The following is a 144,179-nucleotide window of genomic DNA, read 5'->3' as shown; positions in this document are numbered from 1 at the left end:
TGAATACTTTCATTGATGCATGTCAAACCGGATGTGCAGGATACTCTGCTGAACTAGGTGGCCATATGTCTTACTGATGTGATCAATATTCTCCGAAGTTGTGGAAACTTACATTTCATGAGCTTTCTCCACATTACATTGAATCTTTTCTTGGTTTACCACGTTGTTTCTTTGTACAGCAAAGAATTCTTGTCATCTTTTGAGTATAAGGATGAACTAATATCTGCACTGATACATTGGTCACTTGAGATACTCAGATAATGTTCCCAAAAGTTATGGGTCAATATGAATTCGTTCCTAAAAATTGTGAGGCAAGATAGCTCAAAGACAAGAACGGTAAGAAAAAGCACACAAACATAAATATGAATCACACACTGGTCTCTATGCATTCCTTGTCTACCAGTCATACTGACTGAAATCGAAAATGGAACACTTTCGTTATCACTGGAAGTGACGAGATTTCTTGACTCATCTATTCGTCGCTCCGAAATTCCATTTAGTATCAATGAGCCATACGACTGAACGCACGTTCTCAGTAAGCTTCAATCATTACTATTCCAGCAGACAGAATCTGCAGAGTGTCATTTAATCGGAAAGCAGCAGCTTAAAAATCACTTTACTATCAGTGTGAAGATATTGCCTTGGTTGTATTCACATCACTAGCGAATAAGTTGTTAAGATTACACATGAAACAACGAAAAAATATTAAGAGATATTCTATAATATTAATTATTTAATTCAAATCACCCGCATAAAAATACTTACTAGCGCTTCCGTTCATCGATTACCAGCTTAGTTTAAACAAAGGACAAAGTATTAAATAAAATAATTTTATTGTGTATGGAACTGTGTATCTTTTGTACAAATAATGACACATTTAGAAATGTAAAATCACTACTTCAGAGACCTGTTTCAAATTGGCATTTTTCAGATTCAAAAGGTTTCACACTTCAGTAACATACATACAATTTCTAATTGTCAAACAATTTCAATATTTTTTTAAACACTATATATTGGTCTATAAGAAAGAACGTATACTGTTAAAGTTGTTTTTAGAACAAACCAAATTATTCACTGGTTCACTGTGCAAAAGCTGACCGAAAAATAATAATAAATAAATAAACTCAAGAAATACAGATCGAACACGCTAAATACAATCCACAAACAAGTATTTTCAAATTACCATATTTTAACTTTTCAAAATTCGTCTAAAATCAATCAACATTAAAGACTCACTTGCGACTTCAAATTAAACACAAACTGTATGAAATACTTGGAAAAAAAAAAAAAAAAAAAAAAAAAAAAAAAAAAAAAAAAGTTGAAACAGTCAATAAATGTCAAATGGTCATGGACGGTATTAAATATTCTTCGGACATTCACTCAACAATATACACACACATATGTAGAGAGACTGATATAAGAGAACATATAGATATAGATATATATGAAATCACAAAATAATTCCAATAGGGAATATGAAACCTGTATTAGATACGTATTTACGAACGGTAACAGAATACAACCTATCCAAATATGTTAATTGCACAGAATGAAATAAGAAGATTCTATCCTAAGAAAAGACTGATGTAAATAATAATAACAAATAAATTAACACACTGACAAAAATAAACGAAGCTTCCACCTGAGAATTTGTAACCCCCCTCCCCTTAAAAAAAATTGACAAAGCACCTATATAAACAACGACTAGACAACACAAATATGTGCGATCACACCTTAGAAATCATACGATAAACTCTTAATTTTCTGGCTCACTTAGGTATTACTATATTTTTTTAAAGTATATTTTGAGGACCTTGTAATACGTTAATAGTTTCATAAAGAAAGAACCATGGTATAGATTTTTTTACTTAATTTGAAAAATACCTAAAACCTTAGTTGTGATACGTTTGTATACATTTCGTGTTGTGTACACAGTAAAAATATAAGAATAATCTATATATAACCTTGTGACTGAAAACTATTTATCAAAATGAATAATTTTACATCATATAACATTTGTAAAAATCAACTAAGGCACACATTTCAAAAATGCATTGCAATATGCACATATATATGAATACTTGCAAATCCAAGGAGAAATAACAGACGTGAATGTCATTGTAAATGACATAATATGGTCACAACTATCTCTGTACTAACACAAACAAAAGAATAGATGTTACATTGTCATCGATGTAGAATCAACTGTTCAATAAATTCCTGTTGTTCTGCTTCAGTTTTCTGCAAAGATTGGTGCTGAATTCTCAGTCGTTCCAACTCTGTTGTTTTCTCAATTATAAGCGCCTGAAAGAGAGATTCATTATTAGCAAATTATGCTTCCAAAATAGACCAAAATTACATGAAGGTTTATGATGTAACGCGAAGGCGAATCAACGAAGTAATCTAAACCATGATGGTTCATTGATCGAAAGTTTACCAGTTGTGCGACGGGTCTCTGCTACTGTTCCGTGCCGTATGTTTGTGGTAGGTAACAGCATGTTGGGGAATTTCATTTCATCAATTCTTTTATCTCATTCACTAGCGTCAATTACTCGTTTCGCTCGTTTAAAATAAGAAAAAATAGTAATATGTTTCGTTAAATGAAAATCTTTGTAAGTATTACGTCCCACGGTTTATGCCGGATAGGCTAAAGAAGATGGTGATGATGAGAAATGAATGGAATGGTGGAATGAATAAAGTGGGAGGAAACGGGAGAACCCCGAGAAACCCCACGCACACGGTGTTTGTCCACCACAAAGTTCATTTGGCGCAAGCTGGTATCGAACCAAGGACCTCCATGCACTAGAGGTGAACGCTCTACCACTGAGTCACCGCGGTCCCGTATGCTTTGTTAGTCAGTCACTTTTTACTATCACTTAAGCGATCTCTGAAATCGGTCATTTTCGATCATTCACTCCCCCAAGTTGCGAGGCTGAATTTGAATTTAAACGGTATCGAAAGTGTCACTGTTCACCTTAGCAATCCCGAAAACTATGGATTCGATACTAATATTGGCTATTTTCGATAATTTTTATATATTTTCTCCCCCCTCCCCCAAGTTGAACCATTGAAGTGAAACGACAAAAAATATCCTAAGCCCGAACCTCATCTATGTTGAAAATTTATTCGAGATTGATCGGGTGGTTCAAGGGTTATTAAGTCACAAACATAGTCAGTCTAATTTTTATGTACAAAGGACACTAGGAAAGTTTTGCAATAGAACAAAGCGGATCATCATAGAGTTTCCAAATTAGCGCGTGTTTAGGCATGTCCAAACCTGTAATGTAGACGCTCCAGTCATTGTCTCAGTGTCAGTTACTTTTCAACTGTGGTAATGAAAAGAGGTGGAGATATCGCCGTGGTCAAAAACTGAATACTGGGCAATTTTGCACGTGGTTTAAGTGTTGAGCAGTTTTTAGAGGAAATGACACGTGTGCTTGGAGAGGATTGTCCTCATCGTACAACGATATTTAGGTGGTACCGAGAGTTTCAAAAAGGAAATTTCAGCCTTGAGGACGCTCCAAGGTCAAGTCGGCCATCTTCATCTGTGACTGAACAAAACATTGCTGCAGTAAGGAAAATGTTTGAGACAGATAGATGGGTTACATATCATCAAATAGAGGATTTCTTGGGCATTAATGCACCAGCAATTCCTGCTATTCTCCGCGATCACCTTCGAGTTAGAAAGCTTTGGGTACCACATGACTAGACCGACGAACAGATGGCACACCGTGTTTCATGCTGCCGTGAAATGTTGAAAACATTTAAAAATGGAATATCTTCTTCTGTGAACAGTATTGTGACATGTGACGAAACTTTACTTTATTACTATGACGTCTCAGCCACGGCTCAAAACAAAGTGTGGATTTTCGAAGATGAGGAAACCTCCGTGGCTGTTCGAAAGTCCACATCAGTGAAAAAGAGAATGGTGGTGATACTGTCTTAGTGTACGAGGAATTGTCAAGCGAGTGTCTTAGAAACACAGAAGAGAGTCACGGAGAAGTGATATACCGAGAAACGTCTGCCTAAAGTTCTTACAGCTCCCAAGAAGTTGCGCCTAAACTCAAAGATGGACACATGGTTTCTTCACCACGAGAACGCTCCAGCGCACCGTTCAAAAATTTGCTCCGAGTATTTGATCAGCACTGGACTAAAACTGTTAGAGTACCCTGCATACAGTCCAGATCTCGCTCCATGTGACTTCGGGCTGTTCTTCCATATGAAGAACAGATTGAAAGGAAGGCGCTGTACAAGGCTTGACGCCCTACTAAGGGCTTGGGACGATGAGTATGCCCATATCTCTGCCGAAAGATAGCAGTTTCTTCGAAGACTGGTTTCGAAGAATGGAAACATGTGTAATGTGTGGTAGAAAGTACTTTGAAAAAGTATAAGAAATAAGGTAGTATTGCAACACTTTCCTAGTGCTCTTATATGTAGATTTGCAGATCTCATTCATCTTCTTTAGCATACAAAGTGTAGTCATGGGAAGTTAAACTGCAGATTTCTTTTATTTCATTTTCGATAACTATATTTAGGTTATTCATCTAACCCGATAGTGTATATACCAGTTCTCCAATTACGGAATATAATTACAAAATTCATGTTCAAAATAAATAAACAAATAAAAAGTGCGAGCGAAATATGAAAATGTATCGTACAATTCGAATTCCCTACGACTGTTCAAATAATTTTCATTTCTAAGAATCGTAAGATTGCTGCATTTTCTGCTCGACCTGTGATCAAGCAACTGCCACAAGCAAATAACAAATTTTGTGAAGACCGCTATGGAATGAGTGCCAAGATGAACTTCAACACCTCTCTTGGTTCCCCCAATCCTCCGATTTGAAAACTAATGGACATCTATGCTCAGTTTTAGAGCAGAGTCCGTTATAAATTTTCTCTTTTACCATCGATAACTCAACTGAATGCAATGCTGGACCGTATGGTTCCTATCTTCTGGTTATAATTTACGAGTTATATGCTTCAATTCCGTGACAAATATAAGCTGTAGTATACGCTGAAAAGTAGCCCAAAGTCTTAGCCTGGTAAGCTGCATTTTGTTAAGGTTTTTTTCAGTATTTTGAAAATTATTTGTATGCCCTTTAGGAAATTGCCCCTTTTTCTTTCTAGTATTCCGCCTGAAAGTATTCTACGCACATTCTCCTAACATAGGTAGATGTAGCAAGTAAGACACAGTTCACGTCGTTTGGCTCAGAGAGATACAGGGAAACAAACTTTGAGAGTTATATTGAAAGTATATATATATATTAAATATTAGAACTACTTCTATTGCTGACTTGTTCATTCGATACTACATATACAAGAACCACGTAATTATGAAATACAAGGAGTGAAAAAATGCACAACTGGACCGCGATAGAATTGGTTATTCATCTATGTATCATATAAAATAAGTAATTTGTGTTGTCGGCTGCTTTACCAAGATACAGAGGTTTATCTAAGGACCGTAGTGCACAGAAGTTCTAGGAAGTGACCTGTCAGCATAGATAGAATACTTATGATTATGATTATACATGTTTATTCTAGTGAGGTTTGTACGATGACCAAAGCATGCTGTAGCAATCTATATATAGAAAAATTAAATCGAAGTTGTCTGTTACACCCTTACAGAAAAATGGATCAACAGTTTGAAATGAATTTTTAATATAGTTAGTACTTAGCCTGAACTGGGTTGTTCTCTCTTACGTCACTTTGATTAAAATGAGCATTCTAACTAGGGGGGCAGATACTTCACCTATATCTTAGAGTAGCGATTATGCTAACTTCATTAATGAAAAGTTCTAGGTTCAATCCCAGGATAAGGCAAACAGAGCCGAGATTTTCAGCGCTAACAAGAAATGATGGAATGGTACATATTAATATTGATGAGGGCCATACCTTCCCAAGGCTGTACACCGGGTAGGCATAGACTAATGGTTAACGGTGTTGTTTTGTAAACGGAAGGTCCCGGGTTCGAATCCGTTAGCCAGTCATCCTGACAGGCTTTATCTCAGGGTGACCAGGCGAATACCGCCATTGGACCATTAAATATACGCTGGCACATTCCTTTTCACTTTGTTCCTCATGGTCGTTGTTCTTTTTGTTTTTATTTTTAATTATTACATTGTAAATTGGCCCTCAGGCTCTCTCTCGAAAGTTGCTAGATAAATTAAGTCCTAGTTTGCTCTTCTAGGTGCAAAGCCTTTTTGTCATTAGAGCTCTATTCCTAAAATAACAAGTGCTTGTCATAAAACATTCGCGTAGTCATAACTATTTTAATTATTTTTCTATCTGGTTTAAACTAGCAAACCCTGGTACTTAAGACATCTAAGTACATGCCTTCCGTGTCTTTCGCTCAATGAGTGACTGAAGAAGAGGACAGGAGCGGGTATTGAAAAGGATTCCAGAACATTAAATAATCAAATACAATACAGTAAATAATATCTTCATATTAAGATTAGCATGTCAGAAGTTTCCTCTATTATATTTACCTGTAGCTGCTGTTGTTGGGCTTCTCTCTGCTTAGCAACAGACTTCAACAAATTTCTCGCACCAATTGCTTTCATCTTTTCCCTCTCTACCTCTTTGGACAAAGCATCAACGATCTGGATGAAGCCATCAGCAATCTTCTGGAACTCACTGATTTCTACAAAGAGAAGGGAACGAAAGCGGATCATGTATCTGATTTGCATATCGATAATAATAATAATAATAATAATAATAATAATAATAATAATAATAATAATAATAATAATAATAATAATAATAATAATAAAGATAAACAAAAAATAAAGAATAATAAGTAAAAAAGAAAGTTGTTGGAAATAAGTAGTTTTCAATCTGAAAGGATGGGAATTTTTCAACCGCACCAGCCGCTGGGCTCGACACTGGTACAGCGCCCTATGTTAAAAGAAAAAGCAACGTTGCCAGTTCAGCAGCATACGCCAATAGGCTCTCACCATACCAACAATACAGCATTGCTGGAAAACGGATTCGAGATGTTTAAGGTTCTCTACACAACAACGTGCACGTTCTCCGCGTCGGTTTTGCATGTCCTTACATTCCATTCGAACTGCTTGCTGAGTAAGAAACACTTTTTTAACACCAGTGTGGAGCCCAAATAGTTGGTGCAATTGGAAAACTTCCACATTTTAAACTGAAAACCATCAATTTGCAACAACTTTTCGCTCTTTCCATTTATTCTCATCTTCACCCATAAGTTGGCCTATGACCCTGAACTTTGGAAATATTTTTTATTTCAGGCATCAATATTATGTTATATTATGTTACAAGCTAAAAAGAAAATGGCAAATTTAACATAACATTGAAATAATTAACATGGATCTCGGGACTCTGCTTAGTACAGATTAAATGGTATATATTGAACCAGTAAACAATATATATTTGCCTTCGCACCCCACAGAATAACAACAAAGGAGCCCTACAGCACAAAAAGACCGTATCTTTTCGCTGCTCTTTTTTGTGTTACACATGAACTATAACGTAATATCTACCTATGGTAGATTTATGTTGTGTATGAGAATGCATATATTTATTACGCCTTCCTATATAATATGTACTAATTATTGTTGTTCCATATCCTTCAATCACTTTAAAAGAGCCAAGAGCGTTCACTTTAGCCGAAATTTTAAAAGATTCATTAAAGAGTTACGACCGTGGGGATGAATTCTTTCATTTTCACGATAAACTGGCACAGCAGTGATCACATCAAAAATTTGTAACTCGGCGAAAATGTTGGTACACTTTATTCAGCACATTAAATAAATAAATAAATAATAACACTCACGATGTTTTCTTTCGCAAATAACAACCACACAGTGACCTACAGCGTGTAAGGAGGTTACATTAAAGTACTGGAGCCCATTTTTTTTTCTTATCCCCTTTTACTTGATGGCTTCCAATCCTGAGGCTACAAGGGCGGGACTTTCTAGTTTTGGGTTTTTTCTGCCAGATTTCCCTTCCTAAGTGGATAGTCGATGGTTTTAAATCAGGGTTGCTGAATTCTAACAAGCCTAGAAGTACCCAGTGAGCTCTTTGGGTAAAACCCAAAACATAGTTCAAAATTTAACTTGAAATGAAGACTTAATATAATAATAGGGACATTCCATGTTAAATTAACCAATGAAATGACAAAATCTGACCTGACCATCTTAGATTTTTGTAAAAATTGGTGCACAGCTTTATTACAGTGGGAGATGAAAAAATCCCAAATATTACTCTCTCCTCCTGAAAGTGTCCCAGTTGATACAGGGTGTTCAAAAATGTCAAAAAAGGGCATTTTATCAGTTACTGTGATTATTAAAAATTGTTATAAAATATGTAGAATAGACATGAAATAAACATCATTGGAAAGCTTAAAGACTGCTCTACAAGTTGTACCATATTCAAAAAACCTGTAAAATAAAAAATAACACTTCAAAAATTCAAATTAAAATTTGAATTTCGCATAGAAATGTCGCTGTAAATTTGTTCAAAATTGTCTAGATTGTAGTCTCGTATGTGTAATAAAACACTACAAAGTTGCATTTTGACACTCAATGGGATAGGATTCAAAATTCAACATAAACCAAGCATTGCACGATAATGACCATTGAATATCTGGGTTAAGATCGATGACCATTTGCCTGTAGGTACTCAAATGAATTTATATTCAAGTTTATTTGTTTCTTGATGTATTCATTTGAATTTACACAATTATCCATCTTTTGAGCTATTTAGAGAGGTATTACGTTTCCAAACAGTACTTAATACAGGTCATTATTATTGTTAGTCAGTATGGATGTTTCTAAATTTATATTGGCTACATTGATACATGTTATTTTAATCCCTTTGTTTCAGGATTGCTGTTACAGAACTTATTATGAAAGAGATGGATATATTTCCCTCCCTTTCACAATATTTGTATCAAATGTGTTATGAAACACAGTGACACTGTTCACAAAAACTTCACACACTTTCAGCACAAACAATTAGTCAATAAATTCTTTTTCCTATGTCAATTATGCACTTCTACATGTCTGTGACAGCAATCGTATCACGCATAACGAATTTTGTTCGCGCTCGATCACATTCGTTGTAAGGTGTTCAACTGTAATTTGGAAAAAAAAAAAAGAAAAGAAAGCAACGTAACTACATTCCCTTCGTTCTTTCAGTATATACTGGCGTATTAGTACAAACAAATAATAAAATGCCTTTCTCCATGGGTCAGTTAATTACAAATTGAGAACACTTGATTTAAAGGAGAATAATTGCCTAAGATATATAATATTTTCTCAGCACTACACTTGGATAGAGCTGACCTTGAAATACTATCCCAGTATTTAGTTAGGACTGGTTAAGAGATTTGCATTCCGATTGGAGTAGGGAATTTTATTCCTATTTATACTAGCTGAAATGCCCGTTCTTCACGCGGAAATATAGGTTTATGGAAAGTATTTGAACCCCTTCTTCTTCAGGAATATCAATCAAAGTGTAATGATGAAAATCTGTACGATAATTTATTTTTAGCATAAATGTTTGAACTCCCCCTACCCACTTAGGATATGCTCTTTAATCATAGTAACATGCTTCCAAAATTCATTCCAAATGGGTAAGTCGTTTCTCCATGATGTGATCACAAATAACAGATAACGTCGATTTTGGGTATTTTATTCTTCACTCCTCACCCTCATGCCAGTGGAAGTTGAAACTGGACTTAAATGACATCGGAAGTGTCACTATTACCTCATCGACCAAAAAACTATAAATTGGACACTAATATCAGTTATTTTCAATTACTTTTACATGCCTTCTTCTTTCTATCAATTTCCATCCTCGATGCAGATGGGTGACGAACTTAAACAGCATCAAGAGTGCCACTATTCATCTGGGCAGCCTCAAAAACTGTGGATTCAACATAATATTGGGCGTTTAGAGTTATTTTTATACTTCACCCCTTTCTACTCCACCTCCTGAAGATGCGAAGGATGCCTTACACTGCACCGGGAATGTCACTGTTCATATTTCAACGACCCAGAAAAATACAGATTCGAGACCTATGTCGATTGTTTTTACGTCATCCTACTCCCAAGGAAGTTTTAGCCTTCCACAATATAGCCCTATATTTTTCTGGTTATAAGTCATATGTATACCAAGTTTGATTCAAATTGTTCCAATCATTTCAGGATTATGCTGGAACATACATACGTATGTATATATTCATATATTTTATATAGAGAGGATATTATATAGAATTACCCATCTCTTTATTACTCTACAGAATAATCTACCTTCTTCTTTTTAGAAATCGAAATATAAGTGAGGGCCAATGATGCATAAATGTCCAACGAAACGCGGATTCACGGATTCCCATTGCGCACAAGGCAAGGATTCCATAGTTTCATGTATACAATAGATTAAGGAGGAATACGGCTTTAAATGTACATACAAAATTTAATAAATCCAATTTCACCCAATAATGCCTACTGGGCCTTTTTAACCTTTTTTTTTTTTTTCACAATCCACATTAGTGAATGCCAGGTGTGTTAAAAGCAAAACTTTACCTTCAAGTTTTCTTGTATTGCCAAGCCCCGAGGCTCATTCATTTTCATGCTCTGTAGATAACTGCTATGTCTTCGAAACCATGCTTCAAAACCATACATGTAAATTGTTTTCAGTGTTTTATCAAAATACTTTTGGCTTATGGTCCAAAGCCCTACAATTCTACCTAGGTGTACAAATGTCTTATCAAATAAATTATGATGTAATCACAATCACCGAAAGTTTTTTAACAGGCTGTCATATTGATGAGGAATTCTTTAATAAAAGATCCCAAGTTTTTCGTCAAGACAGGAACATTGAACTATCAAATAATTATAAGGGAGAAGGTGTAATGATAGCAATACATCAAAATTACAATGTCTCCTATATAAACTATTGTGATCTAAATTTTGAAATGTGTACTTGTCAAGCTCTCCAGTCACTCACTCAAAATGTTTATTTGTGCAGTATACATTCCTCCGGATTCAATTGGAACGACATACGAAGTGTTTTCTGAATATAATAAAAGTAATGTTCCAATAGGAAGCATCTTTGCATAGTAGACTTTAATATAAATCAAATAACATGTTCTAACTTTGACCTTCTACTTTCAACAAATAAATGTAAAAAGTTTTGTCCCTGTATGACTTAGTACTCTTAATGACGTTTCTGTAATAAAAGTGTTCTTTTGTTACTAATGAAGACAGGCATCACCCAGCTTTACTTATCTATTTCCCATTTAAACACCTCCAGAAACAAAAGAAAGAAGTTAAGGAATGCGGTTTTAATTTTAGAAAAACAGATTTCCAAAAGATGTACACAGAACTCTTTAAACTAAACTTTCGCAATCGGATGATGTAAATATTGCATTAACAATCTTTTATCAAATGATTAACAGCATATTTTTTGTATGTGTTCCACCCAAAAGACATATCAGAGGAACTTGTCCACGTTGGTTTACTTATAACATAATTAAGAAAATAAAACCCAAGATATAGGCCTACCACAATAACAAGTGGAAAAGAGGAGCAACAATTCTACTTTATCATCGCGATCAATTTGGGAGATTGCGTAAAGAAATAAGATCTAACATAAAATTGGCATAAGAAACTTTTATTTTAAACTCAGCATGCTCTATCGAAAAAGAACCAGGCCAGATATGGAGCCTTATTAAATGCAAAACACATCATTTATCATCAAACTACCTTACATACAACGGTCATGATATCCAACATGTCAATGAAATAACCAGGGTTGGCAAAAACCATGGTTTTTATTGAAAAAACAAACAAACAAGAAACGTTTTTGGTTTAAACCTTTTATTTATTTATTTATTTATTTATTTTTTGTTTAAATAATTTGCTCTATATATTCATATCATATATGAACAGAAATAAGTTTGTTTCGCCTTGACGTTATTATGCAACAACCGGGTTATGCTGGAAGAGGTCACATCAGCTTAAAGCGGAATAAAAACCGCTTCTAGAGTTACATCCGAGAGAAACTGTCCTCCATTTTAACTCGAAACCAGGACTAATTGGCCACACATGCGATACGTCTGCCGACTCACTCACGAAGGAATCCTGATAAAAATACTAGTACTGATCTTTACATGCTTCTTAATATTACTGTCAAGAGTAATTTCAGAAGGACACAAAGATAAACAGTTGCACAAGTGAAACCATTATGCAGAATTACACATGGACAATTTCAAAGTACTACGAAGTACAGAAGAACGACTTTTATTGGTCCAAATTAAAGAAATACAGCAACTTAATTTGCATATCAGTAAGAAAAGTGAATAAAGATACGAATTATTTGAGTCCACTTTGACTCAGACTAATTTATACATAATTAGATACCAAAGATACTTCTCATTTTACTAAATGCCTCTCGTGGGATCTGTATAACCCCCCCTCCCCCCACACACAAAGTACGGCATTTCGATGTATTTTATCAATAGTAAACATTATTAGAACGAAACAATATTTAGAATTTTTCTTTGATTGCAATTACATAACAATAACAAAACTACAAAGACATCTGCAAACAAGAGAGAAATAGAAAATTTCAGGCCAACTGCTATTCTGTTGCCCTTTGCCAAAATTCTTGGAAGTATATTATATGTGGGAATTTTAAATCATGTAAAACCCGTTCTTTCAAATTACCAACACGGCTTCTTACGTACTAGGTCTACTTCGACAAACTTATCAATTTTAACAAATTTTATAGCAACAGAATTAGATATAAGTGGTCAAGTAGATGTCGTTTATACTGATTTTAGCAAGGCATTTGACGTCGTTGATCATGATGTTTTGCTACTAAAAGTGGTATCTCTAAATTTTTCTAAACAAGCAGTGGAGTATCTTTGTATCATACTTGCATAACCGAAAACAACATGTTTCATACAAAAGATTTGTTAATGAAAAGTTCAGAACTCTATTGAGAGTTCCTCAAGGATCAAACCTAGGTCCCCTGTTGTTTCTTTTTGTTATTAATGACATTCCTGTGTATTAAAACTTCTCAGTTAAAACTCTTTTTTATGCCGAGGATCTCAAATTATACTCCAAAGTAAGTTCAATTGATAAGTGCGTGAAACTTCAACAGGATCTAGATAGAGTTCAAATATGGTGTGATAAGAATAAATTAGCCCTGAATGTATCCAAATGTAAATCTGTATCTTTCACGAGGAAAGAAAATGCAAATATTTTTACGTATACAATAAGTGGCACCTCCTTGCCTACCCTAAATACTGTCACAGATCTAGGAGTTATATTTGATAGCAAATTAACCTTTGCTAAACACATTGACGTGATAACGAGTGATGCATACAGAAACCTAGGTTTAATTTATAGGATAGGACAGGATTTGTACAAAGAATCATGTATAAGGTTATATTTTTCGTATATGAGGTCAAAATTAATATTCTGTTGTACTGTTTGGACACCAAATGTCACTAAATACTCTAATGCAATAGAAAATATACAGTTTAATTTCTTAAAAATGATTGAATACAAGAAAACTGGTTTCTACCCAACGTATGTTCCCTACGAAAACTTAGTAACGAATTTTAGTTTTCAAACATTAAAAATATGGGTTTTTGACCTACTGTTCTTACATAAATTATTAAACGGTAAAATTGATTGTCCAGAATTAGTTTCAGAAGTGTCGCAATAGATAAGACTAGAACAGCAAACACTGGGACATTCTATTTAGAAAAGCAGGAACTAACATAATTCTCCCCTGTGGAGAATGTGTGCTTCATTATAACGAAATGATTAGATTTCATGTAATAGATGTATTTAGTATGTCAGACAACAAGTTCAAAACAATTGTCACGCAATAACTTCTGTGTGATTAGACGACGTATATTTGTGTATGTATAATAATGCATGTTAATTAATTATGTATACGACATTATAACTGGGTATTAAGCCTATTGTGTTGTCCTTATGGAATAAATAAATACAATGGATAAAAATTGAATGAATAGGAATAAGTTTTGCTGTTTGTTTACCTCGCGATATCTCTCTTCTTAGTGGTGGCTTAATAGGATTATGTGCTGAGAAATTAAGAAAAACGTTAACAATTGTAGAAAGACGCAATTGGCAAAATGAACTTATCAGATTAGTAGGAAGAAATATATATATATATATATATATATATATATATATATATATATATATATATATATATATATATAAATTGTCTTATAACAAAGAAGATATGTGGAAAAAGTAAGAGCAGTAGGAGTTGTTTATCTCTTGTTTTTTTTTTTTACCAATTCATTCAACCAAATTACTTGGTTCAATGGGATGCGTATTCAGTGTCCATTCAAAAACCGGAAGAGCCCAAAATTATCTAATTGTGAACGTTTCAGAAACCAACGTTGCCTTTGAAACTACATCTCGTTGATCATCTTCTTCCGAATGAGCAAAGAATGTGGTTTTGGGGTGAGTACTTTTTTTTTTTTTTTTTTTTTTTTTAAATGAAAGCATTACCTAAGGTTATGCAAATTGCAACAAAAATCTCATTACTGGTATTAGAAGAGTACTGTGAAGTACCTACTATGTTACGTAATACGTCAAGTAGGTACTAGTACCTACTATGTCACGTAATACGTCGTGCGTCGGGTACCTGGTTCGATCCCCGGCCAAGCTTGTGGTGGGCAACAACGTGTCCGTGGGTTTTCTCGGGATATTCCCGTTCCAACCCACATCCTGATTCAGATGCAGATATACTGTACAGATTCACATATTTGTAAAACTTACAGAACAAATTTGTAATAATACTTTAATAGACCACTGTATAAATACTCTAAATTATGTTGTGTTCTTACCTGTGAAATACGTATCTACGTGGAAATACATTAATGGAAGTCTAACCTGTTAAGCACGGATTCGCCAACAAGGTAGCCATTAACCATAGTAACCCCAGCGAAGTGAAGTATCTGAAGTCAGTGTACTAACACATGACGCGCAACTATAGAAGTGCCCGAAAGTTAAGGGACCCATATAATTGTAAAAGTTACGTTAGTAATGCGTTACGTTATTTGGAACACAAACATGCAAGCAACAAAAACATATCGGGATATTATCATTAATGTCTTTAGTAACGTACAAATACATAATTCAACACGTAATGTGTTTTTATGGCATATACAGTATTTTGAGCTTTTTTTTTTTTTTTACGTGCATACCCATTTCGCTGACGCGCCTGGTTCCTACGAACAGAGTCCCTCGCTTCCGCTCCACCCTCCTGCTGGGCTCCTACATAGACTCGGTTAGATTAGAGAGCAATCGTCCTTTTCAGTGGTCCTCCTACTACAAGTTGGGAAATGTCTATTGCACAATAATTCGCTAACGTTCGGGACCACCTGCTGCGCTCCTGCTCTGATTCGGTTAGATAGCATTCGTGCTATTTAGTGACCACCTAGCACAAATTGGTTCGTCTTATGCACTGTAGTTTCTATGCCATACGTCCACACTGTCTTTATACTGAGTCCTCCTGAATTTAATCTGCAAGTAGTAGTCTTAATGGAGTCCCTCATTTAGTGCATGCTCTGCTAAAAGAAATACAAAAATCCAATCTATCTGAAATTGTGAGAAATGTGCCAAAATTTTGTAGAAGCGTCTGCCCGAGTAATGCCGATTATTTAACTACTTTTAAATGAAATAGGATCTATGAAGGCAATAAAAGGTATTAGTGCCGTATTGCAGGACCGATTTGAAAACTGAAAATAAGCACCAAAATGTACTGAATTCGGTTAAATTTTGTTCCATTACACTAAGTTACGTTGGGGGCATATAAAAACTACAGTGCAAAAAACACAATCCACCACTAAAAACCACGAATGCCACATAACCGATTCATAGCAGGGCGAAGGTGGTAAGCCCGCGCGTACAAAAGGAACAGGTGCACCAGCGATGGTGGGTATACGCGTAATCAAGGGTAGTAACAACATATGGATTTTGACAATCATAATTTCAACAGCACTTGTCACGGTTTCATACTTGCAACGCTTCACTTCTTAGCATACAATACAACTTTTGTACACTGTCCAAAAATACATTCCCGTTGAGTTAGAAGTCACTTGCCTTCAAAACTGAGGCTTGTAAACTTTTCCAATTTCAAGAAGAAAATCGTGTACAACAATTTCCGGGGGTTTCCTTACCCTTTTCCCACACTGAAATAATATGTTCCTTTCCTCTTTTGTATCTTCAATTCATTTCCGCGTTTACCACATCTACGCGGCTGTCCAGCATACCGTGTCGGGTTCACTCGAGTAGACGGCTCTACCGAAAACAAAATTTGTACGTAAAATACTATGTGAAACACTTTTAATAAAAGAAGTATACCCCTATAGTGTGAATATAAGTAATTTCTGTCATATCATATTGAAATAAATTTAAAGGGCAGTGAACGTATTCTAAGCGTAAGTATTTACTGAAGCGGAAGAATACAAGAATGTGAAGAAGATGGAAATAAACGGCGAAAATGTCCTGCTCGTGTTAGCAATTGATGTTTGCGATGGATATAATGGAAACATACGATTTCTTTACACAGAATTGTGTGATAAAGAACATCATATTATAAAGCTATTGCAGCGTTATGGTATTTTGAAACCTAATATCAACTGTGCTAAGTGTGGAAAAGAAGTAAAAATTCAAAACAGACTAATTTCTCCACGCATCGGGTCATTTGTACCCGGGAAACCAGTGAAGCCATTTTGAAGGTAAGAATTATTACGATGATTTAAGTGTCTTTCAAGGTCAAAATTATTGCGGATATATGATGCAGGGCATTCTTCTTCTATCCTCGTTTATGCGTATGTCCCCCGCCGCTGACGCGCCTGCTCCCTGCGGACGTACACCCTCGCTCCGCTCGGGCTTCTCTGCTGGGCTCGTGCCCTAACTCGGTAAGATAGTACCGCGTTAGTTCATGTTTTTTAGTGGCCACATAGCACAAGTTACTTCGTGCTTCATGCACTAGCTCCTCAGTTAGTGCATACTCTGTAAAAAGAAATGCAATAAATGTGGGAAAATTTGGCAGAAGCGTCTGCTAGAGTAATGCCATCGTGTCATTTACAAAATTTCAATAACTGTCGCTCGTTATTTTTATACAGTTTCACATAACTAACATATGTCACAGCCTTGACATACGCGCGCCATTTCCACATCGCCTTTCGTGCTACTATATCATAACAAATGTACCTCTCCGCGAAATAGCCCATCCGCGTCACCATACAGTGCTTGCTGCTTACATCAAAAACAATATGATATAGAATAATTTCTGTAGGTAGTGCAACAGTAAGAAGTATCCACATGCACAGGAGATGAGAAGTTGGTCTTGTAAACTATTACCCACTTCTCTTCAACTTTTACTATTTCACTACTTCACTTTCACTCATTCCTCCTCACAAACTTAAATCTTCTATTACCATGGTAAATTTCCTAAAACTGGTCCGGCGATACGGCACTTAACCCTAATAAAAAATAATAAGTTGTAATAATAGCAGAATTTATTGAAAGGGTAAAAAAAAAAAAAAATAGTCTTGTGGGCTATTGTCCTCCACACGACTACTCCAGTGTTAAATCTAAATGTGGGATGTTAAAATTTAAAGATTTTATTTTACTTTTACAAGTGCAAAGGCACAATGAAATTTGTCAATGGTTCTGCGTTTAGTGAAAATTCACTAATACTCACTGTCTACAAAATCCTTGCATTCTTCTTTCAGCTCACTGGTTTGCTGTGCAACATCTGGCTCAAGTACACGAATTTTGTTTAATTCGTCGAAATATAAACCCGTTTTCGCTAATGCATCAGCCATAGTCGTCCTTGCACGTCAATCACAGAAATGTTGCCAGGCCCACAAAATGCGAAAACCGTACACTAGATAAGTATGAGAGCCTGATTTCGTACGGGTTTGTGTCACAGCAATGAAGACAGAGATCCCATTTGCGGTAGTGGTTATAGTATACGTAAAGCCGCGTCAGTTCCCGAAGGAGCTAGACGCTCATACTTTTAGGGATTATTCATTGAGTATCTACGAAGTTACCAAGGGGGTAACAAAGCGACTTTGATTTAGTTATCGACTGATACGAAAATAAAAAAAACGTACCTGTACTTTATATCTGCATGTGTAATGCCCTTGTACTTTATCTAGGACTATGTGTGTGTGGGGGGGGGGGAGTTTAACGCATATCGCATGTCTTGTGCACATGGATACATCTTACTATTGCACTATGTAGAAAATTTATGGTATTTCATGTAGAAGTGGTAATAGAACACAGAAGAAACGCAGATCACGGCGTTCTCATGTATACTATTACCGCGGTAGTTTTAACCCCTTCGCACCCAGACTACCAACCTTTTAAAACCATCTTTCAATTGTTTGTATTCTGCATCATTTGAAGTAATAATTTTCAATTTATTTTTCAGAATTTGAATTTGTTTATTGTTTTATAAGACAATGCTATGTCCACGTTTGTGCACATTGGCTCAGTAACAAGGCATATCTAAATATTTGTGAACAATTATGATACATTTTATTCCGTTTCTTGCTATACTACATATTTCTTCTGACATATTATTACATTGTTCTGACACAATAAAACAACAGCTACATGTATATACTCAAAATACCATGAACGGAATACAATACTATTTTATTTAGTAAGGTTTGCTTTACATTTTTCCCGTTTCTTGAGAACATAACGTGACATCTAATTGTTTATTGCGTTTCTGAATATTCATTTTCTTATTTTTATGGAACAAATAAAAGCAATTTTCATCTCTACTTTTCAAAAACAAACATATAGTCAATGTTTTCGTTCTTTTCATTCTTAGGAGAGCTAATCACAGAAGGTGTTCTAAATTTGCTTTAGAGTTCAGATGTTGACTATCCAAATAATGATCCAGATTTTATGGATGATGACTCCAATAGCTCTAGCAATGAAGATAACGATGGCGGTGTTGCAAGAGACGAAAATGGTAAACAATAAATTTTACTCGTTATCTCTTCTATAGAACTGAATTATTTACTCAAAGTTATTTGGCGAATCACGAGTTTGTTTATTTAGAAGATGTCGCACTATAGATAATTGAAGTGGCCACATTTTGAAATGGCCCTCCGTCGGAGATTTGGATTGTACATTTTTTTCTTGGTTGAATAAAAATTGGACAAAATTCTGAGGTAGTTAAAATTCAAATTTTAACGTGTCGCAAGAAAACTAAATGGACCCGCCTCTGATTGGCCAAATAACCTCGTGTATGTAATTCAGTTCTTTAGAACAGATTACGAGTACAACAATTAATGCTTGTCATTTTCGTCTGTTGCAATACCGCCATCGCTATCTTCACAGCTAGAGTTTCTGGAGTGGTTATCCATAAAATCTGGATACTTATCTGGATCTTCGATATCTGAACCCTAAGGCAAATTTAGAACTTCTGTGCTATATGCTTGCAATATTGGTTACAACATTGATTAGCACAAATAGTAGAAATTATTATAGCTAGTTACAAATTTTCCTATACTTTCTAATAATGAAAATTTAATAATGCTATCGTTAAAAATAGATATTTTATTTCTTTCAATGCATTTATATCTTGTTTCGTTTCTAACGTATAATTTCGTAGCAAAACGAACCTAAAAAAGTATACGAAATAATATAGAGAAACAATTATCTAATATAAAACCAGCGTACACAATTGTGGACATTGACCCTTTTAAATTATGGCTTTTTTTTTAAGGTATTTTGTAGACTTTCAACCTATTGCGTCAAGACTATTTATCGTAGGATCATGGTTCATACCCCGTTCTGTTTCTAGTAAAGCAGTGTTTCCAACTGCGTCCGTAAAATTTCCCTAAAGTGTACCAAATACGGAAAATTTCCGCTCAAATTGGGAAAAAGGGATTTTCTTTTCAAAAATCCCTTTTTTATTGCAAATATCTCCCCTTTGGAATAGGATATGAACATGCGAGTGCTACTAAAAAAAAAACTTTGCTTTATGGTGAAGAGAATGAGATACAAAGAGCGACCCTGGGATGAATAGTTTTGATGCTACAGCCGGTTTACATATTTTCCCTTGATAATACCTTTTTAGTGAATTTCTATACTATCATCATCATCATGAAGACTGTTTATTGTGGGAACATGAATTGTACCTCGTTTTCTTTGCCATGAACCAGTCTTTTAAACGGTACCACTCGCATGTCTCTAGCATGTACCATAGTGGAGAAAATTCGCGAATCGGGTGAAAAGGGACTTTGACAAAAATTTCTATTTTTTGCGAATTTTCTCCACTATAGTACATGCTAGAGACATGCGAGTGGTTCCATTTGAAAGACTGGTTCATGCCAAAGTAAACGAGGTACGTATCATGACTTTAGAATAAATAGTGATAATATTGTAAATACTTTACTAAAGTAATTGACTAAAAATGTAAAAAATGAAAAATTAAAGAAATCGAGATTTTTTTGACACACGTCTGTTGACTTTAGCAACATGAGTCATACCTCATTTTCTTCAGCGTAAGACAGCTTTTCAAATGGTACCGTAAATTGTGGTGACTTCGGACATTTTTTAAAGTTTTTTTTTTTTTAGTTTATGTTTGTAATAATTATAATACCATAATGGAAAAAATAATATATATTATTCAAGGCTTTACTTATCATTTGATGGCCAGCAAAGAAAGTAAACATGGTTACAACAATAGTAAAAAAAAAAAAAAAAAAAAACGATGTCCGGAGTCACCCCACATTCTGGGGCTGCTTCGGACACTATTTATTTTTAATGTATTTCCGATTTATGTGCATCAACAGGAGTGTATTCGGACATAATTTGTTAAGTATATTATACGGGGTGATTAACCATGTCATAATTGACTTTTTAATAATTGTTTTTAGGTTTCTTTTTATTTATTTTACATTTATTGTTTTCATTTCAAGATTATGCTTTATTTCAATTTACAATGATGATGAAACCAATACGGGTAGTGTTAAAAAAAAAGGAAATGAGACATAAGAAATTTGAGATTGACAAAAGAAGATACACATTTTTTACTTACATGTAACACACTTATATTGCTTTCTGGGAAACTCTGCACACTGTTCGTGTGCCCATCCTTTGCAAACTTGACACCTGACCCACTCTTCTCCAGGCTTACTTCGCGACCACAGCTCACTGCAAACAATGCATGGGGTATCTTCTGAGTCACTGGCTTTTGACGTGTCCCTTATGAGTTCTGGATGTTTACATCCTCTCTTTACAATCACCTTGGATTTGCCAGGGTCATCTGTGAAATTTGTCTCATCGTAATTTATTATATTTGATTGTGGTACGCCATCCAGAACTTCTTCCAAATTGTCGAAATAGTTGTTTAGCATCTCACAATTAACAGCAGCACGAAATCGTTTTACATTTTCTCCAAATCTGTGTGAAAGTTCAGGGTGGCGCTGAAGAAATAACTTGCACCATTCGGAACCTGGGCAATTATTCCTAAATCGCTTTTCTACTCTGCCTACTCTGTTTAAGTAGCCCTGAACTATGAGCTGAACGTCTGATAGTCGACACGGGAAACCCCATTCAGCGCATTTCATGAGTCCCTGTACAAGCTGTTCTTCTTCTTTGAATGTCAAACACTTCTGACCTCCATGGTGACCTGGATGCTTGTTTCTTAGTTTGTCAGAAAGGGTACTCCTTGGTACCTGATACTGTCTCGCAGCTTGCCTTATTGATACTTTCCTCGAAAGGACCGCACTTACGGCCTATTGTAAATTTTCACTGCTGTAATGTCGATAGGGTCGACCCCCTACAATTTTCTTATACACTCGTACCATGTCCGAACTCACCTCACACTTGGCTTACAATTCAAATTAACGTTCTCAGCTGAACCTCTCTAATGATTACATTTGAACTGACTGGCTAAATTCAATACCGAACACTAGGTGCGTGCGAACGGATATTCGACTTAAGTTGACATTCGGCGAAGGCTTCCCAACAAAGAGGTTTTTCAGCCACGCGGTAACAATAGAAAATATTATCGGCAAGAACAAAGACTATTTTTCAAGGGTTGGTGCCAACAATAGAACTTATAATAACTGAAGTCGGTAAAACCAACAATACAGACTTGATTGTAATGCATTGTGGTTTATTTGAAGCACGACAGCAATGAGAGAGAACATTAAAACTCATAGGCGTCATAATGTCCGAAGTCGCCCCAGTTTACGGTACAATTCAAATTTCACTATCATGTACCTGTGAAGATAAAATGGGGAAAAGGGATTTTTTCTTTAAAAAATCCCCCTTTTTCCAATTTGAACGAGATTTTCCTACTTCTGGTACACGATAGGGAAATTTGAGTGATACACTTCGAAAGCTTGTCTCATAAGGAAACCAACGAGGTACAAATCATGATTCTAGGGTAAATAGTAATGTGTCAGGGATTTTTTGAAAAAACTTCTCAAATATACCCTTTTTTAAACCCATCGCCCATGTTTGTGACGTTATAGCCCTCAACAGAGCATGCGAGGCTGCTAAATGCCCTTAAAATATGTTCTATGATGCTTCCATATTTGAATGAATGCAAAAAACCCGGTCTAAAAAGCTTTACTAGAGAGTTATAAAGCAAATTCGGAAGGTCGACGCCACGGCACAGGTGTTGTGTCATCATAATTTAAAAGGATTAAAAAATAAGTTCTCATTATTTTTGTTCTCCAGAGATAAAGCGAAGCTAATAATTGCCAATAAATCTCTGAAACTTTAATACCTTCACTGTACCAATATTATATTCGGGCAAAAATGATACTTGCTTTTCCAACTTACAAAAGTCTGTGTTCCATCAACACCTGCCCTCTAAAAACAATTGTAAGGCAGTTGCCACTTGCATTCAAGCTTACCGGAATAAAAATCTATGTGGTGTTCAAACGTCCACACGTGTGTACGGCAGGAATTAATCGAGCAGATTTAACGAAACGATGGGGAAATATATATCAATTTGTGTGCACAAATGTGCGCATAGGGACCGAAGGGGTTAAAAGCAGTTGTAATAACTTGTTGCAATATTTTCGTTATATTGTGATCCACAAATCGTGCAGTTTTACTATATGTATCCATAGTATAAGTAGTAGTAGTAGATGAAGTAAGAGTAGGAGTACTAGTAGGAACAGGTTAGAAGCCCCACAGAGGTTCGTTGGGTAGACCTATTGTTCTCGACATGAAATGAGCAAATCAAAGACTTGTCCATTTTTTTTTTGTACATTTTACAATCTATGGATCCGTATAGTTGGGACGGCCATACGTCCCGTTTTAACCGAGACAGTCTCGTTTTAGAAGCCTAGCACGGCCGTCCCGTCAGTAGATGGGAAAAGTTAGTATTTGTCTCGTTTTATGCAAGTGAAAAAAGTAAATAATAAACCAATGTTTTATCCAGGCATCTTAGGAGGGGAAATTTCCCACACCCAAAGTTGTAGAATTCCTCCCCAAAGTTTTGAGAAATAGGTATAGCCATATATATATATATATATATATATATATATATATATATATATATATATATATATATATATATATATATATATATATATATATATATATATATATATATATATATATACAGAGAGAGAGAGTGTGTGTGTGTGTGTGTGTTTCAAAAAAACACTAACGTTTGGGGGGTAATTCCTGACATTAAGATAAGATAAAAAGTATACCTGGGTGCACAAATGCTTCCTTTCGGAGTTATAGGCTGCCGAAAATATGAATAAATGAACTTAGCTCCAAAACTATGGGGTATACCGCAGTCGGACTAAGACTTCACGAAGGAACGAACCTATCTAGAAATGCGTGTTTCAGAATCCTGAGGTACTTCCACAACAATTTTTATAGAGGGAGTTTTGCTACGGGCATATAATTTGAAATAATGACAAACTACCTCTATAAAAATTGTTGCGGAAGTATCTTAGTATTCTGAAACTTGCATTTTTGGATAGGGCACATAGTTCCTTAGTGAAGTCTTGGCTCGACTGCTGTAGGTCCCATAGTTTTGGAGCTATGGACCTTTAAAGTTCATTTTTTCATGTTTTCGGCAAACTATAACTCCGAAAGGAAGCATTTGTGCACCCAGGTTGGTCTAGTTATACATTTTGTCTTATCTTGGTGTCAGGAATCAACACCCAAATGTTATTTTGAAACACCTTATATATAAAATGATGCCCTAAGTAAAATGATGCCCTATGTAAAATGATATTGTCTAGGGCGCAGTTGTTCCACATTTCGATTCTTTTATCTACAACTGTGCCCTAGACATCACATAATTACTGTAAAATTAGCGGTATTTTAATTTCACCGGGATGAGGCCTCTTAAAGCCGGAACCTGTCCCGTTTTCAGTGGAAAATTTTATGGTCGCTTTACGTGTATCTGCACCTCACAAATTTTCTGAAGACCGTTGCGGAATGGACCCTGGTTTCTCGTCAGAAAAAAAGGGAACTGAATGTCCAACGGTTATGCCGGTTAGGCTAAAGGAGGCATGATGAGAAATTAATGCAATGGTGGAATGAATAAACTGGGAGGAAACGGGAAAACTCCGGGAAAACCCACGCATATGGTGTTTGTCCAGCACAAAGTTCACTTGGCGCGAGTGGCGATCGAATCAGGGACCCACACACACACCAGAGGTGAACAGGAGAGGAGGTGAGGTTTACAGTGATAAAAGGTTAGATGAGGTACACCTATATCCCTCTTAGGATCCCGGCTTTTTGGGCTATTTTTTAGACTCAGTCAAGCAGCTACTGCATCGTCACTATTTACCCTAGAATCATGGTCCATACCTCGTTCTCTTCAGAATAGAGCTGGCTTTCAAATGGTATCACTTGCATGCCCATACCATATACCAGAAGCGGGAAAAAATGTCAAAGTGAAAATTTCGGAGGGAAAAATTCTTTTCTCGAACTTTGGCCCTCCCTGGACACCCCCTGTGTGATCGTAGCCATCTAAAAAAAATCTGATAAATAGTACTTGGTATACTGAAAGTGTGTGCCAAATTTCAAGTTTCTATCTTGAATAGTAAGGGCGAGAGAATTTGTACCAAAAATTCCCACAATGACCCAAATTACCATAAAACACTATGATCTCAGGGAAAAAATGTCCCAAATTACCCTAGGACTATAATTCGCCAATCATTCTCTTCAGAATAGAACTGTCTTTTAGGCGGTACCATCCACATGTCTCCATCATGTATCTAAGGCGGGAAATTCCTGGAAAAAAGGGATTTTTGGGGACAAAATTTCCCTTTTTTCAACTTTTGCCCCTCTGGACCCCCCCTGTTTTTACGCAGAAATCGGAAAAAAGTTCTGGTAAATACTACTCGGTGGACTGAATGTTTGTGCAAAATTTCAATCTTCTACGTGAAAAAATAGGCCCGCCAGAAAAAATTTCCCTACCATGCCCCACTTTTACCCTATACAGAAGTATGTTTGGATAAAAATTCACTGAGACGGCCCTAATTACCCTAGAATAATAATTCGACCGTCGATCTCTTCAGAATAGAACTGCCTTTCAGACGGTATGACTCACGTGGTCCTATCATGTATGTAAGGCGGGAAAATGACGAAAAACGGGATTTTGGGGGTAAAAATATCCCTTTTTTTAACCCTTTGCCTCTCTGGTCCCCCCCCCCCTGTTTTAACACTGACATCGGAACAAAAAATCTGGTAAATACTACTCGGTGGACTGAATGTTTGTGCACAATTTCAATCTTCTAGGTGCATAAGTAAGCCCGCCAAAAAAAAGAATATACCCACCATGTCCCATTTTTCCCTATATAGAAGTATATTTTTCAAAAAATCCCTGAGATGTCCCTAATTACCCTAGGATAATGATTCGACCGTCATTCTCTTCAGAATGGAACTGCCTTTCAGACGGTATGACTCACGTGTCCCCCATCATGTATGTGAGGCGGGAAAATCCTGAAAAACGGGATTTTTGGAGTAAAAATATCCCTTTTTTTAACCCCTTTGCCCCTCTGATTCCCCCCTGTTTTAGCACTGACATTGGAACAAAAAATCTGGTAAATACTACTCGGTGGACTGAATGTTTGTGCAAAATTTCAATCTTCTGCGTAGAAAAATGAGCCCGCCAAAATATATTGAACATAGGCTTAGAAAATGAGAAAATAAATTTTTGACTTATGACGTCATCACCTCCTATGTCTGGACGCAGGACGGTCTGAAACCATACGTAATGTCTTCTACAAGGCCTCTGGACTTGGAAAAAAAAAACGGACGAAAAAGCTCAAATAAAAGAGAAATAACGTAATGTACCATGAAACACCCGTATGGTACAAATTGTACCATGGGATCCGATAAGGGATATGTAAAATGACCAGCAAAGAAGAGAGAAACCCCTTTGAATTAGCGCAGGACATCACGCATGGACTCAGGAGTGATGCAGACATATCTTGTTCAGAGATGGATTTCAGTTTAGTCTCACTAGTGATTCCCGAGTATCTGCAGAGAGCCTGGAGTTTGCTGAATTGGATCACTACAGGAATAGAGGACTCGTGATGGGCTGGGATAATCCTAGAGTCTTGTACGAACCGGCATGTCTTCTTATTGAGTCCTATCACAAGTGTACGCAGGCCCGTGCTGGGATACTAACGAGGGCGATGGACAAGTCTACTAAAAGGGCGCCCATACAAACGGGAATCCACTTATATCTATCTGTCAATCATACATACATATATATATATATATATATATATATGGGTGCCATTTTATATCAAAATTACCAGCAAAGTTGTTTTGATAACGTAAATAGCTAACCTGTGAAAACTTCGAAATCCTCATTACTAGAGAAAAACCTTTTCAGTTCCTGTAATAACATTTTTGTCAAACAAGAGAAAGCTAAATATATCAAGAACTTAATTTAGCTCTAAGACCTGTGGACACGGGAGGTTCAATGCCGTGTTCACAAAAGCTCTCCATTGATTTCTGTCTTTAGCCAAACTGGATCCAGTTTCTACTTTATAGCCCTATCTCTGTGAAAACCATCTTAATATTATTCTCCCATCTGCGTCTCGGTCTTTCTAATGGCCATTTTCCTATTTGAATTTCCAGTTAGAACTTTGAAAGCGTTTCTAATTTCTTACACCCTAGCTACATAACCTGCCCATCTGAGGCTCATAGACTTGATAACCCTAACAATATTTGATAAACGGTATAAATTATGCACTTCCTCGTTATGAAGTTTACGCCATTCCCATTCCTGTTCCTCTTGTAGTCCGAATATTCGTCTCAGAATCTTGTTTTCAAATGTCTTCAGTCTGGGTTTTTCCTCAGAATTAGTGACCATTTTTCGCAACCATACATCATAAGAGGCATATTTATCGTTTTATATATTTTAAGCTTCAAATTCCTCAACAGAATTCGTGACGACAAATTGTTTTTAACTGAATAACAACACGAAATCCCTACTTTCAATCGACATCAAGTTATTCGTTATTATGGTTTTGGTCTAATAATAATGATCCTAGATATTTGAAAGTATCCACTTTGTCGAAAGTATTATTTGGTATTTTAACGCAGTCATAAAATACAGTATTACGATCCCGACTAACTTTCATGTATTTAGTTTTCTCTGTATTTACTTCTGTAAGCCCATATCCCTGCAAGCGTTAATTAAGATTTCTGCATTTCTTTCTATTGTCCTATCATCCCCTATTATATTTACATCATCAGCCTACTCCATAACCTGGTAAATACCATTCTAGGACCTGAAGGACAATGCTGTATTTGATTTTCCTTATAGTGTACTCCAGAACGAAGTTGAATAATAATGGCGACAACTCATCTCCTTGTTTCAGGCCATTCTCAAAGTGAAAGCTCGTGAACAAGAATTTATTACTCGGACCTTACTTTGGGATTCATTTAAACATATCTTAATTAGTCTAACTTTTACCGTATTCCAAATTCTGTAAGAATGTTGTACAATATTTCCTTCCTAACCGAGTCGTAGGTTTTTCTAAAATCAATGAATAAATGAATGATGCCAGGATTTTGTATTCCCACTTCCTTTCGAGTATTAGTCGAATGGTAAATATATGGTCGACAATTGATCTATTTCACCTAAATCTGCAATGATAATCTACAATAATTTCATCTGCGTATGGAGTCAATCTCGCTAATAAAATGTTTAAGAGAATTTATAGGATGTTGACAGAAGAGAAATGCCTAATAATTATTACAGTCAGTTTTGTCGCCTTTCATGTTAATCAACATGCACGGCAGTGCATGGCAGCCAAGTTCTGCGAAGCAAATGAAAACTGGCCTGCACTGCCGTAAGCTCATTATACACGAACAAGAGTTTTGGGTAAAATCGCCGAATTCGAGGCTTTGTAAAAACGATTCTATTAAGGGTAGAAACATGAAATTTAGAATGTAAGGAGATATCCCACAGATGTACTCATATGCCAAATCTCACATTCCTACCTTCAACCATATTTGAGTACTGGACCCCCAAAATATGCAGTTTTCAGGCTCACTGACTCACTCATCAAATTGATTAGGTACTTCCCAATTAGATAGAAACGTGAAACTTTGCATAAAGGTACCCTACAATAACTTGAGTATGGAAAAAGTCCGAAATCTGAGGAATGTGCTATGGAAAATTTTTTATAGGCAAAAAACTGTCCTTAGCCAGGAAAAAAAATGTTTCACTCACTCACTCATCAAATTGATTAGGTACTTTCCAATGAGATAGAAACCTGAAACTTTGCATAAAGGTACCCTACAATAACTTGAGTATGAAAAAAGTCCGAAATCTGAGGAATGTCCTATGGGAAATTTTTTATGGGCAAAAAATATCCTAAGCCAGGAAAAAAAATCGTCTCACTCACTCACTCATCAAATTGATTAGGTACTTCCCAATGAGATAGAAACTTGAAACTTCGCATAAAGATACCCTATAACGACGTGAGTATGGCAAAAAGTCCGAAATCTGAGGAATGTCCTATGGGAAATTTTTATGGGCAAAAAAATATCCTTAGCCAGGAAAAAATCGTTTCACTGACTCACTCATCAAATTGATTAGGTACTTCCTAACGAGACAGAGATGTGAAACTGCACAATGGTACATTATAATAACCTGAGTATGGAAAAAGTCCGAAATTTAAGGAATGTATAATGGGAAAGTTTTTATAGGCAAAAAACTTTCCTTAGCCAAGCAAAAAATCGTTTCACTCACTCACTTATCAAGTTAATTAGGTACTTTCCAATGGGATAGAGACGTGAAACTCTGCATAAAGGTGCATTATAATGACTTGAATATGGAAAAAGTCCGAATTGTGAGGAATGTGCTATGGGAGTTATTTATGGGCAAAAAACTGTCATTATTCAAACACAAATCGGTTCATTCTCTCCCTCATCAAATTGATTAGATTGTTCCCAATGAGATAGAAACGTGAAACTTTGCATAGAGTTACCCTATAATGACTTGAGCGTAGAAAAGTTCCGAAATGTGTGGCATGTATTATAAGAAATTTTTTATTGGCGAAAAACTGTTCTTAGCCAAGTAGAAATCATTTCATTCTCTCAATCATCAAATTGATTAGGTAATTCGCAATGAGGTTTAGACGTGAAACTTTGCATAGAAGCGCCCTATAATGACTAGAGTACAGAAAAAGTCCGAAATGTGATTAATGTGCTATGGGATTTTTTTATGGGCGAGAAACTGTCCTTAGACAAACATAAATATGTTCATCTTCTCACTCATCAAACTGATTAGGTACTTTCCAATGAGATAGAGACGTGAAACTGCATAAAAGTACTGTACCTTATAATGGCTTAAGTGTGAAAAAATTCCGAAATGTGAGGAATGTGCTATTGGAAATTTTTCATGGGCGAAAAACTGTTCTTAGCAAAGCACGGTTCATTCAGTCACTCATCACATTGATTTGTTAGTTTCCAATGATAATGACGTGAAGCTGTGCATAAAGGTACCTTATAATGACTTGAGTGTGAAAAAAGTCTTAAATGTGAGGAATGTGCAATGGGAATTTTTTATGGGTGAAAAACTACTGTTAGCCAAGCAGATGTCGGTTCATTCATTCACTCGTCATATTGATTAAGTACTTGTTTATGAAATATTGACGTAAAAGTCTGTATATTGGTACCTTATAATGACTTGAGTATGGAAAAGGTTTGAAATTTAGGTAATGTACTAAAGGAAATTTTTATGGGTGAAAACTGTCCGTTGCCAAGCAGAAATCGGTTCACTCAATGATTGACTCATTCATATCATTAATTAGGTACTTCCCAATGAGATAGAACGTACCTTATAATGATTTGAGTATGGAAAATGTCCGAAATTTAAGGGAGTGCTATGGAAAAATTTTATTGTTGAAAACTGTCCTTAGTCAAGCAGAAATCAATTCACTCACTCGCTCATCACATTGATTTTGTATTTCCAATGAGATAAGTCGTGAAACTCTGCATAAAGGTATCTTATAATGACCTGAGTATGGAAAAAGTCCGAAATGTGACGAATGTGCAATGGGAAATTTTTTATAGACGAAAAATTGTCTGTAGCCATTAGGTACTTCCCAATGAGATGAAGATGTGAATGTCTACACGAAGGTAGCTTGTAATGGCTTGAATATGAAAAATATCCGAAATTTAAGGAATGTGCTATGGAATTTTCTATGGGTGAAAAATTGTCCTTACTCAAACAGAGATCGGTTCATTTGCTCACTCATCATTGATTAGGCGCTTCCAAATGAGATAGAGAATTGAAATTCTGCATAATGGTACCTACCTTATGTAATGACCTGTGTAAGTAAAGGTTCCAAATTTAAGGAATGTGCTATGGGAATTTTTATGGGCGAAAAACTGTCCATAGCCATTAGGTACTTCTTAATGAGATAAAGATGCGAAACTTTCCATAAAGGTACACTATAACGGCTTGAAAATGAAATTTGAAGAATTTGCTACGGAAATTTTTTCATTAGCAAAAAAAAAAAAAAAAAGTCCTTACAATCAGAAAGCGGGAACGATTCCGTTATTGAACACATCATGTGCATAGTGATAATGTTGTCAATCGTCTGAGTGGTCGAGTTGGTGCCCTCCTCGCTGGTGTATTGGCTATACTTAACATACGTTATCCATATGTTACATACGCACTGCCCTCTTTCCCGCTTAGATGTTACACAATGTCGTTGCAGGATGTCTGATATCTAACAGTCTTCCGTACATTACGTACGTCAGCTATAAATTACATACGGCCATCTGTATGTGAGATCCTGACCGCCTACATACAGTCTTTTCGTTCGTGTGGAAAGTAGCCTACGTTTATTCGAAACACTTATACGGAAAGTACGTTCAAATATACTTTTTCAGTTATACGTTTAGTGTACGTTAAGTCCAACAACTACAGGATTTAGACATGTAACAAACGTTTTTACGTACGTCACATACAGTTTTTCTCAGTGTGCGAGTAAAATAAGTGAAAGCTAGTAATAACTAGTTAAGCAAGTTAATGAGCCACGTTCTGTGAATCAGTTAACTTTAAAACCGTGGGCTAAGACACTTGCATACTGCCGTAAATTTCGTGGTTGGAAACCCAGACAAGGAAAGCCAATATTTTGTCTTTTTTCGGTGAATATTTTTCCTTTATTGCAATCATTGGTATTAAATAGATATTGAAATTAATTTGATAAGTAAGATAATCTAGAGGTGAGAATGTTTAAAATTAATGAAGTTTTCGAAGAAATGAGAAATCCAATTGTTCGAATTTATGTGAGACTAGCAACAAAATGTAACCGATTTCGTAAATATATTGGTACCAGAGTTATATTATAGTTACCACAGTCGTTATGTAAAAATGTTCTTGTTACTTCGTGTCTCTCTGTGAACAGTGTGAGAATCTCTTACATATCAGCCTTTTCATCAACAGTGAATTTCGTGCCTTTTGCTCTTCATATTTTCTGAATTTGCCCTTCGGGGGTTCGCCTCCACACCTTCGCATTTGCTCGTCCTACTTCCTCACACCTCTTAAGCTTACAATTCCCGAATTTCAAGTTTCTTTTCCTATTTCAACTATCTAAAAGATAAGATTTTGTATTCCAGGAAAACGCCTATTTAAATAACATGGTGATTTCTTCATCTTCCTTTAGACTCCTCAAAAATTAAAAATATTCTATTTTATCAATTTTCCTGTTAGTTAGTCCCGGGAGGATACAATCGTGCCAAATTTCAACATTCTAACCGTGCCGGAAGTGCCTAAACATTTTGGGGTTTAGAAGACGTCCAATATAAATAACATGGAAAAGGTTTTTCTGTTCCCCATAAAACCACTCTAAATTTGGGTATTTTCATTTTTACTGACTTACTTAGGTAATACTAACGAAAACGTTGAAGCATACTGAATTTCACGTTTGTATTCCAATTTCAAGTACCTAAAATATGAGATTATTTGTCCAAAAAAGGCCTATTTAAATAGCATGGGGAATTTCTTCATCTCCCCTTTAGACTCCCTAAAAATTAAAAATATTCACTTTTGGCAATTTTTCTGTCGGTTAGTTCTGAAAAACTACAATCACGTCAAATTTAATCATTGTAGCCCTATAGGAAGTGCCGTATAATTTTGGAGTGTAAAAGGTGTCCCATATAAATACGTACCATGGGAAAGATTTTTCAGTTCCCCAGAAAACCTCTCTAAAGTTGGAATCGTTTATTTTTACTGATTTACTTAGGTAATACTAATGAAAACGTACAAGCATACCGAATTTCAATTTTTTATTCCAATTCCTAGTTCCTAAAACATGAGATTATATGTCAAAAAAAGACCCATTTAAATAACATGGGAAAATTCTTCATTCCCCTTCATCATTTCATCTTTCCACGTCAACCGGAAGCACCCCTTTAATTTATGCCAGTTCATGTAGCTTTATATACAGTTAGGATATGTTGGTGGCAAATATTATTAAGTTTACAAGCTATTTGAAAGGTGTATATCATTGGAAGGAAAACCCGAGGCAGTATGAAACTGCGCAACATGCGCGTCATGTAATGAACTCCGTACATTCGCAATGTGAAAAGGTAGAGAACAACTAGGTATATTGAAACACCAGCTATGTCTAGTGATGTAGCAGCGAGGATTCAGCATCAAGGGTTTTGGGCCTAGTTGGTACTCTTCGTATTTAGGTAATGTTAGCGATCGTGATTTTGTAGTTCGGGTAAATGAATTGGAATCTCACAGATATTTGATAGAATAAATCCTCCCCGCTGTTCTAGTGGTTAGCATGTGCGCCTTTCTTGTACAGGTCTTGGGTTCGATTCCAGGTGGGAGAGTCCTTGGGAACTAATGTTGTATGTGACACATTATGACTCCTTTAAAAATGTACAATTTTAAATTTAAATCTAGCAATATGCCACAATTGAGAATTCCAATATACGATATTGACATGGTGAACTACAAAAAGAAGTTAAGTATGAACAAAAACACCAGAGGTGCAAAAAGTGCAGCCAAGTTCGTCAGCCTCAAAAAGTGTTGAGATGAGGATGGATGAGCCAAGTTCCTTGGCCACTGCATCTGAAAGGGACACTGGAACTTGGCACGAGGTGTCAAGGAAAATGATGTTAAGGAACCTTAGGGATAGTGGTGGTGGGCGTGGTGGGTTTGGAACCACCATCAACCTTAGGAATATCAACTTTGCTAATGAGCTAAGGCACATATACAGAATACTGCAGTAACATTGGTGGTTCGAAACCCAGACAAGGAAAACTTATATTGCTCCACGAAGTGTCAAAGTAAATGATGTTAACGAGCCCTAGGGGTGGTGTTTGTGAGCGTGGTGGATTTGGGGGTCACCACTAGCCTTAGGACTGAAATGTCCCGGCCGTGAAACTAGGAACAGACATCTTAATGTATTCGAATATGTTCGACACCTCGCGCCAAGTTCCAGTGTCCCTTTCAGATGTAGTGGCCAAGGAACTTGGCTCATCCATCGTCATCTCAACACTTTTTGAGGCTGACGAACTTGGCTGCACTTTTTGCACCTCTGGTGTTTTTGTTCATATTAGAACAATAATTAATTCTTTCAACTCTTGTGACAATTCCTCCTTGTTCCAGATAAGGAGAATAAATTTGTGTACCTTGTTCCACAATGTTTCTCCTTCAACTGAAATTAAGTCAGCCAGAATTTTGACTACACCCGGAGATTTGTGTTTGTTTATTTTTTAAATAGCGATTTCTATTTCTCTCAGGTCAGGTTAGGATATACGGTTATGCTGTATGCATTTCACTTTCTCCCCGAACATTAGTTTTTGGCTGCGAGTTAAGCAAATGGTCAAAAAAATGTTTCCATCTATTCAATATGCTGTCCGTATAAATGATAATTGTTCCGTTGGCTTTCTTTAATATATAAGCACGAGGTTGGTAGCCTTTCTTAAATTCCTTGATTCATTTATATACGTCCCGAATGTTTTTGATTTTACTATTACCTTCAAGTTCGTTAATTTTAGCCTTCAAAAAATCCATTTCTTTGTTCAAAAAGTTTTTTGCAGTTCAAATTTTGTAGTCAAGGCTGTTTCTCATCTCTGCTACTTTAGTGCAGTCCTGGTCTGTTCCTACTATTTCTACGTGCTCCAATTTTTCTTTTGCTGACATTTTAATGTTATCTCTAATTTCAGTTGTGCTAGACTATTTTCTTCTGTCTACTAAAACGTGATCAATTTGATTATGTGTTTTTCCATCTGGTGAAGTCCAATTATATTTATGGATGTCGCGATATGGGAATTTTGTGATCTTCACTATAAGGTTTTTGGATGTTTCAAAGTTTATGAGTCTAAAGCCGTTGTCACCACTTTTCTTATGCAGACTTTTATTCCTTATAATCAGTTTGATAATACTCTCTCGTTCTACCTTCGCATTGAAATACTTCCTAATAGAATTTTTCATATGGTATCGCGGGAGTTGATAAGATATCCATTCTATTCCTTCATAAAAACTGTCTTTTATATCATCATCCTGATTTTCTGTTGGAGCATGTACATTTAAAACAATATTATCCATAGGCGCCGACTTGAAGAAAATATTGGGGGGTCCAAACAATGAATAAATATATCATCATCGTATTCAACTGTTTTCAATTAACTGCTTGATTGATGGCCCCCTTCCAACTCCAAATCTCGAGGGGGCGCGATGGCTCAGTGGCAGAGCGCTCAACTCCGGTGCTTGGGGTACCTGGTTCGATCCCAGCTCGAGCTGTGTTGACTTTGTGGTGGACAAACACCGTGCTCGTGGGTTTTCTCGGGGTTCTCCCGTTTCCCCCCACTATCTTCATTCCACCATGTCATTAATTTCTCATAATCACCGTCTCCTTTAGTCTAACCGGCATAATTCTGGTACGTAAAACTCAAAGATTTCATTTCATTTTTCCAAATCTTGATCCGCTACTCCGCTGCAAAACACATTGCATTGATCTTCACTTGCCAGATGTTGCCAGAGTGCTGGTTGAAGCTTCATTGCTCTTTTCAATACCATTCTGGAAAAGGCCTTTTCTATCGAATAAGAAGGCTGTCGGGATGGCCACGAGCGACTTCGAACGAGTTTTCTTCGAAACTCAACTCGACTCGCAACAGACATATTTAAGCTCGACTCGAGAACTCGGCTCGAAAAATTTCCTCCAACTCGACTCGAATTCAGGTTGAATTTCGAGTCAAGTCGAGCCAAAACAAGCCAAATGGAGCTAAATTTTGTGAAGTTTCAAGTACTCTCTTCAACTATCCTACATAGACAATATAATTATTATCAGTGATACTACTGCTACTACAACTCATTATTATTATTATTATTATTATTATTATTATTATTATTATTATTATTATTATTATTATTATTATAACGTCGTGCATAAACATGAAAGATAGGCAATTTGTATCTAAATACCAAAAACTAGATGACTGCGAACTTCGGAAGTCGTGAAGTCTAGGAGGCAAGGACATCGTTCATGAGATTCTGGATTTGAGTTCCGGAGAAGCAAGGATTTGGCTCTAGCTAAAAATTGTTAAAAGTTGTAGGGCGCTGGCCAAACATGTTAAAAACTGCTGTAAGCCGATGTCTCATCCCAACCAAGCCGGCTCCAGCCGATGGCTCATCCAAACCGAGCTTAACAGAGCTGATGGCTCAGTTGGGGCAAATCGATGGCTCATCCCAACCATGCCGGTTCGAGTTTTCCGCTCCGTTGAGCCGAGCCGATCAAGTTACAACACTACCCGGGTTGGGCTTCTGTTTAGCCTCAAAAATTCGACCTTGCAGATCTGAGTCTTGATGGTAAGAATTACAGTATATACTTAAATTGGTGCTAACGACATTTGAGGTCTCGTTATAAAATCCTTTGTCATCTCGCTATCGAGACAGAACGAGATGAGCAACACTAAAAGTATTCCACTTTATCACTTACATTTCTTATGGCTTTCGCTTTCCAGTCTAATCATGCCATGATTTTAAAACGAGGTGAACGAGTGAGCCATTTATAAAACTCGAGTCGATTCGAAATTCGACCTAAAGAACAGTGACTCGGTTCGGAACTCGACTCGAGAAAATTATGTTTCAGTCGACTCGGAACTCGACTCGTGCCCATCCCTAGAAGGCTGTTCCTAACGTTGAATTAAAGGAAGGACGAAGTTTACGACAGAAATTCTTGCTAGTCTTTGATAATTATTCCTCGGCCGGATTATATTGGAGGGGCGAGGACCCCATCTCTAAATATTGGGGGGCCAAATATGTCCTGCCCCCCCCAAAGTCGGCGCCTATGATATTATCACACCATCGACCCTTAAAAGAAGTAAAAGAAAATCCCTCATTAAGAAATTCAACCCTCTTATTTGCTGGTAATATTCGTTTGTGAGCGAAAAACCCTGTTCCCAGTTGGCAATTTTTAATTCCTTCCCCGTAGAGAACATAAAATTCCCGGACTTGACTGCACCATTTCCTTTCCATCTAACTTACTGATATCCTACTAAGTCCATCCTCTATTTCTAAAACTCATTCGTTACAGATTTTAACGTACCTACCTTACAGAGGCTTCTTATATTCCAATGTCGATTTTACTTTGCTAAGTTCGTGCCAAGTTATCAGTCCTGATTCAAGGATTCTGCGAATGTATCTGAACAAGCTTTTTTATTTTATTTTATTTTATTTTATTTTTTTTTTTTACAGGATGAGGTTGTTAGCCTCACATCAAATTCCCAAGCTGGAAGTCCGCGATTGTTTATTCAGTATATTCGCAGCTAATCTCCTTATTTAGAGGTCTTCTCGATTCGCGACCTGAGAAAGTGTCATGTCGTGCTGATAGGAAGACCACATTTACGGAAATTACTATAGTTATATTGTAGAAATACAATAGGCACTGATTACTCAACACTGCTTTAAAACACACAGGAACAATCAATATGCACGGATATGTGGATGCATGTTATGACTGGGTAAGCTTTGATGCTGTAAGACTCGTAAATTAGAAAAAGAGCCTAGTCTTAATGTAGTATTTCATGAATGCATCGTGCGTTTGACTATCCGAACTATTCTTGATTTCTCACACTGTTTTGTTTTATAGATACGTAATTTTACACATATTTTTGTAAGTGATTCTACTCTTTACCTGTTCTCTACCACTAACAACTGTATGAATTTATAAAACAAAACTGGAATACAGAAGAATAACATTTAAAAAAAAACACTTATCTATAATGTTATATTTCGCAGGGCACCTTATGTAAACGGCGCCTTGTACCCTTCACAGGTTCTTTATTAATAGCCACTACTTGAATTTATTATACAAAGCTGGTATAAAATTCTACTGTTTTGTCTCTCTACAATTCTACTGTTTTGTCTCTTCCGAAATCATCAGGAAAATTACGTAATAATATCGATTAATATTTGATTATTATTAATAAAAATTGCGCTAAGAATAGTTCAAAGAAAAATAACCAGTGGAACATTTCATTTTGCTGAAACCTTTATTTTCTTTCTTTTCTCTGTTGCTTTCCAGAATACAACTACATTTCCTATTTTAGTAATTATTCTAATAATTTTATTCTCTATAATATATAAACTATTAAAACTTAAAAATTAATTGCTCATATTACTAAACCTACCTATTCAGTCAAATATATTACTCCGAAATTAGACTTACACATAATCTCAGCATTCTTCAGTAATACTCTTCGACGACATATTAAACGAACCTCCAATAATCAACATTTCTACAATGTACAATAAATCACGAACTGTACAATAAATCATAGTTTTTATAAGTTTCGATTCTAATACAATGAAATACGCGGAATTTCTCTTTTATTCATGTATGCATGTTCAATCTTTACATATTATACTCGTTATTTGTTGGAAATTGTTTTGTTATATAAACTTTTCCTCTTTTTCAAAAAATACCTTAGTATTTTTTTAAAAATGCCTTGAACAGATTAAGTAGTAATGTTGGGTTTCTTTTTAGTAATTGTAGTGATTGTTTACCTGCAGAAAATCATACTTAAACAGATTCTAAATCCTACTTAATCCAATATGATTAAATATACTTAATGGGCCTTATGCTGAGTCGTTCTGACACTTGATTAGTACCATACTAAAGAGTTCGACTAACATATGTTTCCTGCAGTAGTCAGGCCTTTAGTATGAGTTAATCATACGTCAAAACGACTCTGCATAAGGCCCAGTGTTTAGTTTCACGTTGACACTTCCCTCTTAAAAGTTACTGGCATGTGTTTCTTTCACACAATAGTACGTGTGTTCATTATATAATTGAGTCAACAATGGAATTATCCAATCCAATGGGACATATTCCCTCTTGGTTTGATTAATGGAGTCAATCACAAACGTTCCACTTGTTTCGCACTGGCGATTCCAAACACTATAACAGCTGCACCTAATACACATACTGCTAAAGCTGATTGAAATACGAGAGACCAAAAACTGGATGTTTCTGGATCTTTTACTAAATTGACTCCATTTTCTTCTATTCCAAACAGTTTGAACACAACTTCTTGTTTGCTTACGTCATTGCGAATGAGTTTATTTGCGATTTTAGCTATGCGATTTTTCATGTTTCTGACAGTGTCGTCGCTGACGTTTTCAAGTAGATTGCAATTAGCATCCCAAAAGAATTTGATTTCTTTCCGTTCAAGGTGTTCCTTAAGTTCAATCAGCATCTGGAAAGAAACGTGAGCATTACAAAAAAAACTCTTGACTAAAATAACTAAAATAAAAGATTCGAAAAGTTAATAAAGAGCATTTTCTTCAAATATATATTCTAGAAGCATCAATCATATTGCCTTTTCAGCCAATCCTCAACTCAAGTATGGTCATAAGAAATAATTGTCATCTCTCATTATGGTGGCTATTAGCATATGATATGAATTCAATTAGTGTTAATAATAGCAATTGTAATGTATTTACATATGAAACTGTTTTACAACCAACCCTTTGCAAAAGACCAGGGCTATGGCTATTTAGCACTGTCCTCACATTCCGCGTCACTTTTTCATTTCGAAATGTTTACCTTGCAATACAGATTTTAATGGGCTGTACGGATCGTTAAATCGTTCACCCGGCGTTAAATGGAGACTGTATGGAGAGTGGGACAGCTGTTCTTATTCAAATTCTTCAATGTTATGTCTTGTTTGCGTGCTGAGCTGGGGTGGTCGTTATCGTCAAGAAGAATAGTACTAGTTGGCAGGAGACCAGTTCATTTATGTCGGAACTGAACGCTTTTTCAGGGAAACGCAATTCGACATAAGCGACCTGGTCTACTCTTCTTGATGAATCTGCTCTCGATTTCCAGAAATTTAGAAAATCGGCATTTATTTTCGCGTTTCTAAATGCTTACAAACGGAAAGCTACTAGGTGACTCATGATAACGGTATCTCTTGCAAAATAATATTGTCTAAGGCGTTCTTGTTACACATTTTGATGATCTTTTTTCTTTAAAAAAATGAAATCTTTAAGTTTTATGTCCCAAGTTTATGCCGATTAGGCTAAAGGAGACGGTGATGATGAGAAATGAATGAAAATGGTGGAATGAAGAAAGTGGGAGGAAACGGGAGAACCCGAGAAAACCCACGAGCATGGTGTTTGTCCAGCACAAAGTACACACGGTGCGATCTGGGATCGAACCAGAGACCCAAAGCACCGGAGGTGAACGCTTTACCACTGAGCCACCGCGTCCCCCAATCTTTTATCTAGTTGAAGATATCACATGATTACTATAAAATTAGCAGTATTTTAATTTCGCAGTGCTTAGGCCTCTTCAGTTGCACTGGGGAGAAAGGGTACTCCATGTGATTAATGGTGAAAGTGGAAGTGCCTTGATTTGTACCACTTCCGATTTGAGTAGTTGATGAATGGATGAGATGGACCCTATTCTTGGAACACTGAATGAATTTTAAAAAACTCGTCTTATCATGCCAAATCTTATCATTTTTACTTTGATAGGTTAGGTCTACCTGTCCACACTCACTAGGGATGATTCCATACCGGGACTAAGTACCTGGAGGAAACCTATATATCGTCTGAAAGCTCTTGTCTTTAGAAGTATGAAACCATTTTCAAATCACGGTCAAACTCGCAACTTGACCCTAAAGGGGCCGATTTGTTGGTGTTTGTGACCCTATGTATGGCATATTCGGAAAAATAGAAATGAATGTTAAGATGTATCACGCATAAGCGCCTGAGCCCATCATGTTCTTTTTCTGCTCATTGCTAGAACATGACTTGGGCAAGAGTGTGATAATATCACTTTGCACACTGACGTACCCATTTGATCAGTGTTGCCAACGAACTGTAAATACAATGTGGAAGATGGTTTCTGTACCACTGGAAGTATATCCATGAAACGTGGCATAAACATCGTTATCATTGGAGAAAATATTCTGTGGACGTATTCCTGTCCCAAGTACTCCAGTTTGTCAGTGTTGCCAACCAATTGTAAAAATGAGAAGTTGTAAAACAGGTTCCGTACGATGAGACGTTTATACACCATCACACGACACTATAGCAACCGATTGGATTGAGTATTACCATCTCCCAACCATCCGGTATGGAATCATTTGTTGGGTAAGTTACTTGTAAAAATGTAACGCGTTACAAGTTGCTTCACTTTCTCTTAAAATGTAACGCGTTACTTGCCCCCCCCAAAAGTAACTGTTACTTTACTTCGAAAGTAACGCGTTACTTTTAGGTCCGAAACTTTAAAAATGTGAAAAAAAAATTATGACATCAATTTTCCGTAGTACTAACGCTATTATTATTATTATTATTATTATTATTATTATTATTATTATTATTATTATTATTATTATTATTATTATTATTATTATTATTATTATTATTATTGCACGTTCTGAATCGCTTTATGTGAATGCAAGGACAAATTTTTACTTGATATATGAACATTTTCATATAATGTAACATTGATAAAATGCCATACTGCGTTACTCGTAGGGATGGACACGAGCGAGTTCGAGCGAGTTTTCTTTGACACTCGATTCGACTAGAAACAGACATCTTTGAGCTCGACCCGAGAACTCGACTCGAAAAATACCCTTCAACTTGATTCGAATTGGAGACACTTTACTTTTAAATTCTGTCCACCATCATCCTCAAATCTTAAGAAAAAAGTATTCTTTCAAATGTTCGAACGGTAAAATATTTTCGTTCTCCATCTTTACAAAAACAACACCAATCAAAGTAAAATAGACTACCGGTATAATTGCACTCCTAGTTCACTCACTGAATGTATTGATTTGGAGCTGTCAAAATCTACGACAAAATCTTCCAGGTGCTTGCAATCAGTACACGTGATTTCCCTAAGCTGTCCTCATCTTCAAAAAACAGCAAGTGGCACTACGAACTTACAGTGACTCACATTAATATTCGGACACTTGTATTTTGTTAAAAGTAGGAAGGATTATGAAATAAATGAGAGCCGTGTGAGTTAAATGATTAGGTATTTAGATATTCATATACTTATAGAAAGAAAAGAAGTACAAATACGGTGTCTTGAACGAAAGAAGCAGAAAGAACTTACAGATACTGATGACAATGTGTATTTGCAACGCCACTTTAATATTCGGACACCTACTACATAGATGTTTTGTGTGTGTTGTTGCTTGCTCACAAACGCTTCACTAGTACTTAGTGAGAAACCCACGACGTTTCCTTACTTCCTATAAACGGTTGGACATGTTTCCAACAAGTTTGTTGGTAGAATGGGGCGATATGTCATCCCATGCTGCACGGATAGCCCTTTCCCAATCGTCTCGTGACGTTACTTGTACCCGTTTGACCTTATGCTGTAGCCCATCCCAGATATGCTCTCTAGGGTTAAGGTCGAGACTCTGCGGTGGTGTTTCAAGCACTTTCGGACAATTATACAGCAACCATTCGCGCACCACATGTGCTTTACACTTCGGATCATTATCCTGGTAAAATTTAAACATCCCCTAATTCCTAATTTTTCAGCACTTTGGTGGAGATTTTGCCGGAGAATTTTCAAATAAACCTCCTTTCTCATAACCCCTTCAACAAACGCCAATTCTCGTACTCCCGATGCAAAAATACACCCCCATACCATCACACTTCCTCCTCCATGCTTTACCTTAAGTTGAAGATTTGCAGGATCTAACTCTGTATTTGGCTTCTGCCACACAATTACCTTGGCATCGGACTCATGGAGATTGAATTTTGATTCGTCCGTGAATAACACGCCATTCCACCAAGTTGCGGGCTTCTCAATATGAACTTTAACGAAGTTAACTCTTTTATCTTTGTTAATTTTACTAATGAAAGGCTTTTTCTAGCTATTTTCCCATTAAACCCTTCACTTCACAACACTCGCCGCACAGTTTCAAGATGCACCGTCTTCCCTGTGTCTTCATACAGCTCTACTGTTCATTTCAGCGCACCTATTCCGGAATTTGCTTCACTTTCTGAATCAATTTGCTTTTCTCTCCATCATTCAGTTTCACAGGTCGGCCCTTTTGAGGCACTGACTCGATTCAAAATCTCTATTAAATCTCTGTACAACGTCAAAATGGTGCTTTTGCAAATATTGAGTAGATCTGCAATTTCCTTGTACGATAGACCTTTCGCATGGTGAAAAATTACTAACTGCCTTTGCTTAAACGTTGTACTTGGTCACTTGTGCCCCATTTTCCTTTTATGCTTTCTCTCAGTCACACTAATCACTCGTAAACTAAGTAGATACACATGTCCTGTCTCGGGACAACTTAAACTGCAACTGGAACTCTTCCACTGTCTCGCTCACTATTGGTAAACAAACGTCAAAACAACTGTCCGAATATTAAAGTGGTGTCCAAAATACGGTATATTGCGATTGCGTGCTTATAAAGTGGACTTAATTTGCATAATTTAATTAACTGATAGCATATTTGCTCGACCAAACCATTGCCTTTTTGCTTGTTTTCCGTTGGTTTCCCATTTATTATTTTTTACATGTATAGCAAGCAAATTATGTGTAATATCTATGGTGTCCGAATATTAATGTGAGTCACTGTATCTGTTTCTCTGTGTCTGTGACTGTCGGTCACTGACATACGTAGTTCATGCTCGATTGTTTCATTCTGAGAAATTCACTTACAGGAAAGAAACATTTGTTTCCGAAAAAAATATATACATATATTGTAGTTACTCATCCGAAATGTAACGCAAAAAAAGTAACGCAAACTAGGTACGTTACTTAAAAATTTGTAACGCGTTACCGTTACAGTTACTTAGGAAAAAATGTAACGCGTTACTAGGAAACGTTACTTAAAAAGTAACGCGTTACTTGCGTTACGTTACTTCCCAACACTGAATCATCCCTAGTCAGACGGACATAGCCGTTCTATAAAACTTCCAATGTTCGTGCATAGCATAGATTGGAAGTTTAAAATAATTGTAACAAATTAATACCATTTGATCAATAGAAGACATGTAGTTATTTGTAAAGCTACTTGTTGCCATTGTGAAAGTGACTGAAATATCTAGGCATGATGCTATATCAATATCTAACTAATATGGAAGTGGCCCTTATCCAATAGATTAAATATTCGACACAACAACTCTAGAGTATAATAATAATAATTTCAAAGCATTACGTGGAAGAAAATATAGAACTTACGTCATAGAACAAAATTCCAAGAGGTTTTTTCCAGTAATTGCTGTCTTTTTTCTGATAGTACTTCCAAAGGAAAATGGTGACAATATAGTAACTTGCTAGTACGTTCCAGTCGTAATTATCTCGTAGTTTCTGAAATATTAGAAAAGTGAAGATCAATAAGCTTCAAGAGTGCGTTAGAGATATTCCAAATGAAAATAAGGTTTCAGAGTTTAACAAATTCATGTGTAGCGGAGTCAGTTTTAGGTTCTCCATTACATTTTTATTAAATTTGATTATTATTTTTAAAATACAGTATCAAGTTTTACGGTATTTATTAATTTTTATTATTTGAATAATTTTCTCTGAAAAGTTCTAAAGCTAAAAGAAGTATTTTCAATTGATTTGATTTGGTCTTAAGTTTAACGCCCGTGGATCTACAGCTTAACGTGGAATCTGAACCACATAAACTCCTGTCGAGAATCAAACTCGGATCTCGCATGCCATATGTTAACCTCTTAGTCATGAGGAAGCTCGTATTTTCAGTTGAGTCTAATTGGGAAATAATTAGAAAATAAGATTATTCATTATCTGATTAAAAAAAAAAAGGATTAGAAAGAGAGGTGTGAAAAATTTATGCCTTGATTATTCTGTTGACAGCCGTTAGATAATGTTAGAAACATTTTATAGATGTTGCTGCTTTAGAATGTTTAAGCCTTACTACAGTTAATGGTCTTTACTTAGTTAAAATTAATAATAAATATGTTATTGAATAATTAATGTTAGTAATGACAGTATTAAGATTCTGGATAATAATTGTAATTGAACAATTTGAGAAGTATTAGATTCAGTTACACGGTTGTTACAAACAAATGATATAGAAAGTAGATTCACTTCGGTGTTTGAGGACGGTAGGTTAAGAATAATTTTTTATGATGGGTGTTACACTTATTTACTTACTGTGAAATACGCCTTCATTTCATAAGTAGAACATAGAATTTACTTCGTTAGAAAGTATTGTTAAATTGGGCACAGCGGAGCCATTTTTAAATTCTCTATTTCAGATTAAATTTTATATTTGGTTAATTTCGTTATATTAAATCACTTTTGCAGTGTTTATTAATTTTAAGTTTTGCGTTTGTCACTGAGTTATGCCCAAAAAGATAGTTTGCATGTGTGCATAATGATACGTATAGGCTAAGTTAGGTTAAGTTTTGATATAAATTCTTATACGTTCTTATCATGTGTTTTATATGTATTTACGTTTGGTTGACAACCTATATGTAACCCCATTATGAGCAGAAATTGTATAGTGAATAGTTTGGGTGCGGCTATATGTTAGATTTCAAGAAATATGCGTAACCATAAAGTTTATTGTCTGCCTAAATATTGCAATTTTGTGGTATTCGGCAGCCTAAGGGTGCACTCAAATTGATTTGTAATCTTTATTATAGCTTTGAACTAAAGTGCTAATGAATATTTTGACGAACTAAGTAATTTCCATACATACAGTTGTATGGTTGGCTGCATAGTAGTCGTCACGGAAATATTACATAGAAAAGCGGTGTTTTGGGTATAGAATTGGACTGGCAAAATATTGATTTTATTTGAGAACCAACATATTTTTCCTCAAGGAGCCAATAAACCTAAATCTGGTGCTTCAGAGGATTTATACGAAGTAATAAAACATTCCTGTTGTGAGGAAGAATTCTCTAATATAAGACACGGTAACGTAGGCTAGATACCTTTCAAAAGTGTACCAAAATATAGTGAAGTTCTACTGTATTAAGAATTTAGTAATTTTCTATACGAATGAAATATATACTGAGTGTGTAAGATATTTTTTTAGTTGTCTCTCTAGAAAGAAGGAATGGCTGTCATCATGGCCATTTTACAATATTAGGGATAATATCTACTTTCAAAATCATGGCTTAAATAGAAATAAGTCCTGGGGATTAAAAATGATTTCGATTATGAAATGTATCTGCAAAATTATGTTTTATGTCATATTTTAGTAAATCTGCATGGTGTTAACGAATGAAAAATTAACTTTATGATGTTATGATGTTAAGATTCACTTTTCACGTTTCTTACTGTTTCACACTATTTCTTCAATAGCGTTCTGTAGTCTTCTATAATATTTTCAGATTGGCACCTAAAAAGTAATTTAATTTACCACGAACATTCTGTATGGAGATTGGAATAATAAATGAAAATAATCGACAGTCTCTGTGTACATATAATCAAAGAAGTCATGAGAAGGTGAGTGATTGACGTACATATCAATGCCCAGGCCAAATAGCTTAAAATAAAAACTTTAAATGTGGATAATGCACAGGATTTGTGACATAAGGTACCACTAACGAAAGATTTTTTGGAAATTTGACAAGGAAGGTAGTGGAGGAATAAGAGTTGCAATTATTATATTAAAATGTCCAAATCTCTTAAGGTTAAAGACATGAAATTTTGTATATGAACTTCTCATTTAAAATGGTTAAGTGTTGTTAGATGTTTGATATAGAAAAATAAAGAAAAAGCGGTGAGGATAGTTTACTGAGATATTCATTTTAGGCGTTCGAATTGTATGCAAGACATATGGGTCTATGCAGAGTCGTTTTGACGTCTGATTAGCATCATACTAAAGGATATACTACTGCAGGAAACCTATGTTAGTAGAACTCTTTAGTATGACACTAATCACATGTCAGAACGACTCTGCATAAGGCCTATAGTGTTTAAATAAATTCTATACAGGTATAAAAGGTGCAAACGAAAGAACACAGATATTGCCCATAGTTAACACATGAGGCCATTTGCTAGAATTCAATAATTTTTTAGCAGAGAGTGAATTAAAATTTACATTTTCGCTTGGTAACAATTAATTGCGGTTTTTGAGGGAAGTCGCATCTGTCAAAAATCAATTTTTATCGCTACAAGTAAAGAGAAGAGAGATTACCTAACGTACTAATTATTGTGTAAGCTCTCTGAAGTTGTATTAGCCTATATCTTCATTGCTATAGCTTATAGCGATAAAATTACTTTTTTTTTTTTTTTTTTTTTACCGATGTGACTTTCCTCTAGAGCAACAACTGGACAAATAACGACAACAAAATCAATCTGAGAATAATAATAATAACAAAATAATGTACATTTTTTTTTTTTTTTGGATATCATGAACAAGTAGTGACTAACTAGACGGAACATCGAAACCTAAAAAAATAAAATAAAATCTCTATTGTTTGTCTTAAGAAACCTACAATCTTGTATAAATCACTTATCATTAAATAATTTATAAGATTCGTTTACTTGGGCTATTTCCGGACGATTTTTCTTAAAAAACGACTCAGGCAATTTTTATAATACTTCATAAATAAATGTTTCATTAAAAAGCCTACAATACAGTATAAATCATTTCTCATTGAAAAGTTCGCAAAGAGTAGTTTACACCGGAAGGTTATTTTTCTACTACGATTTTCTTGAAAATGACAGACAATCTTGTTCATATTTTACAAACAAATACTTCATTTAAAAAGCCTACAATGTGATAAAAAAAAAAATACGAGCTGTGTTCTGAAAGTAAGTGCCGTTTAAAAAGAAATACTAAAACAGGTTTCTTCAAGCCAAATTTATTTTTACATGAAAGAGCACACTTCGAACTATTTTTGGACATAGTTTCTACTAATGTGCGAACACTTGTTAGAGCAGGTGACCAACTTGTCCGAACTTTCCTCAAAGAAACATCCCACCAGTGTCCGGTAAATACGCACCGTGTTTGAATGCCACTGCAGTGCTAGTGTTAATCATGTCACCTCAGAATCAAAATAGCATTCAATGGAGTGGCGCTACACAGGATCTCCCACAAAACAAAAGTTCAAGACGACAATGCCAGCACAAAAGCTCTTGTGCACAGTATTTTGGGACAGGAAAGGGGTTTTGCTGGTTAACTTCGTATCCAGGGGCAAGGGCGCTTATGTTGTGGTTTCCAATGGGGGCAAGTATAAGCGACATTTCAAATATAGTTTCAAATTTTGCTGTAACTAATGTAAAAATTCTATTGGGTTTTCGATATTCCCAAGTATAATTTCCTCTTAGGGGGCGAGCGCCCCACCTTGCCCCCCTGATGGGCGCCCTTGTCCAGGGGTGATAACATCAATGCAGAACGATACTGTGAGACTCTGAGAAACCTTCGTGCAATCCAAAACAAAAGGAGAGGAATGCTCAATAAGAAGTTGTGTTGTTCCATGACAATGCTCGTCCCCATACTGCTGGTGCCACCCAAACTTTAATACGACATTTCGATTGGGAACATTTTGACCACCCGCCGTACAGCCTTAACTTGGCGCCGTCTGACTACCACTTCTTTCTGCACCTGAGCGGATTTTTTTTTTTTTTTTTTTTAAGAAGCAAGGGGTTACACGCTATGACAAGTATTTGAACATTGGTGGAAACCACAGCGAAAAATAGTTTAAGGTGTACTCTTTCATGTAAAACTGAATTTGGCTTGAATAAACCTGTTTTAGTAATTTTTTTCAAAACAGTAATTACTTTCCGGACACGCTTCGTGATTTTCCATTAAAAATTCACAAGGAGTAATTTACTCTTGTGACGATTTTCTCAAATACGACTCAGGTAATTTTGTTCATATTTCATAAATAAGTGCTTCATTACAAAGGCTGCAATATGATATAAATTATGTTCCATTTAAAAATTCACAAAAGGTAGTTTGCTCTTGGGTGAGTTTTCCCCAGATGATTTTCTCATAAACGAATCAGGCAATTTTGTTCAAAGTTCATAAGCAAACATTTGATCATTAACCCTATAATGTGGCATTAATAACTTCGCATGGAGGAAAAATGCACAATGAGTACCGGTAGTTTGTTCTAGATGTTTTCTTCGGTACAGTTTTCTGAAAGCGCCTACTATAACTTTTATAGTTTGCAAATAAACTATTTCTTAATAAATACAGCATAAGATGATTCAATTTAATAAGTGAGAATTAGAAAAGTTCGTGAGGTGACTTCAGGGGCGGATCCAGGGGGGCGATCGGGGCGATCGCCCCCCAGGAGAGGAAAATTTCTTATTTTATATATATAAATGAAACCCATCCCTAAGTTTGGAGCCCTTAAAAGTAGCAGTATGACAACCTACCGCCCCCCCAGAAGTCGGTCCTGGATCCGCCCCTGGGTGACTTGTACTATTTCTTATTTGTCATTTCAGCGTAGTTTGGCCATTAAAAGCTAAGATCATTTTTAAAAAATTTATTACATATTTTAAAGAAATATTCGGTTCGGAATTCTTAAAGCAATTCTTGCAATTAAAACCAACCTTGAGCAGTTTGATCATTGGCTTCATGAAATATAAACCATTGATAATATCCTTTTCATGTTCATAGAAAGACAATCTCCAGTAAACGTCATTAGTTTCTTTTCGAGAATTTTCTCCCCTCCGTTCCTTAGGAACCGCACACCATTTTCTGCTTTTCAGCTGCAAAGAGGATAAAGTAAATTATAAATAAATGTGTGCTAAGTCTGTAGTCTGTAGTTACTATTAAAATACTACATGGCAAGTTAAATACGTACAGTTGTAAAAAAGAAATGTTCTTCCTTTGACTTTTTTTCGTCCAAGATTAACCTATGATTGCTTTTTAAACAGTATTTATTATTTTTTCTGTTCACGAATGACCTGTAATTACTATTTCAACAATATTTGTTATTGTTTCTAACTAACCTTTAATTACTATTTAAACAGTATTCACTTTTTCTGTTCATGACTGACCTTTAATTGCTATTTAAACAGTACTTATTATTTTTATCTGTTTATGAATAGGCTTTAATCACTCTTCAAACAGTATTTATTATCTTTTTCTATTCATGTGTGACCTTTAAATGTTATTTGAACAGTATTTATTATTGTTTCTGCCTATGACTAACCTCTAATTGCTGTATGAACAATATTTATTATTTTTTTATCATGACTGACATTTAGTTACTATTTAAACAGTATTCATTATCTTTTAGTGTCTGTGACTGACCTTTAATTGCTATCTAAACAGTATTTATTATTTTTATTGTTCATGACTGACCTTTAATTGCTATTTAAACAGTACTTGCTATTTTTCTGCCCTTGAGTGACCTTTAATTGTTATTTAAACAGTATTTATTATTTTATATATTCATGACTGATTTCTAATTGCTATTTAAACAGTATTTATTACTTTTTATGTTCATGACTGACCCTTAATTGCTATTTAAACACTAATTATTTTTTTACTGTCCATGATTGACCTTTAACTGCTATTTAAACAGTATTTATTACTGTTTCTGTCTGTGACTAGTCTTTAATTGCTATTTAAACAGTATTTATATTTTTTCTGTTCATTACTGAACTTGGAACAGTAAACAGTATTTATTACGTTTCTATTATGTTCAATTATTAATTGAGAGCTTTGCGCATAACTTTGCAAACAAAAGGCTGCACATTATAATATTTCACATGCTTGTACCTAGGTGTAGCATGTCAAAGCCTCCACTATGCCTGGTCTTATTCAGATCAATGAATTCAGCTTCAAATTGAATACAATTACAAACCAAACGAGGAATGGATTATGTATATTGATGTTTACTGTTCTTACATTCTGGCAAACCTGTAAAGTAATACAGAAAACCTCTCTTGTTTCCTCTCCTAATACCTCTTCACCAAATAACAACAATAACACAAACACAAGAGCAGCAACTCTACAAAATAGGGATGGGCACGAGCGAGTTCGAGCGAGTTTTCATTGAAACTCGACTCGACTCGAAATAGACATCTTTGAGATCGACTCGAGAACTCGGCTCAAAAAATTTCCTCTAACTCGACTCGACACTTGACTCGAATTTAACTCGAGTTTCGAGTCGAGTCGAGCCAAAACGAGCCAAATCGAGCCAAATGCTGTGTGTAGTTTCAAGTACTTTCTTCAAGTATCCTACATAGACAATATAATTATTATCAATGATACTACTACTACTATAACATTATTATTATTATTATTATTATTATTATTATTATTATTATTATTATTATTATTATTATTATTATTATTATTATTATTATTATTATTATTATTATTATTATTATTATTATTATTATAACGTGTATAAACATGAAAGATACATGGTTTTTATCTGAATACTAAAAACTAGTTGATTGCTGACATCGGTAGTCGTTAAGTCTAGAAGGCAAGGACATCGTTCACGAGGTTCTGGGTTTGAGTTCCGGAGGAGCAAATATCCGAGCTGGAGCCAAAAATCGTTAAAAGTTAGAGCGCACCAACCACACATGTTCAAAAGTACTTGGTCCGGGTTTAGGGTTCTCAACAGCTCAAGCGGCTCGGCTCACAGTTCATTCCCTATCGAGCCGAGCCAATCTCACCCACCCAAACCGACACGAGCCGAAACAAACCGAGCTGATGGCTCGCCTCAACCGAGCCGGCTCGAGACGATGGCTCACCTGAACCGAGTCGGTGCCTCATCTCAACCAAGTCGACTCGAGCTGTTCGCTCAGTTGAACCGTGCTAACCCGGTTAACATTCCTACACGGGTTGAGCTTCTGCTTGGGTTCAAAACTTTCACCGTGCAGGTCTCAGCCTTGGTTGTGAGAACTACAGTATATACTTATGTTAGTGCTCACGACATTTGAGGCTGTCTCGTTATAAAACTTTTTGTCGTCTTGTTAATCGAGACGAGGCGAGATGCGTGCAGTGTCTCACCTCGTGAGCAACACTAAAAATATTCCACATTACTGCTTACATTTCTCATAACTTTCGTTTTCCAGTCTAATCAGGCAATGATTTGAAAACGAGCTAAACGAGCGAGCCATTTTTCAAAACTCGACAAGACTCGAAACTCGACCTCAAAACAGTGGCTCGGCTCGGAATTAGACTCGAGAAAATTACATTTGACTCGACTCGAATTCGCTTCGAGTTTCGAGTCGAGTCGAGTTTTAGCTCGACTCGTGCTCATCCCTACTACAAAACAAACGCAGAAATAATCAGTATTTCTATGTACTAATTACGCACGATTTCTATAATACGTATATACATTGATTTCATATTTTTACATACATTGATTTATTCATTTATTCATTCGTTTTAACTCATTTAGTGTTTTATTTCAGTCGGCATCCACCAGTGGCTTCCGATAGGTTGTCAGATCATTTACATTTAGTGTATACATTCTATCAACTCGAAGCTGTTATTTGTGCTCGTATTTACCCTTAACAATAATGTCGAAGGATTAGAGTTCTGCATAGGGCACATCATGTTTTCTAGGGATGGAAATTACGGGATTGCGCACGAGACGAGACCAAAGAGAATTTCTCACACGAAGCAAACTCTTCCAACGGAAGCAGATACAAAGACATCATCATCATCATCATCATCATCATAGGTATTCTGCCTTTATTGGCAAATCACTTGCCGCAGCTGAGAAGCTTCCATGCTCCACGGTCCTCCGCTAACTTCTTCGTCTTCGCGTATGATCTTTCTGTTTTTATATCATCAATTAATTGTAGTCTCCTTCGCCTCTCCCTCTCTTTCTCGACACCACACCCTCTAGGATGTCCCTCATGATACAATCTCTTCTTAGGCAATGTCCCAACCAATTTCAAAGACAAGTCATTACTAAATCTTCAACAATTATCTTATAGACTACCCTGTAAATTGCTTCGGGAGTTGAGAGCCAGTAGCTTGACTCGACTTAAAGTGATCAAGGTGTAATCCGAGCCAAGCAAGCCACTGACATTCTTAACTTCGTGTTATGGAGTTCTAAAACTCATACCCGAAAAGCCTCAAGTTATATTCATTTCCTTCATGTAGAATTCGTCGAACTGTAATAATCTGTCAAATCTCGAACAACCAATCGTGAACTTATTTCTCAAAACTAGTTGTATACCATAAACTTAGAATGAGTAGTTATTACTGAAAAAAAAATGTTTCTTACGATTTCTTTATCACAAGACGCAAAGTCAAGATCCTCCAGTTGAAGAACAGGCCTTGGAGGCCACTGCTCCGCCGAAAATTGCAACACTGGTACTAAATCTACTGAAATAGGGTTCTTCCCAGGGATATATATTAGTATCGTAAAAGCAGGTCCTGATCCCGACCTTTTGATCTGCAAAGAAAGAGGCAAATAAATAAGGCGAAGTAAGCCAATGTTTACAACATGAATAAGAAAATTTGTTAATACAGTGAAACCTGTCTTTAGCGGAATCGAGCGGGACTTGCAAAAATTTCCGTTAAAGTCAGGTTTCCGCTTAGTGGAGGTACACCTTTCCTTTCCTTTCTTTCTTTCTTTCTTTAAATACATGCTTATATTTTCTCAGTATGCCCATTTATATTGCTGTACGTACATTGTTCGATTAAAGTACTTCTTTCTTCTACTAATAAATACACAAAAAATTAAAATGAATACAAAATTTGCTATGCACACGTTTTCTTTATTTTTCTAATAGCCAAGGAGGGTTTTCTGTGTACATTGCTGCTTGGCTGCTTGACTTTCCGCATACACTTTAACCTGAGAAATTATACTAAGTGAATCAGAATCATTTTTCCGTAATGCAAATTTTTGCAGTTCCTTTAAACTTCTGAGAGCATCTTGATATGTATTTATTCTACACTCTTCTCCGAACTCGGTATCGTATTCTTCTTCTTCCTCTATCTCGTTTTCTTCTTTCCAACATTCCGTATGATTCCGTATGAAGTTGCGGGGATTAAGGACAATTTGTGGGGGTGAATATGAGTAGTGGTTGAGGAAGGCCAACACTGTCCAGACATATTTAACAAAAGAACGAACATTTTATCGCAGACAGTGTAATGTATATGTCTCACAAAATGTCTAAACATCTTCTAAACGCTGTCCGGAACTCAGAATTTTCCGTTAAATGTTTATTTTTCTTTCCGTTGTCCGCGTAACACAGTTTCCGCTTAATGAAGGGACTTTTTACACGTTTAGTTCTCCAAAATTCATGGGACCGTGAAATATTTCCGTTTAAGACAGTTTTCCGTTTAATAAAGGGTCCGTTGAAGACAGGTTTTACTGTATTAAGATTGCGTTCAATTGTGTCATAAAAGCCCAGAATTTCTTGTATCATTGTAAGACGTATGTGAGTCACCAGTGACTGCGATTATGGGAGGGGCATGGGGTGAATACCACCCACCTTTTGCCTCTACACCATTCGAGGGCACACCCACGGGGATCCACCGGGTCCGGATGTCCCCCAAAAATTCCTAACTCAACGTATGTTTGTACACTTTCTCAATAAAACTATATTCTATAATTCTTTTTATGATTTAACCTTTTTTTATTTTTATCAACTATGACTTGTCAATTTCATTATTCAATTTCAGTCGAACAGGATTCGAGTGTTGACGCTGAAGCAACTCTTAATTATATGATTTTAAGTTAGTAATCAGGTATGCAATACTTTTGTCCTGTTATGCATTCCCAATTTCCTTTGACAGAATTTCATTATTTTGACTCAGTGCAGTTACAGAAAGTTTTTCTTTTTACATTCAATAATTTTTATTTTGCACCCAGTCACGTTCACGTTCAGTGAGCTTACAGATAATGAATGCAGATCCTTTGTTTAATAAAAGTTTCTGAGGCACATAAAGAAAAGAAACAATTATTTTTGGGTGTAAAATGTCAAAGTTAAGAGGTCTCTTCCGGCAAAATTAAAATACCGCTAATTTTACAGTAATTATGTGATATCTTTAAATAGATAAAAGATAATCGAAATGTGCAACAAGAGCGCCCTAGACAATATCATTTCACATGAGATACCGTTATCACGACTCACTTATCTGCTTTCGATTTCGATCCATTTTGAAAATCGGCATTTATTTTCGCGTTTCTAAACGACTGAAAGCGGAAAGCCACTACTCGACTTGTGATAACGGTACCTCACACAAAATAATATTGTCTAAGGCGCTCTTGTTCCACATTTCAATTATCATTTATCTATTTGAAGATATCACATTATTATTGTAAAATTGGCGATATTTTAATTTCGCCGGGATGAAGCCTCTTAACACTCACTACCTTACCATTTCAGTTTGCTTATTTCAAAGTCAAACAAATAAACAAAAAGTTCTTCACTTCATTCAAAAATGCTTAAAAGAGCATTTTTAGAACGGTCTTTTTTTTAATTTTGCGGGAGAGGACCACTGGACCTCGTTTATAGACTGTGAATTAGAGGTCCTCACTGATTTTCAAAATCCGGCGTCCTTGTTCCTAATGTTCACCATGTTGACATGTGATCGTTTGAAGCTAGTCGATTTAAAGTCACGTGACTGATGTACAGAATATAAATGGAGACCTTCTTGATACAGTACATAGAACACTACGCCTCACAATCCCATGAATTCGGTATTGTGGTAAAAAATCACAGTCGAAAAAAAAAGTGATATATTTTAAATATTTTTCATACAGGTGGAAAAACCAGAGATTAATTTATTTCTCTATGCTCATTGAGTTAGAAGAGACCAGAAGTCTCCACCTAACAGTAAAATTCTAAAAATTGTTCTATGCTACGTGACTTCTGTAGGTGAGTGGGTCACAACAGAAATAGGTTAAGAGGAATTTAACCACAGTTACACGATTCATATAAAAGACTGCCGTAAATTTGCTTCGGGGTTCAGTTGGTACAGTGGAGAAGCAAGGTAGTTGTTTTGAAGAAGTCTCCATCGTTCAGAACATAGAGATGGATCTCTCCTGCCCATCAAAGGTTGGAACTTCTGGTCTCTTTTGCCGAATAATATTGTAAGTGACTATCCTTCTACTTACCCCATAATTTGGATAAATGTTGAATTGTAGTTTTCAATAGGAAATGTTCAAAATTCTTACCATGTAATAGGAAATGTCTCCCATCTAATTCATAAATATTCAATTAACTAGCTTTCACTTTTTAATTAGTTCTTAATTTTGTAACTACATTTAATTTGTCATTATATTTCAATAAATCATTTTAAATGTACTAGCAACTAGTACATCATTTAAATTTGTTTCCATTATAATAAAAGGTGTATCTTATTTAGCAGTGACAGTCATTTTGGTTAGCCAATGATCTTAACAAGATATTTCAATAAGATTTGCTAATGACGTTATGGCTAACAAAGTTAAATATCTCACCGCAATAGAAAAGTACACCACATGGCTCCCCGGCGTTAAATCGAACCCCGTTCTCCCGCGTGACAGGCGGGGGTACTAACCACTATACTACCGAGGATGGAGAAGTGTGTAAGAGCGCAGAAGACGGATGAGGTACAAAGTGTTGGTGGTAATACATGGGAGTTTCATAACTTAAAACTATCGAACTTTGTATTAGACTACTAAATAGATAGAATCGTGTTAGAGTTTTAAAAGACCTATAACAAGTACCTCGTAACTACCAACAAAGCATTTGCCATCTTGTTTCCTTTCCATGTTGTTCAACGTTTTATTTACAACTCCACGAAACCAATTGAACAATCTCCCTCTTATTAGATATCCCTCTGGATTTAACCACTTGTTCAATGTCCTATTGTGAAATAGAAGGAAGTTATAGAAAATTAATATGCATAAAGTCAATACAACTCACCTAAAAAATCTCATTTACACTAACCAGGGATGATATCGAAACTGCACCTTGAATTGGAAGACATTCTATATATTTCCTGATAGGACATCTCGAGCAAGTTCCAAAACAGGTATTCGTTTCTTGCCCGGAAGTGACCCCGCCTTTGCAGGGGCTAAAATATATAGAACATTTTGACCTATTTTCTATAGCAGGTCTACATAAAGTACGTTGCTACCCCTAAAAGTTGAAACCTATGCTAAAACGCCGAAACACCTGTTTCATCATTGTAAAAGCATAATTTAACGAAGTGAAAATATTTGCCCCAGGGTCCCCGCAGGGTCCCAGGTGGGGTCCAACTCAAAATTTCCAATTGAAAAGAGGGACAAGTAGCATATCGTTTGAAAGCTAGTGTTAAAAGAAAAACGACAACAGAAGTCTCACAGCTCTAATCAAACTCTGTGCGAAATGGCGGAAGATTCAAAATTTGAAAACAGTCTGCAGCTAACAGTGCATGGCCACCACTAGAATTCCGAAACGGTGAAACAGGTGTCAAAATTCTAAAACACGTGTTTCATTATTTGAAAAGTGCTATTTACCGAAATGATAATGTTTACCCCGTAGTCCCCGCAAGGTCCCAGGTGGGGTCCAACTAAAAATTGGCAATTGAAAAGAGGGGCAAGTAGCATATCGTTTGAAAGCTATCCAGCTACAACTTACCGACAGCCCGTCTGGTAGAAGCGATATAGAAACCTCTAGACCACGTGGCTGTTTTGCATTTACAAGTGTCGTTTTGATGTGAAGTACCACATAGTTCGACATTTGTTTCAAAGCTTTAGGTGTAAGATGTGGTCATGAACTTTAAGATTCAGCATGTAGACGTAGTGTAAACACCCCACCATTTTGCACAGGATTGGCGTAGAGACGAAAGATTGGTTACTTACGCTGTTTGTTTTGAGAAACTTTGAAAGAAAATACTACTTAACCCATTTGAAAATGTGTAGTTTGACCGCTGCCAGCATATAGGGACTCCAGGACATACGTTTTCATTTCTATACATTGAACGTTTGCAATGACGAATTTAGAAAGCCAGCAACCCTGACTTATAGCCTGTGATTAGCTTGAATGAAAAGTTGTGTTAGTCAATTTGCAATAACGTTGACTTACACCTAGAAAATTGATTCTCTAGATTGCAAAGAAGGTTCACAAGCTCATCAAGTTGATGGTGACAAACTCTGTTCTCCAGGACATTACAATGACCGTAGACGATTATGTTACGTTCGAAGATAATACTCAATTCCGATATATATTCAAGATAATACTCACGACATCAAGTCAACAAGGAACTGCTTCGGGTACCGAAGGCGATCCTGATTACGACTACCTGGACCCAAATCCTTCTCAGGAAACCGCATTTTGGAGATTATGAAGTGAAATGAAATTGAGACCTGTAGCAGCTTATAACAACGCATCCAGTGGTTGCAAACTCAAGGACGCGAAACGTGTAGCAAGAGTTGACATCTGTACAAGTGACATCATTCGAATGAAATTATTCCTGGACAAGGCATCCTAGCGGACCAAGCTAGCAGAACTCCGAGAATCTGTCAAAGCATGGTACAAAAATAAACGCGCTGCTCCGATTTTTTTTTCAGGATCACTGAAGAAGGCATTGCCGTGGAAGCCTTGGAACAATCGTGGAAGCTAGGGGTTACTGGTTTCAAGGCATCCCGATTCTGGATCCGCCGACTATTCAGAGAAATGAACTGGGGTTTCAGGAAAATCACAAAAATCATGACATTGGCAGCCAGAACAAAAGCACTGGAACGTTCAAACAAATTCGACAGCTATATTCAACAAATCAGGTGGGAGATTGAAGAGGATAACTACAACCTTGATCAAATTGTGAATCTTGATCAAAGTGGATTCAATTATGAATTACTAACACCACGAACTCTAACTCAGCGTGGAGTAAAAGATGTCGAAAGTAAGATGCGAATCAAAAGTGACATTCTTACACAGTCCAGGAAGCGATTTCGGCATCAGGAAAGCTCGCGGGCCCGACTGTCATTGTGCTCCGCGAACCATCCGGGAAATTTGGATCAAGGGTCCAATGTAAAATCCCTCAGATTCCTGCAGTCATAATCAGGCCAACAAGTCAGGAATGATGACAAAGGCAATATTCAAAGAATACCTGCCACATCTTGTTCGAGACGTTGGAACTCCGTGTCTTTTGTTGAAGGACGACACAGCCATCATGAGAGATCCGGACTTGTATCAAGAGTGTCCTGACTTACATCCAGGAACAATCACTCCAGGCTGTACTTCCTATGGACAGCTATTCGATGTGAGATATATTCTTTACAGAAAAATGATGGTGAACCGTGCCCACAAGCATGTTCGGAATGAAGGACTTGGAGACAAGCTAGACATGACAAATCGGTATTCCAGTGCTCACTGGATTGGAGTAACACGATATCTGTTGAAATCACCCAGATTCCAAGATATGATCAAGTACGCTTTCGGAAAATGTGGATACATCGACCTTCCTGATGATTTTAGTAACCAGTCAGTGAGAGACTTGTCTTTCAGTTTCCACACAAAGGATCCAGCTTTCTCGACATGTTCAATTTCGGACGACGAACACAGCATGGAGAAGAGTCTTATTCAGTGCAGTTGGTGTCTCCAACCACTGTGTTTTTATCACTTCTTCATGAACAATAGCATGGCCGCACTCCTCCACGAGACACTCAAGCCTCACTATCACGCCGTAGAGTGATCGTCATGCATATGGACCTCATACCTGCATAACAAAGACACAGTCCTGGGAGCTACCACGTTGCTACGACCGTGGCGTGTGACTTACGTGACTCTCACACATAGACCAGAACAAAAGCCAAGCTTCAGCAAACAACATTCGACGGAGCCGTGTCTTCTAGACTGCTTCTACCAGACAGGTCGTTGCAAAGTTGAAGAACGATGGCTTATAAACGATATACTTTTTGAAGATTTTCCAAATGAAAACTTCGAGGTAGACTCCGTGTGGGACTCTACGAGGGCCCTGGGGCAAACATTTTCATTTAGATAAATTGCACGTTTTAAATACTGTAACACATGTTTTAGAATTTTGACACCTGTATCACAGTTTTGGAATTCTAGTGGAGGCCATGCACTGTTACCTGCAGACTGTTTTCAAATTTTGAATCTTCCGCCATTTCATACAGAGTTTGCATTGAGCTGTGAAACTGCTGTTATCGTTTTTCTTTTAACACTAGCTTCCAAACGATATGCTAATTGCCCCTCTTTTCAATTGCCAATTTTTAGTTGGACCCCACCTGGGACCCTGCGCGGACCATGGGGTAAACATTATCATTTCGATAAATAGCACTTTTCAAATAATGAAACACGTGTTTTAGAATTTTGACACCTGTATCACAGTTTTGGATTTCTAGTGGTGGCCATGCACTGTTAGCTGCAGACTGTTTTCAAATTTTGAATCTTCCGCCATTTCGCACAGAGTTTGGTTAGAGCTGTGAGACTTCTGTTGTCGTTTTTCTTTTAACACTAGCTTTCAAACGATATGCTATTTGTCCCTCTTTTCAATTGGAAATTTTGAGTTGGACCCCACCTGGGACCCTGCGGAGACCCTGGGGCAAATGTTTTCACTTCGTTAAATTATGCTTTTACAATGATGAAACAGGTGTTTCGGCGTTTTAGCATAGGTTTCAACTTTTAGGGGTAGCAACGTACTTTATGTAGACCTGCTATAGAAAATAGGTCAAAATGTTCTATATATTTTAGCCCCTGCAAAGGCGGGGTCACTTCCGGGCAAGAAACGAATACCTGTTTTGGAACTTGCTCGAGATGTCCTATAACAGGAAATAAATAGAATGTCTTCCAAATCAAGGTGCAGTTTCGATATCATCCCTGGTAAGTTTAATTATCTTTTACAACTGTCTATAAAGTAAAATAATGTTATTTGAGAGCGTATTCACAAAACACGTAGAACACCAGTAAGTTTTACGGTATTTTATTTTCGGAAAACACTGCGGTTTTCCCTTTTGATGTTGTCTGTAGTTCATTCTATTACTGTGAATAAAATCAGGTAAAGTTGCAGACCACGATATTGCATATCTATCTATCTATCTATCTATCTGTATATATATATATATATATATATAATATATATACAGTGGCGGATCCAAGGGGGGCTATAGGGGGCTATAGCCCCCCCCCTTGACGCTCAGGTATACACTGGATAAAATGGACTTCAATCCTGCTTTTCATTGGATAAAACGGCAAAATATAGTTTAGCCCCTCCCTTGATCATATCCTGGATCCACCCCTGTATATATATATATATATATATATATATATATATATACAATATCGCATATATATATATATATATATATATATATATATATATATATATATATATACAATATCGCATATATTATCCCTTTCAATGGGGAACGTGTCTTTAAACACGCTCCGAAGACGATGAATGTTACATCGGTGAGAAGCGCTTAGTAAAAAGACCTATCCATCGTCGGGCTTGTATCTAGAGACGCAATGTTTTCGATCTAGTATGAATTCGTTCGGCAAGCTATCACCCACCAGATTTGTTTTAAATAAATGAAATAAACGAGGAATAACTATTGGAAACGAGGTCCCCATTAAAACAATTAGCAAGAAAGAAAGCGAGAAAGCCTAAGACGCTAATTTCATACGTTTCTAATTGTAATGATACAGTGCTTAGTTTCGTTTTAAAATATGGTATGGGAAAGTTTCTTGATTTGAAACATGTGTCGAAAATGTATTTTGTGTATATTCTCTGGTATAGAATACATTCGGCATTCGAACCTAACCAAATTTTTCAGATCCTTGCTCACTTTATGCTTCCGACAAGCCTCTTTTTCTAAGCTAGCATATATACTATTCATCTAATTTTATTTATTTATTTTAATGTTTCGGATTCTTCCCACATAAGGTCTACATACATCATACTTGATCAAAATCATTTTAATGGATAAATTTCTATTTCCTCATCAAGCGTGTTGCATCGTACAAAAAAGATTTCTTTCTTTTTTCTAATTTCAATACTTCTTCTTCTTCTACTTCTACTTCTAATACTACTACTACTACTACTACTACTACTACTACTACTACTACTACTACTACTACTACTACTACTACTACTACTACTACTACTACTACTACTACTACTAATAATAATAATAATAATAATAATAATAATAATAATAATAATAATAAGAAGAAGAAGAAGAAGAAGAAGAAATTTTAATTACATATTTAAAACTGTTAGTAGAGGAAAATTTCCCTAATCTAGGGAAATTTCGTAGGCAAATTTAACGAAAAGGGAAAACGGGAATTTTTCGATAAAACGTAAAAATCCAGGTAAATTCTAGGACTGATTGATTGACTCATATAAATGCTTAATTTTTTCTTAGTTCTTCAAATTCAACCGATACAAATACAATGACAATAGTTTGGTGTGTTTGCGTTCAAAGTAGCATAATTTGCAACCATTGTTGGCTGGGTGTATTTAAAAAAATGGAGGAAAAAGTAGAAAGATAGAAGCAAAAGGCAAATGAATAAAACAAATGTTTTGATTGACATTTCTTTTAATATAGCCAAATTAATGTTATCACATCATCAAACTGGGAAAAAATTGATACGAAAAGGGAAAATTTTGTGTCAATCAAGGGAAATTTTCTTTGGGAAACCTACGAACACTGATTTTAAGTGCTAGAACAGCATTGAACTGAAAAATGGTGTATGTGTAAAAAGGAGACTTTATTGTGTGTGTGTGTGTGTGATTCTAGTTCTGTACATGTTTCTTATAGTTCTTTTACTAATTCACTCACTTGAAACCTTAATTAAATATGATTCAACTGCAATCATAAAAGTAAAGGAAACAATATTTAAAATGCAAACGATACTCCATTACTCTATTATAACGGACTCTATTACAATGTGCAAAAAGCCTATAATAGAAAATAATCATTCAATAGCAACTTTAATGCAAAAAGTCTGTAATGGAAAATAATCATTCAGTATTAACTTTAATCAATTAATGATTATAGACATTTAAGATCTGTAATCACTGCTGTAGATTAATTATATATATTAAACCATTTATGTATAAAAACAATTTAGCACATGTAGCACATTAGGATGCTACATCAGGACCAGATTAAAGGGAGTCTTAGAGAGCTGTAGCTTCGGGTCTCCAGATGGACAGGAGCCTTTACTCTGATCAAAATTTCAACTGGTTATCTAAAAATAATCATAAAGATACAAACATCATTATTAAATAAAATATGACACCAAAAATATGAAATATAGTCCGTTCACTTTCCTACTGTACTTTCACAGAAAAGTATTAGGTGCAATCAGCAGGGGCCACATATTTTTTCTATCCATATTTATCCAACAAGTATAAATTAGGTGTTGAATACCATACGTAAGAACAAAATTGTAGTATAAAAGAGAAGTCTTATCAAGTAAAGTAAAATAAAATAGAAATAAAGTAAAAGCATTAAAATAGCTCTAATCACAAGGATTATATTTGTCTAATGCTAAAATATGCAGGTAAATATGAGTTGCGTATAGACCCTAAAATAAAAACATATGTCAACTATTGTTCAAGAAGCTAAAATATAATACATAGTAATAAAAAATCCACTATACCACTAATTTCTTAGATTCTGTTTGTCTATTATTAGAAAAAAAACAACAAGGAAAATAAATAAGGTGATACACGAGAATCTGCATGCGTTATATATCGTTGGAAAGGTCATACCGAGTACACCTCATATATGAAATATTTCCCTTGAATGGGCCCTGTAGAGGATGTGGCGACCAGTTGAATATCCGAACAAAGCACGCTCCGAAACACAGGGAAACGTCGACAATTTAGGAAGCTATGATGTAATTGAGACACGGTATATTTAGGTTTAAAAGACAGTAGAATACGAATCTGACATCAAATGTTTACAAATCAAAATGGCGGATCCAATATGGCGGACACAAATTACAAAACAAGCTATGGATCTGAAATTAAGTATATAGAGATATTCCACGTCGCTATGTATGAATCTGATACCAAAAATGTAAAATTCAAAATGGCAGACCAAATGCAAAACACTGCTATCTAACTGAAAGCGGGTAAGTAGAGGTCTTTGTGGTCACGGAATACGAATACAAATGAAAAGTGCAAAAGTACCAATTTGCTGATTAAAATGCCCGTTCTTCGCACGCGAGGAACAGATTACTAGAAAATATTTGAATCTTTTTTCTCCCCCCTTAGGATATGTAATTCAATGAAACTGTAAAAATGAAAATCTATAATGTCGCCCCTATCCACCCTCACCCTTCGCATTTCCATGATGATGCATCTAAATTTGAACTTAAACGGCATCAGGTATATCACTATTCATCTCACATGCCATGAAAACTATGGATTGGATACTATTATTTGTTGTCTTTTATTATTTTTATGTCACCCACTTCTCTCCTATACTCCTCATCCCTGATGCAGCTGGGAGATGAATTTGGACTTAGACGACACCAAGAATATTGCTATTTATCTCATAGCCCCCGAAATTTGTCCTATCAGTCATTTTCTATTCTTTTTGCATGTGACTGTCAAGTTTTGCTTTACCTACCATAATAACTCGATTTGGCTCCGCCAGGTTACTATCTTTTCCCAAATATTAGGAAACATTTGTTAGGTAGGTTCTATGTGGATGATGTAAAGGTCATTAATGCAGTGAAAGCCTTGTGTACCTCCAACTCCGAAGAGTTTTATCCAGATTATATTAATGGGCTGATCCATAGATCTGAGAAGTGTAAGGGAATGACAGGAGAATGTTAACGAAGTACTTGTGAACCTAATTGCAGATCCCTTATCTCATCTCTATAATGATGAGGGTAAGAACTTTCTAGATTTCCCTCGTACAAGTATTGAAGGGCACTTCATGTTACTTATGAAATCTTATATGTTACCGTATTGTAAATCTTGAAAACGTTTATCTCTTCAACTTTCAATAAAAAGATTGAAATTAAGAGAGAAAGAAGAGTTTATCATTACCTACAAACATTTTCCTTCCTGTGGTCAGTAATTCCGTCGACGTGGATTTTTACAAAACCAGGAACTACGTCATCAATCTCAATCTACAACAGAAAAATAGATAATAATTACAGAGAGATTTAAAGTAAAATGTAAATTGAAAATGGGACTTGGCGGATATCATAGTTTATGTTCTAATGGTTTCCCTTTACATGTAATCTCCTTTTACACCCCTAAGATTATAATAACAAGTACTCACAAACACACACAAATAACTTATATAATAATTCTCGTAATACATTATTAACCTGTAAAATCAAGAAATTGTGCAAAGGAAGTACTCCATAATATAGATAACAATGCACTAAAATTGAAGGCGGAAAACATGTGAGTAAAAGTGAGATTTTGTTTCTGCTCTGTCAAAACAAAGTTAGCGCTGCGTTGATTTTTTGTGGCTTTTCCCATGAGGCCGCTATAATAATTTTGCAAATCTAATAATAAATATCAGTAAATAAATAAATAAAATGCAATATTACTGGATCGTTAGCACAAAATCCTTAGACGGATTCAGGTCGATTCCCTCTAATGGGAAAGTATTAACAATGACCTCCTAAGGAAATAACGAAACAGACTGACACGTATGTCCTATGATACATAAGTGGGTCACTAAGAAATGTAACTGTAGGTCCCATGCGGTCTACAAGGCGCGAAGTATGTTAATGCATGTTCATTATGATTCATTATTATTAGTATTTATTTCAGTTTTATTTTATTTATTTTATACTACAAGATTGAAGGTTCAGCGGTTCTAGTCATTTCACATTCTAAATAATTTACAATGAAAGATAGAAAGGAAGACCTCTATTTAAAGGAACAAATATAACATTCGCTTGATAGATCGGAGAAAAATAACCTGGAGAATCACAGTCAAGATCAAGGATCTTATAAAATAGAGGATCTGCCCTTACAACAAAATCTTGAAGCCATACGTCACAGTTTCGCCACCCCTACTCTGCCCAATCCGCCCAATAGGATCGCAATGTTTTGAGCCAACAATCATGGTGGAAATGAAAGTAGCCAATCAGACGATGCCAGAAACGAGTGTAGCCAATCAGACTTGCCGATGCTCGGTTGCTTTTTGGCTTCACGAATTTAATAGGATAAAGATACATATGGGCAGATCCTCTATTTATAACATCCTTGGTCAAGATGGCCATCTGTGGCATGCCAATACAACACAGGCAAAATAACACAGGTGTGCGAATTTAAAAGTTAAGCTTTCTAGTGAAAGTTGTATCATTAAAAGTTGAAAAGATGTAACCAATTAAAAAATGTTCAAAATGAAAGGACGGATCTTATTGGCTCTTAGATATGACCTCCTCCCATTTTCTGAAATATATAAGCTGTAGTCTTAGAAATTGTATTTCGTAATGTGTCTAATGAAAGCAAAGATACTTTGCCGATACTGTAATGCTATTATTTATTAGATAGTATATGCTTTGGTCACAATTTGCCTTTTATTAGATAATTAGTACCCACCTCAAGCTGGGTTTCAAATCATATCAATTTGATTACAGGGCGGGGGTGTAGGATGCTTTGTAATTTATGTCAAAAATAGGGTATTCTTCTGTACGGTATTTTTACCATTATACTTTCATTGAAATAAATGAAGGGGAAACGGGATTCAAATATTTTCCATAAACTTATCATTCTCGTGCGAAAAACGAGCATTCAGCTAGCACACACACACACACACACACACACACACACATATATATATATATATATATATATATATATATATATATATATATATATATATATATATATATATATATATATATATATATATATCGGGTGTTCTAAACGTTACAATTTCTTTTTAGAACACCCTGTAAATTTATAGGGCCCTTTCATATCTGTATATCTGTATTAAAAAGGCTAGGAAAAAATTGTAACGTTTCAGGACAATACTTACAAAGCTTAGATGAATTGGATGAAGCGAAAATATAACTCATAAGCTGAGGTAAAGATGAAGCGAAAAGAAAAATTAGTATTGGAGACAATTAAAAAAGAGAAAAAGAAAATTCTGAAACACTGTAGAGAAAGTATATTTTAAGAAATAAGGTAGAAAGTGTGTTAGAAGAAAGGATATCAACAGGAGATTTTTGTAAATGAATAATACTTAAAAAAAAATAATAAAGAAACCTACCTGTTCTTTTGACCTAATGCATTTAGGATCAAGAACAATATTCAGATCATATTCTGTAGGTTCATCAATCTTAAGCTTCAAGTAAGTACTTCCGGTCCATTTAATTTCTTTATAAAGCTCTCTGAATATTTCGTCCGTATTCTTCATATTTTGAATCAGCACCTCTAGTACCTATGAAACAATAAAAATCATATACTCATTAATAAAATATAACTTTTGTGTTTTTATATATACTTTGTTCAATAATATAGTTTGTCTGTTTCTCACAATAAGTACTGCCATGTTTTGCAGTGGAAGCCACGTTAATTTTGTCGTTCCAAATAAACTTTCAAACATGGATCTTTTGTACATTCAAAAACTTTGACATACCGAAATTCACAACCATTTTTCTGCTTTCATTAGTGGTTCAGAGTAGCGATAACTTTTCTTAGTTCACAGTGACATTGCAATCGATCGGAACTACGATGTAATCGAGACCTTTTCGACAAATGGTGGCTAAAATGCTAAAACCAAACTATTCTTGAACATAAGGCAGGGGTGCCGGTTGACAAATGACTGAAATATAACTTGTTGCGTTCTATCTCTGAATAGTAAGTTACGTTGTTGAGTTGCATTAACAGTGAATGTCAAAAATCAGTTCCTTAATTACATTTCTTTTCTCTAATTTTTTTAAAATAAAAATGTCTAAGACTCATTTCTTTTATTTATTTTTTTTAAAGAAAACGGAAGAAATCGTTGAACGAGGAAAATAAGAATATATAACATAACGTGTCAGAAAAAAAAATACGAGAAAAAGCTAAGATCTAGGAAAAATATATCACATGCACAAGTTCTAAAATGCATAGGATCAACATCTCAGGGAGAGAACTTCTGTAGCGGAACGGTTAGTTTACACATAGAATATTCAGCTTTCATTTAATCTGGTAACCGATCACAAAAATTACTAATGGTTTGTGTAAAAGTAAGAAGTTAGATGTTTTACAGTGTAATTGCTCTCTCCAATTACTTTAATTTCTGATTTGTAGTATAGAATTTTTATTTTATTTTTTAGATTTTCATTCATGAGATGAGTTAATGAGGGAATACGTTTCTAAGAAGCAAGTTCAGTTTTTTTTTTTTTTTTTTTTTTTTTTTTGGAAAATTTCAAAATAGAGCTTAAGACTATTATTTGGTACGTTTAAAAGTAAAGCAAAACCTATGTATTCATTAAACTATCACACACTAAGTATTGGATATTCTACAATATTATGACTTTAGCGTTAAGCGAAAACAAAATGTACTATACAAAGATGGAACTTATAAAAAATTATGGATTTCATAGAGGTAAATAAAATGATATATAAGTGATTGTAAATTCTTATGCATAGTTTTCGAGAAAATTGGTGTTTCATTTTTGTATACCTAAAAATGTATATGCTCTATGATAATCACACCATCTATTAACAAGAAACTGATACTAAAGTATACGAAGAGCAAGTCTTTCATTATGACAGTATCAAAACGAATATGGTTAATGAGATATAACCTAAAATTATGACCTAATCTTAATCTTTTAAGTTTTGTTTAAACATTATGTTTTCTTAAGATAAGATATGTATATCATTCAATAGATCACATCGACATGCTTGAAAGTGAATTATCATGCATACTTTTCGAAAATATTGAGAGACATCAAGTTTTATACGGTTGAAATGCATATCGTTTGTTATAAATCTCATGCTGTTGATAATTTTTATTCTGCTTGAAAAAATATTATTATTATTATTATTATTATTATTATTATTATTATTATTATTATTATTATTATTATTATTATTATTATTATATGTTGTACAATTAACAGACTTGTTTCGTATGTATTTAACGGGAAATTGTTGGTAAGGTTTAAAAGAAGTACTTCTTTAATTTGTAATATTATTTCTGGAATACCTCAGATCTCAAATTTGGTTACTTTACTAATTTTGTTGTTTATTAATTATATATCTGAGAATATTATTTGCAATTATTGCTGTGTGCAGATGATATCAAAATTTTTCATCCTATTTTAACAACGTACGATCATGTACTTTTACAAAATAAAATTAATACTATTGTACGTTGGTCAGAAATATTTTCTCTACCTTTGAATATGTCTAAAACCCAAGGGATATCTTACTCCAGGAAAACAAACCCCTCTATATATGAATAAAATATTGAAAACATCAAATTAAATTTGTTAAATATGTAAATGATTTAGGAACTACTTTGGATATGAAACTACTGTTTCATAAATATCTTCAGGTTATATCACCTAAAGCTAAAAGAAATTCAGCACTTATTAAATGGCTATGCACAAATTTTAACTCAATTAATACATGCAAGGTTCTTTATCTATGTAATGTTCGGTTCGGTCTTGTCTTGAATATGCAACTGTTATTTGGAATTGTGCACCCAAATATTGCAAACTCTACTATTGAATCTATTGAGAATAATTTTCTTGCGTGGCTAAAATGGAAATTCAGCTAATATGATAATATGAGCTTAAATGCCATACTCGAGGATTTAAACTTATTAATCCTTCGTGATAGACGCAGCCTTTTCCATTTAAAATTCTTACATAATCTATTACATGGAGTTTTTTTTTTTTATTATTATTATCCAGATAGTTTTATTTCGTCAAGAGGCCCTTACTGTAGAACCAGGAAATTTGTTTGCACTTTGTTACTTTCTACATCGTCTAATTACACCATTATTGAGACAGTTAATAAATTTCATTTTATTTTACATCTATTTCAATCTAAATGTTCAATCGTTCATCGTCAATTCGTTCAACTTTTTAAAAGTTGTTAGTTTCGTTCGAATAGGCGCCTTTAATTCATATAAAAACGAAACCCAATATCACCTACTGCATAGAATAGCGGTTCCTAACCTTGTGTATATAGTCTACTAAAGATATAAATTTTCAAAATAACTTTTTCGTCACTAATATACTTATATTCACGTAAGAAAAAATAAATACAATCCTTTCATATAGTATAACTTTCCCCTTATAACACTTAAATCCCAGGTAGAGCTCCCTCGTGGCTATGCGGTTAGCGTACATACCTTTGGCATGCGAGATCCGGGTTCGATTCCCGGCGGGAGCTCATGTGGTTCGAATTCCTCGTTAATCAGTAGGTCTACGTCTCATATAGCCTCGCTGCTGAAAGGGACGATAAACTAAAATCAACTCAATTAAATTCCAGGTAGACACGGTGACGGCGTAATTGGGAGTGCTCACCTCTGGTGCGATCCCCGGCCACACAAGTTTGTACTGAACATCATGTCCGTGGATTTTCTCGGGTTTTTTTCCTTTCCTCCCTCATTCTAACTTCATCAATGGAGTCGTCCATTTCTAAAACGGTCCTTGTCCATTTACAGAAAATCCGAGAAAGCCGAGGAAAACTATAGGATCGATGCCTTTTGTAGAATTGAAAATACTTGAGGATGTTCAAGTTTTTCACATGAACACACTGAAGCATTCGCAGTTGTGTAAAACATGCAGATCCTACATTTTTTCTAAGCTTTCTGGGGTTTTCTGTAAATGGACAAGAATCGTTTTGGACATGGACGACTCATATTATTTCGTAAATTTGATTTAAACTAATCGCTGAGCAAAACAATGCGTATTGTTTTGCTCAGCGAATAGTTTAAATCAAATTTACGTATACTAAAAGCAAAGCTTGAACAATGAAAAAAAAAAAATATTTCGTGATCATTCTAATTCGTGATTTCACTTTAATTTCAATTCGATTAAGTGCCCATATACATAGTTGTACTCTTTACTCTGCAGATATTATTAATATTATTTCGTTTCTGATTAGTATTCTATTTGTATTCAGTTCAATAGCACCAGTAGCGTATTTATGTGGGACTTCCGGGCTTAATCCCCTCCCTCCGAAATCTTACTATAGTGAAGTAGAGTTCCTCCGTGGCTAAGCGGTTAGCGTACGCGTCTCTTGTGTGGGACACCCGGGTTCGATTCCCGGTGGGAGCTCATGTGGTTCGGATTCCACGTTAATCAGTAGGTCCACGTCTCATATAGCCTCGCTGCTGAAAAGGGACGATAAACTCAAAATCAAATAAAATTAAATAATAAAGTAAATAAAATATCTTGCAGAATTTTCATATTTCCAGGTAAAGCCCTTCCCCCGGAAAGTTAGCAAAGCCCCCCCCCGAAACAAAATCGTAAATACATGCCACTGAATAACACTATTTATATTGCATACTTATAATATTTGTTCAACTTTAGGCAATGTTTACTGATACTTCATTATTATTAAATTACAATAATGTTGTTGAGTTGAGTTGATTTTGAGTTTAACGTCCCGTTCAGCAACGAGGCTATATGAGACGTGGACCTACTGATTAACGTGGAATCCGAACCACATGAGCTCCCGCCGGGAATTGAACCCGGGTCTCCCACGCCCAAAGCGCGTACGCTAACCGCTTAGCCACGAAGGAGCTCAATAATGTTGTTATATAGAATAAAATAAGTTCCGTGGATAAGTTTAGCATTAGGTCTACTTACCGTTTTCAATATTGCTTTAGATGCTTTCGCTTCATCACTTTTAAGTTTAATTTGACTTAAAACTAATTTCAAAGGATTTTCTAATTCTTGATAGCATTTCTTATCCATTTCGTAGGAATCTTGTATTCACTCAACCCAATTACTCCTTTGGTATTCACGACATGAAGCACAATACGGAGCTCGTTATGTGTTTTTGTTCATTTATTCCCACAGCTGCTGTATAATATATTTTTCCTCCTTCCTTGTATGTATCTACATGAAATGCTGGTGAACAATTTTTTGCTGTATACATGGTAGTCAATATTGCCAACCCACGCAGGAAAGTAGTATCATTAATGATAAGAACTGTATTAGTTATATTCAACGAACATAAAAAGTTCATTACTGAATTCTTTGTCTGTCTGCGCGCCAGGGGCGGATCCAGGACCGACTTCTGGGGGGGGGCGGTGGGTTGTCATACTGCTACTTTTAAGGGCTCTAAACTTTGCGATGGGTTTTATTTATATATATAAAATAAGAAAGTTTCCTCTTCTGGGGGGGGGGGCTGGATCCGCCCCTGTTGCGCGCGCGTTTGTGTGTCTGTGATTTTTTCAATTTTGAGCCCTCCATTCGATAGAGCATATTCGCGTCACTCTTACCGTTCCCGAGATACTGGCCAGAAAAGTTTTGATGTCGGGAGATTTAAGGAGCCATATCTTGGGAACCGTAAGTCATATTGGTGTTGATCAATACCTAAGAGGATGGTGAACATTTTGGTACTGGCCACCGTTCCCCAGATATTAGCTAAATAATTTCGGATTTCGGGAGATTTAAGGAGCCATATCTCGGGAACCGTAAGTCATAGAGAGATGATATTTTGCAATTTTTTTCAATTTTAAGCCTTCCATTTTGAGCATGTGTCTTCGTAGAACAACATATCGTAGAACGTTTAACAGAACTCTTAAACAAAACATGTGGAAAAAATTTACTAGCCAAGGAAATTATAAATGGGTAGATATAAGAATTGTTTAATTAGTATAATAATAAAGTAAATAGAACAATTGATATGAAGCCTGTAGAAGTTAATAAGAAAAATTAATTCTTTTTAAGCTCGTGCTGGCAATGTTCTTGGAGCATTCTCAACTGGTTTTCATTTATATTCCTTGCAAAAAAAAAAAAAAAAGAAAGAAAGAAAAAAGAAAAGAAAAGAAAAGAAAAGAAAAGAAAAAGAAAAAGAAAACTCCACTTTACTGGCCAAAGGAAGTTTTATTGGTCACACTGCTTGATAGTTGGATGATATGGGCTCTATCACAACTATTTTGGTGTTTCTACACAGGAATTTGATAATTTTTAATTCAATCAGTTTCCCAATTACTTTTTGCTTTTTGGTTCATTTGACATTCTACAGTTAGATTCTCCGAGGCTAAGACAATGGTGATAAGAAATGAAATATTTCAGTTTTACATCCCACGTTTATGTCCTGGGAGGCTAAAGGAGACGGTGATAAGTGAATTAGATGGTGGAACGAATAAAGTGGGAGGAAACGGGAGAACCCGGAGAAAACCCACGCATACGGTGTTTGTCCACCACAAAGCTCACTTGGCGCAAACTGGAATCGAACCAAGAATCCCATGCTCCAGAGGTGAACGCTCTACCATTGAGCCACCTCTGCCTAATAATGGTGATAAGAACGAACGAAATTGTGGAAAGAAGAAAGTAGAAGGGAGTGGAAGAATCCACACACACGGTGTTTGTCTACCACAAAGCCCTCTTGATGATAGCTGAGGTCAAACTGGGGATGGCACAGACCAGAACACTCTACCACTGAGCCATTGTGGCCCCTAATTCGCTTTTCTTCGGTGTTTAGTGAGTATTCATTTTTTTCCCATCTGGAACCAATTTTGGAATCACACACATAGAGTGATAAATCTACGTACAATCTCAAATATTAAGTTTCTCTATTTTTTCTGTGATAATGTATGTAACTTTATATTTAGTAAAGTATAGTATTGTATGTGTTAAATGCAATTTTAGACACACTCAATAATTCGATACATTCGCTAATTCAGCACCCGTCTTTGCAAGAAATGGCCAGGTTAGCGAAAGTCTAATGTATGTCTAAAATGACCAAAAGTGGGGTTGATTCCTTCGTGCATATATCTTTCAAGCATATATGTAAGTTGTCCATATAAATGCAAATATTCCACATACACATATTTCGAGGAAGGAGAGGAGAACAAAAGAAATAACTATCTTTTCGTATAAAACTATGTAGTTTCGTTATATGTAATTGTGAAATGTCAAAAGTTTTGGGAAAAATTTTCACTCTTTACTTTCTAATTTACTCCTATTCTACCAAGTGTGACAGCACTTGGATGGAGAACAATTTTACATATCTCAAATGATTTGACAATTTTTGCTCTTTTCAGTTACTGCTGAATTTGCCATGGTATCTCAAAGCGAAAACAGTATAGAATAAATAATAACATGCGAAAATAATGTGATTTCAATATCTTTAGAGCTCCTTCGTGGCAAAGCGGTTAGCGTAAGCATTTTTGACGTGACGTAAGATACCCCGGGTCGATTCCCGACGGGAGTTCATGTGGTTCGGATTCCACGTTAATCAGTAGATTCATGTCTCATATAGCCTTGGTCCTGAACGGGACGTAAAAGTAAAACTCAAAAGTAAAAAAAATCATTCAATATCTTAATTAACTTAAGTTATAAACACGTACTTATGAAACGATAAAAATACTAATATTTACAAAAACACATAATAATATTTTCATAATAATAAAATAATATTGGTATTATAAAATTAATTTTAATATCTACAGTAATTTAATAGGTGTAAAAAAAATTAAGAGTAGAAAATATTTCTGTTCTTGTTGTCTGTATAAAGTGTATGTATATTTGTATTTGTTAGTTGGCTCCCAAACAATAAAACGAGTTGTATCTCCTGAATATGTTATGTAGTCCATATTTCATTGATCTATGACAATGCTTACGACACTCCTTGCAGCTTAATCAATGACAAACACGCAAATACACTCATACACACACGTTTACACGAAATAAAATTCCATAGGATGACCCACGAAGGTTCTTCTCACTTCGTGGACTTAGATTGATTGTTTATTTTGTTACGTCCTCTTTATGCTGTCCCTAACAAATGTGAGTATTCGTCCATTCAATTACATTCACTAATAACCTTAGAAATGATGTATAATTATTAGAGTACATATTTCTATAATGTAAAAAGTAAACTTGCTTGTAAGACAAATTTTAAGGCTGTCTCGCCTCGGAAAGTGAACGACTCTGTCTCGTCACGAAAATTCTGTCTTGTCTTGTGTCATAGAGGATGAAGGACAAATTACTTTAAATTACTGCAAAATACACACAAATTGACCCTCTCACTCTAAAGTCTCACGCCAAAGACTCGCTTTTGCTCGCAACGAAGTGTTGTCATACAGCACAAATAAATATTTAGGAATATACTAGACTCAATTACTCGCTTCGCTGGGTTAAAATTAGAAAAATTAATAATATATTCCGTTAGTCAGTCAATTTATACTGTTAGTGAAACGCTCTCTGATATCAATCATTTTTGTTCATATATACGTATATATATATATATATATATATATATATATATATATATATTCCCCTCCGCCACCCCTAAGTTGCACTGTTAAGGGTCTTCACTAGAGCGAAATTAAACTACCGCTAATTTTAGAGTTTTTGTGTAATATCTTCAAAACAAATAAAAATATTCGAAAAGCAGAAACGTAGTGAACTAGACTATACGATTTTACATGTAATACCGTTATCACAACTCATCTATCTTCTTACGATTTGCAACTGTAGCTAGTTTTAGTATTTTTTGCGGGTTCTGTAAATAGCGGCATACCAAAAGCAGATATGTGATTTGTGGTGAAGGTATCACATGCAAAATCGTATTGTCTAGTTCACTACGTTTCTGCTTTTCGAATATTTTCATTTGTTTTGAAGATATTACACAAAAACTCTAAAATTAGCGGTAGTTTAATTTCGCTGTAGTGAAGACCCTTAAAGTGAAATGATAAGAAAACATCCCAGATCCGAACCTCATCTATGTTGAAAATTTGATCGAGATCGGTCCGGTGGTTCAAGAGGTACGAATATATATAGATTCAGAATTAATTGGGCAACTTATTATTATTATTATTATTATTATTATTATTATTATTATTATTATTATTATTATTATTATTATTATTATTATTATTATTATTATTATTATTATTTCATTATTATTATTATTATTATTATTATTATTATTATTATTATTATTATTATTATTATTATTATTATTATTATTATTATTATTGAATCACACTTTAAAGTTTTATATGATTATAATTTAGTGTTAACTGCAATAAGTTGTTAATTGAGGAGGTATTAAACAATATGTATGCAGAGAAAAATTTAGCTTCAGATATTTGATCACAATTATAAATTTAGAACCAATATTTGATAATATATTATTTCCACTGATAATATTGATATTATATTATATTATGATCCCACGTATTTACCCGTAATTGTTTCAGAGACAGATATTTACCTCATATATTCTAGATGTTCACACTGCTCTTGTGGCTAGTGCATGTGTTTTTTTTTTATGCACAGGGTCTCGAGATCGATTCCCGATTAAGAGCATTGAACCTACTACACTAGTTTAATAGGTTTCACTTTAAATTGTAGGTTCCATACTATACATCTTACTGCTGACAAAGGACGTAAATATAAATCAATCGTATATCCGAATGGTTATTAGTAATCAATTAAGAGCGAGTGAACTTCGGTCTAGAAAGCCCAAAATCATGAAAATAGGAACCGATTTGCCGATACTTATAGAAATTGTCTGGCTGACAATAGTCCTTCAGTGGTAAATATGGAGTTGCAATTAATAGCAAAAACAGAATGAAATATTATATAACCAGTAATATCGACCAACAATCCTTGTCGAAAGAAGGAGGAAGTCCATTGACACAGATGAGAATTGTTAGAGGAGTTTTTAAGCTGCGCTCTTAGATATAGGATATTTTAACTTAAGCTAAAATAAACTTCCTAACGTTACAACTCATGCAGGATTTTACCTAGCCAGACAGGTTTATTTTACTTTATTTTTTACTAGCACAGTGACGTGTGACTAGCACATTAACTTACATCCCTGATAATTCTGGCTTTCCAGACCAGAGTTTGCTAAACTTTATTTCTAATAGCTACTAAGATGCTCCTTAATGCTAGATCATTACCGAAAATTCAATTATCCTATCGGGAATCGAACACCGATCATGAAGACAGAAGATGCCTATTAACCATTCTGCTAATGGGATTACCAAACGTCCTGTTGTACTGTTTTTTTCTTTTCTTTTTTCTTTTTCTTTCTTTTTTCTTTTTCTTTCTTTTTTTGCCGTATAAATGATCCGGGTTCGTTTTTAGGAAAATGGAAAAATGTTCTCTTCATTGAGTAGAAACTACTCTCCTTGAGCTTCAGTATGTATGTAACAACAGTGTCATTTCAACTTTTCTTTGAACGGGGTGCAGTTTCATGTTTCTCAATACTAAGATGTCGTCCACATATGACGTAACGCGGCAAAGGGGGGGAGGGGGTTCGGTCTTGTGTTACGAGGTGTTACAAGGGAAAGGAAGGGTCCTCCTTACGTAACGTCCTCCCTTTTTTTGCTGTAATTTTTATTTTATTGTCAGATTTACATGCAATCATTTAAACAAATAAACTATTTATTATTTTCTTTTTTCTAAATAAACTAGGAGAATACCCGTTCTTCGCATGGGGAGAATACGTTTCATTTTGGACGTAAAGGGCACCAAAAATGTCAACAATTGAACCATACAAAAAGGATTCAAAGGCGCACTAGCCACCAGCATGACTGGTGACGAACCCTACACATATTAAAATACAATAAAACTCCGTTTTGTGTCTATAGCAGCATTCTATTTACGGTACACGCTTTTCTGGAGTTAGTTGTTAGTGATCGTAATCACCGCAGACGTACTGCCTCCCCCTGCAAATGTGAACCCCTTCCAACAAATACTTCTGGGTGTGCACCTGTAGGGGAAAGCGGAGTAATGGCACGCTATGTATAATTGCACGCAGCCCTGTTTACAAAGAAGCATAAGAAAGAGAAGGCCTACATGGGGCTCTATCCCCCCAACAACGTGCCCAACGAACCTCACTTGAGTAGGAGAGCGCTACAGAGAACGTACTGCGGAGTATGACCATATATTAAAAAATCTTCGTTTTTCTTAAAAAATTTCACCAATTTTCCTTAAAGGCAAGTTCAAACTTACTTCTGGGGTACGATATTTTTGTAGTTAATGTGTATGAATAGTCAATTTAGAATAAATAGGGTTAGTATTTTGTTATATTATTTACGCATGTCATTCAAGAACAAATAATAATAATAATAATAATAATAATAATAATAATAATAATAATAATAATAATAATAATAATAATAATAAAAGAAAAACAATCAAGATGCCTGATTTAGGATAATAGCACGCATGAACACAAGAGTGCGTGTAATTACATTATTGAATGGATAATTTAGAAATAATACTCTAAACATTAACCCTAGGAAGACGGAGGTATCATCAGTCACATGGAAGCTACTATTAGAACAAGATTAAAAAAAGGAGATTTTGGTGGATCTAGAATAGGAAGGAAACCAATATTTACGACACAACAACAAGAAGAAATCAAACGCCATACCATGACATTGTCGAACCTCTTCTATGGGATTGCTTTAATGGAGCTTCGTCGAATTGCCTTTCAATTTGCAACACTAGACAAGTTATCGAACAAGTTTTTTTTTTTTTTTTTTTTTTTTTACAAAAAATAAGATGGCTGGTAGAGACTGAGCTGAAGCATTTTTGGAACGTAATCCACAAATCCACAAGTAAGTATCAGGAAACCAGAAGCAACATCTCTACCGAAAATTACGGGCTTCAACAGAGACGCAGTGAACAAATTTTTGACAACTACAGACAACTTATGGACAAACACCACTTCTCTCCTTCTAGGATTTTTAACATGGATGAAACGAGAATCACAATAGTTCAAAAACATCAGAGAATTCCTACTCCTAGAGAACTAAAACAAATTGGAGTAGCAACAAGCTTAGAAAGAAGAAGAAACATTACAGTAATCTGTGCAGTGAGTTCAACTGGAATTAACGTTCCTTCACCGTTTGTTTATCCAGGACAAAATAATTACGAACAGAAACGAAGACAGGGGCAGATCCAGGGGAGGGCGTTCGGGGCGATCTCCCCCCCAAAAAAGAGAAAAATTTCTTATTTTATATATAAATAAAACCAATCCCAGAGTTTGGAGCTCTTAAAAGTAGCTGTAAGTAGTGGCATTACAACCCACCGCCCCCTCCAGAAGTCCGCCCTGGATGCGCCCCTGAACGAAGAGGACCGCATGGATCAATATACATATCTTCAAAAAAATTGATAGTCAAATGAAGATACCGTCATGCTTTGGTTAAAACACTTTGTAGAGATTACTAAACCATCTGTTTAGAATCCAATTCTTCTCATTATGGACAATCATCAAAGCCATACGCCACTTCCTTCATATGAATAAGCAAAAGAAAATGGTGAGATCATGCTTTCTTTACTACCATATAGTAGTGTTAAATTGCAGCCTTTTGACATTTCAGCGTTCAGTCTCCTCAAATGTGTATACAATGATGCTTGTTATTCATGGATGCGCCAACATCCGCACGACCAAATTGAACTTGGTTATGTTCCAAAAAATTTTTAAAGTTGCGTTTGAGAAAGTGTGCAGCCTTAAAAATGCCTCATCAGGCTTTGAAAAGTGTGATATTTTCCCCATGAATCCAGAAGTTTTTATAGATGCTAATTTTGCTGCAAGTGATCATTGCTGTACTTAGACTGAGGAGAATATGGAAGAAGACTTTCCTCATGGTGTAATGAACCCGACAAAACAAAAATTTAGTGACGTTTCTGGAACTGGCAGTCGCTCAACCATCAAGGAAAGTTAGCAATTCCGAAGAATCCTCCGCTATAATCCCGCTAACAGCAATTTCTCCGATTCCTAGGCAAAAAAACATCGCTAATGAAACAGAAGGGAAGGCACCAAAGCTCAGAAATTCTAACAGCAACACGTCGTAACGCTCTTCTGCAATAAAAAGAGCGAAGAAAGCAAATACATTTAGGGAATATCATCGTAAGGAAGGTTTAAAAACGAATTAAACTAAGAACTCAACTGTTGCGTGCTATTACCCTCAACTGCAGTTTAATGATAACGTAGTATAAAGTTTCAAATTTCTGTCTGCTGTTTTTTAACGGAGAGTAATTACACAACAGTACCGAGTTATTTCATAGTAAACATACGTAGGTATATACAGCACTAATCATTAGATTCTTTGGTACTCTCTCATTGCTGTTCTGACCAATTAAAAAAAAAAAAACACGTGTCAATACCCCCTCTTCCCCAACCATAGGTGAGCGTTCTACCACTGAGGTATCGCGGCCCCTCTTAATAAGTACAGTAGAAGAGTATCGAGAACTGGTTTGGTGGCAGGTTCTTGCCCATGAATTAGATAACGCATACTTATTGAAGCAAATAGTTATTTGTTTTCCCAGCAAACAGTTGAGTTTAAAATATTCGTCTTATTTCAACGTGAAGTCTTTCTGCTAGGCGCACTGAATGCATGAAAATAAATTTGTCGAGATTTAGCAACACTGACCATCCAGTACCGCACTTATGCATTTTATCAGCACATATAGTGACGCTTTGTGTGAATTCATGATGGATATTTTTTGTGAGTACTCAGTTCACGTAATGAGATATTTTTAGTAGCAAATGCTCGACGTAGAAAAGTTTTTTCCTACTTTTTTAAAAAATGTATAATTTGAAAGACAAAAATTCGGGACTTTCCCGACCAACCAAGAAATAAAGTGATTTGTTTTTGTTCTTCCCATTCGAAACCAATAATAGAGATTACTTAACAGCGTTAATGTGTTATAATACATCATTATATCTTAACCGCAAACGGAAATATCAGCTACTAGCTATAAAAGTTGAATAAGAACAGCACGACTTGAGTAGTGTTTATTTATAACAATGACAAAATCAAATGATTTAATTTCTATATATTCCGACTGGAAAAAGAATTCAATAAGTCATGAATGTAAGTATGTTACCTAAACTGGGACTGCAAGTATTTAGTGTATACTCTGACATGTCTATTTTTTCCAAAATGTTCTTCTCTTTACTTTAAGTTGTCTGAATTGACATACACATGTAAATTCCTTAGCTCATTACTTATTGGTGCTTTTCTTGTTCATAGGTTTTCTAGGTTCCAGTGGCAGAAAGAATATGGAGAGAGAGAGAGAGAGAGAGAATTTAGAAGGAACGAAAGCTAATGAAGTTAGTCGGGAAGAGAGAGAAAAAGCACAAGTGCTCTCGCAACCTGAAGCTCCTTAACCCTTTCGAGACAGGGTGCAGTGGCGGCTTTAGCGGGTAGGCGCGGGTCTACCCAAAATTTTTGAAAAATATATAAACGTTAACAGATACAGTAAAGAGTAAATATATTTCCCGATATTTATATTAATAGTAGATAATTATTTAACAAATAGCATCAACTACTACTGTAAAAGTAATTTCTTACTGTCATTAATCAAACAAATGTGTATATGTATCCATAAGCGAGGAAGCGGGCCTACCCAAAATCAAAATCCTAAAGCCGCCCCTGACAGGGTGGTTGAAAGAAACGGTGCTATCCTTTAAAGACATGGGAAATGAAAAAATTACCATAAGGATAAACTGTGGTCCAATCATATTTGGCATAGAAAAAGTTATCCCCTATGTGAACATTAATTAACATACCGGGATTATCTTTTCTATGCCAAATATGATTGGACCATAATTTATCCTGATGGTATTTTTTTCCTGACTGTTGAATTTCCCTCTCAAATTTGAGCCCAAAGTTAAAAATTAGAGAATTTTTTGAATTCCGAATTTTCTTTTTTTCCTAGTTTTTTTTTCAGTATAATTTCCTCCGTTTGAGAGAGATAATAGCTTCACGTGATAGCAGCTAATGGCTTCGCGTTTTCACTGTGCGTTGTAGACACACCAAAGAGTTTTTCGAGGTGACTTGGACTCATGTGGTAACAGTGGTGCGAGCTCAAAAAATCTTAAGTTTCAGTTAGGCATATTTTGTGAATTCTCATCCCTACATCTTCATCCATAATTTCCCTCTCGCTGGCAACACTGCAATCAAACTTATGCCTTAAAATTGTCACATCCTTCTAAAAAAAAAAAAAAAAAAAAAGGATTGTCCATATCACTCAAGGATGTTATGAAATAGAGGATCTGCCCATACAACAAAATCGTGAAGCCATACGTCACAGCTTCGCCACACCCAGTCTGCCCACTCCGCGCCACTAAGATCGCAATGTTTCGAGCCAACAATCATGGCGGAAACGAGAGTAGCCAATCAGACGTGCCGGGACAGACGATGCTCGGTTGTTTTGTGGCTTCATTGAGTTCATATGATGAAGATACGTATGGGCAGATCCTCTATTTTATAACATCCTTGATATCAATGGAGTAAATAGTCTTTGACTTATAATTCGTTAACTGAAAGTCCACCAAAAAGGCCCAAAATAATCCTGTCTCGAAAGGGTGAATGATGCATAGTTTGCATGCTTACTTCTTTTCCACAAAAACTATATCCTGCAGTCAAATGTTAGGGTTACCTTACCCTGTTCAATTTTCCTTAGACGTCAGAGTGGAACTCTACTTGCCCAAATATTAAATCTAAGTGTAGATGTCGCTTACTTTCTCTTCTTCGAATGTACTTTTTGTTTTTTCTTACTTTCCCAAAATAATAAAATACCCAACATTTAGATTACCTACTAATCGTGACAAAATCACGGGAGTATTCTTCAATTTCCATTTGTTACACCATGAGATTAAACGATTTGACTGTAGACATAACTCCATGCACCCTGTATTAAACTTTAATTGTATTAAATTATTATTATTATTATTATTATTATTATTATTATTATTATTATTATTATTATTTACTAGTTACAACCAGTCATGCCAACCCATGGGAAAAATCATATTTTGCAGGATTTTTTGACATTAATTTCTCGAATAGGGATGAAGGGAATTTTCGTCTGAATTAGACATATATGTGGGATTTTTCATATATTTACTGTATTTCAACGACGCCAATAAAATTCTCCATGAGAAGGATATAGGGTAATGATGCTTGAATAAACGTGAAGTGAGTGCTAATTACTAAATTTTGTTGTTCGAAAGTGCATGTTAGTGTTAAAGTTGTTTATGCAGGAACTTGTAAATCTAATAATAATAATAATAATAATAATAATAATAATAATAATAATAATAATAATAATAGATATAGTTTTTAGCTGTATGTGTAGAACGGTTCAATTGCATTGAAATTTCTTTAAATGCCTCTCCTGTAAAATTACACTTTTGGCGCTTACGTCTATACGTCATATAACCGACGATATTGCACAACATGTCCTTCATGTTCCTCAGGAACCTCCTCTTTTCTCTACTTGTGTCTGTCAGTGGTGGATCTAGCCCATGCTGGGGGCCTAGGCCCCCCCAGTTTTTTGACTGCCAAAAATAATTTAAGCTATTATTTACAAATTTTTGAAAGTTTATAGCATACTCATGATATATCTATCATAGTCTGGGTTTTGGTTGCTTCCCTCCCTTCCCACCCGCAGTTTTTACTTTCTAGATCAGCCTCTGATGTCTGTAAAGATCTCGGCGAGATACATGCAAATCAGGTCGGTAGTCAGCCCAAAAATATAGGGAGGGACCGGCCGAAGTTAGGGGGGCCCGATTCAACCATATTATAGTTCATCACAATGGGGGGCCAGCAAAAATTTAGATTACCCGGCCCCCTAAACTCATCTGGATACAAGCCTGATGCAAATTAATTTTGTATTTCCTGCATTTCACAATGGAGAATAACTACGACAAAAAAAAAAAAAAAAAAAAAAAAAAAACTCTCAACACAATACTACTTGAGGATATGTTACTTAAATGTTACAAGTAATCAACGTATTAACGCATAGGTATAGGGGAATGTTTTTCAAATATTTTTTCGTAATTAGGACGGATTATGACAATGACTGGTTTAGAAAATACTTCTAAAATTGTACTGTCAGCACCAGTGTTTCTTCCAGACCGGTTTCTGGGGGCACTTCCCCCCCCCCCCCGAGCTCTGAGAGTGCCCCCGGAGGAGACCAAAATAATACGTCTTTAATATAATAAGTAGAATAGTATCAGCAGTGCCCCCCGCAATACTAAGTGTGCCCCCCCTGGAACATTGTTTCTAAATGAACCACTGGTCAGCACTTTGTAAGTTTGGTGTTATCCTTTTATATTCTTTCTTTTGTGGCTCTAAAAATATTTTGTAATTTTTCGCAAAACCGATTTTCAACTCTTTATTATCACAGGTTTAGACACAACAAAGTCTCCTAATTATATATCTGATATATAAAGAATACTATATCCTGAACACAAAAATTAGGATAGGCATTTTTAGTCGTATTGTTTACATGAATAAGAAAAGAATACTCAGAAATAGTTGTGGGTTCTAGATCATTGTTTTATTACAAGAGGAAATCACTGTATTCCGGTCGAAGGTGGAAAATGGGATGAAACCACCACATTTTTCTAGAGAACGTAGATGGCGTTTCGAAATGTAGTTTAATCCAACAACAAAAAAGTTTATAACTCTCCCACGTATATCTTTATTCAGTAAGTGACTCAATTTCTTTTTTTTTTCCGTAGCTATGCGTATCACTTGAGACGGCCATGCTTACACACAGTAACCTTACGCAATAGACGTACACATCTATGTAAACGAAAACAAAAAACGATGAAGTTACATACACTGCATTTGTTCTGACGCATCTTTGAAGACGGAACTTATCACATTTTTCAGAGAGGATACTAGCACCTTCACTTTAGATTTTGCTTACGGAAGGAAGGGCAAGATTCTCCCACCGTCATAAAGAGTGTACAATATTAATATACAATTTGTTTTTTTTTAAATATATATATATATATATATATATATATATATATATATATATATATATATATATATATATATATATATATATATATATATATATATATATATATATATATATATATATATATATATATATATATATATATATATATATGCATTTCTCAAAGAAAGGGAATAGCCGCAGCCCCTCTGAAACGACACCCCTTCCTATGATATATATACACTGCCAGTCAAAAGTTTCCGGACAGGTGCTTCAACTTATATTTTTATGAACTAGGGAAAGCCACCAATTCGAAATATTTTGTTTGTTTAAGTCTCTATAATGTCTCAGGAGAATAATAGACGCTTTTCCTTTTTGTAACATGTTTACATGTAGTAAAAAGGAAATATTATTGAGTTATTGTAGAGTCGGCGATTATTTTAATTAAAAATAGCCTGATCAGGATCATGCAATAACCTTGCCTGATTGGAGTACGGTTAAACGTTAGCAGTTAATTCCTTTTTATAGTTACCCCTAAAATATAATTCCTTAGTGTACAGGCCTTATCAGACACAAATAATGTCAGAAGTTTACATTATTAGTGAACGATATTATAAGATAGAGTACAGTGACGTTTTGAACAATGTTTGTGTGGATTTTTTTTTTTTTTTTTTTTGCCTCTTCTGAGGGTTTGTTGCCGTTATTGTTAGAAATCACGGACAGAGGTAAGATCTTAAGTGAAGAGGCATACGTTGGAATCATTGCGCGTCATAATGTGGGCTTTTCTATTCGTCAAATACATTTTAAATTGAAATAGACTCCATCTATTTTTGAGGTTTCATCAAGCGTTTTCAGCGAAGACGAAAGAACGTGGACAAAAATCAAACTGGAAGGCCTCGTATTACGTCACGTGCGAAAGATCGTATTATTGTATTGTTTAGCAAAAGAAATTTGAAACTTACTGCACCGGAACTCCAATCAGAACTTCATCGTAGTCACCCTACAAACATTTCAGTTATTACTGTGAATTGACATTTGAGATTAGCTGCACTCTGGGTAATAGTTGCTGTGCAGAAACAGTTGATAGGTATTTATTTATTTGCCAAAGTTCCAGATAAAGCAAGACAGCCATTTTACACTGAAACTGTAAAATGGCTGTCTTGCTGTATCTGGAACTTTGGCAAATAAATAAATAAATAACTATCAACTGTTTCTGCACAACAACTATTACCCAGAGTGCAGAAGTAGCAGAGGCTTCAATGGACCCTGAAGAACAAAAATTGGACAACAAAGCAGTAGAAACGCGTATTATGGACTGATGAGTCAAAATTTCAAATTTTTTGGCCAACGACACCGAGTTTATGTTCAAAGATCTGTTACAGAAAAGATGCGTCCTAACTATGTAACCCCGATTATCAAACATGGAGGAGGTTCTGTGATACTTTCGAGGTGTTTCGCAAATTCTGGAGTTGGTTGTATTCACAGAATACAAGGAAATCTGGATAAAAATGGTTATCATTCCATTTTAAGCACCCATACTATTCCCTCGGATTTGATTTGATTGGTCGCAGAATTACTTTTCTGCACGATACTGATCCGCAGGACACGTCAAAACTTTGTTCTGATTATTTTAAGAAGAAACAAGCCAAAGGAGATATTTGTATCATGGAATGACCTCCCCAGTCTCCAGATCTTAACTCCATCAAATTTCTCTGGGAAGAGCTTGGCAGAAGTATACGAAAAGACTGTCCAACATCTGCTGCTGATATTTTTGATATTCTGAGAAACGCCTGGGATAATAATTCGGATGAAAATCTTTAAAAACTTGGAAGCCGCATGCCCCGACTGGTGAAACGAGTGATAACGGCGAAGGGCGGTTTCTTTGACGAGAAGAACATTTAAAGAATTTGCCAATTTTGGTTGTTGGATAACGTTATTATATTATTCTGATGTTAAAACTATCACTGTGTTCCTAAATTACCAAGTATCCTGTTCAAAAATTGCATCGTATTACAAGCCTAACTTGATATTTCCCTGTTTTTTGATCTGACCGGAAACTTTTGACCGGCAGTATATATATATATATATATCAGGGTGTTAATGAACTATAAGGACAAACTGTACGAGGTTATTCCTCACATCAAAATAAGAGAAAAAGTTCATATGGACCCATGGTTTCAAAGCTATGGCTGTCCAAAATCGCGAAAAAGCCAAATTTCAAGAGGCCCTATTTCGAATTCGAGAGACTGTTGATGGTGGTCCTTATCAGCGTAAAGGAAGTCACACATACGCAATCCAAAAATGCATATTTCATTAACGTTCAATGGGTGTATAGATTATTCATGCAGGGTGAAATTTCCACACATGCCATCAACCGAATTCTAAGATATGCTCTGACCTGCTTTATTGGTCCAAAGCAGGCAAACGATAAACCTTAATAGCAGTGAACACAGTATCCTTTGGCGGGATATCGGAAGTATTAAGAATCGTCAGCAGCACGGTCTCTTGTACTCGGGGAAACGCATGGTGCGATGTTTTGTTTCACGCTTGGAAGTGAAGAAATTGAGAAATATACCGTTAAGAAATACATATCATTACACGTTATTCCGAACATTAAAAACATGGAGTTACCTGTTCCTAACACTTGCCTTGGATGTCCATGTTATGCCTGTTCCTAAAAACACGGAGTTGCCTGTTTCCTCCGAAGCGTTGGGTGTCCATTGTTGTCAAGGTTTACCTCCTGCCTACTTTGGATCTTTCTTGAAATCAGGGTATATCTGAAAACTCTATTGAAAACGTATCTGAAAAATACACCCTGTAGGGTATACCCTCTACACCTATTGACAATTGATGAAATATGCACTTTTGGATTGTGTATGCGTGACTTCCTTCACACTGATAAGAAGCACCATCCACAGTTTCTGAAATTCGAAATAGGGCCTCTTGAAATTCAGCTTTTTCGCGAAGTTGGACAGCTCTAGCTCTGAAACTATGCACTTTTCGCCAAAGGTCCATATGAACTTTTTATTTTATTTTGATGTGAGGAATCACCTCGTACATTTTGTCTTTATAGTTCATTAACACCCTGCAAATATATATATATATATATATATATATATATATATATATATATATATATATATATATATATATTATTTATTTATTGAACAATTTCCCAGATACAGCATAACTTTGCCATTTTACACAGGGACATGCTAACAAAAGAAAGAAAAAAAAACAAGACAACAATAACAACAACATAGAAAAAAAAGAGTGTAAAAGTAAAACTATTCCGTCAAAGCTCGTTTAATTGCTCTTTCAAACACTGGGTAGCTCGAAAAAATGTCCACATTAGTTGTTACTTGATTATAAGTGTTTGGTATTCTATAAAAAAGAGACCTCTGTATAACAGCCAACCTAGGACGGGCAAGATGGAATAGGTGGGTATTCCGAGTGATGCGGGAAGGGACACGTAAGGATAGTTCCTGAAGTAATATTTCCGATCTTAAGGTTCCATTAACTATTTTATGTAGATATTTCAGATCAGAGATAATTCTGCGTACTTCAGGAGTCTGAATATTAAGATGTCGCAAGAGCTCCTTCTTAGATAATATTCGAAGTGCAGGAACACGAAATCGGACTATAGCAATGAAGAAATTGAGAACAGAATCAAGTCTGGAGAGATGTGTAGGTGCTGCCATGGCCCATATGGGAGAGCAGTATTCGATCTTGGGCGCTATTAAAGTCTTATAAAAAGTTGCTAATGAAGAAACAGTGCGTAGTTCGGTGAATCGATAAAGAAGTCCCAACATGCGCATTGAATTCTTTAGTATTGAGGAGATGTGGTCAGAGAAGGTAAGTTTTGAATCAAAGATGACACCAAGATCGTTATGACTAGCAGAATGTGGGATAGGGGAATCGTTGATATGGTATGTGGAGGGAACAGGAGACTTTTTCAAAGTAATAGTAATACTGTCACATTTCTTACTGTTGAGTTTCAAGTGCCACATTTCACACCAGCCTGTAAGGTAATTTATGTCTTCCTGTAGAGCAATTGTGTCATGGAGACACGATATTTCTCTGTATAACTTACAATCGTCAGCAAAAAGCAGAAGGCCACTAGGTTGAGCTGATAAGTGCGTGTAGAGATCATCCATATACAGGACAAACAGTAGAGGCCCAAGTACACTCCCCTGAGGCAACCCTGAGATCACGGGTTGGGGGTTAGAAGTCGCCCCTGAAAGAACAACTCTCTGTTTACGGTCCTTCAAGTAGCTTGTGATTAGAGAGAGAAATTTGCCATGTACATTAAATCTATTGGAGAGTTTATGAAGAAGATGAATGTGACTGACAGAATCAAAGGCCTTCGAGAGATCAAAGTAGATAACATCTAATTGAGTATTGTTATTCATACATTTGACTGCACAGGAAAGAAGAGTACTTAAGTTTGAGAGACTTGAGCTTTTCGGTAAAAAGCCGTGCTGAGAACTATGGATGTAAGGTGAGGTGAATTTAAGTAGCCTGTCTTTAATTATTTTTTCGCAGATAATTGATATTACAGAAAGAAGAGATATTGGCCTATAGGAGGATACATGATCTTTAAGTCCTGATTTATATATTGGGGTCACGTGAGCCAGTTTCCAACTGGTGGGATAATACCCTTCCTTGAAGCATCTATTGAATAAGATAGATAGAGGAACCGCAATAACTGAAGCAGTTTTGTTGAGAAAGAGAGGACTAATTTTATCAGGTCCAAGTGATCTATGTGGAGATAACGATAGCAAGAGAGCCAGAACTTCGCCCGGGGTGGTAGAGAGAATGGATAAGGTGTCCGAACAGATGGGATGGAGAGGGGGGAGATGGGTTGTAGAGGAAAGGGAAGTAAATGTTTTGCAGAAGTCATCTTGAATTGTTGCCGGTATGCCCGGAGATTTTGTTCTAGATTTAATTACAGACCAAAAGACTTTAGGGTTACTAACAGTAAAATCACCAATTGAGTCCATGTATTCAAAATATTTACGTCGCTGTACCTTCTTGGCAAGACTTCTAATTCTAGCAAAGTTTTTATATGTGTAGTCACTCGGATGTGATTTCCATAGAGTCCAGGCAAGCTTTTTGTTTTTAAGAAGGTCACGAAGTTCATTGTCGTACCAGACCGGAAACCTGTTCGATTTTGATGCTTTCACCGGCACAAAGTCCTTTATGGCTGAGTGGACAACGGATGTAAATAAGTCCACAGCGTCGTCAACAGTTCCTACCTCTAACAAACACCAAGGAAACAGTTCAATAGCCCGGCAGATGTCACCCCAGGGGGCTTTCTTCCATAGAAGTTGTGACCTACTTTTGTGGGGCTGGTTTGTAGTAGTGGAGGGGAGGAAATCGAAAGAAACATCCAAGGAATCGTGATCCGAGGGAAAAAGATTTCTGCATGGGACAACACAACGAGGTTCTAAGTTAGAAAGAACGTAGTCAAGATTACTATTATTGCGGGTATTATGCATATTATGTTGACCTAGACCAAGTCCATGAATAAAATTGTCCATGAAATAACTGTCGTTTCCATCTTTAGCGACTCCATGCTTGCTGTCCTGCCACGTGATGGAAAGGTTGAAATCACCCAATAGGATGACGTCACCGTGTGACAACGCATGTAACAGTGAGTCATGGCAAGCTTCTAAGATGTGCTGGGGGGTGTTCTTGTGCGGCCTATAGAAGCATCCAATAAACACAGAACGACGCTTTGGAATAAATACTTCCACCCATATAAGTTCACAATCCCGTTCGAGATCCAGTCTTCTCTTGCTCTTCCACTTATTATTTACACAAATCATCACTCCACCTCCACGAGTTATGCGGTCTTTACGATAAATGGTGAAATTATTAGAAAAGCTAATTTCACTGTCGTTCACTGATTCATTCAGCCACGATTCGGTCACTGCGAAACAATCCAGTTCCCTTATCTCACCTAGGTTCAATGAGCACTCAAGTAATTTGTTTTTAATGCTACGAACATTTTGATAATATATATTGAAAGCATTAGTGTAATATGGACAGGGTGGGCCAGGGTTTACGTGAATATCACCACAAAGGAGGAGAAAACAAACGAGAATGAGGCACTGTTTTTTTGCTTTTGACTCATACCTTGTCACAAAATCACTGGTAGTTCCTCCGTCACTGTTAGCAGTACCAGAGAGAGCACAAGGCGGTCCTCTTGGTATGAAGGCAGCAGCAATAAAATGAAATGATCTTCCACTACACTTCAGTCCATGTTTCATTGGCAATGCTTCATTTGGGAAAGTCACAGCACCGTTACTACATGAAGACAGTAGAGCACGCACATAAACACTACACACAACCACGAGAAAAAAGATAAACAATAAGAGCACCACTTTGCATCGACTTCGAGCTTGACGCCATCTTGGAACGATGATATATATAATGTTACTTTTAAACACCAATATGAAAGCAATGACACCATATCAGGATATAACCTATAACTTGTTTAATAATGTACAAATTTATAATACAACACGTAACGTAAGTAATTCTATGCCGTATACAGTGTTTTGCGTTAAGGCGGATTTTCATGCCCGCGTTAGAGCGGAAGCATCACATGTAGCGTATTCACCGTAAATTATTTTCGTTTTCATACATCCGTGCGTGTATTGCGCCAAATTACTACTCCCTAGCTAATGCGCATGCGTAAAATAGAAAGTTTGCGACTTCCGCCATGTTAGTCAGTGAATACAATAGTGTACGCGCGCTACTTCCGTCAGAATTGAACAAATTTCTACTCTGACGCGAGTGTAGCGCGCCATCTCCGATGCGTGATTTCATTGGCTGTTTAGCACAATCGCTCGCAACTCACGGAGGTAAAGGACACATGAAAATCCGCCTTTATCCTCGTTTGTGTGTATACGCACACTTTCGCTCACGCGCCTGCCTCCTACCGGACGTGCCCATGCCCTGGTTCGGTTAGATGGTATTCATGCTTTTCAGTGGCTACTTAACATAAGTTTGTTAGTGTCTTTTGCACAATAGTTCTTATGTGTGTCTTTTGCACAAAAGCTCCGCTATAGTGAATCTGTGCAGGGAAATTCAAGCCCACACTCCAAAATGATAGTTTAAGATACAAAAAGTCGATTTACTGAAAAATAAGTATATATGCAATGAATTTATTTATGGATCCGTACAGTATGACTGAACTTAGTCTTATCACAAACAAATTTCGAAGTGTTAATTGGACCAAAAATGTTTCAATTGGTCAGATACCTAAGTCTAGCCTTCATTTGTAAACCAAGCAGACTCCATCCAAAATGGAGTAAACGTAGGTGGAATTCGTGTGGGAAATATATTGCAGGACATACGTTTTGTGTTCATATTTTTGTGACTTGTGTTGTTAATAGAATAGAAATACTCAAGTGGTGAAGAAATTCATGTAGTTTTTTTTCGGTGTAACAAAATACATGAGAACTGATGTAACGATTTCATTTTCAGTGTCAAAAGATTCACACACACTGGAATTTAAAGGTTTATATTAATAAGAAAAAACACACAGAATTAATAATAAATCTTAGCTTTTGCAGAGGGGAACTGTTTATTAACAACAAGCATGTCAGGTGATCATAGGACGGTGATTAAGGGTAACCCTTCTCAATACGTCAAATTAAACATCGGCGGATCACTGTATTACACAACAATAGGTACATTAACCAAACATGATACGATGTTACGTGCTATGTTTAGTGGCAGAATGGAAGTTCTGACTGATTCAGAAGGTAAGGTGAAAGCCAGTTTGGATATTTCTTTTTTTCATTATGGTTTGACTTCAATTTGCAGTGTGTGAGCTACGTGTGCCGCAACAATAAATAAGCTCTCCATTTATGAAAAAAGGTTAGGTTCCGAAATTGGTCGTCCGTTTCTTGCAAATTTACGGGGAGGAAATGGATAATTCACTCATTTGTATGCCTGATAATATATATAAGGGGAGCGGAAGTTGTGTTTATTTTGGTTAACGTTTAGAAGGCGTCCAGCAATTGTTTCTAAAAAATGTCAGGTAATAGTTAAGAACAGCTACTTCTCATCTCCCGTGCACGAGGATACATCTTACTGTTGCACTACCTAAACACCCTAAGTACAAGGGCAAGAACTCAGTCTATTACCTACTTTATAACATCCTAGATAGTCATTGAATAATTCCTGAAAGTATGGCGTTTCTCGTCCTTCCCTAAATGGGGCATTTATTCCGAAGTTGGGCGTCCGCTTTCGCCTCGTTTTTTCGCTGTTATCTCCTTTCCACACTTTCTGCAATTTGTTATTAGGTTCATTAATCCGTGTCCTTCACAAACTTTTTAAAAGATTTTGCTCGTTATGAACGTATTGCTTCACAAATGTTAAAACTGTTAGTTCATTGCCCTTGTACATTCGCCATGTTGATAACATAAATGCTCGTTTCTTTCCCACAATGCAACTGTTCGGTCACCTTGCGCCAAGTAGTTCCCTCCGCTCGCCGTATAGTCCCATGTTCATAACCGCTTATATATAACAAATAAACAGATTTTTCGAGACCCTTATATATTATCAAGCACACAAACGATCAAATTATCCATATCTTTCCTGTAAATTTTTAAAATTTTGCTGGAAACGGACGCCCAACTTTGGAATTTAACCCCTAAATGGGAAGTACGGCTCCTTAACTATAACCAAATGTCACAATTACGGTGATTTTTCTTGAGTTTAGGTTACTTCAGGTGAATTTAGGTTAGGTTAGTTTATGTTACATTATGTTAGTGTAGGATCCAGCATAATTTTCAAAAAAAATAAAAAAGACATAATTTCGCTTATTTCTACTAATATTAGGTTATTGTAGGTCTAAGTACTTGTATTAAACATTTCTCCTGTAAATTTTGTTTTTACGTGCTTCTGGACCCCTTCTGGCAAACATCACACTTTATTTTTCGTGGCATTACTCGAGCAGACGGTTTACCGAATTTTGACACAATTTTTAGAATAGAGCTTTGTATTCATTTTAACAGATCATGCATGAAATGAAGAACTCCGTTACTAATTGCAGATTGACTTCAGGAGGGCTTAAAATAACTAGTGTGCATGGATGGCATAAAAACTTCAGGGCATAAACACGAACAAACTTGTGCTAGATGGCCACTAAAAGCATGAATTCTATCTAACCGAGTCAGGGCAGGGGTGCAGCAGAGGGACCCGAGAGGCAGAAAAGAACTGCGTCCGGAAGGGAGAAAAATGAAATGAAGTTTTTGAATTTTATGTCCCACGGATATGCCGGTTAGGCTAAAGGAGACGGTGATGATGAAGAATGAATGGAAAGTGGAATGAAACGGGAGAACCCCGAGAAAACGCACGAGCACGCGCGTCAGTGACGGGGAGTATACACCCATAAACGAGGATAGTGGAAGAACACACACATTCAATTTTTTCACTATAACTCAAAATTTATTTCAATATACTGTAATTATTTACATTCACACCACATTCCTTCACGAAAAATGTTTCATATCGTGTTTTACCTATAAATTTTCTATTTGGTAGAACCTTCTGCTCGAGTGAACTCTTTTTCTTTTTACGCAAGGACGAGAAATTACACTTGATTGTAACAAAATTTGTCCGAACTTCCCAAAGACTAAGCTAACTCTATCCTACTTATCCCTACGTTACTCTACTCTATTACACATTTTTAAAGCAGTTCTAAAAGTTGATGATTTTTAAATTTTTATAGCTGTTATATTTTTTTTTGGGGGGGGGGAGGGGTCGAGAAACCAGGCGGGTGATCAACTTCGGAATAAATGCCATGTAAAATATGTGATATATGTAGATATTTAAAATGTTTTCTTACAGAATAAGGCCTGTGTTTAGTTGAAGAGGGCCAGCTTGTTTTTCGAAAGTATATTATAATTTCGCTATTAACATTAGGTTAGGTTAGGATAACTACGTGCATCATTGTATTCATATTCCTTTATGTGCACTTCTGGTAAGTACATATAGTCCCTACAGCATTTCGCATTTCCTATATTTACAGCATGTACTTCTATTCCATTCTTAAATGAGACTAAATCAATTAGGTTTCCCTTAGTTCAACTCATTTCTCATGTAAATGTATTTTTACGTACTTCTGGCCTACTTCATCTAAACATACCCCGACGATAATTTCGAGAACAAGAACTACCTCTAAGTAAACGAACATCAATTAACCTGTCAAAAGAAAAAAGAAAATCTTGAGTGTAGATTGACTGTATCGCTTTGGTAGAGCAGCGTCATTGTGTTATTTCTTTGAGCCAAAGATAAATGCATATATATGACTACTAGTATGGTAGAAGTTGAAAATAGTCCAGCATAACATTGGACGTTGTATAGTTATTACGATGCTGAAATAGACATTGAAATTCCTCTCATTCACATATACAGTCCAACACTAAATATGCACATGTTTAAGGTAAGGCTCAGTGATTAAAAGTAATGTCTATCTCAGCCTTCGGCCTTCGCTCATTCAGAGCTCTCTAGTTCCGTATTCTCCAGGTTGATATTTACTAATGCAGCTGGAGCATACCTTCTTGACGATATGTCGCTTGTGATGTGATTTATTGTGCGGATCCTATGTGAATGAGTCGTATGTTTCGTGCTCCCAATTTGGTTGTGTGACTGCAAAACAGTGACAGTAAGATGTTCGAAATTGTTTCTCTTCAGTTTGATGGTTTGTTTGTGTGCTTTACTTTTATTATGTTTATTAGAGGTCAGTAAAAAATCTGGCCACGCATTGGAGCGCTACTGTTTTTTAGAGGCTCCGTGTATGTTTTTGTAATGGCGCTGTAGTGTGTCTTGCTTGTACCTACTAACAGGCTTTTCTACTCATTCATTTTCATGCTATCATTCACTTCCTGAATTTTATTTCTTTAAAGGAGTGCATAGGTTGCCATTTTGTGTTTAACCCTTAACGAGTTTTCGTTACCATTTGTGTACACATTTTTTGATCTTGCATATTAAGAGTATTATTTCAGGTATTGTTCGTTGTAGTTACTTGTGTACATACTCTCCGCGATGGTAGAGCAGTTATTGTCCCCTGGTGACAACTCTGGTGAATTTTACGCTGGAAGTAGTCTGTGGATATGTTGTTCTGCAAGCAGTGCCGGAAGCAGACAGATAAGGCAGTGAACCGTTTAGGGTTAAAATATATATACAGCACATATAGCCATCCAAAATTCGGAGGTATCCCTCCCCACTGGTCTAGTGGCTAGCGGGTGTGTCTGGTGGGAGAGCACAATATATTTAATATCATGATGATTCACTTTCGATAATCATCCCTCTCCTTTAGCGTAAAGGGCATAACCGTGGTACGTTAAACTTAAAAAAATAACATGATCTTTTTTTTCAGAATCCGGAGGTTGCCGTACTTTTGAATGTCAACTTGTTTTTATTTTTTACAGGGCTATATATATATATATATATATATATATACAGTGAACTCTTTTTAATTCGAAGTCCAAGGGAACACGAAAAAACTTCGAATTATCCAAAATTCGAATTATCCAACAACATTCATTTTCACATATATAACAACAAACCAACCAAAGTACTGTGGATCAGAAGCATATTCATATGATGTAGACTTTACCTTTAAAGCAGCTTATTATTTGCGTGACCGAATACCGCAAACTAACAAACGACGAGTACGTGTACAATGGAAAATATATTTACGTACAATACTACACAATTCATTGAATAGCCCAAATAATTCAACACCAGTAAACAATTTGAATATTCTGTTCTCACTTTTAAGAAGTCGGAAACCTTATTTGCTTAAATTTGATTGTTTTTGTACGGTCAATAAATCCTGAATTTCATGTATTGCGTGGAATACGATATTAATAACATTTGGTTGACTTTATCAAAATTCATCTTAAAGTTTCAACCAATTCTGAACCAAGATGAGATTGGCGCACGTTCTCTATCTTTAGTTCTTCCCCAACTCACCTTGATATTTATCATCACATAGATTTTCTATTTATCTTTTGTATTACTCTTCTCTATGGCTGCATCTGGATAACTGAAAACACGTTAAAACTGTGTTTCTCTGTTTACATCTGTCCAACATTAAAATTTTTCAACTGTATTTACTTCGAATTATCCAAAACATAGGTTCAAAGTTCGATTTATCCACGATATTTTACTATTGTTTTCAATACAGTTTTCAAAGGGAATGGACTTCTGTTCGAATTATCCAATATTTCGAATTATCCAAGTTCGAATTAGCGAGACTCCACTGTATATATATATATATATATAAGTTACTTGGAGAGTCAGATAGGGGTGTGTTATAGTTCTGGAAACGAAATCGGTGAAGTATTACGTTATGCGATTTTCGTACATTTTACATTGATACGTATCCTTCATGTGTTAAAATTATTTTCTTGCTCTTTGTATTTTTGAATCAAAAGTTCCAATATATTTCAATTAAAAATTTTCTTGTACGCCTTATATCTGGAGTACTATATATAGTGTAGCCAAACCCAAACTATCACTTAACTCAGTATGATGTGCTTATTCCGTAAAAAATACAGACTCGATTTAGGGGCCGTTCAAAAGTTTTGTGGCCCCTAATCCGAAAACTAATTATTGGCCAATATCACATCTTTTGATGTATTTTTTGGTTTTCCTAATTTTCTTGTTCATTTCTTTGTATTTTTATTTTCGGTGACCATCCTTAGACCGAAATACTGTGTAATTCGAAGGAGGAGAGGACAATCCCTTCCCCATGATTGAAAATTTGGACACAATATATACTATTCTATTTGCACAACTTCATTTAGCTGCATTTATCATGAAAAGTGGATGACTCCCTCGTGGCTCTATGGGTGGCGTACGCACGTTCGGCGCGGGAGACGCGAATTCGATTCCTGGTGGGAAGTTATGTGATTTTGATCCCACATTAAGTTCGAGGTTCATATCTCACATAGCCTCGGTGTTGATAGGGACGCATACTGAAGGTCCCTATCAACACCGCTAGTCGTAAAGATTGCATACTGAAGGTAGGACGTTTTCTCCACATATATATATGCCATGTACGACCATTTGAAACAATATGTTAAATTTACTTACATAAAAAGGAAATTATAATTTGGCTACATTCTTTTCGAAAACAGCAAACAAAATCGTTACACGAATTGATTTGATTTTATTTAGAAAAATATTTTTAATATCGTTTGTTTTAAAATTTCCAGGATGGATTTTAATAGATAGATGTGGAAAGCATTTTGGAACCATCTTGAATTTCCTTCGTGATGGAAGTGTCCCGTTACCTGACAATTGCAAGGAAATTGCAGAACTTCTTGCAGAAGCCAAATATTACTGCATAGCTGGTTTAGCTGAATCTTGTGAGCAGGCTTTAGTCAAAAAGGAACGAGAAGTTGAACCAATCTGCAAAGTTCCCCTCATCACATCCCAGAAGGAGGAGCAGCTACTTGTTAGTTCAACTACAAAGGTAAGTCATAACTGGTTGTAACATCACTGATCCGTCTGATATATCTGAACCGTCCAGTCTCTAGCCTTGAGATGGATCAGTAATATCTTGACAATAGATTCCCACTGTATCCAATATGTGGATGCCATATCCATGTTACCCTTAACACTACGTGTTGTTGCAATTCCGTACCGAGCGAAGTAGCTCAAGTGGTAGAGCGTTGGCTTCGCATTCGGGAGGTCGTGGGTTCGAATCCCGCTGCCGACCATCTTGACTGAGGTTTTTCAGGGTTTCCCTCAGTCCTACCAGGCAAATGCCCGGATGATACCTACTAAACAGGCCCTGGCCGATACCTTCCCAAATCCTTTCCATTGTTGTTGTTGTTGTTGGATATCCAGTGTAAAATGGCCTCTGAGCTGTATCTGGTGATTATTAAATAAATAAATAAATAAATAAATATATTCGATATGATTTGACTTGGTCACTGTAGGCTATTCTGTCTTTGCACAGTGCAGTTATTTTAAGTTTGAAGGAAAATGCTGTTGGCAGAAAGAGGGATTAGCCATAGGAACCCACTTTCTCTACTATTAGCTAATATAGTTACATGAATAACGTTGAATCTGGTATTATGGAGAAGCCGGAACTAAAGTACCGTGTATTAAATTTTCAGTTTGCGGATGATACGCTAATAGTTTATAAAACAGAACAGTTGGAATACGTGATTACACAGCTAGAACTTTGAATTCAAAAATGAAATTTGCGTTAGAAAAAGAACAAAATAATGCCATTGATTTTTTTGATTTAACTCTTTATTTATTCAAATTCCAGACTGGAAGTGACAACGAATTCCAGTCCAAAATTTATATAAAACATATTCCCATTTGAAATGTATATAAAAAATCATGACATCCATTGATGATGAAGGCTAACATCTGGATAAACTTGTTTATGAGAACAGTTAGATTAATTTCTTTACTGGCGGATCTAAATGAAGAAATTGAATGCATCTGGAAGTTGAGACTGGCGGTTATAACAGGTCTACTATGAGATTGGGAAAAACAGGCCGTAAATAGGTGAGAAAAGAAAAAGAATAGTAAAACTGACAAACAAAAAACCGTGTGAGTTTCCTTTCAGTTATTTACCAGCTTATCGTACAGACTACGGAAAATAGCTTTAAAAAAATTTAAAAGTCAGCTTGATCCACTAATTAATTTGGAAAAAAATTCTTTGTCAATATGAAAGCTATTTTGTGGACAATAATTCTTTAAGCGAAATACATGAGATATCTTGTTCCTGCTTAGATACTTATTGGTATGACAATAAGTACACCAGGTTAAAAGAACCTTTGAGGGAACTCCGAGAGGATCAAGAGGCTATTTGTAAGTTATCCAAGCATTTTCAGGAGACTAAACATACAGTGCAAGGTTTTAAAATCTTACGAAAGTCTAAAACACTCACTGAAAGCAATGTTTTTGAAGCATTTTTCATTGCAATGAAAAATCAAAATTAAACGCCGAAAAAGAAATTCTGAATAGGGAGTGGAATACCGTAATCTCAAATTACATCAACAAAAATTAAGTAGACGAATTTTGGTTTCACATCTATTTATTGTTTGAATTAGTGATTGATTAAATTATAAGTTTCTTGGTTACGCCGGATTTTATGTGTACAAGTTTCGAGGAATTAGGGTGACCAGATTTCGCAGTACCGTACTGTTTTTCAAAGAACTGTCCTGCGTGTTGCTAAGACCCCTAGAAAATCGAGAAATGTCCTTCTTTTTTAAAAAATATCCTACAAAATGTCGTGATTTAACTAACTTGCAATCCTTTAATGTTTTATTCTTTATTCATATCGAATTTTAAGAAATATGTATGTTCATTTTATTCAACTTGTATGGAGTACATTGAGCAGTGGTCCACACCTTTCTCAGACATTAACATTTTGAATTGAATATTTAACTCAGTAATTAAATGGGATAATGTCCAGAGCAGCTTGAAGTACATTAATAAATTGTCAGGAAAAGAAACAAACTATTTCCACCTGTTTGATGAGATTACAAATATAAAGAAATATGCTGCTTCTGAAACACTGCTCAAATGAGGGTAGATTTAAGATGAAACGAATTGTTCATGCATTTTGAAGAAAAATCCATTCTATATTTCCAAGTATGTAATAATGTGGAGTTCAGTACGTGCCTTCCTGCCACAAATGCTCCGACTGAAAGGATATTTTGTATAACGAATAATTTATAGACTGATAAGAAATCTCAGTTAAAAACTGAAACTCTTCAACACCTAATAATAACCAAATTAACTATAATTGCATCTGTAGTGAATTCCATGACATGATTTTGCAAAACAAGTTACTTCGCGTTGTACATATTAAAACGAAAAATATATCACCCAGCACTGTACTGATGTTTATTTAGTACCGTATGTTGCATATTAATGAAAATAATTTGTTAACATTTTTGAAAAAGTTCGGAAGGTAATGGATAAATAACTGTTAAGACGAACCGCATTATTTTGTCCACATCTCAACCCAAAGGTTCTGTAACATATATTCTTCTACATGTTCATTTTTTGTATCACATAAATCTACCATCTCCAATATCAACTACATTTAACACCGTAATTATTACTTTAACTTGAGCCACTTTTGGCTCTCATTCTCTTTAATCACATCAGCCACTTATGGCTCAATTCTGACATTCACTCAAGTTTCACAATCTTCAACTTCATACATTACAATAAACATAATATAGAAACGCTATTCACTTGTCATTCAGTCCTCAACACTGTCCGATTATTCTTAATTAACACTTTGTCCGAACTTTTACAAACTCTAACATCCTCATGTTTTCTTTTTCATGAAAATGACTCCTTAATGTTACTCATCAAATTGTTTTAATTTGTTTCATCAATATTGTATTTGTCTTTCAGGAAAGAAATTGGAGTTTTCAATCCTTCACCATTTTTGTTTAATACCCCCTTTTTTAATGAAAAATTAATGATTAACTTAAGGTTAATGTTAAATGTAATAAGGACATGCGTACAGCCGACGCAGTAGGCTTTCATTTACTATTATACTTGTGTCCTACTTTTTCGCTTGTCAAAATCTGGTCACCTTATAATAATTATACATGCACATATCAGCACTGTATTAGTTTGATTCCATAGTACGTGAGGGGGGAGACCGAAGGATTCGTGAAGATTTGGACAAAATACGTAATAGATATAATCTTAGAGTGTTAGTGCACTTACACTAAGCTTAATTCATAAAAAAAAGGGGCAATCTATGCACAGGATAGCCCACTACAAATTAAGTGAACTACCTAAAGAAGTTACCAAGTTAAAAATTATATACGTTTTTAAAATTAGCAATCCACTGAAGACGAAGCTTTAAGCTTGAAGACCTTTTTGCGTAATATGTTCTAAGCATGTACTATCGTTGATAAATGGAAACTCAGCGGAGTTCCGAAATATTGGATGTTAGTACTAAATTTATTTAGAACTAAACGAATTGATAGCATTGGGCTTATGCTTGCGTCGCTGTCACAACCAAAAATGGAACGGCTAAACTTGAATCATGATTAGGGTTTATTATGGTAGATGTCACCTCATTTTCAAATATTGCACTTTTGCACATCGTTTTTTTTTTTTTTTTTTCGTCTTTCGTTTTCTAGATCGTTACATTTCGCACTGAGCATAAATAAAGAACAGTTAAATTTTACTCATTTATTAATTACATATTGGAATTGCTAATAAAATGAATTTTGCTGTGTCTATTCTTGCATTACACTTCGTTCGCTTTACGTGTATGTGATGATTTTACATGTGGCTTGTATCTCGCCTTAGAATTTGCAAATCGTTGAGAAAAATTTAAAAAGTTGCGTGTTTCCTGAAGCAGAGTGCATTGGGCAACACGGGTGGCGCAATGTCGGGAGAGAGTTCAAAGTCACGGCTCGCTACTCGGACAGTCATATTGTGGTACTTCTTAGAGGTGCATCGTAGTGCGAGAGTAAACAGCGTTTGAACTGAAAACGTACTGCAAGTTGGAAGATTTTCGAAAGTATGCATTTTGTGGGTAAAACTGCTATTGCATAGAGAGTAACAATGAAGTATCAGCGGTATGTGGACTAAATTCAATGTCCCGTTCAGACATAATGAAATGATATCAATAATTTGAGCAGAGTCGTACAAACTTGGAGGATGCTGAGCGGAAGGGAAGACCATATTCGTCAGGCACAGACGAAAACAATAGGAAGATGGAGGAAGTTATTCGTGCAGTTGCAGAAATTGCAAGGTATGTCAGGACGCAGTGCTCATTCCATTGTACGAGTCCACCTGCAGTATCGGGAATTGTGCACACATTTTTTCCGTAGGCGTTGACAACTGAGCACCAAAACGCAGTTGGACTGATGGCTTCTCTGCACTTCGTGGAGCGTTACTCTGTGGAAGGCAACGAGTTCTTATGTGGCATGATTAAAGAGGAGGAGACATAGTTGCATCATTTCACTGCAAACAGAAAGGGTCTCTGTGGAATGAAGACATATATCTCCACCTTTGGAGAAGAGTTGAGTTGATTTTGAGTTTAACGTCCCTTTCAGCAGCGAAACTATATGAGACGGGACCTACTGATTAACGGGGAATCCGAACCAAATGAACCCCCCGCCGAGAATCGAACCACCTTTGGAGAAGAAGTACGAAGTTGTGTCATTAGTAAAGAAGGTCATTGTCACTGATTTCTTCTGTGAAGGAGTAAAAATTTCATCAATTTATCAAATTTATTTGTTAGAGGTGTTCTGTAATGTTGATATTGGGTTGTCCAAGCACAACAGAAGTTGTGGTACAGTCCATGTGACCTGAAGGACACCAATATCAACTGTGGGAAAAAATGTGTTGCTGTTCATAGATTGGACTGGATAGTGTAGTAGTTAACGCATTGGCACAGCTAGGAGCGGAGAACCCGGGTTCGAATCTCGGTCCAGCCGTATATTTTTTCATTTTTTTGTATATCTTGCATTCTAACTTGCAGCCCAAGATTGCGTACACTAGAAACGAAGAACGTCCTTATAAAAGAGTACGGACACAAATTATCCTACATTAATATTACAAAAATCTACGAAAAATTGAAATCATAACAATTCAAAACATTCAGTAAATGCATATTTTGGATACTTAGATCAGTTTGAAAGACTTTTGTAGAAGGACTGTCTACTAGTTTGCTCTGATTTACATGTATGGTAATGAAGTAATAGATAGAAGTTAAAAGCATTGAGAAAATCACATAAATTCAAAACAGACACTTGCAAAAGTACTCCAACAGACAAGATCGCAAGGTAATGGGGCAATTACCCACCGTGGGTTTTCGAAGGGGGTTCAGTTCTTCGAAATACATGTTAAAACATACAAGATTTTCTTGTTCACATAGTATATTATGTTAACTAACTAACTAACTCTATGGCCTATGGAACCCGGAGGTTCAATGCCGTTTTCACAAAAGCTCTCCACTGACTTCTATCCTTAGCTAACTGCATCCAGTTTCTACTTTGTATTCCAATCTCTGCGAGATCCATCTTAATATTGTCCTCCCATCTGCGCCTAGGTCTTCCTAATGGTCGTTTTCCGATTGGTCTTCCAGTCAAGACTTTGAAAGCGTTTCTACTTTCTTCCATTCTTGCTACATGACCCGCCCACCTAAGCCTCCTAGACTTGAAGACCCTAACAATGTTGGGTAGACCATATAAATTATGTAGTTCCTCGTTATGAAGTTTCCGCCATTCCCCATTCCCGTTCCTCTTGGGTCCGAATATTCGTCTCAGGATCTTGTTCTCAAATACTTTCAGTCTGTTCTTCCCTCAGAGTAAGTGACCATGTTTCGCAGCCATACAAAACAACAGTAATGATTATCGTTTTGTATATTTTAAGCTTCCAATTCCTCGACAGAATTCGCGACGACAAGAGATTTTGAACCGAACAGTAACACGAATTCCCTGCTTTTAGTCGACATTTAATTTCTTCGTGAATATGATTTTCGTCTGTTAATATTGATCCTAGATATTTGAAACTATCCACTTTATCAAAAGTATTATTTAATATTTTAACGCATCCATAATTTGCTGTATTTCGGTCCCGACGCACTTCCATGTATTTAGTTTTCTCTGCATTTACTTCTAAACCCATGTCCCTGCAAGCGTTTAATAAGATCTCTGCATTTCTTTCTATTGTTCTCCTATCATCACCTATTAAATTTACATCATCAGCATATGCCATAACCTGGTGAATACCGTTCAACTGTAGGCCCTGGTTGCTATCTTTGATTTTCCTTATAGCGTATTCCAGAACGAAGTTAAATAATAATGGCGACAACGCATCTCCTTGTTTCAGGCCATTTTCGACGTGAAAACTCATGGACAAAAATTTTCCTACCCGGACTTTACTTTGGGATTCATTTAAACATATCTTAATTAATCTAATTAGCTTTCTCGGTATTCTAAGTTCTGTAAGAACGTTGTATAATGTTTCTCTGTATATAATGCGAACGTTGTATACTCCTAACCGAGTCGTACGCCTTTCTAAAATCAATAAATAGTTGATGTACCGGGGTATTGTATTCCCACTTTTTTTCGAGTATTTGGCGAATGGTAAATATTTGGTCGATAGTTGATCGATTTCGTCTAAATCCGCATTGGTAATCTCTAATAATTTCATCTGCGTATGGGGTCAGTCTTGCTAACAGAATATTTGAAAGGATTTTATAGGATGTTGACAGAAGAGAAATGCCTCGATAATTATTACAGTCAGTTTTGTCGCCTTTCTTGTGAATTGGAACAATGATTGATTCTTTCCACTCTTGTGGCAATTCTTCCTTGTTCCAGATAAGGAGAATGAGTTTGTGTATCTTATTCCACAATTTTTCGCCTCCAGCTAGAATTAACTCAGCCGGAATTTCATCTACACCCGGAGATTTGTGTTTCTTTAATTTCTTTATAGCAGTTTCTAGTTCTATTCGGTTGGGTTCTGGAATATACGGATCTGCGGTGTGTATCTCCTTTTCTCCACGCACACTAGTTTTCGGTTGCGTGTTAAGCAAATCGTCAAAGAAATCTTTCCATCTATTTAAGATGCTGTCCGTGTCAGTGAGAACTGTACCGTCAGATTTCTTTAATATATAAGCCCGAGGTTGATAGCCTTTCTTAAATTCGTTGATTCCCTTATACATGTCCCGGATGTTTTTATTTTTACTATTATCTTCAAGTTCCTTAATTTTAGCTTTCAGAAAATCGCGTTTCTTTGTTCTAAAAGTTTTGGAAGTTTCCCGCCTGATATCTGCGAAATTTTGTGTAGTCATTTCATTCGGATTTTGTAGCCAGCGTAATTTTGCCTGTTTTCTCTTCTCTGCTAGTTTTATGCATTCCTGGTCGAACCATGGTTTGTTCCTACGTATTTCCGCATGTCCCAATTTTTTTTTATATTATGTAGTATATTTAGTATATTATGTAGTATATTTATATTAAATACTATAGTACTATGGTATACTTACTGTAGTGAATAAAATTATGCAGTGTATGTGTGTGAGTAGTTGTTGGTTTACATTAAGTATTACGTCCATACACGCTTGAAGGTATGCGTGTGTGTGTTTCTGACTGTGCTTGTGTGTCTGTCTTTTGCCTCTTCCCCTTTGGAAAAATCCCATGAGCGTTTCTGCCTGTAGAGATGATATTATGCAACAATAATGTCAAAGACCTTTTGCGTCCTTCATAAGACACTATTTAGGAAGTTGTGCACAGGTCACTGCTATAATTAAGACTGAACTATCTTTGTTACAGTCTGAGAGAGCATACATTTCCACTAAAATATTCACTTATTATAGAACTTACGTAATTCTTTCACTATTTGCATCGCTAATTAAAAACTTAAATTATTACAATTGAATGGAATACACAAATCCAAACATAGGTGTGTAACGAACGAGGTGTTAGAAAAGTCTGTAGGCGCTGTTGCTGTTCCTGAGCTGTAATTAAAACACTTTTATATATGAAAATTCACAATATTTATTGTGTATATTTTTAATATAGATAGAGATAAAGGTTAGTGACAATTGAATAAAGCCAGGAAGAAGCGAATAATAATAATAATATGCACTTCGTTAAGAATTTACACAATAAATAAAATGGGATTTTTAGTTACAGATCAGGAGCTTACATTAATAGAAGGAAGAATACTCGTTAGGAACTTTTAGGTTAGTGTGTCCAAATGAAAACTTGAGCAAGGAAGAAGTTGAAATTATTTAGATATAAATAAATAACACAAACCAGAATCTTTATTTTATATTATTTAACTACATTATTAAAGAAATGTGTATAAGCAATTATGGAAAATCTTAACAATTTTTACATCTACTTTCATCACAAAATAATGAAAAATATTTTTATTTCATTTCCGTGTTTCCATTTTCATCATTGTTCACATATGTTTCAGGATAAGTGTAATAAATCAAATTACGTTCTACTTATAAAAGTACAAGATGATATTTTAAGAAGTGATATGATGATTTTGTGAGTTACCCAACTTTGTTGAAAGGGTAATGGCAAAAACTACGGAAATTATACAGATTTAATTTTACAAAAGTTATCAAGAAGGTAAGCGCTAAACTTATCGTTATTAATTATTTTGTGTGTATTTTCATACCAGATTTATTACGAACTATTTATATACCTTGAGAAAAGCAAAAAGCTAATACTCACCGGAAGAGATATATAGTAGAATTTCTTCTACATGTAACAGGTAGCTTTTTCGGAGAAAGCTTCTTCCATGTCCGGCCTGGTAAAGACTCAAAAGGATTTAAAAACATGAAGGAAGAGTAAACAAATAGTTAAAAGGTTAAGACATGACAGTGAGTGTCCATTCCCATGTGTTTAGTGTTTGAGAGAAGATTTGTTTTCTACATATCGTAACCTTTTAACATTTTTTTTTAAAACCCTTCCTTCATGTTTTTAAATCCTTTTTGAGTCTTTAACAGTCCGAAGATGAAGAAGCTTCTTCCGAAAGCGCTACCTGTTACATGTAGAAGAAACTGCTATATCGAGTGTTCTACAAATGGCGCCCACGGATTACAGAGAACTATTCTACCAGTCATAATAAAGCAAAAAATATATATATTTTGTAACTTTCGGGTTCTTGTCTGGATTCACAAATTGCATTATGTGGCAACGTCGCAAATAAAAACCATAGAGTTGATCTATTAATTTATCAAATAGTTGCGTCGATTCTTTCCAGATGACAGCTAAAGTCGAGATAGATTGATACTAGCATCACTTATTAGTGTAGCAATCGATTTAACCACTTAATGTATTTGTAGAGTGATGCTAATGGTCGCAAGTTAATTTGCGACGTTGCCACATTGTGAAATTTTGATTCCCCATAGCTGCTGCAGGAGGCCCCGGACGGCAAACCGTCATATATCAATTTCGCCTTATTTTGGCCTGTAGAATAGTGCTGTGTGGTCCATGGGCGCCATTTTTAAAACACCCGATATATCTTTTGCGATAAGTATTAGCTTTTTGTTTTTCTCATTGAATATCATCACCGTTCGCAATATTGTGATATTTCTATACCTGTTTATAACTTAATTGTAAGCAGCCTTCTTTTTTTACAGCCTGTGGTCAAATTGCTTATCAATCGGCATAACAACAAGTATTCGTACACAACGTAAGTACATAATTTACATACTTCTTTTCATAAAATACCTACTAGTAAGTTCAGTGGGTGGTTTTTGAAAGCCTACGTAGCCAAAATTCACTTTTTTCTTCTTTTATTTTTTTAAAGGAATAATTTGATATCGCAGGTAGTTTGTTGTTAATTAGGGCCAAGCCCCTGGCGCCTTACTCTATCGGACCCCATGTTTAACCCTGCCTTTGGCTACTTATGTCAATAACTACGGGCACAAAAGAGGTTCACAGGTGAAACTACTAAATCTAGTCCTTCAAGGAGGGCAGGGGGTCATAGTGGTAGAGCGTTTACGTCTGGTATGTGGTGTTCCTTGGTTCGATTCCCAGCCAAGTTAGTTTGTGGTGAACAAAATCGTGTTCGTGGGTTTTCTCGGGGTACTCCCGTTTCATCCCACATTCTCATTCCACCATCTCTTCCATCACCATTCATTTGCTCTAATTGTTTGTCTCCCTTAGCGTAAAGGACATAATCGTGATACGTTGAACTAAAGTTTTTAATTTTATGTTAATTTTTTTAACGAATGCAAAGCTACACACCCATCAGTTTAAATATGCGAAAAATTTTGAATAAAAATAATAATAATAATAGGTATTTTGCCATTATTGACAGGACACTTGCTGCAATTGAATAAAGTGTAATTAAAATTAGCTTGCCTTTGTTAATCTGTTACTTTCAGCTGACCGAGTTATTTAAATACGAAGCTTACTGTTATTTAAACACTAAACTGAACAATAGCAATAATTATAAAATCTGATAAATAATATTTCGCTTGTCATCAATCGATACTAGTGACATTGTACGGCGAAACTCTAGTCTGAACATTTTTAGTCGACGGCGATACGGGAACTGATTATTTCATTCCATAGTAGATAAAAATATGCAGTACTGTTAGTTTCGAGAGGACCACTGCGGCTCAGTAGTAAAGTGCTCAACTCGGATGTGTGGGGGTCCCTAGTTCGAAGCAGCCCTTAGCCTCAGTGCGTAATCGTGGGCCAGTAAACTAGAATCTTTATTCATTTTAGTTCTGATCTTAAACACGATAACATTCTTTTAAGCAAAAATCCACTAGTGAATTAAATTGGTGAGTGGAAGTGCGTTTGAGAACATATAAAATAAGACAACAAGGTCAAAAGATATTACAATTTTAGCAAGTATCCGACCAAAGTCTTTAAAGTAGTAAATATAAAAGTAGGTTCCAAAAATAGAATAAAAAAATAAAAGAATTACAAAGCTGATCAAAAAAATTCTGTCGCTTTTTGTGGAGGTGTGTCTTCCATTGGCCTCACACTTGAGTTGAATGCGAATGGTGATAAGGCGAAGGTCAGTTGTTGGTGTGCCTTTATCCAATATATTACCTGGTTGTGGCAGTTCAGTTACACCGTGAACTTGCGTAAGGACAGAGTGAACAAGGGACCCCCTCAGAGCATCATAAGTGCTTGTATGCTGTACAAGTTCAAACTGGGGTCAAACGCCGCTGCAATATATGCTAGGCCTTTGGTTAGGGTGTCGTGACTACACAGACAGTGCAGCGGTGTTTTAACAAGATAAAGGACTGTGACGAAACACTCGAAGAAGCATCACGTGCCGGAAGGCCAACACATGTCCAAAATAAAGATCTTTAGGCAGCATTTAAGGCGAACGGTAGCCAGACATGTGAGAAACTGGAACTTTCTTGGTTACCTTTATATTTATATTTTTGCAAATAAACATTGCTTTTCTTATTTTCGTGAAGTTAAAAAAATTCTTACTTTTAAAAATATTGAATACTACACGGTTTATGTGTAAACTTACCAATATGTGTCTTCCCAAATGTATTCGTGGTGTTACAATACCGATAATATAGGTTTTTCAAAATGATTTGAATGATTTCAAGTTTGTATAATTTTATTAATTGCGCAAATTATTTAAAGTTCACATAATACTAAGAATAAAAATATTTTGATAGACTTTTAACGGTTATGGAACAATTTCTTATTGCTCAAATCATTTTCACTCACACTGTGTGTGTCTAGAAGAAAACTTGGATGTCTAAAGAGCAGCACTACGCATGTCATATACCCTAAATCTCGCAGTAGGCTAATATTGCAGAACTTACACGTCAGCCTTGTAACACAATCCAGATCAATATTTTAACTTTCGCTTGGTTTTACGTTGAAATCTCTAACGTTATCACGTAGTAATTTAATGTATAGCACTGTTTCTGTTTATATATTTGTTAAGCACTGGTGAATAGGAGGTGGTGAGCAGTGTTCCTATGGTGTACTGTATTTTCTTTTAATCCAAAACCAATAATTTATCGCTCTTCCTTCGCTATTGCTTCGCAGAAGTTGCAGCTCTCAGGCTATGAAAGATAATGAGCTGACGTATTTTTTTAAAAAAATGAAATAATTATAAATACTTTTTATAAATTATATTTAAAGACCTAATTGTGGCAAAATAAAACTGCGAAAATGGCAGGCAAATTGGCAAAATAAATTTAAAAATGGCAATTTATAAGAGTGCATTTATTCATAGTCTTTTACCAAAACCTCACATTAAATGTATTCGTTCATGGTACATTAAGAATTATCAATAACACTAATTAGGAAATATGACAAATATCAATAACCAGAATCCACTAAAACGAAGAAAGAGAAAAAATACGCATAAGAACGTCAGTATCAAAATAATACTGCATAGAAAATACATTACTAAATACGATGATCAAGAGCTAAGAAAGAAAGAAAGAAAATACCATGAGAATTCGATTCATATTAGGTAACTACATTGACTCTTAACGTAGTTGACCTCTGCACAGTATCAAAAGCTTTTATTATTATTATTATTATTATTATTATTATTATTATTATTATTATTATTAGATGCGTTTGAGGCCTGAAATCGATCGTTCACCTATTGATGTGACGGTAATATTTGAGGTACGCCACAACCTTGGGATTAATAGCAGTATCAATTGTGCTTTCCATGTATTTGTTTAGTCAACTGTGATTTATCCTTCTCCTTCCGGTGAAGATCATTAATGTCCATCTCTTACAGGTGATCTGTATTTCACGATAACAGCGATGTGGCAATATGTATGTAGAAATAACCATAAAATGGCAAATGTGTTAATGTAATAAGTGTCATTTATTCACGATTTCGTGTAAAAATGGCAAAATAGGGTATTTTGGTACAACTGTCGGTCTTTAATTACAATAATGTGTCCACTGTACACTTCAACGAATGGCGGATGAGGTTTAAATTTAATTTCTTCTGTTCCACATCAACTAAATTCAGTGATGTTGTGTAAGGCTATAAATATATGTATTTTTCTTTCTCTTTTAGCACATCAGATGATAACTTACTGAAGAATATTGAATTGTTTGACAAATTGTCACTGCGCTTCAGTAACCGCGTCCTTTTTATCAAAGATGTGATTGGTTCCAATGAAATCTGCTGCTGGACGTTTTACGGCCATGGGAAGAAAGTTGCAGAAGTATGTTGTACATCCATCGTATATGCAACAGATAAGAAACATACTAAGGTAAGAAGTCGCGAGGAGAATGTTAGTCTTATGTTCTGTACAGTTAGATTTTGTGCATCACGGAACAGCATATTTCAGCCTTACTCGTGCAATACTAACTTGTTTGTCTCTGGAAATTGTACTATTATAACACGTAGATAGATTCGAAAATTATGCTGAGGCACGTTGACTCATTGATAGAGCGTTTCCTAATTTCGAGGAATCCCTGGTTCGATCCCAGATCATGTGAATTTGTAGTGGACAACATCGTGTCAGTGTTTTTCTTGGAGTTCCCTCGTTTCCTCCCACATTCTCTTTCCACTAATTCTTTTCATTATTCATCTGTCTCCCTTAGCGTATACGCATCACTGTGGGGGCCACAGTGGCTCAGTGTTAGAGAGTTCATCTCTGATGTATGGGGCCTTGGTTCGATCCCAGCTCGCGCCAACTGAACTTTGTAGTGGACAAGCACCGTGTACGTGGGGTTTCTCGGGGTACTCTCGTTTCCTCCCACTTTCTTCATTCTACCATATCATTCATTTCTCAACGTATCTTTTAGCCTAGCCTGCGTAATCGTGGGACGTAAAACTTAAGATTTCATTTTTACTTATAACTGTGGGAGTAAAAGTGATATTTATTTTTTCGAAAATTAAGTTACAATTTTGTGATATATATATAGTATATTTTAAAATACAAAATGTAAGTTTGCGTGAAAGAACAAATTAAGTTGAGGAAAAACAATTAAAGTTAGGGGAAGTACGGGTACGAGATGCTTTTTAAGAGTGATTGGTGTGAATTAGACGCTCTCCACACGCACTGACAGAACTGTCGGTTGCAGAATATCAAATTTCACCAGACTCTATAAACTAGGATGTGATTTTCCTACATTGCATGAGGGTTGCCAGGCAATCTTTTCTTAAATTGTCACAAATATTTTCTCTCTTGCAATAGTGAGCGTCCTCCGTTAATCACTTGAACATCATTTTAAGCAGGGGCGTCATTTGGGGAGGGAAAGGCAATTGCCCCCCTGAGTTTGAGCAACACATGCTTTTTGTTAAATATATATTAATATACTAATAACAACGTGAAACTAGGTTGGTGGGCAGTGTTTCCCCATCCCTAGCAAAATCTGAAATCACATTACTCAGGGTGTCTATCGGTCACGAAAGTCACGAAATGAGAGAACGATCATGAAAGTCAAGAAATTTAGCTTTTGGGTCACTTTTTTTTTTTTTTTTTTTTTTTTTAAATCTACAAATATACGTACAGACTGGAAAATTTTGTTCTACAAAATATCAAAATTCACCACCAAAGATGTCTATGGTCGGCTTTAGACGCTACAAAATCGCTACCAAATCGCGTGCATGAAAATTCGGTCCAATTCGCATCCAACTTCATTCTTGAGAATGTTCCGAAATTTTATGGTTTGATAAAGAAAAGGTCACGAAAAAGTCACGAAATTTCATTTTGGAATTTTAGTAGACACCCTGTTACTGATTTCAAGACAATATAATAATCAGAAATAAAAATTTACACTACAAAACATTACGTTGTTTGTTATGATTAACATTACGATAAGATTAAATCTGTAGCGTCATTTCAGATTTTGTCAAGGGGGAGCAAAATACTCCACTAAAACAGGTATTTCGATTTTTTATTACTATATTAGTATACGATCGATTAAAAAGTATGGAATTCTGAAATTCAGTGGGAGGGCAATAGGCCCTCTGCTCTCCCCAAATGATGTTCCCGGGCCAAATAGAATCTATTAGATACTAGATACTACTCTATTGAATGCACACTTCATAACCACACACTAATAAAATAATATAGTGTGAGAGTTTAAACATACTTAAACTGTCTCTGTGTAAAGACTATTTCATGAACCTGAAAGCCTTTTAGTGCTTTCAGTTTTTTTTAGTTTAACGTTCCACGATTATGCTCGAAGCCCAAGAGAGACGCCAATGTTGATAGTGAACGAAACGATAGAGTGAAGAAAGTGGTATGAAACATTAAAACTCCGAGAAAACTCATGCGCACGGTGTTCGTCGAGCACAAAGCTCACTTGTCGCGAATTGGGATTGAATTAGGGACTTCACTCACCAGAGATGAGGACTTCACCACTGAGTCGAACTTCACTACGTTTCCGAACCTAAAAGCTCTTTTCTGTAATTCTTGTCCTATCTGGTGCCAAATTTTGTTTGTCAGTGGCTTATTGCAATGATCTATGTGCGACATATTCTTTAGTCTGTACTAAATTTATCAACTTATCTTTATCTATTTTGGTCACTCAACAAAGTTATGAACTAAAAGTTACTATATTAGCGTTTCGTATTCATGCAACAGTCATGTATTCATGCGCGTAGTCGTAGTGACTCGTATGCATGAAACCAAGCACCAAAATTCGAACAAATCTTTGTTATATGTAGATACTATATATCTTCTGAAAATTCTGGAGTAATCATTTCGCGATAAGTTAATTGAATTAAGTTAAAGGAAATATTTTCATTTTCAGTAAAATTCCGTTATCAGTCGTACCATCATCAATTTCCTTTCTTCTTTCCATTACTTACCCACTCCCGAACATACTCACCCTAAAATATTCTTCTACACAATGGTAAACGTGACTTTCTCGCTGTTGGGGGCCGACAGAATTGCAGGTGATCATGTATGCAGGTACTTATTCAAAATACATTGAAGGTAATTTTGCTGACGTTAAAATGTCGATGGGTGACGGTTTATATGAATAGCCCCTTAAAAAAAAAAAAAAAAAAAAAAAAAAGACAAAGAAGTGGCCTTACAGATATAGAAGTCTAAAAGAAGATTGACTGGAGTAGATGTATCGAAGGCTTGTAAGAAACTGAATAGAAAATTTACCTTTCACCAACGTCACTGAAAATTTCTTCGAGGAGAGTTCAACAAGTTATTACCCTTACCATGGTACAGATGTGCCAGTAATGTAAAAAATTACCCAGACAGAAAACAAGAGCTGCGGTATATTGAACAAAATCGAACACTGGCCTGTGATTAGGTTTCTACATCTTCAAAGGAAATCGGTACAGGCGATGCTTGAAGAGATGGCAGCTGTGTGTGATGAAAAATGTCCGTCTTATGAGACAGTGAAACACTGAAAGAGAGAATTCAAATGTGGTCGCACAAGCATACAGTATAACTTAACAGAAGGTCGTTCCTCAACGGCGACAGACCCAAATATGGTGGCAAAAGTTGAGCACCTAGTACTTGAAGATAGACATGTGGCCTTCAATTGTTTAGCTAGGTAGACAAACATCAGTACGACGTCCGTTCATGCAAAGTGGCAGCAAGATGAGTTTCCCAACTGATGACATGTTTTGAAAAAACAACAACGTATGGAATGTGTACAAAGCATTTTGGACCTATACCACAAGGATAAAGATGGTCTTATAAACAGATTAATGATAATGGATGAATACTAGGTGTATCTATTTGATTCCGAAGACAAAGAAGTGAGTAACACATAGAAACACCTCGTTCCCTACCCCTAAAGAGACTCAAATCCACAAAGTCATGTCCTAGTTTTGGAATCTTGCGTGATTTGATTACTTACGAAAAGGGTTACAAGCATACGAACATGTTACGTGAACCTGCTGCAAGTTACAGGATGCTATTAAAGAGACAGGGTTTGCTTTCGAAAGGTGTATTGCTGCTAGCGGACAATACACCGGTGCACCAATGTGGCTACGAACTTTCACTGTGCCTACCTCTTTCAACTGATCTTGCTCCGTCCGATCACTTTCTCTCCCCAAATATGAAAAAATAATTGCGGATTTGGTGTTTTGCGTATGATGATGATGTCATTAATCCAATGAAAACTATGTTTGTCTCCCAACCCCATAGACTTTTTATGCAGATGGTTGGTTTTAACTGACTGATCCGTAGATGTAAGAAATGGAAGGCAATACTCCATGAATATGTAGAGGACACATCTGTAGACCAAATTGCATATCCCTAGCTCATCTGTTATGGTAAGGGTGTGGTGCGCCACTTTTAGCACTCGAGCGTGCACACTACAGATATTTTTTTCTAAGTTGTGAATTACTTGTGGTTTTCCGGGAAACAGTTCAATAATTCCATCAAAGTTCATTTGTATGTATATGGCTAATTACAAGAAAAATTACATTATTCATATATTTGAAACAAGGCAGTGGGCAGCAAATGCCTCTGGAAATTCAATATAGCCCATACTTGAAGGAAAAAGGAAGTTATAATGGGTAAAACTTCTGGAAAATCGTACAAGTTGTATTTAGAATAAGCAGAAAGTTTAATTATTTAGCGTATAACATTCTAATTTGCCATTTAAGAAGAAAGTAATTTTGTTGCTCGATAAAAATATACCAATTAATTCTAAAACATAAAAATTGTTTTATATATGATCTCTGGTAACGAATAGTGTACATTCTTGGTCATTATTGCACACATCCTATCTTTTTCAGACAAAATTTGTTATATTGAAAGTTTTGACAAGTAGTGCACGAGGAAGGGGGGGGCAAAAGAAACCGAATTAAAAGCATGTGGCTGTTTCTAGGCATAGTAGAGAGTTCTTTCGCTAAATGGATCTAATAGAGATGTCCCCAAAATCAGTTGCCCAAGCGGCGTCTGCTTAGAAGATTAACATTTGATCGTAGTGTTGTTTTTCTTAATGATTCTCGTTTGCTGCTTGCGAAATCGTAATAGCAGGTTTAAATGAACAAAAAGTGTGTTTTAAATTTTGCGTCCTACTTGAAAAATCGGCAACGGAAGCTTACCAAATGCTTCAACAGGCTTTCAAGAAGGATGCTATGAGCTGCACACAAGTTTTCGAGTGGTTTTGGTACTTTAAACGTGGTGAGATGAGTACTGAAGATCATGCTCGTTATGGGGGCCCTTCATCATCTCGAAACGACGCAAATTAAAAAAATCCGCCAAAAAAGTCAAGGAATATCGTCATTTCACGATCTACGAAATTTCAGAAACAGACAGGAGTGAGTTGGAGCTCGTGCCAGCGGAGTCTGACTGAGGATTTGCAAATGAGATGTGTTACTGCTAAGTTTGTTCCTCTTACACAGGATAAAAAAAAAAAAATAAATAAATAAAAAATAAAAAAAAACATTGGTCTGAATTTGAGCCAGGACTGAAAAAAAAAAAAAAAAAAACATTGTAATAGTGAAAACCTTTGATAATGTTCAACTAGCTGTTTTAAGTACTTGTGGCAGTATATCCTAATTGTGGCATGAATCTATGAGCATATTTGAAGAGTTTGTTGTTATATGTATAAACGCTTTGAATGTTTGAGAAGTGTAAAATAATAAAGAGAAATATTATTAATAAAGTAATATAAGAGTTTAATAAACGTGAAGACTCTCTACTCAGTAAATGGTCCTACGTTTATGATACGATTCTATATATCTGCAACAGAAAAGTGCAGCACATAATACAGGTTTATATATCAGCTAAAGATTACATTGGCTAAATAAGAGTAATGCATTTGACCTGTCCCTTCCTCCTCCATTTGGTTCGACTTCCAACGATGCTTTTGTACGTACTACGTAAAATGACATTGTATAATTTGGCCATCTCATGTAAATCGTGAAAGCTTTGGTGGCGAAGTACTAATGCGTAAGACCTAAAATATATTCAGTGACTTGAAGAAAATTTCATTTGAAAATGTATTTTCCGAAAATTGGTTAACTACGTTGTGTTAACAAACAACATAGGTTAGATCTTATACTATAGCGCAACATATTAACTTCGAATTATAATTTATCCACAAAAAATCAATTCCACTTAAAATTGTCGTTCGGTTGAATAACAAAAAGGTAATGTTGATTGAACATATAAAGAAATCTTGTAATTTCGAAAGCAAATGTCATGACAAAATATGAAAATAGATAAATTAGTGCTTTTATGAATCTGATTATTAGAAACATGATCATCTTTTATAAGACTTTTTATTAAGAATCTATTAAAATTATAGAATGTCAATATTAAAATAGAGATGTAGCACGTTTCAAACTTTATGATGGTGACGATGGCAGTTTATAGCTATTGAATGTTCTGTGCAAACTCCGACCACTCAACTCGGAAACCATCCAGTGAATGTTATTTCAAGAAAAGCCCCCGAAAGATGCTGAGAACATTAGGACTCAAACCATACTCCCGCCTGAGCGGTCCCGGGTTCGATTCCCGGTTGGGACACTCGGTCGAAGAAGTGTGTAAGAGCTTTTTCAAGCCAGCCAACCTGAGTAAGGTTTTCCTGGGTTTTCCTCATTCACAGCAGGCAAATGCCGGGATGGTACATAACATACAGGTCTCAGACCGGTCCTCCTTCCCCAATATTTTCTTCCTTCCCTTTCCTCGGATAGTGTGATTGCCGAGGGATGTTATCCCTCATACGCGACGGGTTAACATGGCCATAGATGCCGAAAGCCCAGAAATGTAATTCCTAATACCCTAATCAAACCATACCGTCCTGCTTTACAAAACAATTGCTAATGTTAAGCGACTTACGACCCATCCTATATATAAGTATGAATAGAAAATAATAAAACACCACCTTATAGTTCTTAACTTGTGTGTGTTAATTTCCATAGGTTGAATTTCCAGAGGCAAGAATTTATGAAGAAACTTTAAACGCTCTTCTTTATGAGAACCGAACAGGACCAGACCAAGAATTGATGCAGGCAACTTCTACCAGAGGAGCAGTGGCTGCTATGTCATCATATACAAGCGATGAAGAAGAAGAAAGAACAGGATTAGCACGACTGAGATCGAACAAGCATAATAACTGCCCATGATGTTTTTTATACAGAAAATTACAAGTGGAAACCAAAGACACCAATTAGTACTTTTAATCTATGTACATTGATTTTGTCTTGTATTTGCGTCTTTATAAACGTTAACAGGTTAAGATAACGCTTGAATATAAGACTGGATAATATTTTAACATATATTTTTCTGTACAGAAAATATATAATAGTAGGGCCTATATGTTATATAAAATCATGTATTTGTCAAATAAATAAAAGTATCTCAGTCTTAGGTTTAGGTCTGAGGAGTCGACTGGAGTAGTTATTGTCTGCCAATATTTGGCCATATAAATATTTAGAAAAGTTGCCATGTTTATTACGGTAAGAAGCGGACCATTTTAATTCAAGCCAAAAAAATGGCTTCCATATTATTCGATACCCTTTGATGTGATAATAGTGCTGAAACAGAGCATATTTGTAAAGTTGGTAGATTTTGTTGCAGGATTCTTGTTATATGTGGTTATTATGAGGGCACCACTATGCTCTCCAATAATATACTCAAAATAATATTTTTTTCTTTCCCTTTCGTTCCTGACCAGTTCAGTTGTTCAAGTCGATTCACCAAAATTGGTGAAGCAAAAGTATAACTCAATATGTCTGTAAAGTAAGTAAATGAGGATTGAAGTTTAAAGTAAATTTCAAATGTCGAGGTATATTAGAAGTGTATTGTCTGTAAGTCTGTTCAACATTAAAAAATAATGCTGACATTTAAGAGCCTGACGTACTAAAAATAATACAAAATTTACCATTTTTCTTTTGCTTGTTTTTCATAAGTGAAAAGAAATCATGAAATGCAGCTTACCACAGTCATAGATGTTATTCTACAGCAGCAAATATGAACCTGAAGAATTTCCAGAATTGCCATCCATAGAAATTACAATGTTGCCAGAATAACATTTTCCCCAAAATCTAAGTTAAGGCAGCGACTAGAGGAACTAACTCAGCTGCATTTGATTACGTATCATTATCTTGGAATCCTGTGAACCACTTTTTAAATAATAGTATTTAGTTTGTAATAAACAAAATAGTTTTAACATACATTTATTAAAATTAAATAATAATGTTATTTAAAAAGTAGTTCACAGAATACCAAAACAACATGATACGTAATCAAATGCAGTTGAGTTCGTTCCTCTAGAGTACGTTTGTTTTTTATTGGCACGCTTACCGCCTAAAGGATGGATCTGTCTGCAACGAATTGTTGCCACGCCACGGTTAAGTTGACAGTTACAATACGCTAGGTAACAGCTAAACGCTACACAAATCACTGTAACACACTTGTTCGTGTGTGGCAACTAAGCACTTCAAATAGCAATGTCCTCATCTGATTGGTTGGCTGACAACTAACGTCACCTACACGACAAAACCAATAAGACGTCTATTGGATTAAAAAGTTCACGTGAGTGCTAGCAGAAAACGCTTTAAAGGCCAACCAAGAACAATGGCGGAAAGTGTGCCAAGATAAAACAAACCTACTCTAGTCGCTGCCTTAACTTAGATTTTGGGGGAAATATTATTCTGGCAACACTGTAATTTCTATGGATGGCAACACTGAAAATTCTTCAGGTTCATATTTGCTGTTATAGAATAACATTATCTATGATTGTGGTAAGTTGCATTTCATTTTTGAAAAACAAGCAAAAGAAAAATGGTAGATTTTGTATTATTTTTAGTATGTCAGGTTCTTAAATTCTTACCAACGTTATCTTCTAGAAACGAATATATATATATATATATATATATATATATATATAGTGCGTGTGTGTGTGTGTAAACTATACCAATTCTCACTGAACGTTGCGATGTTCCAGCACTAATTTGTCAATTATGTGTCACTTTATATACTACTAATAGTGCCAATCCTAAAGATGATGGATGAATTTCAAACGATTATAAATTTTCCATAATAGTTGTATTCTTACCAATCGTTATTAGTTCTTTTCTTCTGTTTTATAAGTAGACTTCGGATCGATATGCACTAAAAAACGGCAAAATATGCATGCAAATATGCGCTAAAAAATACGAAAATATGCACTGAAAATATGCAAATATGCACTAAAATTTGTAAATATGCACCATTCAAAAGCTAAAGTTAAATGAGGGATTTTATTATCTGTAGAGAAAAAAGGTGTATTACATGAACCACATATACTTGGTGTATAACGATGATGTATTTATGCTACAATATACAACTATGTACTTTTCGATGTTTCTGGCAAAAGCCTGTATTTATCTGTCAAAACATTACTGTATACGGAAAATGTTCTTTCCTTGTCACGGGTCGTTAAGAGACAGCATTTAAAAGAAGCAATGTTACTTGCCTATAAATCTGAAATTCGTGAGTCCTTGTTACCAGGAACACTTTATTTACATTAGACAAGAATTTTATGCCAGAATTTTTCGCGTCTATTGACTATGAATTTCGAAAAAATTCTTGTCCGATTGGTTTTGGTGGCGTCTGTTTCGTTATTGAATTAAACTGCTCAAATGCACTACAAAGTCCTAATCATCACTTTTCTAATCTCGTTATGATTTTTGAAATTGCACTAAAATGAAAATGAAATGAAATTTTTGAGTTTTACGTCCCATGGTTATGCCGGTTAGGCTAAAGGAGACGGTGATCATGAAAAATGAATGAAGTCGTGGAATGAAGAAAGTGAGAGAAAACGGGAGAACCTCGAGAAAACCCACGCACACGGTGTTTGTCCACCACAAAGTTCACTTGGCGGGAGCGGGGTTTGAACCCATGACCCCAAACACCAGAGGTGAACGCTCTACCACTGAGCCACTGCGGCTCCCATGAACTGAAATGAGTATTGATAAACGTAAGGTCGCTTTTAATATTTTCAGCTCCGTAAGCCTCCATATATATAAATTTACAAATAAAAAAGAATGCGCCTAGTATCTGTGAATAAAGAATAAATATACTCGGAGAAACATTTCTGGCATAAACATATAATAAAAGCTACCTAGTGAAATTGAACAGGACTCACAAAAATTTCCGTTAAAGGTTTTAAAGTTAACGAAAATAGATGTATGTTTTTAAAAAAATTAGTAATGTACAGTCTGCAGCAAGAAAACCTGCAACATGAGCATGTAAATTTATTATGAAACGACGAAGTCTTTGCTCCAAAATAAGTGTTCAGGGGAGGATGCCGAGGTTTATCCAGGCGTGATTCGTGCTTAGACGTTATGTTGATTCCCTGGACTGTTAGGCGTAGTTTCACAATAAACTTAACATGCTCATGTTGCAGGTTTTTTGCTGCGGACTGTACATACATATAATGGACATAGCGAGATAAAATAAAATGTTGTACATAGGTGTTCCGTATTCAATTACAGTAATTATTTGTGCTACGAATTAATACACATAAAACTTACAGCGAACAAAAAAAGCCTACATACGGTTTCAAAGGCCAAGACAAAAAGTAGATGATACGCCCTTTTCAGCGCTCCTCCCTCTACTGTTGACTCCCTTTTGAACAATTGTGTATATTATGCTCCTTGTTCCATGTCTCTAAACCAGCTAGAGAACGAGTTTTTGGTATTTGGAAATTACTATGTATATTGCACTTCGTTTAAAAAGTCGCACGGTATCTAGGGCCTTATGTGGCACTGGACTAAAGGTTAAATATATAGGGTATCAAGTAAACGAAGACCTTTACAAGGTAGTTCATATATCTAACCTCTTACAAAATGTCGAACAATTTTCTAAATGCTACATTCCGGAACTTGAAAATTTCCGTTAAAATATATATGTTAACATCCGTTCTTCGCAACACAGGTTCCGCCTAATCAAGAGAATTTATCCATGTTTTTTTCCTTTTTTTTTACCTTTAAATTCATGAGACTGTGAAATATTTCCGTTTAAAATAATTTTCCGTTTAATAAGGGACCTGTTGAAGGCAGTTTTTACTGTATTAAAAGCCTGTATTCAAAAACCTTAGGTTCTTGTTTAAAAGAAAATAAATCCACTTGAAATTACTTTTTGTATCCAATTATGTGTAAATCCTAGAATATTTTCTTCTAGCGTAACAATTTTCTTCTTGAATTGTTAAGCTCTCTCAACTTCAATCCATTGTTTCAGAAGATAACTTCTTAGATGATTTTTCTGGCCCATTTAGTTGTAGTGCGACATGTTTGTCCAATTTTTGTCTACCCAAGAAAAAATGTGCCATTCAAGTTAACAAAGGAGGGCCATTTCAAAATTTCAGCCACTTCGATCACCTGTTTTGCGACATTTTCAAATTTGAATTTTAACCAGCTCAGAATTTTGCCCATTTTTGTCCACCCAAGAAAAAGAATTATCATTCAAATTAACAAAAGAGGGCCATTTCAAAATTTCGTCCAATTTGATCACCTGTAGGGCGACATCTCTAAATGCGAGTTTTAACTGGCTAAGAATGTTGTCCAATTTTTGTCCACCCAAGAACAAATTTTGTACCATTTAAATCAACAGAGAGGGACATTTAAAAACTTGGACACTTCGATCACCTATAGTGCGACATCTTCAAATTTGAATTTTAACTAGCTTAGGAGTTTGTCCAATTCCTGTCCATTTTTGTCCACCTCAGAAAAAAGTTGTAAATTCAAATAAACGAGAGAGGGTCATTGCAAAATTTCGCCACATCAATCACCTGTAGTACGACATCTTTAAATTCGAATTTTAACAAGCTTCAAATTTTATTCAATTTTTGTGCATTCATGTACCACCAACAAAACATTGTGTACCACTAAAATAAACGAGGGAGGGTCATTTCAAAAATTGGCCACTTCGATTACCTGTAGTGCGATATCTTCAAATTCAAATTTTAATTAGCTCAGAATTCGTCCAATTTCTGTACATTTTTGTACAGTCACAAACATAAATAAATGGAGGTTTGAGCCATAAGAAATAATGGCTCCAACCTCCATTTATTTATGTTCGTGACTGTACCATCAAAAATTGTACTATTCAAATTAACAAAAGGAGGGCCATTTCAAAATTTTGGCCACTTCGATCACCAGGAGTGTGATATCTTTAAATTCGAATTCTAACTAGCTTAGAAATTTCCCTATTTTGTGTAGACTTTTATACCACCAAGATAGTTGAAATTCAAATTTGAAACTGTCTCACTACAGGTGATGCAAGTGGTCAAATTTTTAAATGACAGTCCCTGGTTTATTTCAATTCTGTGCGAATTAAAATTCGAATTTGAAGATGTCGTGGTACAGGTGATCAAAGTGGCTGAAATTTTGAAATGGCTCTCCCTCGTTTATTTGAATGGTACAATTTGTTTTGAGGAGTGGACAAAAATGAACAAAAAATTGGACAAGATTCTGAGCTAGTTAAAATTCAAGTTTGAAGTTGTCACACTACAGGTGATCAATGTGGACAAGTTTTGAAATGGCCCTCCCTCCTTTATTTAAATGATACAATTTTTTTTCTTGGGTGGACAAAAATGGGCAAAAATTGTACAAAATTCTAAGCTAGTTAAGATTCTAATTAAGATGTCGCACTACAACTAAATAGACCAAAATTTTTCTTTTGGCATTCTTATACTGCCACACAATTTCAAACCCACACACACATAACAGTAGGTACTTTAACTACTGAGGTGAGTGACGTGGAAATTTTGTTGTAGATGATTTGACATTGTTATTTATATCTGCTTCCAAAAAGCTGACATTCATGCATCATTGCCGGGAGGATGTTGAACCACTCACCCCTTTGTTATTCTCCTTTCACATAATCTTGGAAGATATTCTAAACTGACAACAATGAACCAAAACTTGAAATTCCATTTATGAAGAAAGTTGTTGGTTGTTGAAAATTATCAATTTGGTCGTTCCTTTAAATATGCATTTATATGCAGTAACGACATAAACATGCACTAAAGTCCGAAATATGCAAATATATGCACTATAAAACTCTGCTATTTTACCCCAAAACACCTGCAACGAATTTCTGTTTAAAGAGCATATCGATATCACATCAGGAACAAAACATGCAAATATGCAAAAATCCGAAGTCTATTTATAAGATAGAGCAATCATAATAATAGCATTCATGCTATTGTTATTATTATATTTATGATCATAGTAGATATATATTGTGCTTAAATGCACAGATTCCAAATATTCTTGGAGGAGATTCAATATTTATATATATTTTGGTGTATGAATTTAATGGTATTGGTAATCAATAGGCATTACCTTATACGAATCAGGAAAGTGACTGACTGGTCCTTGAAACATAATGAACTCATTGTCATTCCTAGTAAAGTGATTTATATTTGTGCGTTAGATGTATCTAGACTTAAGCAACAGATATACGTTGATAAACATTGCTAATTATAATTATAAAATGTTTTACTTAAGCGCATGTTTTTTCCTTCATGTATGAAACGTGTGAGTATTCTGTATTGTATGCAGTATTATTGCACTTATTTGATTTCGATAACTCCCTAACGTTACTTAGCTCATTTTGGTGTAAACAGGTCCGCAAGTTTGGTGTAAACAGGTCCGCAAGTGAAAAGAAAGCAGAACTTACACGAAATGAAGATTTTATGGTATTTTCCTGTGCTTGCATGGTGTGTACTCAGTGTAGAAAGAATGTGTTTCACTCTGTATGTATCCGTGTGTGTGTGAATGTATTCGTATATATATATATGTGTGTGGATGTATTTTACTCTATCATTCATCAGGAAATATTTTTTCTTGAATAACATCACTTGTACGAATGAGTAAAATTTAAAGTTTTCACGGAAATAACAGCCTGAATGAATCAAATAAGCTTTTATCGACCGTTAACAACGGTATAAATCTGACTGATAGTGTTAGAAAAACACTTCAGCGATTAACAGTGAGGAAGAGGTTCGACTTGATCTAAACAGTAACATGTGCCGCAAGTAGTATAACACAAAGGTAGACGTCTACGCCATTCTGTGTTCTTACTTATTGCCCGTGTTCAAGTGACATTTAGTCAAAACTTTTAAATTCGATTAAAAATTTAAAAAATGCATTCCTTTTGACGTTTCGGTGTTGTATCGGTCTTTTTCAGACTATTCTACAGAGAAAGAAAAGCAGTCCAAAGGATTTACTTCACGGCTCCGAAACGCTAAATTAGCCTAAATTGTATTCGTCAACTTTAACTATCAATCAAGAATTTGGGACATCAATAATTAAAATAATTCGACAGTCAAAAATAGCCACGGTGCTTAATGTTCACATTACGTTTTAGTTATAATTAGTCATAGAAAAAGGTACGTATTTGTGTAAATAAGTAACTGAATATCCGTTCACCTCACGGAAAAAATATGTTTATGGGAAATATTTGAAAGGTGTATGTGAACCTGTTCTCCTCCTTACGATGCGTATTTAAGTCGAAATGGAATGATGAAGCCCAGCTCAACCTACGTGCTAAATATGTTGCTCGTTTTCCTCTTGTTTAGAGCGTCCATGTGATTTCCTCTTCCTCTGCTGTTCTAAGTCTGTCGTTGGACATAGCATGCCTTGTTTTTCTACCTAGTCTATTATTTAGAAACAATGGTAAATATTTTATGACCTTAACAAGAAATACTGTTTAATATTTTAATGTAATAATTAATGAATCCATTGTTGCTGCATGAAAATACTCTTGTTTTGTTTTTGTAAAATTTTTGACCCCTCCCCCCTTTCTATATGCATTTTAAAGAGATGATAAGAGCCCAGTTCAAGGTAGATGCTCACTATGTTTAAAATTTCATGATAGTTCAGCTGTTCGGCTGCCATTCGATCACGAACAAGATTACTTTCAATTTTATTAATATAGATAGCTGTTGTCAAAAATATGTATCCAAAATGAAAGAAAATTTGATTTTAATTTAAAAGAAAGTTTTGTACAGCAACTTTCAAAAGTTTTATATCCCTGTCTCTTGATAGGATCACAGAAAATGCTGATTTTCCACTTAACAGAGTTCTTATGTAATGAACCATTCTTGAAGAAAAAAATTGTATCCGAGAGAGGAGCCGATAGAACAATACTTCTGGTTGTAAAATGTCCGATTACGGTATTCTTGTGTAGTTCTAAACCATATATTTACAGTTAGGAAATCTTTATTTAGTTTTGAAACTGTAGTCTCAAATAAAAGGGCGTTTCGTCTGCTACATTATACAGTTAAATAAGTGAATAAATAAATTACGAATACTGCAGGTCTTAAAATGAAGTTACAGGAAATACTGATGCATCAACCAGGAAGATTCGCAAAATCCCGTTAATTATCTGACTAATTGTCTACCACTTTTAGACGCAATTCTCCCTGCCACCGTAAGCAGTAGTTACTGTATCATAAGTTAAAATGTTATACAACACGCCTAAAGCTCACTATTATTCAACTGACCAAACTGTTTCAATGCACATCCTGCATCTTCATCGATGGGCATTGTGAAAACATAAACTGAAAACTATGTACGAATGAAACGATAGAAATGTTGCATTTGTTGCATTCTTTCAATTAAGGATAAATAAAAATACCTTCTTAAAACTTTTGACATGAATAAATAAATGTGGATAATAATTCTGAAAGAAACAGCAGCTGCTAAAATACTAAATCTTTCAAGTTTAAACATTAAGAAAGTGATAAATTAAAAAACCTTTCTTGTTTTATACTGTTTGGTAGCTATAGAAACTAATAACGAAGTGTAATGTTTTCTCAATTTGTAAATGAAGAAATATGAAAGTATTATTAACTAACACCTATTATCGGAAGGGTGAATGATAGCTCATCTAAACAAAATGTGCCAGATTGAATGTGTTGAAGTAATACGGAATATGGTTATGAAGAATAAAAATAATATTGATATGGCAATTCCATTTTGCCATTAACATTGAATGCAAGAGCTAGCAATAGCCCAGTTTTTTGAAAACTGAAGAAAGAGAGCTTAAAAATAGATAATACTGCTCTAAAATTAGTCAATATATTTATATAAAGTTTAAACAGAAGTAATTACAAAGAGAAAATTGATTATTTAAAATATGTATATGAACAATATAGTGCATACAGGGTGGCCCAAAAGTAGGTATCCAGTCCCGTACTGATAACTCATTGCTTTTTATGTCCTTTCTTACTGTTATCCATCAGGTAGACTTAGTTTCTTTGTTATTTGTTCGTGATGTCTTTTAATCTCACAACAGCCGAAGCAAATAAACCTATAAACTAGAATGTTATACTTGATCATTGCAAGGGTGTATACCTACTTTTGGGCCACCCTGTATTTGATTCATTTCTAAAATATTTGTGTACAATCTAGCTACTGTTTAGTAATTTTTATATATTAATTTGGCTGAAAATAGTAGTAGTAAGCAAGGCTTAGCTGCAATACGCGTCTGATAGCAATCGACAGTGGTAAATCTATATTGAATTGCTTGACTAACGGAAAGTTATATGAAGGTGTTCTTAATATATTTTCACCAACGTAACTCAGTTGTTGACGGAAATACAAATCTTAGTGAAGTTGATATTGGAAGAATGCAGGAGAAAAAACAGCTTTATACATATTATTGGAATTCTTTAACTCGAACGAGATACAAGGTACTTAATTGATGGCTCCTTAAGATTATTTTGTTTGTGGAAGAGCAGAAAATAGACATTTGCTTTGTTACTGCGTTAAATAAATATACTCTGTGAAACAACAGTGTGTGTGTAACTAACTTAAATAGGTTTTATTGTACTATTAAATTACCATTATTTTCCAAGCGTGCCATGTACAGTCATAAGCAAAATTGCATATCTATTTCACTCATGCGCCCTGAAGTAACAGTAGGATTAGAATTAAAGAGCATATTTGGGATTTTTAGGTAAAAGTCAATATACTTTTATCAATCATTTTTCAGAAAAAAAGAATACAGAAGTTATATAATTTGATTTTTCAAGTAATATAGTCTGTTAAAGAGTGTACCTTATTTTCAATACCCAGGTACATGGCATTATGGCTGAGTGGTCGTAATTGACTCTTCAAAATCTATTTCTTTTGTCTCTTTTTGATCAGTTAATAATCCACTCACATAAAACCAATTCTGTAAAGTGTAGCTATCCTTTACTAACTTTTATTTATATATTTATTTGGCTGAAGCTCTATTATCATGAGCTTAGACAACGGAATTGGTAAACAATAATTCGTATTTTCTCTAGTAGTGAATTTCGTGCGCTTTAACAAGATCTTTGAAATATATTGAATTCTGAAACTACGTTATGAATTTGAGTATAATTTTTGGTTATTACAGAATATATTGAGCACCAACGAACACAATTCTTCAATTAGACGTACCGATTTAGAAAGTATAAAAAACAATGTATGAGGGGATTGTTTATACTTTTGCTAGCGACTGTACAATAACATAAGGATCAGTGGTCTTTTAGTGTTGTTTATTTCAGCTTTTGTTATTTAAATATATACATAATATGTACTCATGTATAAATTTGAAAGCATCGTCACGTAATTTTGACGAAGGAGTTACACATTTTGTGTGTGTTGTAGGAAAAGGAAGCAGCTTGCGTACCAAGTACAATATAGGTCATATATATATTCAGCGTCATCGTATGTACAAACCTTTATGCGTATGTATGTATGCATGCATGTGCATGTTTTCTGTATGCTGTTAGAAATGATTTTTTTGTATTTACGATTATAAACGACAATGACTTAATTTTTATAAAAGACTGATGTCTTTATAATACGAGGGAGGATCCGAAAATAAGTTTCCCATGGCGACTGCAAGATCAAAAATAGCATGTGACATTTAAAGATCAGATGTATCTTTATTTTTCCATTTAAGTACCACGTACATTGATACATTTGTCATATCGGTCTATAAACTTCAAAAACCTTTTAAGGGAAAATTCATGGCTCTGCGTACGAAAGAAGCGTCGAATAGCTTGTGTGACTTCAACATTGCTTCCAAAGCGCCTGTCGCCGAGAGTCTTCTTCGGAGTCGGAAACAGATGGAAGCCACTGGGTGCGAAATCAGGACTGTATGGCGGATGGGCAAGGCGCTCCCACCCAAGAGTTGCAACGAGAGGGAAAACTTTTTTTCGGACTCCCTCTCGTATTAAAATACGGTACTAATATAATTTTCAAGTAAAAGTCTGACTTTTTTTTTGCTTTTTTTAAAAAGAGACTATGGTTTATTTTTTTCTTTAAATAATAATAATACTATCAATTCTTGTAGTTTGAGCCTAAAATGAAAATGATGCCTAATTGTTGATGTAAGTATTCGTGCTGCCCTGTGTATTCAGTATGAGAATAAGTCATCCAATGTTATGGGCATTAGAATATTTTGTGTATTGCGAGTCTGGATTTAATGAAAGCTTGTGTCTAGAAGGGCGTGAAAGAATGGCGATGTGTTTGGTGGACGTTTGGTTTTCTTTTGTGAATGTGCTATAACCTGTGTATATTAGTAAAGTTCCTGTGTTAAGTTCATTCATGAGATGTTGCTTTCTGTTATTGTTGTTGTTAGCATTATTATTATTATTATTATTTTGATTTTCTGTACCCAATAAATCGTAAATATGTACATTACATCACTTGTTTTAAATTAAAGTGTTATATGATTTAAAACAATGGTAATATTTTATTACTGAGTTATACTATTATAATAATTTGAGTGGTTTAATGGTAGAACGTTCTTGTGATTGTTGGATTAATATTGAACCATTCTTAAAGCTGTCATACATACCTTGAGCACCAATATATTCACTTCATCTTCAATGCAAATGGTAGCTGATTTGATCAGAGATGCAGTGGGTCGTGGGTCAAGATTTAAGAGTGGGTCAACAGGACGTAACCCACGTGACTCATCAACTCGCTCTGCTCAGTGGATTGTAGACAGCATCTTCTGAGCACTGGTGAATTTGTCTACGTTTTACTTTCAAGGCCTCCATTTTTCTTTCTTTTTCAAGTGTTTCTATTTACTTGCCTGAGATGAGTATATCTGTGAAAAAAAAGGCACTTTTGGATATTTATATTTGTAATGGCCATAACAGCAATAGGGCTTACTACTTAACTTTCGAGACACAGTTGAATTTTATTCTGTTCTTTTTTCTTTCTTTCTTTACATTGACTGACTTCACCTTGATTTGAGACTTTCAAATTTCATTCTATTTTCCACTAAAAAGTATCTGTAATTCAACGAGAAAATAATTATACATGATAATTAAATTGAAATTCATCGTAAATATGGACCATGACAAGCACTTTACTATTTTATATCGTAAAGGTTTATATCCACCGGTATTGTAACAGAATGGTGCTTGAGCGATTGACTGTAGAAATTCAAACTTCGATTAGTGATAATTTCACAGCCTTGTTTTAATATAAGTGTAAACTCTTCAGTCAGTGGAAAGGAGGACGTGGATCATGGGTCAGAGTTGATGACGATGAAACTTGGTGGGTCGTGAGTCAAGTTTTCATTGACCCAGGACATATGGAGCCTGTGGTGGAAGACGTGATGTCCGTGTGTTTTATTGTATTTCGGTCCATCGATTTTTACATCTTTATATCTATATATGCGTATCCAACTAAAGATTTTCTTTCATTTTGTTTGTTCAGTGAGCTGAAAGACTTCTTTGTTAGAAATACACAATGAGAGTTATAAGATCATACTTTTAGTACGTCCGTCTTGAACGACACGCTTCGCACGATAACCCTTGAAAGAAAGTAAATTTTTAAATTATTTTTTGCAATAGATACGTAGAGCGATTTTTTCGGCCGATTTCGGTAATGGAGTTAATCCGCTAACATCTTAACGAGTAATGGTGACTTACGTCCGCCTGTTAACACAACACGATAATTCTTGAACGAAAACGAAATTGTAAATTCTGTTTCTCGCAATAGATACCTGAAGCTATTATCTCGGTCGATTTTATTAATGGAACCAATCCGTTAGTATCTTAATGAATAACGATGACTATAACGCTGGCTATCTGTATCCCTTACATATAAATTTCGCATGATCTTCTTATTATTGTCTTTTAGCAGAGTTTATTTTTAATTAGTTGATGAGATTCCTTGGGTAAAATATAGGAAATAGTAGATCATCTACACAGAGGTTTATGTACTCACTTTTTTGGCGTAGATTTTTAACATTTACCTGCATTAGGATGCGCATATTAATCCGAGTAATTCAAATCGAGGTATTGTCCGTTTCAAAACATAAGAGCCTTGTCTCACACCACTACCTGAAAGATACCTAATCCTTTTTAGAACGGTGGTTGGTAGATGTTGGCAGATTCGTTGTTATTAGATAGACGAAGAAACAGGAAAGAAAAAACAAGGAAAACAAATAAGAAATAACAAGACATAAGACTTTTTGTAATAAATTAAATAAAAGAAATCTGAAGAAACGGGGACGTTTGACAACTTGTTTTCTTCTTTTTGATCGAGGGTCACCTATTGTTTTCTTAGATGTAAGGTCTGCTGACAACGGACAGAGGCGTGAGGGTGTCCTATGGATTTCCAGGAATCAAGGCTTTCTTGTTCAGAAACTTAGTATAGATACTAACTATAATTTTGTATTATTATAACTCAATATGTATTAGACATATTTATCAAGTAACCAAAAAGGTTCTTGCCGTTCTAGACCAGAGATAAACAAAGAGCAACACAACAGACGACACCTACCTTCAGGCTTGAGGTTTCGAAATAATCTTCTTCAGCATCAAACACCTTTTGCAAACGTCCCTGCAGCTACACAATACTGTAGTGATAGAACTCGGCGGTCGTGGATGCAAGGAAGTCCGTGAGTGCGTTCCCCACCTCATTTGCGACGGGGGTGGTTGTCGAGAGAATGAAACGTGGTAATTTGTTGGCGCAAGATCCAATAAATATGGTGCATGGCACAGTGTCACCTAGCCAAGTTGTTGAAGGGTATCCTGAGCCTTCTTTGCTACATGTCACTTGCCATTATCGTACAGGAACAGCACACCCTTGCGATTCACCAATGCTTGCTGCTTTTACTGCTACGCACGGTGCACTCTTTGCAACTATTGAGAGTAGAGGTCAGCAGTCATAGTCTGATCAGGTAATGAAGGAGCTCGTAATCCACCATTTGCCGACAATTCCACCATACAGAGATCGCTACCTTTCATTGGTGCAAAAGTATCTTGAGATGTGAGGAACAGGGTCACGTATCGGTAACCAATGTCTAGTATACTTAGAAGTGTCGTAGAGAATTCACTTTTCGTCACCAGCAAGGACAATCAGGTTGTCACTCGCTGTTCCTTGTTGGCTGCCGACGTGTAGGGTACCCACTTGCTTAATGTATATGACTTCTGTATCCCATGCAGATGCTTGCAATGGTCAGGCAACCTTTCGAGAAAATGTATTTTAGAATGGTTAGAAACACTGACACTATGAATGCTTATGGGTTTACACTAACATACTACAAACTAGCATGGGTTACAGTCTAATTATGGCCGCCAATGCTGTCGACTTCATGTGAAAATCTTGAATGTTCGCCTTGGTTGGCAACACTACCAAACTGTTTTTTTTTGGGGGGGACGTTAAATTCATTCACTATGTTTTCCATTGTCCAATACTGCGGCTGTCACATTTGTTTTATGTTCGTTCAATAGCACACCATTTGCATCATTATGATGTTTACACTTGGTTGGCAACACTGACAACCTAGGCTGGTCGGGAGACGGTAATACTCAAGGTCTTTTTGCTATAGTGTCGTCCGATGTTTCTACCAAGTTTGGCGTATAAACGTTTCATTGTAGGGAGCCTGTTTTACACCTCATTTTTACTGAAAATAGTTGGCAACACTGACAAACTTGAGTATTTGGGAGAGGAATATGTCCACAGTATATTTTCTCCAATGACTAACGATGTTTATGGCACGTTTCATGGACATACATCCAGTGGTACAGAAACCATCTTCCACATTGTATTTACAGTTCGTTGGTAACACTGACCAAATGGGTGCGTCAGGGTGCAAAGTGATATTATCAATCCCTTACCCAAATCACGTTCTAGCAATGAACCAAAAAAGAACATGATGGGCTCAGGCGCTTTTGCGTGATACATCTAAACATTAATTTTTATTCTGTCGAATATGCTCTACATAGGGTCACAAAACCAACAAAGCGGATCCTTATAGGGTCAAGTTGCGCGTTTGCCCGTGATTGGAAAACGGTTTCGTAGTTCTCATGGCAAGAGCTTTCAGACGATATATAGGTTTCCTCCAGGTACTTGGTCCCGGTATGGAATCATCCCTAGTCAATGAGTACGTGATTAATGGGACGTCAAAAACGGCACTTATATTTTTAGTCACCTGGTAGTATTGTATGTATAGTAGTATTCGATCTGTTTTTAACAGCATACGGCAACGTTCGGCAATATTCTGTAATATTCACGTGTATCTTGGTATTTTTTTCCTGGTTTTGCTTATATATGCACAATAATTACCATTTACGCAAAATTATTATTCTGTTGGGATTATTGTATTAAATCGGAGTTTAAAATGTCTTACTCCATTCGATTCAAAAGAGACATTTGCGTCTATCACAGCACATTTTCTCCAATTTCTCCGTAACAGTATTTACATCTTGAGTTATGTTATAAGCAGATAGGTACTGCAGAGTTCTTATGGAAATCTGAGTACAGTGAAGCTTTGATAATAACTACGAGCGTGGGGGTGAAAAGTTCTCGGCCTGACAATGAAAAGATTACGAATTTCAGTTCAAAAATTATTTTATTTTTCGACATAATCTCCCTTAACTTCAATACACTTGGTCCAGTGTTTCTCCAACATCAGTATTCCTTCCCGGAAGTGAGTTTGTAAGGTTGTGAAAATAGTCATCCACGACCCTCTCAACTTCTTCATTCGATGTGAAGCGCTTCCCAGAAAGAATTTTTTTCAAGTTTGGGAACAGATAGAAGTCCGATGGTGCCAAATTAGGAGAATATGAGGGATGATCGAGCAAATCGTACCACAAATTGCGCAGTTTTCCCATTGCTAACGCACCCTTGTGCACAGGTGCGTTGTCCTGATTAAAGATGATTTCCTTCTTCAAGCCAGGCCTCTTCTCGCGAATTTTGGCATCCAGCTGGTCAAGAAGGTTGGAGTAATATTCACCTGTAATTGTTCTCCAGGGTGTCTACTGATACTGGAAATGCTTGAATTATACTGGAATTTATTTTTGATACTGGAAATATACTGGAATTTTGATCCACATACTGAAAAAACATGAAATTGATAATTTGTTAACAATAGTTTTTGTAATTGTTTTAATAGTCTTAGCAACAGTTTTGTATTCATTGAGATTGTATTTTTTTTCCAAAGCAATAGTTCTATTCATTTTTCAATTAGACATTTAAAATAATGGGTGGAGTGAGGGATGTGAAGGGAGTTGGGAGACCCTTTAAAAATGTTAAAAAATCATTTGTATTTAAAAAAATCAAGGGTAATTAAATTTATTAGAAATAACATATTCTTTTGATGGTAAAACAGTTACAAACCTGAAATCATCAAGAGTATTATTCCTAAAGAAGTTTTAAAAAATCATTGTAATAGGTATTGGAATTTTGCTTATAGTTATACTGAATATACTGGAAATATACTGGAATTTTGAAAATGAAACTCAGTAGACCCCCCGTTTCTCCTTTTGCAAGGTAATCAATTAACAGGATCCCTTTCGTATCCCAAAACACACTGGCCATGACCTTTCTGGCGAATACAATCGTCTTCGCTTTCTTCGGCGCTGCACCACCGGCTTCCACCCACTGCTTGGATTGCTGTTTCATTTCTGGCGTGTAGTGGTGAACCCATGTCTCATCCATTGTCTGAAATCGCAGCACAAGATCTGTCGGATCCCTTTTGAATCGGTCCAAAGATTGCTGCGAAAATCGTTTTTGCATTTGCTTTTTGGTCGGCAGTCAGCAAATGCGGCATCTATCTTGCGCAGAGCTTTCACATCCCTAGTTCTTTGTGCAAGATGTTTCGCACTCGTTCCTCCGATATCCCCACACTCTCAGCTATCTCACTCATCTTCACCCGCCTGTCGTCCAACACGATATCATACACTTTTTCGATTCTTTCCGGTGTGGTTGCAGTTTTCGGTCTTCCTTCACGGGGTGATCTTCGAGGGATGTGCGACGACATTTAAATTCAGCTGCCCACTTTTTAACGGTTGACATGGAAGGAGCAGAGTCTCTCTGTAAACTTTTATCAACTTCGGATGAATTTCCATCCAAAACGAAAAATTTGATTACCGCACGATATTCAAGTTTATCCATTTTTACAACTACCACGCAAGACATCTAACTGCAACAATACTTGCACACGAACTACTTGAGAGAACAAGTTGACACTTGTTATACGAACAACTGAAAAGTGCCCTCAGGCAAGAACAATGAAATTTTGCTGATCGGAGTGCCATCTCTGGGTCAGGCCGAGAACTTTTCACCCCGCCCTCGTATATACCTCTTTGTGATACGCACGTGGCCCGCGTCCCATCTTATGCAGTAGGTTCCACTTCATACAGTCGGTGCTCAGAAGGGACGTTAAACTCCAATCAGTAAATCAACATTCAACATTGATAATTACAAACGTGTATTTAGTTGATCAAAAGGTATAATGGACAAGGGTCACATGATCTTTTCCCTATCAGGATTCTGCCGCTTACAGTCGGACAATTTGTCCATGCCGACCAGATGCCGCGGTCGGATTGCCGCCGCCTCTCCGCGCGATTTTCGACCGCGACAAATAGTTGGCTTGCCGAGCAGTCGGCAAACCGCCGGAAATGAGCATTAAATGCGTCGGCAGAGGGTCGGAGAGAGGCCTTTCCGACTGTTTTGCCCACTCTGACGGTCGGTAAAGAGTTGACAAAGGGCATTTCATTTTACGATTTTACCGCTTGCCGCCTCGGCAAAAGGTCAGCAACCCTGAACAAGTAGATCGTCGTGCCGCCGCGAATGGGTGCCGGTTGCCTCCTGCGGCCCGCCACCGTCGACGACGGGAATCCCTCTTCCCGACCGCGACTTCCTGATGGGGTTCAGGCACAGCAACTATTGACACTTAAGTTTAACATTATTTGCATTCCTTTATAAAAAGAATAACTGAAACGCTTGTTATTGCGTGGGAAGAATAGAAATCCTGTTTTTTTTTTATTTTACTTTAACGTACCACGATTATCAGTGCCGTACCCTGGAAAATCAGCATCCGGGACGAGAGTATACGACGACGCCCTCGCACCCACCCAGTACATATGAGTGAGGTTGACAGACCAGCCGCGAAGTGCCACCATGATTGACGCGAAGCTAAGAAATTTTTCAAAAATAAACCCTGCTTTACCTTAATTTTGAGCACTTTTTATTGTGTTTTCCTTCCATTTTACATTTATCTTTTTTCTCTCCCGAATTTTGCGCCCCCTTTACTTCGGTGCCCGAGTCCGTCGCCCCCCCCCCCTCCCACAACGGCACGGTACTGACGATTATTTTCTTTAGGCTGAAGGAGCCGGATGGTTAATGAAAGGTAATGATTATGAAATTAAGCTTTTTGTGTTCCCACCAGGAATCGAACTCGGTACTGAGGACACACGTTCAAGGTATTAGACCAGCGGAGAGGGCTATGAAAAGACACGGTTTATGGACAATATTTATACCTCCTTCGTCCCCTTTCGGATACACAATTCAAAGTATAATAATAAAACCCCAGGTTAATCCAAGTGCTATTATTATTATTATTTTTTAACTTCAATATTCCCCCAATTTCGCCATTTAATGAATATACATGTATAAAGTGAGAAATTAAGATGTAGAAATTGTCCTCCTCCCCCTTTTAAAACTGGAATTGACAAGAACGTTGAGACATGTGCCCGCTTGTTTTTAATAAGGAGGTTATATTTCGATTTTCATTCCTGTAACTTGAGGATCATGTATTTTTGGCAGAAGTTTTGAATCCTTCCTTTAATATATGCATTTTAATCGAAAGGATATTATAAAGAAAGCTTAGTCCGAGGTAGGCACTAAATATGTATCAAAATTAATTTCAAACGGTTCAACCGTTTTCCCTTGATGCGATTACAAACCAGATTGCTTTAATTTTTACTTTTCGAGATAGTGGACAATGATTTATATTTCAGTATTGTAGCGATATACGCTTACTTATATTGATAGTGGTTTATATTCGTATCTTAGTTATTTATATTTTACTCCGGTATGATAGTTTCAAATCATAGCTTTTGGTCTTTATTGATTGTTCAAAAATTAAGGCAGCCAGTTTTTATTATTATTATTATTATTATTATTATTATTATAGCTATTTCATTTACTCATGACTCATGTTATGCTCAAGAGTAAGAACAGTTCTTGAGGAGGAAAACCTCACGGGGAAGGAAATCCGTTATATATTCAGGTTAGAAAACTAAAGCTCTCCTTACTAGTCTAGTGACAAGGGCGCGCGTCTTTGGTGTACCGGGCTCCAGGTTCGATTCCCGGTAAGAAAGACTTGAATTACTACGAATTAATGTGGTTCAGATTCTACCTTAAATTGTTGGTTCTGTTTCATATAGCCTTTATGTTGGAAAGGGACGTTACACTACACCAACCAATTAAGTTACAGAAGTATAAAGTATACAGGGTGTTTCAAAACAACACCGACAACGTATGGGAGGTGATACCTGACACCAAAATAAAACAAAAAGTATAGACCAACCTGGGTGTACAAGTGTTTCCTTTCGGAGTTACAGGCTGCCGAAAACATCAAAAAATGAACTTTAAAGGCCCATAGCTCCAAAACTATGGGACCTACCGTAATCGGGTCAAGATTTTACGTAGGAAATAATATGTGCCCTATCCAAGAATCCATGTTTCAGAATCCTAAGATTCTCACGCAAAAATTTTTATAGGGGTAGTTTGTGAGTACTTCAATTTATATGCCGTAGCCAAACTCCCTCTGAAAAAATTGTTGTGTGAGTATCTTAGGATTCTGAAACATGGATTATTGGATAGGGCACATATTATTTCCAAAGTAAAATCTTGACCCGACTACGGTAGGTCCCATAGTTTTGGAGCTATGGGCCTTTAAAGTTCATTTTTTTCATGTTTCCGGCAGCCTGTGACTCCGAAAGCGAACATTTGTACACCCAGGATGCTCTATACGTTTTGTCTTATCTTGGTGTCAGGAATCATCGAAAACTAGCAGAATCATCTTAATGGCAGGCGTGTTTATCGTACACAATGAATTTTTAGGTTTGCCACAAGTAGTCGTCGATTTTTCGGAAACTACGCATGAAGATTTCAGGCCCGTATTTAGGTAAGTGCTATTCTGTGCTCGAGCATAGAGCGGCAGAATTTAGGGGGCGGCAAAATTTTGGATTTTTTTTTTTTTAAGATTCACAATAAAGTAATATATAAAACTAGAAACCCGTAGATTCTCCCGCAAGCGCGAGAAAATATGTTAGTGTCTTTAATTTGCTCTAATTACAATAGTTACTACTTAGCTAGGGTTTTTAAAAAGTTATCCTCTGCCACCCCCACACCAAGGGGTGAGGATGAACTTGAACATAATGAAAACTAATACAGTTAAACTCAGCGACCTCGAAAACTATGAATTCATCACTAATATATATCGTTTTCGATTACTTTTAAAATCTCACCCCTTCGCTGGGAGTGGAGTATGACCTTGAAGTTGAATTGGATTAAAACTGTCACTATTCATCGCAGCGAGCCGAATTCAACTCTAATAATAGTCGTTTTCGATTATTTAAATGTCCCCCATGATATTCTTATGAAGACTTTGATCCCCCATATCTCACTTGTCAGCTCAGGTGTGACCTAGGGACCTGGAACAGGTCACTTGGATCATTTCTCTGAGAGCTTTAAAACATATTAAAACTCCATGTTTCTCGGGTCATCAAACATCTCGGGTCTCGGGTTTCTATTATGGTTCTCGAGTTGGCAAACGCTACAGACAAATAGATTATTGCATTATTAATATAGATAAACCATTACTGACAGTGAATAATGTAAAGAATTATTTTTCTTATTAGTTATCAGTGATACTGGTACGGGAGAGGGGGCGGCAAATTATTTAGAGCACAGGGGCGCACAATATGTAAATACGGGCCTGGAAGATTTACACCCACTCATATCATTTTCTTCTGTGTAGTGGTATTTATCGATTGGTATGTTTCATCTTTATTATTATTATTATTATTATTATTATTATTATTATTATTATTATTATTATTATTATTATTATTATTATTATTATTTGTTAAACGTAATAATAATCATGTCTGCTATACTGTATGGTTGCTAAACCTAGTCGCTCACTTTGAGTGGAGAACGCAGTAGAGATGCGCACGAGACAAGATTTGTGGCTGCCTCGTCTCGAAAATGTGCTGTAAAAGTGATGTCTCGACTCGAAAAATGTATATTTCTATATTGAAAGAGCCGTGTCTCGACTCGTCTCGTGCGCATCCCTAGAACGCAGACAGAATATTTTACAACAAAATCCTGAGACGAATATTCGGGCCCAAGAAGAACGGGAATGGGGAATGGGGAATGGCGGAAACTTCATAGCGAGGAACTACATAATTTGTACCGTTTACCAAACATTGTTAGGGTCATCAAATCTAGGAGGCTCAGATGGGCAGGTCATGTTGCTAGGATGGAAGAAAGTAGGAACGCTTTCAAAGTCTCAACTTTAAGAGCAATTGGAAAACGACCATTAGGAAGACCTAGGCGCAAATGGAAGGATAATATTAAGATGGATCTCTCACAAATAGGAATACAAAGTAGAAACTGGATCCAGTTGGCTAAGGATAGAAGTCAATGGAGAACTTTTGTAAATGCGGTATTGAACCTCCGGGTTCCTTAGACCATAGAGTTAGTTAAACGCTAATAATATGTAAAAATTGAAAGTTGCTGGGGGCTTAGCCCCCTTTGCCATCTGTTAACTACGGGCCTGGGCATGAGAGGATCGTTGTAGCATTATACTTGCAGCGTATTGTAAGATAGGGATTTTTTTTTTCAAAAAGAAAGAAAAGAAAAAGAAATAAATAACAAAATGAGTGTACAGCTCGCGAAACTGATTTATTGATTCCTGTCAGTATTGTTCATTGAGTGTGTTGCAATAACGACCCTTATACAGTAAACTCCAGTAGTGCAGCTGCATTTGTTGTAAGTAGAGTTCATTTAGATTGTATAAATTTATTGAGGCCACGAGGAGGCACATTGAACCGATTTCAAGGAAAAGTGAAGTGTTACGTCATAAAGAAAGGAAGAACGAAAAAAAAAAGTCTGTTGCTACTTGAGCCGAACAACCAACCTACTCTACTTAGTAATTGATGTTTCGTGGTTGGAGACCAACATGAACAGCTGTTTTGCTCGTTCATATTCGTGTGGACAGCCAGCGTTCATACTCTTCGAAACTCTTCTCTGCTACTTCGCCAAGTTGTCCCATGCAAACTGGCTCCAAAACAGTAAAAGTGATTTTCATTTTTATAACGGAACGATTACTATAGTTAGTGATTTGTTTTCTCTCACTATCGTTTTTTTTTTTACTTTCTTTCTTTTCTTTCTTTTTTTTAACAACGTCACACGATTAGGTACCGGGCAGTGTTGAATTCAGACATTTTCACCCGGGCGGGAATGTCAACTCCTCGGGGGGGACGGTTGTTTTTCTGTATTTTTGCAAGAAAGCAGCATATTTAACAATTCCATTCACATGCACATCTTACCTAATATTGAGACTAATTGCTGATTCAATGTGAAATTATAATTAAAAAAAAACAAAAAACAATCGTTTGATTTCATCTAAAGCATTAAATAAAGACTGGCAAAAATATTTTAGACTAAACTTTAACTGCTATTTACAGTAGCTATTTTTGTTATTATTTCCTATATTCAGTAGTTATTGTTTGTTACTAATGTAGAAGTTTTTAAAAAGATTTAAATTAACTCAAATATTTTTTGTCCTAAAACAAACACACACAGAAATATCTTAACAAAAAGTTATCATTCTTTCTCACACTTCTGATTCTAAATCAAGCATATTAGCCTTGGTTTCTTCACTGCATACACATCAATAGTTTAGTTTATGAAATCTTCAGTAGGATTAGTGCCGTGTCGTGGAAAATCAGCGCTTGGCGCGAGAGTATACGACGGCACCCCCGTATATATGAGTCAGGTCGACAGACCAGCCGCAAAGGTGAGAAAATTTTAAAAAGTAAACCATGCTTTTCCTTGATTTTTAGCACTTTTCATTACCTTTTTTCTTTTATTTTATATAATATGTGCACATGTGTTTTATTCCTGTTTTTCTTTTCCCCTCTTTTCTTTTCTTTTTCCCTCCCGAATTTTGCACCCCTTACTTCGGCGCCCGGGGCCGTCGCCCCGCTTACCCCTCCCCCATGGCACGGCTCTGAGCAGGATCTTCAACACCTTCACTTTCTTATATACTACTATCATATTGATAAATTCTATATAAGTCTCTAATCCAGGAGGGATAACTGTTCCTCCCTGATCCCTCTATATGACGTCCTCTGAATCTCTGCCTTTAACTTAATTATTTTTAATTAAAGAAAGGTGTGTTTACTTTAACAATCGTAAAACACATTTACGTCTGTTACTTCCGATGCGAGAAATGGGATTTAGGTGCCCTATTTCAAATAATGCAAGAACTGTACATTTTCAAGAACTGAAATCTGTTGACATCAGAGATCATATGGAATGATCGAAAGATCTTCCTATCTTTCCTTTCCTATCTCAACCTGTGCTAGTGCTACCTACAAATATACAATATAGGGCGAGAGTATAGTACCTACTAAGATACAAACCTTTCTTCAACAGTTGACAATTTCATGTTCTGCCAAACTCGGTCATAGCGTTAAGAAATACAAGTTTTATTGGCTATTTGGTATTCTATCTTAGATGTTACATGTTTAATATTTATATAGAATGAGTCTGCGTCATTTATGTGTATATTGAGAGATTAGATTTCGTCTGCACGTGCACGGAAAGAAAGCAAATAATTATGTGAAGTAATTTCTACATTTTGTGACTGAAATTCTTTGAGTTTCTCCGGGGGGGAATGAATTTTCTTCGGGGGGGAGATTCCTCCGGGCTACCCCTTGAATTCAACCCTGGTACCGGGGGCGCGGTGGCTCAGTGATAGAGCCTTCACCTCCGGCGCTTGGGGTCCCTGGTTCGATCCCAGCTCGCGCCGTGTGGACTTTGTGGTGGACAAACACCGTGTTCGTGGGTTTTCTCGGGGTTCTCCCGTTTCCTCCCACTTTCTTCATTCCACCATTTCACTCATCTCTCATCATCACCATCTCCTTTAGCCTAACCGCCATAACCGTGGGACGTAAAACTAAAGATTTCATTTCATTTCATTTACGATTATGTACCGACGTTAAGGGTGATGATTAGATGGATGATATTGGTGAAATGACGAAAGAGGAAAGAAAGGGAAACCCTCGAGAAAACCCATGCACACAATGTTTGTCCACCACAAAGTCTCCTTGGCAGGAGGAGGTGTTTCGATTTGGTTTTAGGCTCTAAATGACAGAAGTCATTATATAAAAAATGTGGACCGTAATTTGAAATGATGTTACACATTTGCTTCAATTTTACACAAAAACAATTCAGTGCCGCCACAAGTCCACTTTCATGGGTTTTTACACCACCATCGAATACACACATTCTCACTTATTTCTTTTCAGTGTTACCAGGTCTTATGTTCTAATATAACAAGCTTAACCCTTTGGGGATCCTATGGTGCAATTTTGTACCATACGCGTTTTTCATGGTACATTGCATTATTTCTCTTCTATTTGAGCTTTTTCGTCCGTTTTTTTTTCAAGTCCAGAGGCCTAGTAGAAGACATTACGTATGGTTTCAGACCATCCTGCGTCCAGACATAGGAGGTGATGACGTCATAAGTCAAAAATTTATTTTCTCATTTTCTAAGCCTATGTTCAATATTTTTTGGCGGGCTTATTTTTCTACGTAGAAGATTGAAATTTTGCACAAACATTCAGTGCACCAAGTAGTATTTACCAGATTTTTTGTTCCGATGTCAGTGCTAAAACAGGGGGGGGGGGACCAGAGGTTCAAAGGGTTAAAAAAGGGATTTTTTATCCCCAAAATCCCGTTTTTCGTCATTTTCCCGCCTTACATACATGATGGGGACACGTGAGTCATACCGTCTGAAAGGCAGTTCCATTCTGAAGAGAATGATGGTCGAATTATTATTCTGGGGTAATTAGGGAATTTTAAAAAAATATACTTCTATATAGGGAAAAAATGGGACATGGTGGGTATATTTTTTTTTGGCGGGCTTATTTTTGAACGTAGAAGATTGAAATTTTGCACAAACACTTAGTCCACCGAGTAGTATTTACCAGATTTTTTGTTCCGATGTCAGTGTTAAAACAGGGGGGAACCAGAGGGGCAAAGTGTTAAAAAAGGGATATTTTTACCCCAAAAATCCCGTTTTTCGTCATTTTCCCGCCTCGCATACACGATGGGGACACGTGAGTCATACCGTCTGAAAGGCAGTTCCATTCTGAAGAGAACGACGGTCGAATTATTATTCTAGGGTAATTAGGGCCGTCTCAGTGAATTTTTATCCAAATATACTTCTATATAGGATAAAAGTGGGGCATGGTAGGGAAATTTTTTCTGGCGGGCCTATTTTTTCACGTATAAGATTGAAATTTTGCATAAACATTCAGTCCACCGAGTAGTATTTACCAGAAGTTTTTTTTTCGATTTCTGCGTAAAAACAGGGGGGGGCCAGAGGGGCAAAATTTGAAAAAAGGGATTTTTAGACCCAAAAAATCCCTTTCTTCAGGATTTTCCCCCTTTACATACCCGATAGAGACACGTGAGTCATACCGTCTGAAAGGCAGTTCTGTTC

At 35.8% G+C, this 144,179-nt stretch overlaps 3 protein-coding genes across 4 annotated transcripts; 1 reads left to right on the top strand and 2 right to left on the bottom strand.

Annotated features, from left to right (window-relative positions):
- Positions 1-814: 814 nt before the first annotated feature.
- IFT20 (intraflagellar transport 20) lies at positions 815-17,918 on the bottom strand. The gene is made up of 3 exons (XM_081770992.1): positions 17,746-17,918; positions 6,492-6,646; positions 815-2,304 (listed from the first exon to the last, which is right to left on the bottom strand). Exons 1-3 carry the CDS (start codon positions 17,867-17,869, stop codon positions 2,188-2,190), a joined length of 396 nt encoding a protein of 131 aa, XP_081627118.1. The 5' UTR covers positions 17,870-17,918; the 3' UTR covers positions 815-2,187.
- Positions 17,919-38,482: 20,564 nt separating this feature from the next.
- Positions 38,483-91,010, bottom strand: LOC145694606 (cyclic GMP-AMP synthase-like receptor). 2 transcript variants are annotated; one of them, XM_081770995.1, is made up of 8 exons: positions 90,884-91,010; positions 67,099-67,269; positions 64,908-64,990; positions 56,617-56,755; positions 53,179-53,349; positions 49,526-49,684; positions 44,225-44,353; positions 38,483-39,254 (listed from the first exon to the last, which is right to left on the bottom strand). In XM_081770995.1, the coding sequence occupies exons 2-8, from the start codon at positions 67,243-67,245 to the stop codon at positions 38,916-38,918; spliced, it is 1,167 nt and encodes a 388-aa protein (XP_081627121.1). In that variant the 5' UTR covers positions 67,246-67,269; positions 90,884-91,010; the 3' UTR covers positions 38,483-38,915. The 2 variants fall into 2 exon arrangements, with proteins under 2 accessions (XP_081627121.1, XP_081627120.1); XM_081770994.1 differs by lacking the exon at positions 90,884-91,010 and adding an exon at positions 71,648-72,027.
- A 914-nt stretch (positions 91,011-91,924) lies between these two features.
- LOC145694607 (BTB/POZ domain-containing adapter for CUL3-mediated RhoA degradation protein 3) lies at positions 91,925-129,826 on the top strand. Its single transcript, XM_081770996.1, has 5 exons — positions 91,925-92,520; positions 97,990-98,249; positions 107,889-107,941; positions 111,287-111,485; positions 118,073-129,826. The coding sequence occupies exons 1-5, from the start codon at positions 92,355-92,357 to the stop codon at positions 118,274-118,276; spliced, it is 882 nt and encodes a 293-aa protein (XP_081627122.1). The 5' UTR covers positions 91,925-92,354; the 3' UTR covers positions 118,277-129,826.
- The last annotated feature ends 14,353 nt before the right edge of the window (positions 129,827-144,179 follow it).

Source organism: Thermobia domestica, chromosome 9 (assembly GCF_964235325.1).
Source record: "Thermobia domestica chromosome 9, izTheDome1.hap1.1, whole genome shotgun sequence".
In the NCBI taxonomy this organism is placed as follows: Eukaryota; Metazoa; Arthropoda; class Insecta; order Zygentoma; family Lepismatidae; genus Thermobia; species Thermobia domestica.
This window is presented reverse-complemented; position numbering and strand designations above follow the sequence as displayed.

Bases quoted from the DNA above. Each gene is read 5' to 3' on its own strand.
- IFT20 (XM_081770992.1), bottom strand. From the start codon at position 17,869: ATGGCTGATGCATTAGCGAAAACGGGTTTATATTTCGACGAATTAAAC. The intron at 6,647-17,745 runs GTGAGTATTAGT...TTCTCTTTGTAG, and splicing joins ATGCAAGGATTTTGTAGACA to AAATCAGTGAGTTCCAGAAG. The intron at 2,305-6,491 runs GTAAATATAATA...TCTCTCTTTCAG, and splicing joins CCCAACAACAGCAGCTACAG to GCGCTTATAATTGAGAAAAC.
- LOC145694606 (XM_081770994.1), bottom strand. From the start codon at position 71,755: ATGGATAAGAAATGCTATCAAGAATTAGAAAATCCTTTGAAATTAGTT. The intron at 53,350-56,616 runs GTACTTGTTATA...CTTTCTTTGCAG, and splicing joins GCTTTGTTGGTAGTTACGAG to ATCAAAAGGTCGGGATCAGG. The intron at 44,354-49,525 runs GTTGGTTTTAAT...CTAATATTTCAG, and splicing joins CAATGATCAAACTGCTCAAG to AAACTACGAGATAATTACGA.
- LOC145694607 (XM_081770996.1), top strand. From the start codon at position 92,355: ATGTCAGGTGATCATAGGACGGTGATTAAGGGTAACCCTTCTCAATAC. The intron at 92,521-97,989 runs GTAAGGTGAAAG...TAAAATTTCCAG, and splicing joins AGTTCTGACTGATTCAGAAG to GATGGATTTTAATAGATAGA. The intron at 111,486-118,072 runs GTAAGAAGTCGC...TAATTTCCATAG, and splicing joins CAGATAAGAAACATACTAAG to GTTGAATTTCCAGAGGCAAG.